This window comes from Cupressus sempervirens, chromosome 5, assembly GCF_028749045.1.
Source record: "Cupressus sempervirens isolate cs-2001-9-10 chromosome 5, ASM2874904v1, whole genome shotgun sequence".
Classification (NCBI taxonomy): domain Eukaryota; kingdom Viridiplantae; phylum Streptophyta; class Pinopsida; order Cupressales; family Cupressaceae; genus Cupressus; species Cupressus sempervirens.
The window spans coordinates 282139369-282283547 of record NC_143122.1 but is presented as its reverse complement, the minus strand read 5'-3'; the positions used below and the strand labels follow the sequence as shown (position 1 = coordinate 282283547).

The following is a 144179-nucleotide window of genomic DNA, read 5'->3' as shown; positions in this document are numbered from 1 at the left end:
GAAGCCGGAGAAGAATTGAAAAAATCCTTTAAAAGAAGGAAGGATATAGCCATAGCTCAAAATGACATACACTACAAAGAGATTGATACCACACAAGTTTTTTCCAATGGAGAATTCAAGGAATTTGATGTAGCAATAGTTGAACTAATGGAGAAAAATAGAGAACAAGCTGAAGAAATTAGAATACTCAAGCTTGAATAAGAGTCACAAGCCATAATGCTTTGTGAAGTGATTGAACAAAAGAAGAGAGCCATTGAAGATAAGGTGATCATAGAATATGACAAGAGAAATCTTACCAATAGATTGGAGGAGAAGACAATTGAGTTTGAAAGAATCTCAAATATGCAACTTGACACCTTAAGCTAGATGATGAATGGTCATCATGAACTGAATATCAAAGACATTGAGATGACTACATTGAAAATACAAAATAAGAAATTGTAAAATGAATTGAAAAAAGAAAAGGAGATAGCAGAAAGCTTCAACAAACTCAATGAGGCTATCAAGTACTTTGAGCAACCACTGGAATCACCAAGGGCTAGTAATGATACTTCAAGACTTGGTTACACCAACACTGAGCAAGGAGAATCACCCAAGACTGCAGAAGAAAGGAGTAACAAAGGTAAGAACACTAAACCTACTTGTCATTTCTATGGTAAAAAGGGACATACCTCTAATGTATGTAGGAGCAAGAATAGTCATCAGCATGATAAGGCTACAAATGCAAGCTTTTTTCACAAGTGCAAAAATCAAGGACATCAAACACATGAATGCAGAACCAAGACCATGAGGACACGAAGATTTGAAGGTCATTACTACAACTACAAAAAATATGGACATAGAGCATTTGAATGCAAATCAAAGCCTATGTGGACACCTAATTAGCCTACAAGAAAAAACAACCATGCACATCACTCCTAGGATTACAATACCAGGTATAGTTGTCACTATTGTCAAGAGCATGGACACATTCCTGAAAATTGCATAAGGACACATTTTAGAGGGAATTACATCAGATGGTTAAGCCAAACCACATGTTTCAGTTGCTTGAAGATCGGTCATATCAGTAAGAATTTCCCAACAAAGTCTGAAGCACCTCAACAAAGGAAAAGAGAAGGTTGATTTTGAACAAATAAGAGGACAAATGAACAAGACTTGGAAGAAGAAAGATGAGTGCAGCACATCAAATGGAGAAATCACTTCACCCAAGAGGTCAAGTTATCACACTTCATCCAACTAAGCAAAAGAAAGGTGTATGGGACTAATATACAAAGTTATATCATACATCAGTTCAAGGACAAAGAAGTATTGCAAGGAAGAAATTTGAATGAGCAAAGATGCCAAGTCAAAATTTGAAGTTTTTGCAAATACTGCCAAACTGTCCTTTGATGCTGAGTAAAGCTCCAATGGATGTCGAGTTTCTAATAGGGACCGAGCTAATAGTTGAAGCCGAGTGAATTGGAGAACTAGTGGAAGCCGAGTAAATGAAATACAATGGGAGTTGAGTCATGGTGAAACCTTCAAGTGCCAAGTTTACAGTTGTAAGCACTAAGCATTTAATGCTAGGTCTTGATAGGTATAAGGTCAAATTTTGTTCATTTTCATGCCATTTGAACACAGAGAAAATACAAAAGGATCATAGGAGCAATCAAGAAACAACCTAATAGCCATTTGCATGGATCTCAATAGAAATTCAACACAAATTCATCGATTTAAAGGTATTTATCAGGTGCCAAGCTATGCAGTGTTAAAAGTTTATTACATATTTAAACCCTAGTTCGGTAAAATGGCATCAAGCTCCAAAAACCCCAAAGGAAAAGAGAGTCATGAGGTTCAATTAGTCAGCAACAAGGTCAAACAACCTGAGTTCAAACCCATCCCTGAAGTTTCCTATAGAAATGACCCAACTGGCACATTCTCTATCATTCCACCTAAAGTTGTCATGGTGCAAGATGTGAGGAAGTGTTATAACTACAAAATTGGTGCCATAGGTGATCTTGAAATCTTCCAAGCTTATGAAAAACTATGCGAGAACAAGATTCTAAAAAATGAATTCAAGATAGTTGAGAAAAAGGGTTTGACAAATGCCCTAGTTTTTCCCACGGTGTTTAAGACTGAATGGATACGGATTGTTTTAAGCAGAACTCACAATGGATGTTTGTGGTTGGAAATAGGACTAGTAAACATTACCAAAAGGATAGTGCATAGGGTTATGGGTTTCCCAACCCTAGATCGGCCTAAGATCCTACGTAGTGATTCCAAAGAGATCATTGAAAGAAATACAAGAGCCAAATGGAATAAGAGGGGTATAAAAATTGACACTGTAACAGATCCTCTTCTAGATTTTACTATGAAAATAATATCTCACAAATTCTATCAATCTAGCAGATTGAACAGTGTGCCATGTATAGTTGTTGATGTAGCTTACAAACTGGTGAAGAAAGATCACACATATGATCTATCAGAGCTTATGTTGCAAAAAAATAATGAAAACCTAGGAGCAATAAGGAGATCAAAAGGTGCTCAATGCAAATTTGGTTCAGTTCTTATGTGTATATTCTTTTATGTTATGGAAGAGTTTCCTTCTATATGAAAGGTGAATTGGAACCCTAACAAAACTACAATTACACAAATCAATGAGTTCATTGATCAAATGGGTGATAATTTTGAGGCCCAAATGACAAGCTATTTTGAGGATTTTAAGAAATCCATGAAATAAAGGGTGAGAATACCAATTTCCTTAGTGGAAAAGCAAATAAATGACATTGCTTCTTGGTTGACATTGATAACTCCTACATCTAGGTAGAAATAACAAGAGTAAGATGGCTAAAGCCATTGGGGTATGAGCTTGATATAGATGAAGCCTCAATAGCAATCACAGCATTGCTTGTAGAAGAGATAGATAAGAAAGCTCCTCACTTTGGAACATATGATGTTAAATCCAAGGTTGAAACTGAATTGAGGATAGCCACTATTATCAAGAAGAAAGATAAATTAGTAAAGAAGATAAAGAAGAAATTTGGACCAAGCATTGAAGGAGAAGCGGGTGGTGAAGAAGAAGAAGAAGAAGGAGAAAGTGAAGAAGAATAAGAGCAAGGGCAAGGCCCAATAGATCTGACACAAGGCTTAGGAGAAGACCAGGAGGAAGGTATAGATGAAGAAGAAGCTGAGGAAGCACCTACATCAGCTGAGCAAAAGAAAAGAAAGGCAAAAACTCGGCCTCCAACTCAGCCCAAGAAGGTCACTAAGCCTACACAAGCCAAGCCAACACTAGCAACCAGAGCTACTACAAGGGTATCCACACAAAAGGCCAAGGAACAATCAAAAGAGAAGAAAAAGGCCAGTGAACAAACTGCTAAAGTTCCAAAGAAGAGAAGAAAATATGTGGCATAGCTAGACATAGATGATGAGGAAAGAATAGAATCAGAGGATATTAGCCAATTTAGAGTGGTAAGTCATCCTCCCAAATATGCTATAGACAAAATTTGTGAAAATGTTAGAAATGCAGATCTGAATGATCTGAAAAATCTTGATTTCAATAAGTTGAGAAGAATACAACAAAATAGAGGAATATGTATATGCCATGATGGAAAAATTCAAAAACACACCTCTATAACTTGACAATACCATGCCCAAGGAACTGTATGAGATAGTTTAAAATAAATGGCATTATTGTCTTAAAATGGAAAAGGAGATTAGAGAATCTACCTTATCTCAAGTAAAGCCTAAAAGGACAAAGGGTTATATAACAAAGGCTAATAAGAAACATGGTGGCAAATTTGCACCTAAGTATAGAGCCTTTAGCATCCTAAAAAACAAGATTGAGGATGTAGTGAATAAATCCACACAATTGTGGAAAACAATTTATAAAATAATTGATGATAAGGAAGAAGAAACAAATAAGGTAGAGACTAGTGCCAAGGAAAAGAAAGAGGAAAATAAAATAGAAGAGAAGAAAGGAGAGGAAGAGAAGCAAGAGGAAGCAACAGCTAGAGCAGATGAAGAAAAGAAGAAAGAGGAGGAAGATAAGAAAGATGAGGACGATAAAGCAAAAGGTGAGGAGGAAGAAACTATGGCAATAGCTGAACTATAGCAAGAAGAGGAACAGGGTGTGCAAGACATACAAATGCCACCTCCTAGTCCACCTCATACAACCATCACACCTACCAACACAATAATCATTAAGGATGTTCCTGACAATTCAGCTCAGAACATCAATCCCCTAACTATAGAGGATCTCTCCAAGATCCTTCACCAATCCACTCTACGGGCACAGTAATGCACAAGCCTTGTATTGGTGAGTGTAGATGAACTACAAAAGGTAGTAGTAAAACTACAAAGAGAAAAGGTGAAACCAAAGGAACCACCTTTCACCTACACAGCTACTAGGACTAAAATTTTGATGCTTCCACCACCTATAATAGCAAGTGACACCACACAGAAGCTAAGTGTAGTGGAAGGAAAGTCAGATGAGGAGGAGGACAACTCAAAAGAAAAGGAGCAGGCCACCATACAAACATTGGTAGAACTACCAAAGATTGGCACTCCTACAAAGACTCTTCAGAAGCTAAGCATATTTAAACATATATCTCCCCTATGAAATAATGTTTAAAGATAGAAATTAGCACAGGTATAATTTCCAGAAATAGGGTAAAAGGAAAAGAATGTCAAGGCACAATCAGCTCAGGGGGAGTTATAAGGTATTTTGAACAAATTTTGAACAAATTTTGAAATTTTGTGGATAAGGTACTCATAAGGATAGATTAGTAATGTTTAGTTAAGTGTTTTTGACACTCATGTCAAAGGGGAATATTGTTGGTCTTAGAATAGTTTTGACATTTGAGTGTTAGTACACTTAACCACTTTTTTATATTGAAGCCAAGTACACTATGTATGCCAAGCCACAGCGTGTGTCGAGTTAGATTTCTAACAGGTGTCGAGTGACTTTAGGTGTCGAACATTATATAAGTGTTGAGTGATATATAGGTGTTGAGTGATATATAGGTGTCGAGTCATAGTTGATGTCAAGCAAATTAGGATGCTTCATATGCCAAGTGAGCCAAAACTATACATGTGTCGAGCAAGACAGAATGTAATAGGTGCCTAGCAAACTAGGATAGTATATGTGTCGAGCACCAATAGTCCAGTATGAGTCGAGTAACACAGAATCACCATATGAGTTTGTGCCCTCACAAACTCAGATGTAAACTATTTTTGGAGCTGACATAGAAGGATTTTGAAGGATAACAAGGATAAGGATGGATCTTTTTCATTTCCTATGCAATTAGCATGCAGCCAATCAGAAAAATGGAGAAGGCATGCAACCAATGAGAAAAATACAAGGAATGAGCGGGAACTTAAGATTCAATATGGATCATAGATCCATACCTAACCCTAAGTCTTCACAATATTTAAAAGGAGGATGAAAACCCCATTGTGTGTGTGAATGAGAACAGTGTATGGGGAAAAAATAGCAAAATTCAGTGTGAAAGTGTGAAAGACTTAGAGGAGCAGAGCAACAATTACATATCCAGTTGGTCAGAATAGTAAAAGGGACATGATTAGATATCAGATCTCAGAGGATCAAGATCAAAAGGAGCAGATCAAGTGCCTAAAATCAGCAATTGAAGGTTGAAAGCAATCAAGTCAAAGGTTTATAATACTTTCTTGCCATTGTATTAGATAGTGAAAACCCTATGTTAATAGGTTAGCTTAGCAGCTATCTAGTAGATCCTTTAAAGAGGTGACTAAATCTTTTAACAGGGTGACACTTCATGTAAATTGTTTGTAAATCCTCTAACCAGGTCACTATTGACACAGTGTAAAGCCTTTAACAGGGAAAGCCTTTCACAAGGCAGACTATCAGAAGTGGTCAAACATTTATTGCTGCAGTGATTTTGTGGGTATCATCCCCACCCTAGTTTTACCTTCTTATTCCTGGAGGGTTTCTAGGTTACCAAATCTGGTGTTATGTGTGTTATTGCATGTGTTTTCTTTATGATCATTTAATATGTTTATATGCATGCATCTTATTTTTAGTTATTTGCTTTAAAGGATTAGAAAAGGTTAAAAGTGTGATACTTTTGATTCACCCCCCCCTCTTAGAAGTACTCTTCCCATTTTGAACATTCCAATAGGTAGCATATCCATTGGTTCTATATGCAAATGTGAATTCCCTACTCTTCTAATAGGAATCAACTAATTATTTTTCACGGCATCAACTTAACCCTTGATAGTTGGGAAGGACTAATAGCTAGATAGAATTTCATTATCATTAACTAGAGGAAGAATAATATTCCCTAACTCTATAAAAATGGGTCAGCCCAATAGCACTCGACTTCTAAATGTCACAATGGAGTATGGGCTTCCATACAATAAAACCCTTGCCTATTCACCCTACATAATATTCAAGGACAAAAATACTATCTCAAGTTGCGCTAGGCTAGCCAAGATAAAGTTAGCTAATTTTCTAGGGAGGCCCCTGTGGGCTTCTGATTGAACCCAGACAAGATGACCCCTTACTTGTACACGTATGGTAATGGTTGGTCTGATTCTAGATATAGAGGCATGTGCAATATGCATGTGTGTGTGTGTGTGTGTGTGTGTGTGTGTGTGTGTGTGTGTGTGTGTGTGTGTGTGTGTGTGTGTGTGTGTGTGTGTGTGTGTGTGTGTGTGTGTGTGTGTGTGTGTGTGTGTGTGTGTGTGTGTGTGTGTGTGTGTGTGTGTGTGTGTGTGTGTGTGTGTGTGTGTGTCTGTATGTATGTATGTATGTATGTGTATGTATGTATATATGTATGTATGTTAGCTATAATTATAAAAAGAGTTTAGATAAACCCATGTTAGGGGCATAAGGAGTGAAAATTAAGTCTTAGTATTCTAACCCAAAGGAACTAACTTAAAGAATCTCTAAAAAAATTCATGAGTGGACAAGTGGACAGCCTAGGAACTAGGCACAAGAAGAACATCAAAGTAACATCATAAAAGGAGGCAATTATTGGGATCATCAAGAATCTTTCAATATCTGTGATTTTAGGATAGGTAAATTAGGAATGAATAATTTTCTTGTGTAGCATAGGAATCCATTTCTACTTAATAAATTATTTTATACTTAATCTTTCATATGGATATTAGGGAATTAATATTTTAGACCTTCATAAATTAATTGGAAATGATTATCCATGTGAAACTTGGATTTGCTACATTTTTCAAATTGGATTCTTACTAAGGTCAAGTCATTAATGCATAAATATTTCTAACTTAAAGCATCTTCCACTACATTTTCATTGGATGGTGAAATCATATCAATTAAGAGTTTCATCCATCTTCTTTGCCTCAAACTAATCTAGGGTTGAGTAAATATGTGTTGAAATATTTGGTGGTCAATTTTTCAAATAAATTTATTTCTCAATAAATAATGTCACCAAATATTTAAAGAATTTACTATGCCTCATAATTTTAGACCATGTATAGGATAAGTTCATCCAACAAGTAACAATTTACTTAATTCATAATATTCCACTTAATTATGTTGCATTAAAATACCACCTATACATATACCACATGCATATATGGTCACAACAAAAGGTTTACTAAAATTTAAAATCTAAAGAATGATATTTGTATGGTAGTACTCATAAACCATAGGAAAATCATCAGATCTATTGTCTTATCAACCATAGATAATAAGTTCTTAATATCACCCTCAAGCACATTCCATATTTTTCACACTACATATTCTACACATTGTAGAAATTCATAAGCATTAGATCAAGAATGGCCTTGCATATATATGAATCAATTCCTCCTAATAGACCTCCACTTGGCCTTTTAGTTTTGATGCCAAGAATAGGCTCGAGTCTATTTATTATATGTTAAACAAATTACCCAAATATGACCATACCCTAATAAGGATCAATATGATAAAGTTAATTAGCACCATGGATAAGATTGACAAGACAATTGGTCATTAGGTCTACAAGGTTGGCCTTATAAGGGATATGACTTAGCTATACATCAACAATCCCTCTTAGCTAGGGAGAATTCTTTCTTAATATATGACCTACATAGTGACAACCATCATAGATACTCCCATGAAAGCAAGTGTACACAACCACCATGACTACTCCTAGAGAGTGAATCCATTATTGCTACTTCCATGAATGGAAACACAAATGCTCACATAGAAATATGACGACATTCACCATGGCTACTTCCAAAGGGTGTATAAACAAAATTTCTACATCATTAAATTTCTTCCATGACATCTACAATTCCTACTTACAAAGGGTGGATCCAACATACCTACTTCACATAACATGGAATGAAGATTTTCAACTTAGACTTATCCCAAGGAAGAATATGTCTGCACCATGCTTACTCGAATAGGGTTGATCCAATATAGAGGGTGGAGAAAGATTTTTAACCTCATTCTACTCCAAAAGAATGATGAAAATCTATTGTGCTTGCTCGAATAGGGTTGATCCATCATGCCTACTTATAAAGAGTGGAATGAAGGATTTCTTCTCATACTTCTCTGAGAAAAGAATGCATCTCCACCATACCTAATAGCAAAGGGTGGATGCACATACCTACTCATAGAGGGTGGGACAAGGACATTCACCTAAAATTTCTCCTACCAAGAAGAAATCATTAACAAGGGATTTTACCTCAAACTTATCTCACATAGAAGAATGCTTTAACAAGGGATTGTACCTCTAACTTTTGTTAAAGAGGGCTCATTAAGTGATTACACTTTGAACTTCTCCATCACAAAGAAGAACTTGTCTACACATAAAATATCATTTGAAACTTGAGATTCCTTCTTAGCTAAGACTCCCTCTTAATGGGGGAAGCATTCTCATAGCTTCGGTTAATACAATACCAAGATATTGGTTCCAATTCTTGTCCAATAATGAGTTTGTGCAATCACACTACTACACAAGCTTGTTGATCATACATGTGTCACTCAAGATCCCTCTGAGTCTAAATTTTATAGCTAAATAATATCCCTCTAAATTTTAATTCTTCCTTTTAGAAGAAAATAATCACAATGACAATATATATAGGTTGTTTCTCTTTAATTAGGTTATGCGCCACCAATTCAGACCGATACTACAAGCAATGGCCCTTGTTCATTTCTATAGTTTGTGTGACTTAGTGTGCAATCTCTCATCACTCAGTTGCTTTTCAATCCATATTAGAAATATTTTTAGAGATATTACCAAGAGTTCATAGAATAAAACTATTCATGAGGAGAAATGTATAGATCAATGCTAAGAACATATACTATTCCTAGTGTTATAACATGAGTTAATATTAACTACATAAAATTCATGATCAATATGTAGTCATAAATTACTTATATCTTTATTGCCTAATTTTTTTCACAATCCACCAAAAATCTTTTGCCATCATTAAACTATAGTACAGGGAGAGAGTAAAAACTATGAGCAGTAGTACATCCTCCACGGCTCTTTAGCTACACATTCTTTTAAGAATGTCTCATTTCTTGCATCTCTTAAATTCCAATTTTCCTATTCTGATGAAGGATATGTATTAGACCCACTCTAATACCATGTTAATAAATTATGGTAATGCTTGTTAACCATAGGAAAAACTTCAAATTTGTTTCATTCTAAACCATAGCCCCCAAGAATTTTACATATTCTAAACATTGCATAAATTCATAACCATGGATACAAGAATGGCCTTGCATATATATGTACCAATGACTCTTAATAGGCATCTAGTTGGCCTTCTAGTTTTGGTGAGAAAAATAATATAATACCTATTAATTATAAGTTACATGAATTTCACAAATAGGGCCAAACCCAAATAAGGATTGATATGAAAAAAAAATATATCAACAAGACTAAGGATGACAAGCCAATATGTGCAATAGGTGTACTAGGTCAGCCCTGGAAGGGATCTAACCTAGCTACACAACAACAAAGAATAGGTGCAATGGTTAACAAAATAAATAATTTTTTGCAAACCCTTATCACATTTAGGGGTTCATTTATAGTTATGGTCTTTATTATTTAGGTTAGATAAAGGTGCCATAATGTTTTAAAAGTTTCTAACCAACCTACAATGGAACCTAGATAATCCTAAGAAGCTTTTGATTTCATGTCCATCCTTGGGAATATACTAATCTTGGGTTTCTTTAGTTTTTGTAGGATTAAGTGAAATACCATCTTTAGAGACCAAATGGCCTAGATAAGATACTTCAAATTTATAAATCACACTTTCTGAGTTTGGCATATAGTTTATATTATTGGAATGTTTCTAGCACCAAACTAAGGTGTTTATTTTCGCATTCTTTAAGTATATTAAGATATCATCTATAAAAATGATCACAAATACATCTAGAGATGGTTGAAAGACATCATTTATCAAGGTCATAAATTTTGCAAGTGCACTAGTTAGGCCAAAAGGAATTACCACAAATTCATAATGACCATATCACGTTTGAATATAGTTTGAGAGATATCACATTCTTTAATGAGGCTTTGATACTAATAAAATGTAAATAAATTTTGGAAATAAAAATGGCACCATTTAATTGGTCTAGGAGGTCATCATTTTAGAGGTAAAGCGTACATATTTTATGGTAATTTTATTTTTGAAAATAACAATAACCAAATAAGGAGTTGGACCTTTTTACAAGTACAAGGCCCAAAACACAATAGGCCAACAATAAAAAAAATCTCACACAAAGTTAACATGAGAAGTGCTAATTGAAAACTAAACTAAGAACAAAGCCCATAGACCATTACTCAAACAAAGAGGGTGGTTGAGAAATACCTTAAGCCTCCATAAAAACATTAAAGCACAAAGAGAGATCCCAAAAAGGAGGGCCATACTCACACCACAACAAAAGCAAGGAGAGAGTTATTTCTTCACGTTCAAAAAATTTTCTAGATCATACAATCCTTAAGATCCCCGACAAAGGAGATATGGGTAGGCAATCTGACAATAGTGGCCCATGTGCTAAAGAAGCCAAGAAAAGTCAACAAAACCAAGGTTCAAGGTTGCAAAAGAAGAGTGAGCATAAGTGCCCACTTGGCCTAAGGGACGAGCACCACTAGAGTTGGAGGCAACAACAAAAATAGGAGGGAGACATGGAATAGTATTAGAGGCCTATCCACGAACAATAGAAGAGGCTATGTCATGAACAACAACAAGTGCCTCAATAAGATCTTCTATAGGGATAACATCTTTGTCAACAGATAGGAAGCCATCAAAGGAGGACTCCAAGAGGGAGTCATTGACAGTCACATGGTTGAGACTAGAAGTCTTCCACCAAGAAGCTAGCTCATACCTAGAATAGCATCATACATGCCAAGATTTAATATGTGAAACCACTTATATGCGACAAAAATAACTAATTATAATATTATAGATTTTTAAAAAATTTACTAGTTTTTCTAATTATCCTACCATCTCTTATCTCAACATCCTATGGTTCTATTAATTTAGATGCATTATTTTAATCTACTACCACCCTAGGAGAAATAAAATTATGGCTACTACACCAATCAATAAGAAAAAGAATGGAGTGACCCTATACAGACAATTTGACTTCAATTATAGAAGGTTGGTAATGTACACTACGTGTATTGAATGTTTCATAAATCTTCATATTGGAAGGTATAGAATGATTGTTATCTTTATTTGGTGTTGTTGGGGGTTGCACATATGATCATTTTTATGGTGGTTCTTACCATATTTTTCACAATAAGGATACAAGCAAGGACAATTTTATCAAGGATTTTTCTCACGACATGTCCAATATTGAAATTTTGTTGTAGGATTGTCCTTGTTGAAATAAGACATACTCATAGATCGATATTGAACAGTATTTTGATTGTGATGATGTCTCCATTGTTTGAAATCTCAAATTTTCTCACAATTTTCCTTTTTTGTCATGCAATTTGATGATAATTTTCCAAATTTTTCATTGATTTGTGCATCTTCATCTACTAAGGTTGATTTACCATACCATTCCTATGCTTGGTATTCATACCTTAAACCATTGATAAATCTAACAACATGTCCATTTCCTTAAATGAATCAGATAGACCCATTATGTCTGTCAAAATTTTGTTTGTGTTCACTTATTGTTTGAGGCCTTCGGTTTAATTAAAAGAATTCATTCTTCTTTTCTTACAAAAGAATAATCAAATAAGTATTACTCTCGAAATAAATTTTTAATTCTAACCCTTTTTCCTATCAGCCCATATTTTTAAGGATTGAATTGAATCTTTTTTCCAATATAATGCATTGTTTTTCAATTGATACTTACCAACTCTTGTTCTAGCATAACTAGTATTTTGTGAGTCAAAATATATTTCTAAGTTGGTGATCCACCACTATGCTTCCTCTCTTGTACCTATATCACCATTTTATTTAGGTAAATTAGTTCTATGAGAAAAATTATCAAAGCCATGTGTTTTTTTACTTAATGTTCCCTCTGAAGATTCTGATCAAGAAGTGTAAGAATTTCAGGAATTGGAGGTCTCACTTTCTTTTGATGATTCTTGATGTTTTTATAGCTTTTGATCTTTTTTTTTCTCTTTTCTTATCCTCGTGTTGACTAATAAATTTTCTTACTCTCTAAGATTTCTGTTTCTTTTTTTTTGGTTTATTTTTATGAATTATTGTACAAGTTTTTGTACTTGAGCTGCTAATTTTGTAACTTCATTTAGTAGGGCTTGATTGGTTCTCTCTAGGCCATCATAAGCATTTCAATCATTTTTAAAACTCATGGTGGTGGATTAATGTTTAAATTGTTTTAATTTGATCATTTTTAGATGTACTTAATTTTATTAACTTAAACAAGTTCTCCACAAATAAAATAAATAATAGACAACTCCAATTTGTGTATCTGATATAGTGTCCTACAGAGAGTTGCACAAAGAAAGTTGCGACTGAAAAAGGGTTGTAGAAGATTATTTTCCCCACTCTCTTCCTTTCTCACTTTGCAAAATTTATAATATATATTTAGATGCGCATATATCAAAGGATGGTGAGTGTCCACAAAAAAATGGCTCTTAAATATATAAATCTAGGTATTATAATAATTATATGAATTAATACAATTCTTTCTAAACAAAGTTCTTATGAATGCCCAAAAGCCTTATAAACAAAATTGTCACTTGCAAACCCTCTTTATACGATGGTAAAAGAAGAGGAAATTAGATCCAACAACCAACTTCATTTTTTTTAAATAGTAGTATCATCTATGTGTACTCCACTAATGGCACATACCAATTTTATCCATTAATTTCTTTTAAATATAGTATGAATGGAGGATTAGTAAAACTATATCTATTTATTATCTTCTATTTGGCTTCTCCAACAATTTTTGTTTTGTAATTGAATTATATAGCTATCACAAATATACTCATCCCTGATAGTAACCCTTACAAAAGAAATCAAACCAAGTATTATATCTACCCTGGATTGGGGAAAAATTACACTTGACATACTGATTATAGGTGCTTGTTTGTACTGACACTAATCATTTTTTGATGACAATGGCATTTTAGGCAATGTCAGGATTAACCACAAACTAAAATAATAGTTACATAAAATATAACCAATATCATTAAATAATAAATTGCACTAAAGATAACACAAGAAACAAGGATTTAATGTGGTTCACCCAATCCCTAGGCTATGTCCACCATCAACAAGTCTTATATTATTATTATCCAGTGATTACAATATACAATCCCTTATACCTCAATACCATCACAAGAAGCTACAATATCATCATATATTATGAAATCCCTAACCCTGAGCATTTTTATACAAGCTTTTGCCACTTATAAAGTGAGGGCTAGAATAAGTCATCTAATAGAAAAAAAAATAACAATCGGTGCCTTTTACAATAGTGATTCTTTTTATTCTTTAGGGATGCTATCCCTGTGGAGGTGTTTCCCCTCAACCCTGCCTTGTACTGCAATAGGGAGTGCACCTGGGGTGCAGCACCAGGACCCCACAAGGGGCATTGCCCCGGAACCCCCATTGCAATAATCTGGGGGAAAACTGTGCCAAATAAACCTCCAAGTCTGATTAGACCCCACATCACAAAAACCTCCCACTTAGAGACTGATCAAACTCCACAATAATAACCTCCCACTTGGAGATTGATCATAGCACTGCTAAACCTGTAGCTCCCACTAGAATATATCAAACCACCCTAGACTCAATTATTCTTTTATTCTATTCATTCAAGAAGACCAACTGAAGCTAAAGAGGGATTCAGCTTCTCCCTTGTTACTACCTTTGTAAACATATATACTAGGTTGTCATTTATATGTATATTGTCCAGCTTTAACTGTCCATCATCCAAAATTGACCGAATGAAATGGTACCACAACTGAATGTGTTTTGTCTTTGAATGCAAGGCTGAATTCCTTGCAAGATGAATGGCACTCTAGCTATCTGTAAATAAATAAGTATCCCTCCATTGGTGTCTCAATTATTCCATGAAGAACTTAAGCCATGTCATCTCCTTGGCTTCTTTTGTAGCAGCAACATACTCTACATTTGTAATGGATAAAGCATTAACCTTCTACAACCAAGAAATTCAACTCAGTGTTGTCCCACCAATATTAAATGCATAACCTATAGTACTATGCTTGGTATCAATATCCCCTTCCAAATTTGAGTCAACATATCCTTTTAAATTAGTTGTAGAGCCCCCAAAAATATAAATATTTACTAGATCTTCCTCTCAAATATCTGAGAATCCATTTAACTGCATTCCAATACTCAAGCCCTAGATGACTCATATACCTACTAACAACTCTCACTGCATGTGTAATATCTAGCCTAGTGCATACCATAACATACATCAAGCTTCCTATAGCTGAAGTATAGGGTGCCTTGAACATCTTATCCTCCTCTTCTTTTGTCTTTGGACACATCTCCTTAGTCAATTTCAAATGACTAGGTAAAGGTGTACTGACAGCTTTAATATTCTCCATAGAGAAATGTTGCAACACCTTCTCAATATAATCAACCTGAGATAATGTCAATTTTATATTCTTTCTATCTCTACAAATTTTCATACAAAGGATTTTTTTTGTTGACCCCAAATCCTTCATAGCAAATGAATGTGCTAACTATTGTTTTAGCCCCTTATTGTGGTCCATGTTAGACCAAGCTACAAGCATATCATCAACATATAAACATAAAATATTGTAGCTAGCATCATCCAACCCCTTAAAATAAACACAATGACCTGAAAGACACCTACTGTATCTATGCTCATGCATAAAATTGTCAAATTTGCAATTACCATTGTCAAGGTGCTTGCTTCAAGCCATATAAACTTTTCTTCAATCTGGACACTAGATTCCCCTTACCTTTGACTCAAATCCCTATGGATGTGTCATATATATCTCTTCATCCAAATCACCATGAAGAAAGGTTATTTTAACATTAGCTTCTCCAAATGCAAATCTTCGGTAGCTACAATACTTAAAACAATACGAATATAAGTCATTTTAAGAACAAGAGAAAATATCTCATCAAAATTAAATTAATGCCCTTTTTCTGTGCAAGTCATTTTACCACTAACCTAGCTTTAAATATTTTCTTACCTACATCCTCTTCTTTCAATTTGTAAACCCATTTATTATGTAAAGCTCTTTTACGTGCAAGCAACTTGCATAAATTTCATGTCTTCTTTTGCAAAAAAGAGTTCATTTCTTCTTTCATTGCAAACTCCCATTGAATCTTTGTATCCACCTGCACAGCTTCATCATAACATTTAGGTTCACCAACATCAGTAAGTAAAATAGAATACAAAGAAGGAGAAAATCTTTTTGGAGGTCTACTTAGCCTTGTTGACTGTCTAACATTCACTGGGGTGTGTGGTATTTGTTTTTGCAGTTGTTATAGACCATGAGGAACTACTGGAACATCATCTTTTGGAGTATCATCCAACACTATATAATCATTTTATTTCTTCTCATGTTGTTGCAATGGATCTCTGTACAATACTTTCTCATTGAATATGACATCCCTGCTTCTTACAATTTTATGATTTTTGAAATCCCAAAGCCCATAACCAAATTCATCAATACCATATCAAATAAATACACATTTTTTTGACTTAACTTCTAGATTGGTTCTATTTTTAGAATAAATATGTGCAAATGCTTCACAACGAAAGGTTATGGGGAAAGAATAACTCACCTTCTTACCAATCCATGCTTCCTCTAGAATACCACAACCCAAAGGAGTGGAGGGACCTCTATTGATCAAATATACAACAATATTGATAGCCTTAGCCCATATGTTTAAGGGCAGCCTAGCATGCAACCTCATGCTCCTTCCACACTCCATTATTATCATGTTCATGCATTTTGCAACTCCATTTTCTTGTGGAGTCCTTGGAATAGTTTTATATCTGTGAATACCATTAGTGGAGAAATAATCTTCAAATTCATTACTACAATACTTATTACCATTATCAAATCTGAGACATTTTAATCTTTTACCAATCTCATTTTAAACCAAGCATTTCCATTTCTTAAAAGTTACAAATACATCAATTTTCTATCTAAGAAAATAAACCCACACTTTTCTAGTTGCATCATCAATAAATGTAACATAATAATGAGAGCCGCTAGGGGAAGATACCTAATCTGGGCCCCATACATATGTATGCACAAGCTCAAATTTCTCATTTTTCTTTTTCTTCCCACTCTTCACAAAACTCACTCTCTTTTGTTTTCCATACACACAACTTTCATAGAAATCCATATTGACACATTTCAGACATGGTAAAACTTTCTTTGAATGAATTAATTTCATACCTTTCTTACTCATATGGCCAAGTCCATTATGCCATAGTGTTGTATCAGAATCTACAGCAACTATTTTTTCTCCCTACTCAACTGTAGCAATTATTCTTAAACATCCATTTTTCCCTAAAATGATTAAATTAGAAGGAACAGTATGACTTGTACAACTATATAAGCTACCTACTTTCACACCTTTTTTCTACTACAAGGGAACCCTTTTGAAACCTTCCAAATTTTATCATTAAAAGTAACTACGCAACCCTCATCACTGAGTTTCCCTTCTAAAATTAAATTCCTACTTAGCCTTGGAACATGTCTTACCCCATGTAGTAGCCAATGGTTCCCATTCTGCAACTTAATTCTAACTTTTCCCTTTCCAACAATCTGACAGTTTTCATTATCCCCCAAATGAACAAGCCAAAATCCCCTTTGACATAATCAATAAAATAACCTCTATGGGGTGTAGCATGAAATGAAGCCCTAGAATCTAAATCCCAAGAATCATTAACACTTTCTAAAGAAAGAAGCAAAGTATGCTCTTCGGATTTGTTACTTACCAGATTTGCCTCCTTGTTCCCTTCTGGGTTATCTCTTTCATTGTTCTTTTGAGTCCAGCAATCTTTTTTCTTATGCCCTGGTTTCCCATAGTACCAACAATCTCTCAGTGCTCTGGATTGAGACCTCTTCCCCTTTGATTTTCCTCTTGATTTCTCACAATTTCCAAAATTACTTTCTCTCTCTATCATTTTGCCTCTGCTTTGTGTGTTTAAATAACTTCTTGATGTAGATGCACTTGAGGCTTTCCTACAAGTTTTCTCACTCAGCATAACACCAATCATATCATCAAATTTTAGGGTATTAGATCTAGAAACAAAATTACTCACAGCCATTCCAACTTTTCGACAAAGAACACTAAATTAAGAGACCCTAATTTCTTCATTAAATTGACATTCACGAAAGATAACTAACTAGTAGTTGTATTAAACTCATTTAAATGATCTACAAAAGATCCATCTTTTTCCATCTTCATATTAAATAAATGCTTCATTAGAAATATCTTATTTGAAGTGGAGGACTTTTCATACAACTTTGCAAGGGTTTGCATCAACTCTTCTGTCGTCTTCACTTTTGTACAATGTTAAATATCACTGATGGTGCTAGGCATAATTGAATACTTCCAACAACCTTTCTGTCTAGAATCTCCCAATCCTCATCTATCATAGTTCCTTGTTTTGTGGCTTTTCCTTCCAATGGCTTCCATAAATCCGTTTGATAAAGATAGTCCTCCATAACTGAAAGTTTTTCCCATTAAACTTCTCAACCTTCAACTCATCCTCGTCTATAATTGCTCCCACTCAATTGTGAGACTCCCACTCAACTGTGAGACCTTGCAGAGGATAGCTTTAAAAATATGACAATAGTTCAGGCTAAAAAAAATGACGACAAACTAGACTAAAAAATCAAACGATGACAATTAAGCATTTTATGACTGCTAACTACCACTTGTTAGGATTAAGCACAAACCAAAATAATCATTACATGCAAATATAACCAATATCAAAAAATAATAAATTGCATAGAAGAGAACACAAGACACAAGATTAAACATGGTTCACCCAATCCCTGGGCTACATCCACCAACAAGTCCAATATTATTATTATCTAGTGATTACACTACAATCTTGTACAGCTCAATACCACCGCAAGAAGCTATAATATCATCATACATTATGAAATCCCCAACCATAAGACTTTTTATACAAGCTTTTTTCACTTACAAAATTAGGGTTGGGAGAAGTCATCCACTAGAAAATATATATAATAGTCAACGCCTTTTACAATAGTGAGTCATTTTTGGCTTCGAAGGCGTTGCCCCCTAAAAAGCCCCATAGGGGCAGTGCGCCTCAACCCCACCCTTGACCCCATCTTGGGGGCGCTTCCCCCAAACCCCCATAGAAATAATCTGGGGGGAACCATACTAAATAAACCTTCAAGTCTAATTAGGCTCCACATCACAAGAAGAAAGCTAATTGTAAAATATGTGTTCCTTTTCTAGCCCCTTTGAGTTGGGTTCATGAAAAAATGCAAGCCATACAAAAGACATGTAAGGTGTTTGATATAAATACCTCAAAGAAATATATCCTTACGCAATATAATGGCTGCACAGCATGGCGCTAAAAAAATGAGACAATTACAATTTTACCTTGGCAGATTAAAGTGATGTCTTGAAAGAATGCAATAAACAAGCCTTGATATGTTGTGGACCTCCAATATTTCAATCTATGAAAGTCTTTCATTTCTAAGTGCTTGGACGGTTAAACTATGTTTTTTATTTTAATGCACAATTCTAACTTTCAACACTAGATTTCCAAGAAAATTCAAAGGCAGATTTGTGGAGAGATTGATGCTTTATAAATTGAATTGTCGCCTAAATATATTCTACAACAAGGTTAACCCAGAATGTAAAGTTGATTATAAAAGGCTCCACACTAAGGCCTCAAAAGAGGACCTTTTAGAAATTAAAAGCATCCATAATAAGCAGTTTGAAGAGGTCCTTGTGGACCTTTTTTATCCTTTTGAGGATCTGTCATCTACTTGGTACACCAAATCTGGGTGGACCCCTAAAAATTCTCTAGCCAACTCCTCGTTGCAATCTATTTTCCCTTCTTCTCCTAAGACCCAATTGATCTTCCTAGGAGACCCCAAGGTTCCCTCTTCCTCTTCCTGTCAAACCCTCAAAATATCGTAATGGATATGACTTGGATGCCATGGGAAATAGGTTGAAGGAAGTGACTAAGTGGTTCCTTTTCGTACTGGAAATCACCTGGAGAACTATCAATGAGCTAGAAGCTATACAAGAGGCTGAAAGGAAAGTGAAATAAAGGTGACAAAAGTCCTCGAGATGTTATTGATAACATGGGAAGAAGTTGAACAAATGGGAGATTATCAAAGACCGGATTATTAACCTGAAAAAGTGGGTGCATTTGGACAAGAAGAAAATGGAAATTGTTAATTAAGGATGGTCAAAATCAACTAAGTAAACAATTAGAGGAGTTGGCTTCTTATAACAAAAAAAATGCAGGAGAAGACCAATATTTCTATAAGCCCCATCCAATCAATCTAGAAAATAAAAGATGAAAAGAAAGAAAAGGGAAGACAACCTACAAGTGATGTCCAAGGAAGAGGTGTCCCGCAATGATGTGACTTCTATAGGCCTCCTAAGTAGAGCTTGGGTTCTTTAGTGTTGGACTTTTGGCTTGGTGTTGTGTGTTGGTCCCCTCTCCTAGTTCTCTATTTAACTATTTTTTGTTTATGTTTTGTGTCTTACTATGCTTAGTTTAGTTCTCAATACTCACTACTTGTGAGTTCCTTTTATATTATTTGTTGGACTTCATGTTATGTTATTGTTAAGGGTTCAAACCCTATCCCAATTCATCTTATCAGAACTTTAGCCAATCATCTCCATTTGGAGCATGTAAAATGTGCAACATGTTGATCATGTCTTTCACACATTTATTATTTTGACTTATGACAAAGGAGGTAGATGGCAAAAATTTCTCTTCAAATTTTACAATAATATTAACAACTTCGTGGTTTTATTACTAATGTACTTAAGAAGAAACCTAATTGGTAAATAATGGGAGATTTGTGTCTATGGTTGATGTGCATGAGATTTTATTTTTACTTAATTTCTTCGTACAGAGAGAGTTTTAAAAGTACTAAGAATTTCCTGCAAATATCACTACTATTGATCCTCTCTTAATAAAATTATCACTAGAACAGTTTAAAGGAGGCCCTTGTTGAGAATATAACTTTGTGATATATAAAAGCTTTAAATTTTTTGAATCCTTGCTTAAGGGTTAGAACATTTAGCCTTGAGAACCACATTATTAAGTCTACAAAGATGGGAAGAAGAAAATGTTGCCCACCTAAGAGAAAGAGCAATTAAATTGTTCAACCAATAAGGAAGACGCATATATGTAAATTATATGCCAAACTTTCTTTTTCCTTTAAAAGAAATCACATTGGAAATAAGTTTGGTGAGATTGTGGGAAAAGAGTGATGGAGCTTTTAAAGGAAACTATTTTTAAAAAAATGTTCTTCCTTGTGAAGTGATAATGAGTTTGCATCTTTTCAAATGGAGAAATAAAGTTTTTTTTTATATTATACATGATTAAGTATAATTATCTTTACTCGTGGTATGTTCTAACCATGTACTCAATTATTAAAGGTAATTATGTTTTTGCGCATGTTTTTATTTCTTAAGCAAAATCATGCCTTTTTCCTTGAAATATTATGTCAACTTTCAATAGATCTTAGCTAATTATATTTACTTTTCATTTTGAAATGTACAATAAGTATGATCCCCCAAACCTAAATGCAATGCTATGTAGTGTTCACTAAACTCAGTCTTTGGAGTCTTACATATGTTGTTTTATTTTCTATTCTTTTTTTAAAGAACCTAAATATATAAACTACATCACATTAATGAGGTGTGGCATGCATGAAAATATGAAAACATGAATTGACTTAAGTAACATTAGGAGTCTAAAGGTGTTTTGTGACTCAAGGAGCTTTGATATACCAACAAAGAAAATTGTAGGTTGATGAATGAGTTGGATGTGACAAATATGTTGACACTAAGGAAGCTATAGCTTGGTTTGTAAGGAACAAAATTATACTTGTAAACACTAAGATTTCCTCTAAGTAAGACTAAATTACAACTAAGTATCATAATTTAAGGATCATATTAATAATTAAATTGGATAATTTTTCATGATACTCAACTTATTATAGTAAAATCTTTAAGAGTGTGTCATATTAATCAAGGTAAGCATATAGGATGGATTCATACAAGATCTACTAAATATTTGTGTAGGTGTAATAACTATTGTTAATTAACAATAACAATTCATAAAGTTATTCTAGGTGTGAGAAGAATTGCTTGGGATTGTATTTACAATATATCTATATTATATTGTAGTGTGTGAGCATAAAAATTTATGAGTTGTTGACAATTCACATAGAGATTTAGGAGTCAACATAGGAGGGAGAGAGTACAAGTAGTTAAACAACTCATCTAGATTTATTGTGATGGATTGGTGGAGTTGTTATAGAAATTAGAAAGAATTTCATAAATACATGATGTATGTATGTATAAAATTTGCATGTTTGATTAAAAGGGTATGGAATAGAAGAAGAATATTATTATGTGTGGAAATTGTATTTAACTTCTATAGTTTGTGCCTATTTTTCTCACATTTAGGAATATAGATGAGTTGGTTTGATACATAAAATCAAGCAAATCCAAAAGCAATAATAGATATGATTTTGGATAGTTGTGAATTTCTTAGCCTATTTTAGCTTCTAAAGTGTAGCTTAACTATGATAACAAACTACTATTAGTTATTATTGAATGTTTAAATGGATATAGGTCCCCTATTTGTGACCTCGTTGATTCATTGCTCCAAGCCAAAAGTACATGAATATCTTTGCTTGTGTGTATGTATGTAGAAGATTGAATGCTACAAAGATTCAAATAGAAATTTTTGTTATTGAAGGAGTTGCATTCATTGAACATTAATGCAATGTAAGATCAACTAAAGTAAGTGGCATATAGTAGTTATTTTAATAAGGCAAATGATATTGGATCCTTTTGAAACTATATATTATAAAATAATATTGGATAGCATATATAATGTAAGTGGTTATACAACCCAAAAAAAGTGAAAAATAAATTTTGAAATTGAATTTCATGTATAGAAAATTAGGTATTATTGGATATATTTGAGCAAATGTGATTGTCAATTGCAATCCTCCCCAAGACAATCGCCTTTTTTATTATTAAAAAAATATGATGTATAACTATAGGATACTATATAAATCCTATTTGTACTAGAAAATACCATGTAGACATCCCTACCCTTGACAAAAATATATATATAAGGTTTGGGAAATAAACATGGTGAGATAACGAATTAGAATTAATGAGAATGATTTATTCACACACAATTGTATTTCAATCAATTTCAAAAATCAAGAAGGTAGATTTACATATTTTATTTATAGTTCACAAAATTTGCAATTTCCATATTCAATCATGGACAAGGAATACTCTCTTAGTTTCACTACATCTCATATTTATAATTCACAATATTTGTAACTTCCATATTGAAATACTCTCTTAATTTCTCCTAGTCTCATCAAATCTATGGATCAAGACATATCGAAAATTAGATTAAATAATATCAATGTCTAACACAACCATTCTCAAAATTCATTCCTTAAGCATGTCATAAATAGGATATTTGTGTCATCTATAATCTATATTAAAAGTTTAAATTTACTTCCTCTATCAAATTTAGTTCTTGTTTAATCCATTTATATATCGTTTATTATGCATGATTTGTAGATTGATTATAAAATATATCTCTTATAGATATTATATAGACTTCGCATATTATGCAAGACTTTATATAACTCTTGAACTCTACACAAATCATTGGCATTAGTTCATTTCTCTCCTAATTATTAGAATTTGAAAAGATCTATAATCCGGAAAAAAAAAATAGTGCAAATGAAGTGGGGAAAATAGTGAATTCTACATTATACAAGTTCAAAAAAAAAACACATAGTAAACCTCCAAGAGAGAATTGCAAATGCTAAATAAAAAAGCAAAATATCATTAAGAGAAGGTAAGAGCACATTTTGCATAATGTAGTTACAATCCAATAGAATCTAATAAGACTAACCAACTATATATATATATATATATATATATATATAGGGAGAGGTGGAAAATACAACCAATAGTAAGAAAGGACCACAATAGCCTAAAAAAGGTAAGTATAACTTTCGACATCATCAACACTTTTCGCTCACTCACATTAATTACTCACTTTATTATCCTAAGAAAAATTAATTAAAATTGTTTTAAAAACCTATACTAACACTAATCGCTTGATTGGTACTAATAAAAATTTAGGAAATTCATATCAAAATAAAATATACTCAAGTGACAATAAGCTGATTTTATGAAGGAATTTTACATGAGTGGGAATGATTTTGGTGGAGTTAGAAACAAGGAAATGGTAGAATTATGCATCTAAACTTAAGATTGATACTGTGGTCACTTAACTTTAGTAGTTTGAATGCCACGTTACCTTCTATGGGATTGGCTTCATGACCTAACCAAGAACATAAACACTACAAACTATTTAATAAATAAAAGTAGATATGGAATTGAGAGTATCTATGAAAAGAGAATTAATGCATAATGGGATAGGCCCTATTCAAACAAAAGAAAAGGAAAAGGAAAGGAAACAAACAAGATTTGTGCACAGCTAAAGTCCCTGACATCTATAATATTTAGCAATTTAGCAAGACTAGTTTAAGGCACACTGAAAGTCTTCTCAAAGGTGAAGGGTTTGATTCACACTTCAAGCACTATCTTAGTCAAAATATGATTAACCCTACTACGGGCCATGCCTTTCCATGACTTATTTCAATCCAAGCATGCTTTAGAATATACATGGACATTGATACCAAACCTAATATTGAATGATGCATCATGTAACAAGTATTACCATGGTGCAAGTATTTGGAACTTTTAACAATATTGAATTGTGTAAAAAACATTCTTGAAACTAATATTACAACAAATAAGCCATTGTTCATTGCTATGCATATTTTCAATGAAAAACCTATGCAACCCCACTTCAACACTTAATGAAACGATTCTATTTTTTTTCTAGTACTAAAATTACAACAATAAGCGACAATTCACTACTATGCATCCTACCACTAAAATATATGCAACCTCATGTCAACATTTAATAACAAGATTTCTAAGTTTTTCACTATTATAATTTTTATTTTTATTTCATTATTGTCGGCACCATATGAAGAGGTTTAATAGTCTCATACATGGGACCCTGCTCTATAGCCCCAAATTTCAAAAAAGTGACAAGTTGATAAGATTATGAATAGTAAAGTAAGATTTTATCAAACTCCCAAAATCAAAAGATGTAAGATATTCTGAAGAAATAGCATAGAGAAAATATTATTACTTGTGGATATTTTGAGGCAAGCATGGGATTTCACATCAATGGCTTAATTATAGCATTGTTGTTCTTAGGAAACCCATTTGAGTAGAGCATCTACAATAGCAATAGCCTCTCAAGGGTAACATTTGTGGGACTCTAAAGCCCACCATTGAATGCGGCACATATTGTCTTAACTATTGAATGAGCACCTACAAAATTCATAATAGCAACAAAAGAAACATGGAAAATGTTGATGTAATTAAATATTCACTAATTACACTTACTTAAGCTTACTTAGGATAATGCATTTTATAGTAGTTTGTGATTGAGACACTTAGAAGTTTGCACCTCAATTAAACACATGGTGTAGGAGAATTCCACTCTAGGTGGTTATAGTTGTTATCTCATTCCACCTTTAGTGTACTTAGCACATTATCATCCTCATCATCGCACATACCTCATTGCATAATGGAGGATGATCCACCTTTCGTGGACATGTGATTTCACCTTGTGTGGGTGATAGCTTATCTTCTCCTTATCATTGTCTCTTATCGCCTCTCCTATATACAGAGGCCTATTATGTACATTTCAAATCAATCCATTGGATGTCAATCAAGTCCATTATCAATAATAGCATTCTTGCATCTTCATGCAACTGTCTTGCCATTATCTTGTGGAAGTTATCTTGGTCTTTCATTTGATCTTGGAGGTGTTGTAGAGTCACCTAAAACTCTAAGATGGTATCAGAGCTCTCCTGGTGTGAAGACTTCTTCTCAAGAGGTGCAATCTTGGCTTGACTCGTTGTTGGTGCAGCATTTGGCAATTTGGAGGAGATTTTGGGAGTCCTATTTTGTGACCTTCTATTACATCTAAAAATTGGAGCTTGCTGGTGCAAATCAAGGGTCGGCATCATATAGAGGAGGTCCAAAAACCCCTAAATCAAATTTTGTTTCATCCAAATTGGACATTTGAGGCCAAATCTAGAGCCATTTGGTTTTTGAAGATGCGGCAGCGATGATTCAGAAAAAATAATTTCAAAGGCGATTTTCAAACAATGATATCTTCCTAATCTGGACTCCTTTTTTTGAGCGATTTTTTTTGTTTTGGGGTAGAATTTCATAATCTACACAATAGCATATATGATTTTGGATCTTTGTCTCTGAATTTTTCTGAAAATCGCAAATCCTATTTTTTGCAACTTTCAAGGCTCTATTTGGGCACGTCCGGTAACATTTTCAGGTGCAATTTTTTTTAAAAGTGCATGATCTTTCCTCTGCTTTCCAAATCTGTAATTAGATTTCAGTGATTTGGAGTGGGCATATCACTTTCAAAAATAGGTCTTTTTTGTTATATTTGTACTTGGTGAATACTTGGATTTCAATTTTTTTAATTGAATCGTAATTTGAAAGAGTTATCAGTTGATTTCAGACATTCTTTGATTCATTATGGAATTTTCAAAAGTTCCATTACTCACTCCATATAACTATCATGAATGGAAACAAGCAGTTTCTAATTAGTTGATGAGTATTGGATTGCTTAGAATGATTCTTGGACAAGATCTAGAACTAGCTACAGGTGTTGCAGAAAGAAGGAAATTGTTTGATAGAAGGGATAAAGCACTTGGCTCTCTTAGATCTACCATTTCCAATTATTTTCTATATTATATTGCATCTTGCACACATCCTCATGATGCTTGGACTACATTGGAAGGAATCTTTGGTCAACTTGATAGAATAAGAAAATTCAAATTGGAGAATGAGCTTATAGGTCTAAGTCCATGTGATTTTGATAATATTCAAGACTTTTTCTCTAAGTTAAATTCCATTAGATTAGAGCTTTCTAATTGTGGTATTACTAAAGATGATGAGCAATTGGTATTATCTATTCTTTCCAAGCTAGGTCCTAAATATTCAATCTTTGTTTCCACATTCTATGCTACTATGGATGCTCTTGGTAGTGCATACAAAATGCCTTCTCTTGATGAATTTTCATGTCAGCTCACAAGGGAACAAGCAAAGTTAACACACAAGGGTCAATTGAAGTCTTCCAAATATCAAGTGTTGGTTGCAAATGACTCCTCTCCAAAGGCTCCCAAAGGAAAGGGAAAAAAACAACACAAGGATCCTAAGCAACATGACAAAGGTGATGACTCTCCTTCACAATATAATATTGAATCCAAGTCCTCTTCAAGAGAGGAAACATCTAGAAGAAAGAGAGATAAATGTGCTTATTGCAAAAAGCTAGAACATGATCAGCATAAATGTTTCCATAAGAAGATTGATGAACTCACTCACATTCTTCAAAAGAACAATATCCAGCTACCCTCATTAGTGTCTACTCCTTCTTCTACACATTAGGCAGCTTCTACATCTACATCTACATCATTATCCAAAGGAAAAGGACAAGCACTCATTGCTTCCACACATCCTGAGCAAGGCAAATGGCTTCTTGATTCAGGTGCATCACATCATATGGCATCTTCTATGGATATGTTTTCTTCTATTGAGCCTTGTGATTCTCCACCTATATTGATGGGTAATAATACATACATGAAGGTTTGTGGGAAAGGTTCTATTCCTATGGGAGAGGGTACATTTTATGATGTTCTTTGTGTACCATCCTTAACCACTAATATCCTTTCCATTTACCAAATTACTCATGGGGCACAAAGTAAAATTGTTGAGTTCTCTCTTGATTATATCTATATTAGGGACATGGAGACTAGAGAAGTCATAGCTATGGGAGTCGTTGATCATACATCACGCTTGTATTCTTTTGCATATTTTGTTGATAATGATGATGATATTCATGATGTACCTAACCCTTTATCAAGGGTGAATAATTCATGTGAGGAGAACATTGGACACTTGAATCATTTTGTTCTTGAGACAAGTGTTGAACTTCCTCCTCCTCCACCTCCTGCTTCTTCAGACATGAGTTCTACTATTCAGCAAGATGATCTTTATGCTTCAGATCTTGCAGTGTGGAATGAATTCCTGGATGCTCTTTCAGATGAGTCTCATAATGCAGATTTTCTTAATACATCTGAGGGAGTTTCTCTTCGAGATACTTCTTCACCTTCTTTGGAGATTGGATTTCCCAATTCTTCATGTTCTCTTGATTTTTCACATCTCATAGGTCAGCTTGATGTGTGACAGAATCTTTGAGCTTGGAGACGCCTATTCAGTCTTCAGAGATGCATACGTGGAGAACTTCTTCCTCCTTCCTCACTTTTTACATGGAGTGGCTTCTTCATCTTTTGATGTATTTATCTCTTCTTAAGAGAGAGACATGTTTCTTGTAGGCATTGGATTATATTTTGCTTGCAGGTACTCTTCATCTACATTGGAGCTTCTTCATTATGGCGGGGATATCATGTCTCCTTATTTCCTTCCTTTGGGGGGATCATTCTTTGTATATACATGATGTATGCAATTTTTGGGGGGTCTTGAGTACTTCATCCAAATGCATCTTGTTTTCATCTCTTTTTTTGGAGGGTTTTTTCGATGAGGTTTTCTCTCTTTATCCACTTTATGAGAGATTACATTTCATGTATTGCATTGCATATTGTACATGGGTACCTAAAATGGCCTAGTAGCTGAGACCCATCTTGCATTGTGTGTTTAAGTGCATTCCCCTAAGTTGCACTTAAGGGGGGGTGTTGGTCTAATTAAATATTCACTAATTACACTTACTTAAGCTTACTTAGGATAATGCATTTCATAGTAGTTTCTGATTGAGACACTTAGGAGTTTGCACCTCAATTAAACACATGGTGTAGGAGAATTCCACTCTAGGTGGTCATAGTTGTTATCTCATTCCACCTTTAGTGTACTTATCACATTATCATCCTCATCATTGCACATACTTCATTGCATAATGGAGGATGATTCACCTTTTGTGTACATGTGATTCCACCTTGTGTGGGTGATAGCTTATCTTCTCCTTATCATTGTCTCTTATCACCTATCCTATATAAGGAGGCCTATTATGTACATTTCAAATCAATCCATTGGATGTCAATCAAGTCCATTATCAATAATAGCATTCTTGCATCTTCATGCAATTGTTTTGCCATTCTCTTGTGGAAGTTATCTTGGTCTTTCATTTGATCTTAGAGGTGTTGTAGAGTCATCTAAAATTCTAATAGCAAAAAACTTTAAAATAAGTTAATCTGACATTTTTTCATTCATTATACATTACTATATATTTTTTGAAAATGTTGGAAATATAGGTGAAAGGGATCCATGCCACAAAATTCATTGTACGTCATGATATGCATAGTTGAGCTACTTATCTTTGTATTAGCTTCTAAAATCTTAGACTTTTACATAGTTATAAGTAAAATTTAGATGGATGCACTAAATTCAAGTTCCTATATTATGAAAAAATGTTTAGAGCTGGCATTTTTTAATAATAAAAAGAAGTTGTAAGAACTTTTCTCATATCAAACAATGTAACCATGTCATTTTTGAGTTAGGGAAACATTTTGAAATTTTGTATTTATCCATTGTCATTATCACTTTCCATTTTGTTTTCTATATTTATTTAAACACAACATAAATTACAGGGTAGATAAAGTCGATAAACAATATGATGAACAAATTATAGTTTAAGAATATATTAGATTGAAATGCAACCTAGAAAATATATCTATGAGGTAATAGAGAAGCATTAATGAAGATTGGTGTTCTAATACAAATCCTAAAATCAAATAACGTCATAGTTTTGAGTCAATAGCATGATGAGTCACTCGTCTCAAGATAGGCATCCTTCATGTTCATGTCTGGTAGCTTCAAGAGCTATATGCACACCTACAATAGTTGCATCAACATTCTATTTTGTGTTCTTTACTACATAACTGTGATGTCTAGTCTTTGTTGCGAGTATATTAATACTGTTGAGAGTCTCATATGTTGATTGGTTCATAAACTTGAAGAGTTAAGTCTATTGGTGACAATCATTGAAGATGATGAAGAGTCTTAGACTCTTATCTCATGAGACGACACATTCTTGATAATTGTCATCTACTAATGAGTGTTGGCCTTCAGTAATGAGGGGTAGTTTCTTCCATAACAATTGTTGATTCATATCTTGCAGTAGAATAAGCTTACAGGAGATAAAAACATGTTTGAACTATTCTTTCATGAACCCATCATATTTTTTTTTACATACTAGTTAGAAAGATTATTCTAGGCAGTGATTATTGTATGTTTTGACACTGTAGAATCACAATAACATTGAAGAGTTATATTCTTGAGTAACTGATGATCATCAAAGACCAGTCACCTCACAGCGTGGTGCTCCTTTGGAAAACATTAGATTGAAAAAAGTCACGTTCTTAGTGGAAGGGGGTTTTGGATGACCACTACACTATTCAAAAAGCTCCCTCTGCTAGGGATGGGTTGGTTGATTCCTCTCAAGATTCTTTAGAGGAGGATTTTGTCGTTGCTCCTCATGATTTAAATGTTTCCCCTACGGTGGCGGCCAAAACAGTTGTTCCTCGTTAGGATGCTACTATTGCTGATTTGATTGCTACTCCTCGTGTGGCTTTGGTTCCAAGGGGAGTTGTTGCCCCTCTTTCATGTGGTGATGGTACTTCATGAGTTCTAAAGGGTTCCTATTTTTGGTTTGGTACCGTGTGTTTTCCATGGGATCCAACAGTTATGTTGAAGGTGCTGAGGCGTCAATTGGTAGCAGTTTTTTTGCATTTTTATTCTTTAGTGTTTATGATGCATGATCAATTTGGAGTAATTATTGTGAATGATTCTTTGTCGGGCAGCTAGTAAGAATAGTATGTGAGGTTCTTATTATGTGATTAGCATGAATGGTTGAGATTTATTACTGTGTAGTATCATCAAGGGTGAAGTTTTAATAATTGCATATTCGATGTTGTCGTGTATTGATTTTCAAAAGTTTGTACACACAGAAGATTGTGAACTTTGTATTCAAACTCTTTAGTTATTCAATAAAATATCATCTTTTTGTGTGGCTGGATTTTTTTCCTCTCAAGCTAGAGTATCTTTCCAAAATAGTTTTGGTGAGGCTTTTGTTGGATTACTTTCTCAATCAATATGGCCCTGCCATTCGGAAAGTCAGGCTCGTAAAATATAAAAAATTTGAAAGAAACCGTAAATGACAACTTAACTGAAATGAATACTGATTGAAAGAGATGAGCTTAGGGACAAAACAAAAGGAGGTTGATGCTTACAACTTTAGTATTTAAAAAATTTGTAACATGAAGTCCAAAATATGAAATATGCGATAAGCACATAAATTGCCTGAAAGCACTATGAAATTCGTGAGTCAAAATGAATGCCAACCACAATAATGCAAACATTAGCCTAAGTTAAACACCTGGATCCAAGAGGCAATGCTTGGTAATGTGTAATCCTTCCTTCAACATCAAAAGTGATTAGTCAATCTACGATGCACCTACCATCGTGGTCATGAATGAATATCTGTAAGTTGCACTTTCAATCTACATATGGTTACGCCTTTAGGTTTCTATTAGCATGGAGTCACTTCAAATAAGAATATAAAATGTCATTCTTTAAAGGTGATGTCTGATTCTAATAAACAGAAAACCAAAACTAGTTTAACGAGACAAGAATTCACACTCATTCATGTATTCAAGTGAAATTAATTGCAAAAGTGTCATTAAAACTACAACTTCTTTATGTAGTGATAATAAAAAAAATTCATGTGTTAGGAAAGACAAATAGACAACAACATCTCAAACGCATGAAAAGCAACGTGTGTTGACACTTAAAAGGATAAGACAAAGCATTTTGAGTTAAAGCCTAATAAGAAACATGTACATGATTAATTAATGACTAAAATGGATTACCAACAGACAGCAAGAAGATATAGTAACATGCCCTTTTGAATGTGGGACTTCCAGCCCCATGGCCCAACTTTGTTTTAATTCTTGCAATGATGGGATTGGCTTGGGGACCAATTTATTTAATATCCACAAACATCCAAATACAGAAAAGAAACCTTTGAGTGTTTTGCGGAGTTCAAATAATTTAGCAAATAATGGTCCATAAATAGTTTGGCTGTCACACCCTTCCCTCTAGCAATAGATTTAGTTTAATATGAATGTCCCAAATACAATACAATTTGCATCAAATCCAATTAATAATGGCCTAACTATTACTTACATATACAAAAATTAGTCAAAAAAATATGTAATCAAACAAAAATGTACAGATCTGGAAAGAGTCATATAATCTGGAGAAGAATTTGATTCCTAATCTTTAAAGCATTTTTGGGTTTTCTTATGCCAGGAAAAGGGGTCCAAGATGAGCTTAAATCTATTAACTCATGTTTCTAATGTCTCTCACTGGATGAGTTCACAAAGACTATATGACTACTCTTTTATACATGGGCACTCATTATGAATACTGGTGATAGGAGACTGTAGAATCAAAAGCACCAAACTCAAATGATTTGATTATTGGTTAGTAAACGCTCTAACTAGCTATTGTATACTTTAAAAGAGAAGGAATGCATGGCACCAATATGGAACACTTTGAAAATAGTTGAGATGGATACCACAGATTCCACTTTCTCAAAACCCTAAAACTACTTTGTGATGGTTTCAAATGGACATAAAGCCTAAAACTCAAATCCCACCACTTCTGTGCTAGATTCCTCATATTTTTCATCCATTGATCAAACATCATCTGGTAGTAAGAAAAAAATGGAATATGAATTTTCCAATTTAAAGTCTTATTTCAAACTCCCTAGGCAAAAATGGCAGTTTCTAGGGCTAGACATATATAAAAATTGAAAAGAAATGAAATGGTCGGTAAAGATTCACATCGCAAATTTGTGCATAGGAGGAAAAGTAACCCACCCAATATTACTTCAATGCCATATAATTCATCTCTTGTAGAGGTAAGTAGTAGTTGCAAGGATGCAACAAGACTCACTTTAATCATCAGCTTGATTTCTTTGTCAATTTCAACAATCCCAGTAGTGCAAGCATAAACAGGAGGAGATGAGTGGGCTGCTATAGATAGGGAACGAATATTGCTTGCAATAGAGATGTAATGTGAGAATGATACAAGTAATTTTCTTTTGTTGTGCTAAAACCCTATAGCAAAGCTTAAACCAGACAAAGCTATCATCTCCCACCTGTCCCATGTATGTGAAATGTGGAAGCATATACAAACTGAGTCAACCACTTTATGAATGTTACATGCAAATCCCAAGTTTTCACCAAATTTGTAAGCTGGAAAAGAAAAAGACCACTAGCATTATTAGCTCCATCCAATCTAGAAAAATCAAAATTAAGGGCAAAAAACAGCTTATTTGCAAATAGGTGACTTGAAAACATTAGTTTCCAGCCTAAAGGCAGAGACTCACTAGCCCAAACAATCGTATCTATACCTAAACACTATTCCTTACTTGAATGAGTATATCGAAGTGATTAAGCAAATTGACATCAGCAAATGGACAATTTTATAATATGAGAACCTAAATGGACATTAATCATCAGATAAACCAATTAAGCGCACCCAGATCATTTTTATAAACTCTCAAAGGCAACATAAGTAAACTTTTGAAGCAAAACTTTAGCATGTTTGTTGATTAGCATTCCCATTTATAACGTTTGCTATAAAGTAGTTTATTGGCTTGGCTTTTCACTTGAAGCAATTTCAAGTATATTAATGTACTCTGCCGGGTGCAGTATCACATCCAAGTTCTACATATTCTGGTGACTCATAGCAGACAACCCACAGCCTAACCTGAGATATACATCTCTTACTAATTGGTTTTATGTGGAAATTTTTACAATTATGTCATGATAACACATTTCAGAATCAGAGAAGAATTGGCATCTACAAGTTTTCGTTTTACAATGTCATAAATGGGAACTGACCACCAAGTACATATTGAATACAGAAAAGCTGCCCACAAAGCTATCATACAATATTCAATAAAAAGTGCGTAGGCATGCACAACTTCAGTTCTGCAGTTCTACTTTTAAATGAGTGCAAAATTGTCTGAAATATTCTCTAGCAACTAATGCTGACCCCACTTGGACAACACATATAAATGAAGGATGCAGCAGCTGCACTCCTAACAGTGAAATTTAATATCCTTGCCAAAATACATGTTGCTTCCCAAGCAAATCTAATAGAGAGAAACTAATGCAATAAATGCCGAGGTAACAAAACTAGACACTCAATCTCCCTTCTTATAAAGAACATTCTTTGAAATGTACAAATTGCCTTTTTGAACATTACAGTGCTAGAATTTTTTAAAATTACGTTTTGAATATTGATAGGCCTAACTAATATCCATAGCATCACTAGTCACCACTGTATCACTCTCATGTCGAACAGCACTGTATTTTTCTGCTAGATGACTGGACTTCTTGATAGAGTCCATAAGCATTTTAAATCTGGCACTGCATTCCCCACCACTGCATAAACAAAAGAAAATAAAAATGAGCATGCAGATCAACTCAAAGAAGTAAAAATAAACACTCCTATAATCCATTTTAATTAAGAAAATCGTGACAAACTCATATTTGCATACAATACCCGTGAAAAATAATAACTTACTTCCAACAGAAACCAGAAAATGAGACAAATATGGTCAATAACAAGTCATGCATAGTTCTCACATACTGCAGGTCAGGCAATATCTATTAGAATATTATACTATTTCTTTAATCATGATTGTTTCTTTTAGAAACACCATCTTGGAGCTTCCATCTCCTCTATTTAATACAAATAACATGGTATTGGAGCAAGTCAATGGGTTTTCACAAGGTTTTTTAAACTTTTTTAGAGAAATTCAAGCCTCTTTTGATCTGGAATTTTTTCCAGGAATTTGTTTTTCATATGAAATTTGTGGTTTGTTGAGGGTTTTGCTTGCGCAATTTCTTGGTTTAGGCAGAAGTCCATGATTTTCGAAGGTTACATGTGCTTGCATGTGTTTTTTAATCACACAAAGTCTCATGTTTTGTCCCATATGAGTTTTCATTAGTCCCTTATGTTTTGTCCCTTATAAAACTTTATTTTTGATGGATTTTCATAATTTTTTTCCCTTCAAATGTATTCATAAAATTTTCCTTCAAATAAATTATGATGGATATTCATAATTTTTTCCTTCAAAAATTTCTGATGGGTTCTCATAAATTCTTCCCTTGAAATCCTCTTTTGGGTTTATAAACTTGCCCTAAAAACTTATCTGTTGGGTTTTATCATTTAATGGGGTTATTGCACTATCCCTCAATAATCCCAATTGCCAAATAAACAGAATGGGGTTGGGCATGCCCCTTTGTCCCCCGTGTTCAATATTATTGCCTCTCACAGAATGGGGTTGGGCATTGCTGTATAAAGAATATTGGTCCCGTCTCCTTCCATCCGAACCAACTAGTTTATGCCAGATCCCCACACGTGGAGTTAGGCAAGGGTAAGCAGAAATAGGTGATGATATTTCTGCATGCACAAATCTGCAATCCCACCAGGGCAACAGGCCTACCATTCTATAGGCAGAGAGAAGGATAAGTTCAGGATAATAGAAGGGTGGATTATAGTCTCATGTCTGGTTTTAAATGATTTTTTGGCTCAAAATGTGTCTAATTTTTCCATTTTTCTAAGAAAAAATTGTGGTCTTTAGCAGTCTGTTTTGGGGAATCATGTTCATCCGTAAAGTTGAAATGATTTGTCTATTTTTCCGCAAAATTGTGCTAGTTGTTCTAAGTATTTCTCTATCTCCAGGAAAGAGCAGCTTCGTTATCCAACATCAGGTTGGATGTTTCTGTGATCGTTTATGGTCATATATTTTGCTGTTAGTGGCTGACTCATCTCAGTAGCAAAGTCGGTTGCAAGCTCTTGTCTCTTGTTTCAAAGCATTCTGAAGAAGGTTCTCTGTTCTTTATTGGATGGATTTCAGCTACTCTTGGTCATTGACATTCTGTAGATCCAGGGAGGGTCTCAGCAGCAGTAGAATGTTTTGCAAATCTTGTGACCAAAAAACAAGAGTTGGACAATAACCATTAAGGGAGGTTATTATACTATTACAATGCTTCTTTAATGGTCTGGTCATCTTAGTTAGTCTTCAGTTTAAAAGTAGTTTCTATTTTTGTCTTTAGTTCATGATTGTTTCTTTTAGAATGATTGCCTTTGTAAATCTATATAAAGAGCTTTCATCTCCTTTGTATAATACAACTACAACAACATCGATTTACCATCACATCCCCTAGATTTCAAAGAATGAATGACCCCCGTGTAAAGCGTATGCATTCAACTTTTGTTTATTTGACTTAGCAGTATGTTTATTCAATTTAATACAACTACAACAACATCAATTTACCATAACATCCCCTCGATCATTTCACTTAGTAGCATGTTTATTCAATGCATCAGATTAAAAATAAGAGGTCGCCCATTTATGCCGTAATGTCCCCTCTCAATCCTTAATGTTTTGGGATTGATTTCTTCAAATTCCCTCACAAGAGGCGTCCCTATATTAACTTTGTTAGATCCAATAAAGGATACTTACTATGTCACGATTCTTAATGTTTTGAGATTTCTGCAACTTCCATTGCATGAGACATCCCAATATTAACTTCGTAAGATCAGATAAAGGTTATTTAATATGTCACCTCCAACAAGAAACTAATCTAACTTGCAGTGAATCAATTATCTAGAAGGATTGTATTAATTTGTATGGATGCATGCACACATATATGTATGCGTATGTGTACATGCATGCATGGATGCAGACATGTATTGTATCCATTTCTGAGTCTATGCATGTATGTATGCATGTTTTCATTAAACAACTACAGCTTGGTATGGGAATGAGAAATTCAATAATTAATCTTGCCAAATATTCTTATATTGAGTTTATTATGGATTACAATATAAAGTCTGATATTTCATCAATCTGAGAATCATAGACAGTGTCATATATCTACAAATCCATCCTTTCTAAACTGTATATTGGTGTATGTAGATTACCGAGTTTAGATTATGGCAAATTGCTGTGCTTCTTCTGTTTACTTCAGATAGACCCGATAGTCCCTTGGCAATATGATCGTTATTCCTTCCCACTTGCACCAACACCCATAAAGATTTCCCATTTTCTGTCATGACCCTGCAAACCTTGTAATGAGAACAGCCTCTTATTTGAATAAACTCTTGCTCTTTTTTGCCATACTACTTCTGCTGCGTGTTTTAGACGATTCTTAAATTTCCTCTTACCATTCAATGCATTCCTTAATCAAAATATCCTTCTTTTGTAATGCTAGTTATCTTCATCTGCTCCCTGTTATTTCATCTCTTATTCGATGATAACTTCTCTACGCAATGATTTTCAAGGTATTCTTCCATCCAACACTAGAGATTGCTTCTGTGACCTTTAGAATATGATAAGTAAGCTCCTTTTACATCCACGACACTCTCCTTTGTTTGCCGGGGGCATAATATAATTTAATCTTCAATACCCAATTAAGCAACACCTGATGAAAGAATAAGGGAGAGGAAACCCCCCAAAACTGCACCAAGGAATAATCCTCAGCTTGGCAATATCACCTTAATCATTCTGATAATATACCTATTTTCTACTAATGTCCCATTTATAAATCTCTTGCTTTCTTTTATTCCACAACTCCCAATGGTTGTGCCCCTAAGGAGTGAAGAGCCACATAATAACAAGGCTGCACAGGTACGTGTACCCAGACCATTGGTATGCATATCCCATACCGGGTAGTTGCCTGGATAACCTTGCAGCCAAAAATGCCATGTCAGCTCACATTTTCTTCCTCCTTGAAAAATGTTATGAAAACTGCCACATAGATTAAGATATGTGATATTTGTTTCACAATTAGGTAGTCGAAACTTGGTTTTCTTCACACAATTGTCCTTGGATGACTTTTGAGGGTGAAAGATACATTGTCCCAGATGGTTATGAGAAACCAATGGGATGTTTGAAAGCAATCGAATACAACAACAATCCAAAAGGTGAAGGCAATGATCTTGGATGATGATTGGTGGCTCGGGTGGATTTTGGATGAGCCTTGTTTGGGGGACATCTATGATGCCATGGACACCATGCTAGAGAGAATAAAATCAATAAGTTTAATACAAATTATACAATACTCTATCCTTGTTTATTGAAAGATATTAATTTTTAGATTTTTAATTAACATTACATCAACAAAACTTACATGAACAATGAACATCATTTGACATCCCAGGTCATTCATAGCAAAGAGCATGATCCTAAGAACACCTTGTACAAAAAGGTGGAGTCAATTGTTCTTCATTGTTGGAACAAGATGACTACACCTTTACACTTCTTGGCATATGCACTATCTCCCAGACATTATATCGTTGAGATACTTGCTATTCCAAGTAGAGTGCTACCATGCAGAGATCCTACGGTCACTAGTGGGTATAAGAAGGCATTTAGTGGGCTCTTTAGCAATCTGTAGGTAGCATCAAATGTTAGGAGGGTGTCTCAAGAAAAAATGCAAACCCTGATGCTATTAATGACCAAAGTAAAATGGATGTTATTAGATGGTGGTACTTACATGCGCAAGACTATATGTACCTCCAGCCTCTTGCCATTAAGATCCTATCACAACTAAGTTTTTTAGTTTATTTTTCCTTTTTTATTGGTCACTTACCTTGTAGAATTAACACTCTTAAAATTGTACTGCATTTCTAACTTCTTTTATTTTTTGTTGATTGTCTCTCTAGGTTGTAAGTTGTTTTGATGTTGAGCGGAATTGGAGTACATCTCCTTTATCCACTCAGTCAAGCGTAACTGGTTGGGTTCCAGAAGGCAGAGAGGCCTTGGTATTCATTCACACTGACTGGCACCTATTGTCCCACAAGGATCCAAAATACAAGAAAGGACCAAAGAAGTTGTGGGATGTAGCACTTGAGTCTACCGACTTGGATATGACCATCCAAGATCTAGCTAGAGCTACCTTGTTGGATGTTGATGATATAGCACCGTTTGGGGGTAGTGGAACCAAGTTGGCTTCCAATGATGAGGATCTTTATTTAGTTGCAGCCAGGGATGAACCCATTGATCCGTTATTTTTTATGACTCATTTGAGCCTTGAAGGGCCTTGATACAATGAAAAACTTGTCATTATGATTTATCATTATATTTCAAACTTTATTATTTGATGAACTAGTCTATGTTTTGAAATTTTATTTTGCCCAGCAATTCAATGTGTGATTTTCTTTAGAAACGTGAACATAGACTAATGAGCAAGTATTTAATGGTTATCTTTGATATTTGACTTTGATCAATGATCAAGTAACATATATTCGTACTACAAAATGATTTAGTTTTGCAATTATGCATGTTTCTCTTATTTTTCTATGAACGCTCTATGTCATGACTCACTTTCAGATTTTCTATGAAATATCAAAACTATATTATAAAAGAATTTAGCCACAGCCACGTACCTTTGTCCTGTGTTTTCAAAAATAGTCGTAATCATACCTGTACTTGGGCACATACCCAAAGTGCCCAAGTACCCCCATACCCATGCAACCTTGCATATTAGCCATAAGGGACTTATACGTCACTCACGTTTACTATATTAAATATATTATTTAATATTTGCTTCCTATTTATCTTATATTTTTAAAATCATTATCATTTATATATTTATTACAATATTATTTATTTAATAAATTCTCTTTCCTCATTATTGTTATATATTTAATAAAATCCTGCTATTCAATTATTATGTATTATTAAATCCTATTTCAAAATGGGAGCATCCTGTATGAATAGAATAGTATTTCATATTATTTAAATGAAAAGTTACCTGGATAGATATAGATGAAGATTAAAGAACTTCAGAAAAGTTGCATAAATAAAACAAAGAATGTATTCATCAATTCTACAGAATCTTTGCATAAATAAACTTCAAACAAATATTAGCACCTTATACGATTGAGAGAAACAATTGCACGTAGTGTACTACGAATCATATCCTCATTGCGATCTACTTCCTGCTTCACAGCATCTTGCTTTGGCCTATGATTGATGGTCTTTTCCAGGGGTTCCACTAATGAATCAAGAACTGCATCGTGGCATGGAGTAGTTAGAATCCAGAGACATCAATAAAATCATCCTTTCATAGATGAAAAAGCACTAAGAAATTTATGTGTAAGCTGAACCAGCTGACCTGCCAAAACAGCAGAGGCACACTTGTCTGCAAGCTTTGAAAGAATGAGGTGGCAAGGCATTTTGACATCATAATGATCTATGAAAAACAGAATCCCCAGTGAATATCACAAACTGCAAATTGCTAGTTCTCATCATGCAGATAAGCTATATACCCTGCCATTCTACATTAAGCAAATGCAATAAATTGATTTAAAAACTATTATAGTTTTGGCTTTTTTAAATTGATACACACCATTTAAGCCTGATTGAAGAAAGGGAATAATGAAGGATGATGGATCAATCTGATTAAGGCAACTGTCGAGCAATGTATCCATACATTCGAAAGCAGCTTTTCTCAGCTCTAGCCCATCATCAACAGTGTGCTTGAAAGGACCAAGATCAACAGTCCTTATCAATTCTCGCTGCAGGAAACAAACAATTCAAAAGCATCCTGTAAGAAACGTTTATCGATACAGCATACAAACATATAATGTGCTATATTTATCATATATATATGTATACCTTCACAATTGTCTGGTCATACAGAAGTGGTAGCAATTCTGGAAGAAGACCCTTTATTAGATTTGGCTTATTATGAGCTGCTGTACTCAAGGCAGAAACTGCTGCTCGTCTGACATGCTGCAAACCAGACATTAAGAGGGCATTTAAATACAGGTTTATAAGATAGGAAGCCAAAGCCTACAATTATACTTGCCCTGTTAACACTAGAAACAAAGATACACACAGAAGCCAGTACTAGCGTAAACATGAGAAAGTGAACATTTGTAAGTATAAACAAAATAAGAAAGCATTATAATAGCCCAAGAAGCACAGGTAATGTGATCACATTGCAATTATGATGTGCATCATTGGCAATACCATATCAAAGTTGCAAAGATTAGTCAACAAAAGATTAAACATGTAAAATTCTGCAACTCTCAAAGCTAACTGATCAGTCTGGAAACAACAAGCCCATAACTAGCCAAAGGAAGAATACATGACATAAAATTGTAACAACTATGAAAGGGTGGAGGTTTAGAAGCATCCTTATAGCTTATAATTGCACCAGCTTGCTTCAGCTCATATTTTCTTTAAGGCCTCTACGAAAAATGTCATGTCTGGATGAAAATTCAAAAACAGTAGTGAATTAAATTTAGTCAACTCGATGGCTATAACTGTTTAACAAGGATAGACAGGCTCACCCTCACAAGAGAAACCAATTAGCTAGAGGTGACTATATGGGCCTGAATGAGTATTGCGCAAACTAGCCATTCACCTCCACTCAATGGATCATCTCTCACTTGACATAGGACAATGAAGTAAAAAGAAAGTCCAACAACACAATGTAATGTAAAACAAATGCAAAAACGTGTTTACAACACAAACAGAACTCACTCAACAAAAAGAATATTTCAGTATGAAATGACTGCTTAGAATTGAACAAAAGTGATTACACAAAAAATTAAAAGTTAGCTTTGTCTCACCCTATCATCATCTCTAATAAGCATCAAGAATGACGCTATGACAGGTTGGATAACTTGATCAATTCTTTCTGGACGCTCCACAAAAGTATATTTTACAGCAATAACCATGGTTGCCCTTGTATAGGCAGATGGACTCAAGGTTCTTTCCTGAGCAAAGATCAAGTGAATTTAGCAAAAGAAAAAGAATACATTTTACATAGAATTCCTAACATAATAAACATATACCTGTAATTCAGGAACGAGTTTCTCTGGCTCAATAAGAGCAATTTTCCCAAGACATTCTGCAACAACATTGCGTACCCCCTCTTCATCACTCTCACAATGATTAAATAACAAGTTGAGTATCTTTTCAACATATGCATCTTGTAGGTCGACCTGGCCAGCTTCATCTACGGCTTGCCTAGCAATAACCTGCAAAACACTGCAAGTAAGTAATTTATTCCCCTAGCAACCAAACATACAAATATGTAAGATACGAAATCTACCTCCTTTAATGAATGTAGCAAGAGGTACTGCTTCTTTTGCTGGTTATCAATTTGATTCAGAATGAATGGAAGATACTTAGAGAGATTTCCAACAGCTATGTTTCCAAGTGCATAAGATGCTGCAGATTTTATTTCTTCAAAGGGAGATTGGAAAGACTCGATCACAATGCCTTCTATGTTTGCATGTTGACTAAGATCTCTCCGTCTCCCAATTTCGCCCAAGCAGAGCAACGCAAGGTGATGCCGAGCCTAGACAGGAGTAATTAGGCCTCAGTCATAGACTATATGTTAAAAACCAAAGATATTTTGTAAACAGGAATTTGTGATTATATAAAATCTCAAATTTAGGAATATCCCTAAATGCAATTTAGAAGGTCAAAAGCTGACACAGTTTTCAGAGAATATTCAATTTTCCTACTATGATGTGCTTCGAAAGTAAAGGCACTAACAGAATTGGCACTGCTGTTGTCCTTGAGAATGTTTGTCAGCATTTGTACTGTTGATGCACATTTAGCATCTCCTGCAGCTAGGCAAAGAACTGCCACACACTGAGCTATTGAATAGAGAGCTTGCTTTGCTAGGCCACCTGATTGTGGAGATGGTTTAGCACTTGAAAGAAGTGAGTCTAATAGAGCATCAAAACTAGTGTTTGCCGATTTTACTAAAGCTGCAAAAAAGCTTTGCAGAGCCTGCATATTTACAAAAGTATGTATGAATGCGATTGGCAATAGTAAAACAAATACTGCAAGAACACTCCTGCACAGAAAAAGATCACATAAACACAAGGATTGCAAATTACTTGCAGTGCTTGACCCTGCAATAATGAGCTCCTAACAAGCACAAGAGCTTGGGGAAGAACCCTATTGCGCACTACAGTACCAACATTCCTTTGACGCTTTTGATCATGCATCATTGTGCAGCACAGTTCCAATGCTAGAGCAGTCATATGTAGGTCTGCATCACTGACAACGGAATGCCATCATCAATAGAATCAGAAACCACTTTGTAAAAACAATTCTACATGCCTCCACAGATATAAAAGGAAAAAGGGACCAGTAAAGAAAAAAGGAAAAAAAACCTTATGAGAGTTGGAAGCTCGGTGATTATAGCTTCAAATGTAGATGATCTGATCTTATCCCCATAAGCAACAACTAAACAATTCAGAGTACCCAATGAAGCTTGCCTTAATGCTCGATTGGCCTGTTCGGAAACTTAAACTTTATCAGAAAATTATTTATGAAAGCAAGTAAAACATGAAAATAGTCCAAGTGACTGAGATCAAGAGGTTAAAGGGGTTTTTTCAAGTCGTGAATATAAAAGACAACAAAATAAATGACAGTAATGCTATAAACATAATCATCGCCTAAACATAAGTTTACCTTTCGCAAGAATGTTGTTAGTTCTGCAAAGACATGCTCCAGAACACATGTCAAATCAATCCGAAGAGATGATCCAGCAATAACAGCAAAAGCCTAAACAGTACATGCATTGGCCAAAAAAGAACCATTAACAAGCACAATGCATTCTGAAGAAACATGAACGAAAAACAGAGAAAAGTAAATAATGGTAAATCAACTATTCTATGAACTCTTTATCTTGTAGTTCAAGAAAACAGCAGAGTACTATAACTTTTCACATTTCTGATAATAAATTGAAGGGTTTTGTTCAGAGTCATTTGTGACTAAACGAGCTATGATCTGGCAACAAAGCAAACTATGGGTTGCCAGATGAATTGGATACAACAAAATTACAAATGCTTTGCTCCTAGCAAAAATATGGCTTGGCTTGTAAGTCACATGAGAATGTCATTGCATCTATGCCTTCTGTACAAATTTGCAGAGAAATGAGCATGTACCTCGACATAATTAAAATCCTCAAAAGAGAGTAATGTCATTTTGGCATTTCTATTAAGGGAATGGTTCTTTGGTAAAGATCTGTTTCTTTTTCAGCAGGCTTCCTACTGGGCCAGCGCACGCTTAGGCCCCATGCCCCTGCTAGGCTGCTGACCCCATGGGGTTACAACTGCTTATTTATTTCTGATGGGAATGGATCCCCAGTTTGTGGCTCCACCAGCCAGAGTCAGTTATTGCCCAGTTGAGGCTGAGGGCCCACTTGAAACACTCATATATATTGCTGGTGTGGTTAAGAGGGTAATATTATTGAATTGTTGATATACTGAGCGTTTGGTAGCAAGTAATGCTCAAAATTGTTTACAATGAGATTCTGCTTCTCGCCAACTTGGCTCCCTTCCAAAGCCTTGATGGGACAACCTTTTCTCAAAAACCTGTACCACCCGTCCCCACAAACAATCTGGTAAAAAATAAATAGAACCATCAGGCTAGAATTCGGGACAATTATTCCCAAAGCTTCTCAATAAACATGTCTACAAAACTGAAAATTAAAAGAACTGCCTTGTAGAAGAGCAATAGCGAGTTGACCCAAGCCTTACATGTGTGTTCACTGACTTCTGCTTGGTAGGGAAAGTTAACACTAAACTCACTTGTATGCAGAGTGACAGAGAATCCAAATCACAATGAAACTAAACATTATGAGACTGATATGAACAGTTGTGCTGTTAACTCCCGAAGGCAAATTTTTGAAAGATGAAATCATCTGTGGATAGTTTCTAAAATTCTATGTCTAGCATTCTACATATCACAATCATGCTTGGATCATAAGAACAACTTTAGATGAGCTCAAGATGTAAAACAGAAATTGTAGGGCAAGACACCATGGGACGGAACAAAACACCAAGAAATGCTATTACAATTTTAAATGGAAATAAAAGCTGACAGACTCAAAATGCTATTTCTATACAACTGATACAATAAAATAAATTGACTCCAAGCTAAAATTCTCAGATCATTTGGCACCATAAGGACTCGCATGTCACACCTTAACAGCTGTAAGCCTTGTTATCTCATTTCCCATGCGATCAACAAGGAGAGGCAAACATGCAGGTAGTTCAACTTGAAGGCTGTCACCAAATGTTGAAATAACCAATCCCATGCAAGAAATTGCACACTCCTTGACCTCCTGTATATAGAGATCCAAAATCAGATAGAAATAAAGGCACAAATCGTGGACCAATAAAATATATAGCAACCAAAATCATACACGGGATGTAATAAAGCATTCCTTTTGGGTTCCAAAACATTAATATTACTGATATTAAATCAGCAAAAATCATATCCAGGTAGAGAGCTGAAAATCCAACCTGATCCTGATCTTGATTGGCCAACCGCATCAAAATGGTATTGTAAATGGGATGAATATAAGGCTTAAAATCAAAAACTGGTGGCTGCAAATAAAAAATTGATTTGTCATTTATGAATAAAGGCATAAAACATAATCAGTTGGAAATAATGGCATTCATTGCAAATACTGATAACATCTTACAAGCAAAAATTGTGGACGGATTGCCTTAACCAGTTCTCCACAGACCCTCAATGCCTCGGCTGTGACTTTGTAGTAACGATCACCCGCAGCAGAAAGAACAGGTCCAGAAAGGGCCTGAGACAAGTTTGGATTAGTTTATCAACCAAAGAATTCATTGTTCAGTTCAACCCCAAAAGTATCTCAAAAAGGCAAGAATACAGGAAGAAAAAAATGGCATGGAAAATATATTAGAGCAGTGAGCATTTCTTGAGATATAACTATACTGTGTATTAACCATTTATTTGACTTCAGAAAAGGGCAAAAAGAGAGTAAAAATTGTTCCCTATATTCAAATTGAGTGTCTCCAAACACACTCTGTCAGCTAAACGGATTAAATGGACATGATTATAAAAGAAAATATTCCAATAGAAAGCAAGAGAGCATGGTACTTAAAACAACTCCACTTACACTTCAATATAGCACAACCATTACCTTGATGTAGGGATGGAAGACCACTGGTGAGTGTGAAGCCATCACAAGTCTAGTGAATACAAGAGCCTCAATCTTAAGATTTGAGTTTGACGAATTGTCCTGATACAAGACGATACATTCAGAACAAAGACAACACAATAGATATGAGAATACAAAATCTCAAATAAAGCAAATGTTCTTTATCTTACATTAAGTGCTTTCTCAATTCCAGGCACCAGGGAGCCTATATGATCAGCTAAGCAATCAGGTAGCACAACCACAAGCTCCTTCAATACTGAAAATGCCCCAACCTGCATAAACATTCTTGGATCAGGATATTAGTTGCAAATTTTTACATTAATATAAAAATACATGGAAATCAGGAAGATAAATCACAAGGCCTCTATCCTATGCAAAAGAAACTATAAACAAAAGAGTAATATGTATTGCAGAGCATCACCGTTTCCCACATATAGATCTACAACTCACCTTAGTCTTTACTGATTTTTCCCTGAGCTGCCTGTTTAGAGACTTAACTATTTTTGGGACTTCTTGCTTCAACATCAACAATGGGCTGCCAAGACATTGAATGATATAAGCCATTTTGAAGATTTATTATATTAGAAGATATGATAGCTGCATTTAGTTTAATGATCAGTTGCTATAAAATATTAACAAAAAAATGCCAATATTCCATTACCATGATTACTGTGCTATGATTTTATAAGGCAGACCAGTAACCAAACAATTTGAGAAAAATAACTACGCTATCCATGAACACTCCTTTCAATCATGACAAAAAAGCACTACATCTTCAAAGATTGTTATAGAGAATGCAATTACAGACAAAATGGGAAAACATCGAGCCATTCTCATTTGATTCTTCCTATTAGTGAAAAGTGGAAGATCTAACACAACTTCCCACACGTTCACTATGAACAGTCAACTGATGATGTCATTTCCCATATCAAGCCTTGTTCATTGTTCCACAATGTCAACTCAAGACCAAATCATGAGCTAGTACCAATATCTTGTTGGTATAATAAAAGAAAATTCATATGATATAATTATACAAGCTTTATCCAGACTAAATGAATCATCTTTGCCAAGCCACTTAGAGTTCAAGAAACAAGTCTCCAAAACAAAAATTTTCAACTTTCAAGAAAGATCAAGATGGCTCGTCTCAATATCTACACTTTTACACTGCACCAAAAGTTCTACCTCACATGGTTTTTGTCAATGGACCCTTGGTCTTCTGGTGAAGTTTAATTGTTCTAAATGAGCCCACCAGGGATCAAGTCTCACTAAGTGCAAAGCCCTAATTGTTCTAAATGAACCTGCCAGGGATCAAGTCTCACTAAGTACAAAGCCCGAACATCACAATGGATGAGACTGGGCTACGCCTCCAGCAACTTTGATGGACTGGATAGCCATCAGCCCTTTGCTCTTAGCCAGAGAGGTTTCAGCCTAAAGGGCTCCTGCTCCCATATCAGGAAGCTAAAAGTTCGTTGTGGATGATATCAAATCATAAATTGAAAATTTATCTAAGTCAGTTTAGGGTTTTCTCCCATTAGTTACATATTAATAATTATCCCATTTTTCTGGAAAGGGGGAACTGACTAAGCTACAGAGAAATCTAGATTGCCAATTTACAGATCTTATTAGAGCTTTATAAATGGCATCCACCTTATTCTTCTAGAGATTTTAAGGATTGTCTTGATTTTGTATTATTCCTCTTGTATTGAGATGGATATGAACTTTCCATAACATGTGAGTTAATGCAAATGGTTATTTTGATGTCAATGCAGACAGATGGGGGTTTCCTCCTTTCATGCTCCTTTGTATATATTATATAATCCCAGTGAGCTGACATCATTATTTCTTGTTAGAGCTTTCGAAAAGGTAACCAAAGTATCAGCTTTATCAAGATTATACAAAGATTAATAATGTCATTAATTCTCGGTCATTTCATCTAATGTTCTCTACAACTTACAAAGGCCTCAATAACTAACAGCATAAAATTAGAGATAGCGTCAACAGACATTTCTCAGTAAACAGTACGTCTGTCTTTAAAATAACACAGTTGGAAGTCAAACTACCATGCACAAGGCAGCCAACAAACCTTTAATAGGATACCATCTCAAAAAAATCTGCAGCATTACAAAACATCCTGGCTACATATTTCATTAAGTACTTGCCTTGAATGTCGGGCATCCCCTGATCCTTTAGTCACGTTCCCAGTCTGGCGTAGCAACTCGATGAAGGCATTGAACACATCCATCTGCAGCAATATTAACAAGAGTTTGAAATCATAAAGTGCAAAATAATGGTATTATTCACCTGAACAAAAATGAAAGAAAAATGTTAATACTTTAACATTTTCTTCTCTCTCTTTGAACCTCTCTATCAGCCTTGGGCAAGCCTGCAAAACAGATTCCATGCAACCTTAGAACTCATTCGCATGCCCAATGAGACTATTAATCTCTCTGAGAAATTAATGAATGAAAAAGATTCATCTCAATACTGTTAACATATTCGCAAGGATATCACAAAATTGTTGTGTTCAATAATTGAAGCAAAGAAAAATTTGGTGTATTGTGAAAGTCTAAATAATGCTATCATTTTATATTTATAAAAACACTTACTGGGAAAAATAACGAAGTGTTCTCCCCTTAGATTACTTCCCATTTAACAAACCAAGGAAAATGCAATAGATATATTTATCAACAAAGAAAGCAACGAGAGTAACCATGCCATCTCTTAGCATTCTCAGTATTGCCATTGGCACATAAAGAACTGGGCTACACTTCACAATGCCAAAACCTTGAGCAGAATTCACTGTGGGAAGAAGCAAGTTATGTTTCCTTGGCAGGTGTTAGCTAGCAATCATTTCATATAACATCTTATAAAAGAATTCCTAAAGCTAACCACATTTTGAAATGAGATAAAAACTGATATATATCATTTCAAACTCAATTTATTCCTATTTGTGCATAACATTAGCAGGTTAGTGTTATGCCAAGAGAATGGAATTTATGTATCCTCTTAACTCTAACAAAGACAAAGGGCCATTCTTGTCACTCTTTGGAGGTAAACCATAAACTCTGAAGAGACACTAAGCCAAAATTATTGGGCACACAAAGGTCAAAAAACATGGCAAATGTATAGGACAAATAGAGTCAACTTTTATGAAAATGATAAACATCTCCCACCAACAATTGAGAAAGGTTCAAAGCACATGCCTCCTCATACAGCTTTAATAGCATTTCTGGACGAGATGTTATCACAGCAGACAAACACTTAGCTGCTGCCCTCCGAACCTTCCAGCTGATATCCTCATCATCGCTATATTCATTAGCACTCTCTCTACATCAACAGAATAGTATTCACATGTTGGTAATAAAATTCATAGTTACATGAAAATAAAAGACACCATTGCGCAAAAATTAAATTTTCTCGAGCAAATAATTCTCTTAAGCAATTTTAACATACTCATCCTCCTCCTCTCCATTACTCTCTTCTGTATCTTCTTCCATATTATCAGTGTAGTTTGGATCATAGCTTATGTACTCCAGAGCAAGTTCCAAAATTGTATCACAATAAACAGCCACATCTCTGGCACAACGTAGGACAAAACTCTCCAATGCCTACAAATTGCATCTTCAAGGTGATTATTTACAGATTTTTGAACAAACAGGGTTTTCTATTTGAAGAATGAAATCTGAAGATGCATTTCACCAAAACATACAAATACTTTCAATATAGATGATATGAACTTTTAAAATGGAACCACTAATGTTAACAAATAGTGTGAGATGAAAATACATAATTTCTCTACAACCAAACTCTTTTAACACCTGCAAGCTATATTCTCTTAGCTCCTCATCAGCTTCAGATGCACTTTTACAATAGTTAATAAGCAGGGGAACAGTTTCATTTAGATGCGGTCCAAACCTGTACCCAACAGCTCGACTGCAAGGGAAAAGGACATATATTAGAAAGTTCATCAGCGGAGTTGCAAAACATTTACCACTGATAACTTATAAAGACAAATAGCAATCAAAATTAATATTAATAATCTCCACAAAAAACTCTGCATAAATCTAAGGATAAGGTATTTGTTTAGCATGGCCCACAGGCTGAGAAAATAATTTAAATACCGAGTTAGATGGACAATAATGTAATTCATTTGTGTAGGAGATTGTGAATTATTCATACTACATAGTGTCAATTTGTTGTCATGCATGTCATGCTTAGTTGTTGGGCATGTATAAATTGCAGGTTTCAATAACATGGTAAGTGGATCAACGAATGGCTGAAATTGGGATGAAAATTTAATATATTCTGAGCCTTTCAAATATAGTTTTTTTTTACTTTACAGGGAATGTTCCTATCAATTGGTGACAAAACATGTATTACATTAAATATAACAAATTCATTTAAATACATTAAGTATAAACTTTTCTAATTTGATATATAAAATAAGACAGTATTTGAATTTAATTTAAATATTTTAAATCGGTTAAATATTATATATAAATTATTTAGAATCTAAATTGCATATTTTAAAGTAGGACAGCTTGATTATCTAATCTGATATTAAAAATAAATAAGACTATTAAATTTAATTATAATAAATGCTAAATTTTATAATAACAAAATAAATTAAATAAGGCAAGAGCCTACAACGCATCAGTAAATTGCGAGCCTCTCATTGGGGAGGTCTTGGGTTCAAATCTACTCGAGATTAACACATAATAATAATTAACCTAACCATAATAATAAAAATGAATGATAAATAATCTAGGCTTCCGCCAACTACCTATCAAAAAATAAAAAACATAATAGATTAAATAAAGTATTGTGTGACATTTGAGAAGTTTACACATCATCAAAATATTAAAAATATAAGATTAAATTTTTTTTGGATTGGTAATGGGCCAAAGCCGATATCAATGTGGGGATTGAAATATTAAAAATATGCTATCTTACTCCTACACATAATAACCACCTCAAAAAGCAGCCTTTAGTTTTTTTGTTTCATGCATTATATGAATACCCATCAAAGCAACGCTAAAAGTGAAGAGATTCGCGAGAAATGTGAAGAGTTGACAGGGTCACAAACACTCCCAATAGCATTTACAATGAATGAATTCATGAACCAACAGTAAAGTTCAAAGACCCGAACCGTCAACACTTATCCCATATAGAACATGAAGCCTAGACATCTTTTGTGATGCCAAGATGTCACATGCACACTGCCATGTTATCCACGATGCCAGACATCACACGAACAACACCATTTCATTCATGATCCCAAATCATCTTCTAGTGGTGATATGAATACAAAAGCCAGCGGAATAAAATAAGATAGGCGCTGAAAAGAAAACATCTTAAACACAATAAGGAAGCGAAATGCTGAACAGATGTCTAAGTTGGATGGGAATGATGACAAGCAAAGGCCAAAAGTCTTAGATAGAATATAAAGATGCTTTTGAATAGAACAATGAATATAGAACACCATCAAAAGAATAAATAATATCCATCGCTGATACAAAACTCTCTCTGAGCAAGAGAGAGATTATTCATATGACTTGCTATCTCTTAACATGACAAGTATAATGAGCTGCATCAAAAAATGTCAATAACAAAATCTCATTAAAGATTTTAATATTGTCATCTCAGCATGACATTCACCATGCCAACTCCTAGAGGGTGAAGAATCAGAAAACTAAGTCATGAATTCTCTCTCATAACATCCACCATGGCTACTCCCAGTGGATGGAACAAGGGCTTTCACCTCAAACTTCTCTCACACACAAAAGAATACAATAACAAGGTCTTACACCTCAAACTTATTTTGCAAAGAAGAATGCACTAAAAAGGGATTGCACCTTAGATTTCTCCCACACATCAAAGAACTAATTAACAAGTGGTTGCACGTTGAACTTCTCCCTCACGAAGAACTCATTAACAATAGATTGCACCTCAAGCTTCTTCCTCATGGAGAACTCATTAACAAGGGAATGCACCTCGAACTTCTCCCTCACATAGAACTCATTAACGAGGGATTACACCTCGAACTTCTTGCTCACAGAAGAGAACTCATAAACAAAATCTTCATGATGATGATTCTCTCTTTCTCTAAGACAAATATCAACCTTCTAGCTTCCTTGTCCAAGTTAGACTTCCTCTAAATTTGATATTAGCCTCCTCGTCCAAGGTTGCGTGTGATGGATAGTCATACTCCCTCTTAGCAAGGCACCATTTTCACTGCTTTGATTATCATAACAAAATAAAGTTTATTCCAATGTTGACCAAACAAGGATCTTGTAATTTCCCTATCCGATCTTTAGATAATTAGAACTGATTTTGTTGAATTCATGAGGCTTCCTCTCTATGAACGACAATATTGGTTTCTAAGTAAACAATGAGATGTATTTATGATCTGTATAAGTGTATTTATAATCACCAATCTGCTAGTGCACTATGATGACAACAATTAAAGGCGTTGTTCAACTTGTCTCCATAACTTGTAAAAATGGTACACTTTCTAGTTTCTTCCTTCAGATATACGCATTCGGTTCTACCAACCACAATTGGTCACTTTGAACCACTTAATAAGGATGTAAAGCAATAAATAAGAAATCATGTCATAACTTCCATATTCTTTTTGTCGGGCATTTTTCATTCTTCACCCATTAATAGAGTATGGTGCCCTTTCTACCATAATCTTATTACTCCATAATTATGGCTTTGGATAGAACTAATAGATTGACTGATTGATGATGTCTTCTCCCCCATCAACTTGAGTTGTTGGTTGTAGTTCTACATCTGTTTAAAGACTAATGAGAATGCTGACTCTGCCTTAAGAAGACTGTTCAGATATTATCACTGACCTAGAACAAATCAATTGTGTCCGTAGATAATATACTTGTTGAGTGGATATTGTGACTTCCCTCTAAACCCCCATTGCTAATGTTGACCATATTATATCGTGGGATTTAATTCCTTTTAATGAGATGCTGACACTGCCTTCTATAACGCTGCTTGGGCCTGCAATGTCATCATTTTCTATCAAAGATGGTATTTCAATGTTTCCTTAGGATAGACTTCTGCACTTTCAGATTAGAACAAGAACGAGATTGTAATTCTTCCAATTGCTTCGTTATTATGTATGACTGTATGTGTGCCTCTTCCAAGTCAATTTTACATCCTCTTTTAGTATTAGTTTGCCAAATAAGCATCAATTCCATGAGTTTTATTAATTTATAATATGTATGTATGTATGTATGTATGCATGTATGCATGTATGTATGTATGTATGTATGCATGCATGCATGCTGAAGTGGATGATATTTTTCCTAGAATATTCTTCGCTGGCAATCACTATCTATTCCTTTGAGTCTATGTTAGAATATTAAAGTGCTCTTTCTATCTAGTTCCTCTGTAAATTAATCTCCATCTTTATCATTGATGTTTCCAGGCAAAACCAATATGCTGATGAGTGGGATCTTCCTTTTATGATTCACTAACTCATCTTCTGTTCTTTTCTCTTCTTCGCAGTTGCTAAATGTATAACTCTTCTTTTCAGACTTACAAGATGATCTGTTTATATCCTTATTATTACCTCCTTTCTTTTCTGTTATCCCTTATTTTCTTTCCGATCTCTGTGTGCTTCCCCTAAGACGTGAACTGTCATTATATACCTTAAAGATTGGAATGATAAGACATGTTTGGGAAAAGACACCATCTTATGTTTCTTAATAATCACTTTCCTTCATAACTAATTGCACCTGTTTATTATTATTACTAATGGATTGATATATTTCTGGTCAGTCATCATTCCAAATCAGACCAATAGCATTGACTGAATTGGAACGTTCAGACTTTCCAACGACACTCACTAGACGTTCGACATCATAATTAAGGAATTGATATTCAAGAAAAAGAAAAAGACTAATTGATATATTAATTGACATGTCACTTCTAACATCGACACTCATAGACATTTGGCAGACATATATACTTCTGCATAGAACACATCCAAGATACAATCATATCTTTGGTTTTGACATATACTAGCACTTGTACCTTTGAGGGGTACTTCTAACATCGACACTCATAGACATTTAGCAGACATATACTTCTGTATAGAACACGTCCAAGATACAATCATATCTTTGGTTTTGACATATACTAGCACTTGTACCTTTGAGGGGTGCAAGGGTTACGCCAATACACACACACACATATATATAATGACATTTGTGTATTATAATTGTGAAAAATTTGGTAGTCTTTACCTCCTCTCTCGAATCTTTCAGTTTTTACTTTCTAGTAATGATTTGAAGAGCATAAGAATTTGGGTTCATCATAAATAGAAATATTTTAGGATTTGTAAACCTCATTTATTTTAATATTTAAAATATCATTAGCTTAGTTCTCATCTAAGGAAATAAATAGTATGGCTACTTTTTTCTATATAAAACTCATCTCCTCTATTTCTATTTGATCTTCTTTATCTATCTACATCTCTTCATAGCTCTCCCTAAATTGAATAATTAATTCCAACCCACGTAACTACGCACTCTCTCTCTCGATGTCCCTACCTATTCTGATCTTTTGTAATGGGTACCCAGGAATGCCCAAAAGCTGAACCAACTGCTGAAATTATATTAATTCTAAAAATGCTGCAATCAAGTACAAAGAGATGTATTCCAAAGGCCAAACCCTAAGGGAATGACGTCTAGAATGTTACAACAGAAAATGAACGTCCTCTATTACCAAAAAAAGGAGTGTGATTCACACATCCAAGCTCTTATCAAATGCAAGTCATAATCATCCGATACAATAATCCGATGCTCAACAAAGAGACTTTCAGCCCTATTTATCCTTTTATCATCCTTCTGGAAGGAACTAAAACATTAATTAATTGTAAGAGCTAGAAGCTTCCTCCTTCCAATAATTAATGCATTCTCTAGAAATCCCTCCCTAGCAATAATTAATTAAATCATGAGAGGCTTCCGTCCTTCCAATAATTATTACATTCCCTAGAAGCTACTCCCTTGTAATTAATAATTAAATTAATTAAATACAAAGTCACCTTTAATTTTTAATTGAATGACTTTATAAGAAATTAATTTAATTTCTTCTTATTCTCCACTTAGACTTTGGAGAACGTGAAGGCCAAAAGATGGGATCATTACAAATCCGCCCTCCTTGAAATTGCTTGTCCTCAAGCAATTAAGTAACATAATGAACTCCAACCTCCACCTGGATCCCAACTGAAGTAATATGTGATATCCATATGGACATTAAACAAACTACAGATGAACATCATTAAGACCAACCACATGACCTGCAAGTTAGCTTCCAAAACTTGTGCTGAAGAAGTATAAGTCTGGATGTCACCAGAAGGCGGCTCCATAGAAGATCTATGAAACCTCTTCCTCCCAACTACTGCAACACAAAATTGAATCTTTGTAGATGGTGAAAACTGAGCCCAACTCCACTCAAGTGAATGATCAACATCAGCCTCAAACATTAGATTGTCATAAGACAATGTTGCATCCATGTTGAACATAGTACTATCCCAAGAGTGAACATTAACACTTCGTTGATCGATAGTATAATATGACTCTGTCACTATATTGCTCACCTCATTAGCAATAACAAGTGTACTATCATCAGAACACACATCTACAACCACATGCATACTGCCAAACTCCTCGTTGGATGGTTCAATTGACATAGAAGTGGCTGCTGATATGATAGTATCCTTGCATTCTTCTAATCCCACATCGATGGACTCCATATCACCAGCATCATAGCTAGGTGGCTCTATATGTGTCTCAATCCCACCTGATGAAACAACTTCTTTCTGCACTGGAGCAACATACAAATCTTCAATATTGATGCCCATCTGTCTAGCCATAAGTTGCAACATCATATCCATTCGCCTATTATGCTCCTGTTGCATCCGCTGCCCCTCCTCTAATGAACTAAGTAACCTAAGCATTGCATTTTCTTGATCTGGACTGGTATACATTTTGTCAAACTCTTTTCCCTTTATCTTGCTGTTCCAAATTTCCTATAAGAACTTCACAGGATGGCAGGACTAATAGCTCTGATACCACTGTAATGGGTACCCAGGAATGCCCAAAAGCTGAACCAACTGCTCAAATTATATTAATTCTAAAAATGCTGCAATCAAGTACAAAGAGATGTATTCCAAAGGCCAAACCCTAAGGGAATGACGTCTAGAATGTTACAACAGAAAATAAACGTCCTCTATTGCCAAAAAAAAGAGTGTGATTCACACATCCAAGCTCTTATCAAATGCAAGTCATAATCATCCGATACAATAATCCGATGCTCAACAAAGAGACTTTCAGCCCTATTTATCCTTTTCTTCATCCTTCTGGAAGGAACTAAAACATTAATTAATTGTAAGGGCTAGAAGCTTCCTCCTTCCAATAATTAATGCATTCTCTAGAAATCCCTCCCTAGCAATAATTAATTAAATCATGAGAGGCTTCCGTCCTTCCAATAATTATTACATTCCCTAGAAGCTACTCCCTTGTAATTAATAATTAAATTAATTAAATACAAAGTCACCTTTAATTTTTAATTGAATGACTTTATAAGAAATTAATTTAATTTCTTCTTATTCTCCACTTAGACTTTGGAGAACGTGAAGGCCAAAAGATGGGATCATTACATCTTTATCCATATTTTAACCTCTCCCTATCTTTTTTCTATCTAATTGTCATTTTCTTTATGAAAGGGACAACCTATCATTTCGAAATCAACAATTTATAGGCTCTATCTCCTCCTCTCCATATTACTATATATCTCATTATCTCTTCCTTGGGCCCATCTCCCCCCCCCCCTCTCTCTCTCTCTCTCTCTCTCTCTCTCTCTCTCTCTCTCTCTATATATATATATATATATATTTCATCTTCCATCTATTCTTTTGTCTCTATAATGTTCTTTCTTTATCTATTGTGATTGTGTTGTAAATGCTTTCATGGATAAAAATTGGAGAAATTATGACAAATCTTCAACAACCCAACTCTAATCCTTAGGCCTCTCTCTCTCTCTCTCTCTCTCTCTCTCTCTCTCTCTCTCTCATCTTCCATATATTCCTTTGTCTCTATAATGTTCTTTCCTTATCTATTGTGATTGTGTTGTCAATGCTTTCATGGATAAAAATTGGAGAAATCATGACAAATCTTAAACCTCTCTCTCTCTCTCTCTCTCTCTCTCTCTCTCTCTCATATTACTACAAAATGATACATGTAAATGTCGAACCTTTGCCCAATGTTGCATAGGCAATCTAGAATCTTTCACATTCATCTTTCTTTACCATAAATTTGCTCAATGCCACATTAGTGACCTTGAATTTTGTTTGTTGTTTTTACATATTTAAATTTTTGCGAAAAGTTTATATCATTTGTAGTCTTCAAGGGAGCCACAAGTCACAATCATTTTCATAATGGAATATGTTTAATTAATATGTTGTTTCCCTACCTCCATTATTGTAGCAAGATAACAATCAAGTTATTCAATACATATTTTATTGCATACTATTTTTTAAAAGATTTTAATGTACTTGAAAGTAGATAGATGTGAATTCTATAAAAGAATTATGTAATAAAAGTTACCAATCAAATTTTAAAAATAAGAAAATAACTAAAATAGAAAAAGAGTTTACATTGTCATTTATTTTATTCTAATTAATTATTAATTCAGTAAATATTATATATATATATATATATATATATCATTTCCGAAGTCTTGTTTGAAACAAATTTATATTTGTTTACTCCACCACGAATCGATTAAGTATATGCAATCCACTATCTCACTCATGTATAATGAACCCTCCATATTCCAAATAATTTTCAAGTCCAACTAGATTCTAAAATTTTTGGGAATTATACAATTGTTTGTTAAAAGATAATTTGGCATGTTTGCTTTCTCTTTATCTCTTGCATAATTATAATATCCCACAGTCATAGTCGATCCCCATATGATTCTTGGCAGGTATGAACAAGTGTTCGGCCATAGTTAGTGGCGAGTAAATGTCCACCTCAACTCTAGCTCGTGCGTTAATCTTAAATACTATTCCCGTATTCCAAATAATTTTCATGTCCAAATAGATTCTAAAATTTTCAAGGATTTTACAACTATTGGTTAAGATAATTTGGTATGTTTGCTTTATCTTTATCTCTTGCATATTTATAATATCCCATCAATCACAACTAGTCCCCATATGATTCTCAACAAGTATGAACAAGTGTTCGCCTATACTCAGTGGTGAGTAAATGTCCACCTCGACTCTGGCTTGTGAGTTAATCTCAAACGCTATTCCCAATTGTAAAACCATCCAGGAGACAACCTCTATTCAAAACTCCCTTGTCATTTTGGATTTATATCTAGCATAGCCCAAACTACTAACAGAATTGACTAGAAGCTTGGAGGCAAACCCATCTGACTAGCGATCAAAGTGTCTTCTACATGGCAATGAATCAAACACGTCAGTTCATTTTCTGTGACTACCACCCACAGATTTACAGGCCGCTTTCCTATTTCCTAGTATAAGACTGCCGAATTGTCCAAAGAATCTGTCTCATGCCTTTTCCGATGAGTAGCCTATTTGTTAATTACATAGGTAAGAATAATTGGTAATATTATTATTAATTACATTGATATATATGGATCAGTATTAAATATAATTTTTATATTATTAAATTCTCTTTTATATTGTTTACTATTTATTATTGATTCTTATTAGTTCCTTCCATAGGCAGGATACAGGATACTATAGCATTCAGTGAAATGCTACTTTCCAATTAAAGTATCCAATCATATTCTTTTATTTTTCAAAAAAAATTAATTCTATATAGTTCTAAAATATATTGATATTTTACTAATTTGCAAACAAAGTATTTATTTCCAATCTTATTGGTCGCTTCCTCTGCAATCATGAGTTAGCTTTTTAATTTTTCACTTTGGTCCAAACATTATAGCTACCATTAATATGATAATGAAATGAAATAAATAAGTTTGATAATACGTAAAAATATCTTCTTCATATCTTATCTTTGATTAAAGTGTCCAATCATATTCTTTTATTATTCAAAAACTTTTAACTCGATATAATTCTAAAATATATTGATATTTTACTAAGTTGCAAACAAAGTAATTCTTTTCAACATGCATTAGCTTTTTTTTCACTTTAAATTTTTTTTGGTCCAAACATTATAGCTACCATTAATATGATTTAGTTTAACAAATAAAAGAATAAAGATTTATATCATATTTTTATATCTTTATATTTCCTATTTACAAAAATTAAAAATAATGTTTAATAAAAATCATAAAATAGTAATAAAAACATATTAGTGTTAGAATAAAATTCTTTTGTAGAAGTAGCAAATTGAACATTCTAGATTACAATTCAATTTTGCTTAAAAAGAGAATATGTACATATGAATTATATGAGACTAAAGCTTAACATACTTATTATTCAATTGGCATTCTACTAACATAGCTATATTGCATACATTTTTTAATACTTTGATCGTCGTCCTTGTTTTAGAAAAGATATCTTGTTGTTCATGTAATTATACTTAGCATTTAATATCTATATATTATAATATGTTATTGTATTAATCATATATTATATTATATTAAAAATATATTATTAAGATGATATATTATATATTATTAATATGATATATTATATATCATATTATATTAGTAATAGAATTATTATTATTAATCTATTTATACTTGATTTAATATTATTATTTGTCTTATTATTTGTTATTATTTGTTATTATTTTATATCTTATCATTTTGTTATTATCACAATAACCAAAAAAAATTGTATTATTAGTATTATTATATGAACTTATTTATACTATTTATTAAATTATTTCTAGGGAAGGGGACATTACAGATCTTTACCAATCATACTACCACACAACCTTGTTGATTCTCAGCAAAAGGATTTCACACTCTCCCTCTCCTGCAAAAGCTCCCTCTAAATCTTCAAGCACTCGATCAACCTCCTGACTTCTTCGTTCAAGGTTACCCACAATGCTTGCCTTAGAGGAATGGTTACCCACACACACCATCGAAACTTCAAATATGCTAAAGTCTAGGATTGTCCTCCTTGATTGTTGGAAACAATTCTTCAATTGTATGTTGTCATTGATGTTACACAAATGCCTATATTAACCGAGCAATGTAGAGTTTGCAGTATTAACCTTGTATATCTCAGTATTGACCGAACAATCGAGTAAAGAAGTCAATTCAATATTAATCGAGCAATTGGTTAATAAAGGGTATCCTGCTTACAATATTAACCAAGTGGTCGGGCATCGAAGGAATTTCAGTATTAACCGAGTGTTCAATCCTAGTATTGACCGAGTGACAGCAGAATATAATTGTCTAATTGTTAATTAATTAAAACCGACTATTTGAATGTTTATTGATTATTTGGAAGAGTATTCAAGCCGACTTGTCTTAGCTTATTGTGTATAAGAAAGGTCAAGTTCTGAGGATAAAATGAAACAAGTAGAATATGAAATAAAATGATGGATATGTGAGCAAAGGCAGAGCAAGAAAGTGTGAAAGATAAGTTGCAAAGAACATCTGATCAGAAAGGATCCAAAGATCAAGCCAGAACAGAGATCTAAATCTGCAAAGGAAGTTGCTTCATAAATCAGGTCAAATTGATGTTACCTTCTAACCATTGTAGAAAGAAATGTCTTAACAAAGTTAACTTAACAGTCATATTGTAAATCCTCTAACAAGGTAACATTTGAAGATTCGAGTATTTGAAGACCTCTAACAAGGTCACTACAGTGATATAAATCCTCTAACAAGGTCATACTTAACAGTATGTTTTGTAATCATTAATAGGGTTGGCTCCTAACAGGGCTCACTTCAAAAGAGTGAAAAATATTGTGACTAGTTGCAAAGTGGTTTTTCCCAAATTGGGTTTCCACGTTAAATCTTGGTGTCATTTGTGTTCATGTTATTTGCTTATGCTTTATATTTCTGCAACTAAGTCATTAGATTGCTTTGCTAACCGAGCATGAGTACTTTCTAATGTTAACCCAGCTGGACAGTATTGCATGATCGGTGAAAGTTTGTATGGATATCTAAGAGACAAGGAATTGTTTTGTTGTAACTGATTCACCCTTCCTCTCTAAGTTACTCTTTACATTTCCAACATTGATCATATCCCAGATCAGACTTTAGTGGAATTTGCGAAGCTACCAAATGTCAAATGCAAATTGAACTTGCAATCTGTTCTCTGTAGTTGAAGAGCTTTACTACAGATTGTAGCACCTGGCCTTGCAACATTGCAATCCTCTTAGCTGGCTTAAAGACTTCTTCACAAAGCTCCCTCTTGATCCTTGTTGCCTCAGAGAATGCAAAGAAGCTCCCTCTGAGTGCCATCACCCCTTTTAGAAGAAACTTGTTATGAGACATTGACATAAGCTCATGACTGCAAGTCCCCATGTGTGGTCATATCTCCAAATGGCATGATGTCCACATTGGATGCTTAATCTCTCCCTTATGTAATTTCAGATAATTAACCCCTCATCCTTTTGCCCCTTGATACATTTTGCATTTTGCAACAAAGAGAGATTATTAAAAGTTCCTAGAAACAAACTATCCTAAAAGAATACATGAATAACTATTTTAAAATAACTGCATAAGAAAATGTTGAAAGATAACAAATTTCATTACAGACATTAGCTTCCTCTAGGATCAAGAAGTAAGAATCTCATGCTCGCACAAGATGTTAGGACTTGTTCAATCACCTCCAAAGAAAACCATTAGATCTGCAACTAAAATCTAGGAACTTTTGAAGCAGAATGTGCACTCAAACAAAGCACCCAAGTCTCTAAGCTTCCCACAATGCCCTAAAAAGACAACAACAGACTGAACAACAATCTGAAGTATCCCGGAAAAATAAGTTCAGATCTTCAAACAAATTTTGTGATGCACCCATCATTAATCAAATCAATAACCACTAAAAAATTTCTGCAAGACATATATATATATATATATATACACGAATCCCATAGAAGTGAAATAGCTTTCCCTTAAACCAACAAAAAATAGACACTAGCTTGTTGATCACTTCAGAATCTCTTTAATTCCGTATTAATCCAGCACATATGAATCTCTTTAATTCCAGTCATGCATCTCAATCAAAATAATAAAAGCATATCTTATCTTTAAATTCAAAAACCAGTACAAAATTTGAATAAGTTCTTTGGGACTTGAAAAAATATATAGAACCATTCTTAGAAAGAAAACCAATAAAGATTCAACAATAAAAATGACGCCTTTAAATTCAAAAAATTATACTTTCAAATAAGAATCTTTCTGAATTGTCACCAGATTCTTTAAGAGGTGAAGCATCATAAATGTTTGCAACAGCAACTTGATGTTTTGGATTTGATAAATGAACTCTAGCAAAGTGGCCATACTTGTCACATCTGAAGCATTGAAGTCTCAAGAGATCCTTCCTCTTCTTTGGTTCGAGAATTACACGACAACCTTGCAAACCATCCGTAAGTGTTTGATTGTTGATCTGCTCCAAATTAGGAAGATAAAACTTCCAAATGGCTATCTGAAAACCAAATCGCAAACTCTAAAAAAAATCTAGAAGTTCTCATTGTCATGGTGTGTGAATCTCCAAACAGAATCATGCAATGAAACACCAAAAGGGGTGCAATGCAATACTTCATCATTACGAGACACAATGCTTGAAACTGACAAGATAATCCACAAGTGAATGGTGTGATAAGATGAAAATCCTACATCTCATCGTGTGATGAAACGTCATGATTGCACACAATCAGATGTCTCAATTGCATGCAATGAAATGCTAACCATCCTTTCATCATGCAATAAGATGCTTACAAGGGGTGTGATGCAATACCATGTTCAATGTGAAAACAATTCAAATGCTAAAAACACTAGGGAGTATTGGATATGCACGATTTGAGGAAATAAGCACTTGATTGTACCACAAATAGCAATACAACAGATAATCCATTAAAGCATCTAACTAAATAGTTACATGGAAATCTAAGTGCAAGAGAACATCACACACGAAGGGTACAAGTACAAAAGTGAAATGAAGAGGGCAAGAGAAGATAGAATATGTTGACAATATCCCACATCTAGAAGACAATTGTCCTTGTTCTTCGATCCCCAACATAGTATAGGTAGCAACATCTCCTAACCAAGTAGAACCCAAAGGCCCACCACATCATGCTCGTGGAGATAATGACCCAACCACAACCACAAAAGACAAAGGAATCCAAGGCTAATAAACATGTCAATCAGTGCATGATGCAAGAACTCAATGATCATGAATGCAATGCAATACACTAGGTCACTAGTCAGAGACACTATAGGATAAGTGTGTAGGGACTCTAGTGGAGTATCACTACTTATCTTGAGTAGCACAAGTAGCATCGAGTCTTTGTTCCAACTCCCATAGGAAGCTAGACTCATAATGTGTCTTCATTCCAACTCCCTCAAGAGGCCAGATATCATATTCTTCATTCCATGTTAGTTCCAAGTCTCTCAGGAGGCCAAATATCGTATTATTCGTTCCAACTTCCTTAGGAGGACAAACACCATACCTTCTTTCCAACTCCCTCAGGAGACTAGGTGTTCAATAATTTTATTTTTCATTAAGTTTTACTACCCATGTATTTATTTGGTTATCACTTATTAAACCTCTACATGATACCTTATCGACCACTTCTGGGTCAGGATAACCGTGAGGTCACTCCACACCTCTACCCTACATACCCTTTTCACCATAAAATGAGTGTCGTAAGTAATGCACACTCCCAACCGAACCCCCAAATGAACAAACACTCAACCGAGTTAAATCCAGGTGTTCAAATCTCACAAGATCCCACCATATGCATGCACAAGTGCTCATAGGTAGACACAAACAACCCTACATAAAACCATGATACAACAATATGAAAGGGTTAAATTCAAGAAATGCAATCAAATGAAGAAGGATTAACACACTTGGGGAAAACATACGAGTGGAAGCCATAACGAAGCTCATTGGCACATATCTCAATCAGCCACTTTGTTGAGTGCACAGACTCTAACAAAATGCTCTAATCATCTAGTTAGAACACAAGGATAGCATACAATAGCCAAAATACACCAATGTACCAAAATCCGGTAAGAACTAAAAGTCCACATTTACATCTAAAAGCACATATTTGGATCGAGATGTAAAATACTTCCGAATGTTCTCTAATCATTATGACGCCACGATCCTACCCTTTGTGGCAAAGGCTACTAGCACATAATCCAAGTCAAGCCAAACAAAGTGACAAACAAATACTCAATGGTATGCAAAACAAAGTGACACCAAAAACACCCAAAAAATCGAACATGCTGAAATTCAATGAAATCAAAAACCCTTTTCCAAATCATACCCAAACTCCCAAAAATCAAATAAAAGTCAAGTTCCAAACACACTCGAAATCGGGCAGCATAACTAGGTAAAAACTCTCATTTTCCAATAAAAAATTCACATAAATACTCACGCTCATCCAGCCAAGTCATGGAATTGCATAAAAATAGAGGGAACACTAGCTCACAACCTCCAAAAATTTAGCAATCAAAAGGCATTAAAATGAGGAAGTCCTACCTCAAGCCAAAGCTCTAAAATCGAGAAGAGAATAAGAAAATAAAGGAAGTATAGTATCCAACTGCCTGACAATTGTGGTGGATATGGAGTTGTGCCACGAATCCAATGAGCTACTCCTCACGAAAGATCCGACGATCCAAACTCCCACCATGAGCACTTAACTCAATTTGGCATAATAAGCACTTCTTCAAAAGTAACTTATAAAATAGATTATTAACACACGAAATCTATTTACCCTTTCCCAGATTATTTTTAATTACTTACAAATATTTGAAATTCAACTCTACGAAAAAATTAGTCAGTAATAAAATTAATTAAATCAAATTAAAAAATACCCCAAATCAATTAAAGTAGCAAAGGTTTAATATTAACAATAATTAGATATGTCGTTCCATACAGGTATGACATTGGTTTAAAATAAATGGTCAAGGTCACTATCTTTAGGTGCTCATTGTCGAGGATATAGGTACACAACTCAGATCCTATAATCAGAGTGAATGTATCAGGTACTTATTCCATAAACAAGCAATCATCAAGTATAGATGCTCAATATATAATAGCTGAAGCAAAACAATACACAATCACGTAAAGGAGAATTGGACAACATGTAGATCTCGCAAGTGACTACGACTCCACTCGCACTTTGCAATAGCACCAACAAGCAATCCAAGCATAGCAGTGGTGCTATACAATATAACATACAATTACATGACATTTCATTTAAATTAAAACATTTAAAATAAAGATTCTAATCATTTAAACATATAACTCAGTTGAAATTAAAGGAAAAATATACAAATCATAAAGGTACAATAATCATGAATCCAAATAACATCTTCCATATGCAAATATAATCAATAATCCCAAACCCGAATATATATAAATCCTTTACTTATTATTTACCAATGGAATAACAATTGAATTACTCAAGCTCATCTATGGCCTAATACTTTACCAATCCCAACTAGTCATCCTGAAGCAACATCAAAGACTCAAATGCAAGGTACACCAAACAATGCTAGGCACCATTATATAGATATAGTCAAAATAATACTAACAACTTAATTACACATATAAGTCAACACCACTGTAGGAATCAGAATTAGGTGGCATAGTCCAATGCATCACACAATGCAACCACTAGTCATATCTCAAGGGTGCTCACAGATTAACATTGTGATATCGTACCAATCTAGGTAACCACTGGTTGTTTGGCACATATCTCAATGAAACCATCAAATACATCACAAGCATCATAATTTAAACATAAAGCAAAATCAGTCAACTAATACAACATAAAACAAATCACCCAAGAGTGTAAACATCAAAGACTCAAACACAAGGTACACCAAACAATGCTAGGCACCATCATACAGATATAGTCAAAATACTACTAATAGCTTCATCACACATATAAGTCAACATTACTGTAGGAACCAAAATTAGGTGGAGTAGTCCAATGCAACCACTAGTCATATCTCAAGGGTACTCACAAAATAACATCATGATATCGTACAATCCAGGTAACCACAGGCACATATCTTTGAAAACCATTAAATACACCATAAGCATCATAATTCAAACATAAAGCAAAATCAATCTACTAATACAACATAAATCAAATTAGGGTCTAGACCACTCATGGGTCCCAACATGATCACTCAAAAAGGAATAGCAACAAGGTCACATGTCAGGATGGCATACAAAACGCAAATGGGAGAGACAGTATACCTCTCTCCTCCAATCTGCATCTCTCTTGAATGCAATAGCTCTCAAGCAATCAAACTTTGGTAATTCATTTCTTCTACTAATCCCTTGAATGAAAGATTCCCAAGAGTGAGGAAGGTCATTCATGGCCAACATAACCACTTTGTCCCCAAATAATTCTCCACTAGCATTTAACTGATCCTCCAAATTTACAATTTTCAAAAAGAAAGATAGAATAGGATCCCCTTTTACCATCTTAACATTTAGAAGTTGACGTCTCAAAGCTAAGGCACTATTAGTGTTGTTGAATTCATAGAAACATTAAAGACAATCAAACATCTCCTCAGCTGAATTCAACTTGGAAATCACGGGAAGCAAATGATCTTTAACAGAATCAATCAAACTTCACATAATTAAGGAGATCATTCTCCTCGAGTACAATTAAGAGCCTGAATCTTCATGAAGTGAAGTTGGATGCACCATCAAACCTATTTCAACTTTCAGTCCATTCACTATTGTTAAGAACATAACAAACAAGGTCAAATGATGAACAAAGAGTAAAGTGTAACGTGACAGATCTAGTTTTGGATCATTTTCTTATAACTTGGCTCTAACAAAATGTTAAAATTTGAACCAGAATGCAAAGACCTGAAACATAAAACACAAATATAACAGAAGACACAGAAGACTTATCATGGGAAAACCCTCCCCTTGTTGATGAAATACACAGCACAGCAAAATATTGAATCTTTATAGAGATCTCAAAACCACTACAATAAACTTCTTGCTTAAGATTGAAAGCATAAAAACTTCAAATCAATAAGCCTTGTTCATCGTATTCACAGATTTAGTACATGACTATAATAGCAGAATAAAAAACAACAGACAAGTATCTCATAGATACTCCGGTACTGAACGGTTTACAAAATAGATATATATGTTTCAATCATACACAGATCAAATATGCTAAGGCAGTGAGCCCTGCATGAAATGAACCAAAATTCTCCACCTTCACATGCAGACCTGAATAAACACTATCTTACTTGCACAGAATAACCATCTCAAAAAGCAACCTTTTGTTTTTTTTGTTTCAAGCATTACATCCATCAAAGCAACACTGGAAATGAAGAGATGGGCATGGAAGGTGAAGATTTGATGGTTACAAACACCGACACTCTCAATAGTATTTACAATGGGAAAATTCATTAACCAATGGCAACCTTCAAAAACACGAACTGTTGACACATCCCACTAACAATACATGAGCCTAGACACATCATTTGTGATGCCAAGACATCCCACGCACAGTGCAATGTCATTCACAATACCAGACATCACACAAACGATGCCATATCATTCACGATGCCAAGTCATCCACTACCAGTGGTGATAAGAATATGAAAGCCAGAGGAATAAAATAAGAGAGAAGATTCTGAAAAAAAAAACATCTTAAACACAAAAAGGAAGCAACTACTCGACCAAGAACCAGACAAAGGCCTAAACTCTTAGATACCAGACAGACAAAGGCCAAAAATCTAAGTATAAAGCCTCTTTTGAATAGAATAATGAATATAGAACACCATCATAAGAATGAACAATATCTATCGCTGCTACCAGAACTTCAACACCTACCTAGATGGCAATCACCTCTTCCATTTACATTGCTTCCATGCATAATGGGTGTTTACATACAGCTGTACAATTGATGCATAGGTAAATATATATACCATAGGTCAATTATTCAAATTGTTGGAAGGTTACAACTCTGAGGCCAGATTTGTGAAAATCTGATCTGATCATAACTCTGTTGTTTACCATGGTCCTTGGGTTTGCTTATTACCACCTATTTGCCATCCTTAGATAATATTGCTGGTGTTGTATTCTTAATGCTTGCTGATGACTTTGAAGAGCACACACTAATACTGAGCTGAATCAGCGTTACAACAAATTTTACCACCTATTTTAATTATGCAAATATAACTTCAAAAACATCAAGCAAACCAAACACACAAATAACACAAAAAACCATGACAAAATATTGTTTTATTAACTTCTTACAAACTGTAGTCAATAACCCACATAAGACAGTGATCTTACAAACATGAGTTGCAGCTCACTAGAAGCAGCAACTCCCTCTGAACACAACTTGATATGAGGCGCTGACCTCCAATAAACTTAGCTTGGAAGAAAAAAACTTCTATGTACTATGCTCAAAAAAATCTCTATATTCTACTCAATAAACTTAAATCTATATTCTACTCAATGAATGTCTCTGTATTCTGCTCTACAGGCATCTTTGTACTTCCTCTAATTTCATTGCACTTCATCTCTGATTTTTACATCGCTAAAAATCTTCTTAAACTGCACTTCCCTTTTTATTTCATAAATATCCATAAAAACTCTTCAAGAATTAAAACTACTAAAAATGATGCTGTGCTTTTGATTCTCAAAATAGACGATTTCTCAAATATTCTGTGCACCCAAATTTGATCAGTAAACTTGAACAAATCTGCATAAAATCGTTATTTTTATATCACATGAAATCTTTCTTTTAATGGCACATCAAATTTTCTTTTTATCACATAAATCAGATTTGGTTTAACTTATCATATCCTCAAACCTTCTTTTCTTATTTACTTCTGAAAGTGACAGCCAGTTTTATTCGATTTGATATCCTTGCTTTTCCCTTTCCTTGGTAATGCTTACCTTCTTTTAGCAATATCAAATATTAGGTGAATTCTTTTTAACATAACAGCATATTCTTTCTAACGGAAGCTTCTTGTATCTTTTTGCATGTACCAAACTTTGACATCAACAATCAATCTACACCTTTGTCATTGATTACAACTTCAAGCTCCCTCTCCGTCTTTGATTCTTGCCCTTCAACGTCAATGACAAAGGAGATAGTAACTCTACAACTTCTTCATACAGAGCTAAAGGATATGACAATTATAAGCTCCCCTTTCAGCAATACCCTTCCTTAATGGCAAGATGAGTGTGACATCACTCCCAACTTCTTCCTTAGGCACTCAAAAGTTTTCCTTTGGACGAGGCTTGATGAAGATATCCACAACTTGTTCTTTGCTGGCACATATTCCAACTGCACTTGATTGTTAGCAACGTGTTCTCTTGAAAAAAAAAATGTTTATTTGGAATATGTTTAGTCCTAAGATGCATAATTGGATTCTTGGAATTATAAATCACACTTGCATTGTCACAAAAAATAGAGATGGGGTGATCAAACTCTATCTTTATGTCCTTCAAAGTTCAACATCTACTTCATCTGTAGAAGTTGTGTGCAACAAGAAAAGCTGCAATGTGTTGAGCTTCAGCTATAGACAAAGAAATTGACTCTTGTTTCTTACTCAACCATGAAACAAGATAATTTCCTAGAAAGAATGCACCTCCACTTGCGCTCTTTTGATCATCAACATTGCTGGCCCAATCTGCATTTGTGTATGTTGAGGTAAAATCTTCACCTCTTAGATACCTTAAACCGAAATCCATAGTACTTTTCAGATATTTAAATATCCTCCTTACTGCACTTACATGAATCCCTTTTGGTGCAGAGTGAAATCAAGCAACATAACCAACAACTTCATAATACATGGGAGTGTAGGTATGACATATGATAAACTCCCAACCATTGACCTGTACAAAATTTTATTAGCTTTGGCAGATTCATTGTCTGCTCAACTTGAACCCTACAACCGTGGAAGTAATCATAGGATTGAAGTCTTCTACCTTGAACTTCTTTAGCATTTACTTAATATACTTCATTTGAGAAACAAAAATGCCATTAGCTGATTGCAATATTTGCAAACCAAGAAAATAAGACAGCTCAGCAACCATCAACATTTAAAAAACATTGTGCATGGCAGTAGCAAATTATTTGCACATATTTTCACTGTAGCTTCCAAAGATGATATCGTCTACATAAACAACAATTAACATGCTATAACATTCATTTCGAAATAGAGGTTGCTGTCTACAAAACCTCATTTTTAGCTTTGCTGTTACAAGTATTTGTCTAGTCTAGGATACCAAGTTATAGTGCTTTTGCAACCCATACAGTGCCTTTTTCAGCTTGCAAACATAGTCCTGATTTTCAAAAATAATAAGTCCATCAAGCTGTTCCACTTAAACTTCTTCCTCCAGATTTCGATTGAGAAGAGCCAATTTTACATCCATTTAAAAGACTTTGAAGCTTGCAAAAGCTAGAAACATTCTTATTGCTTCCAACCAAGCAACAAGTGCAATTTTTTTCTTTAAATTCAACATCCTCACCTAGTACATATTCCTTGCACACAAATCTTGCCTTATTTCTTACAATTCGGCCAACTTCACTTTATTTACTCCAAAAGACCAATTTAGTTTCATTGACATTCTTATCACAGATCTTGGAACAAGTTCCCAAGTTTTAGTCTTCTCAACTTGATCCAACTCTCCATTAATTGCTTCTATCCAATTTTTGGCTTTACTTGCTACTTGAACACACTTTGGTTCAATTGTGGAGAGCAAAAATGTATGTTCATTTTCTGAAGAAACTATTAACCTTTCTGCTGCTCTTGGCCTATCACCACTTATTATCAAATCTTCTAAATGATTTATTTGTATAAACATTGGTGGTGTCTTTGTAAAAGATTTTGATGATGTCTCAAAGGTGTCTTTGATGGTGTCTTTTGTGCAATAGTTTCTAACAACCTCTTCTATCTTCCTTGAACTCCTTTGTATCGAAATTATCTACATCTTGTATTTGTTTTAGAAAATTTCTATCTTTGTCAGCTTTCACATTCGCACTTTCAACAAGTTGTAGTATGTGTATGCTTTACTATTGGAAGAATAAACAAGAAAAGCTCCCTCGTCTGCTCAAGTCAAATTTACCCAAATTGTCACCATCACTTGAAAACCCTGTTTATTGTACTTTGGATTTTATTCACTCTCGCAACCCTATTTTTTTGCAAAAGGACATTTGGATGCAAAATGTCCCACTTTTTCACAACTGAAACACATAAAGGGTAGCTTCCCTTTGTTCTTTCCTGAACCTTTCTTCGATCGTCTCATGAAGTGAGCTTCTTCATCATCTTAATCTTTGTCACTCAATTCGTGTTCTTCATTTTTCATTCTCATAAAACACTGAATGCAGCCTCCCTTTTTGATGTTTCGCCAACAGTTATCATCTCATATGCAGTTAAAATCCAATGCAGCTCATATTAAGTTAGATTGTTAAGACATATTTAGTAAGATTGTTAAGATCTTGCATCTATTCTATTGTTGAAACATTTGCATCAAAACGCAAGAATAGTGATCTTAGAATTTTTTTAATTATTTTTTATTCTGCAATCTCTTGGCAAAGGCCTTAATTGTGTCAGATATCTCATCCACACGAGATAGGTATTGAGCAATAGTTTCTTCTTCCATTTTGAGGCTCTCAAATTGTGCTCTGTAAGTTTGAAGCTTTGCCTTGTTAACATTTTCATGTCCTCTATAGATGTTTTTCAATTTTTCCCACATCTCTTTTGCAGATTTACAATGCATTACCATAATGAATTTAGATTCAGACAACCCGCAAATAATGGCATTCTTGGCCTTAGCATTGAATTCACTACCCTTTTTACCAGCATCATTAGTTGGACCAGTTGTTAGAGTTGTGGAACCATCAATCGCTGATTGTCAGATATCAAACCCAATTGCACTTAAATATGTCTCCCTCCAATACAACATTTGTTGCATCAAATAAATGAGCCCAATTAGTGGAAAATTCATGTCTTTATTACAATCCTTTATGTGCTTCTCAAGATCCACCTTGAAACTTCTAAGGCACTTTTTGAAGGAACCATGTTCTAATACCAATTGAAGAGCACACACTAATACTAAGGGGGGTATTTCAATATTGGGACAAATTTAAACACTTCCTTCTATCTGCAAATATGAGTTCAAAAATCAAGGAAACAACACATGCAAGAACACACAAAAAGATTTTGAACTGCAAGAAAACTTGTGATAATGGCACTTAGAGATGGAGGTGGAGGCTCTCAACGGTCAACTAGTGTAGGGTTTACCAGACAAAACAGTAATGGTGCACATAGATGGCTCCAGACGGGTCCCCAATAGCACAACGAACTCAGTGGGGCTCTTCCTTTGAAGAAAGGATGGCTCTTCAATAGAAGAAATCGACAAAGTTTCATCTTGCAGTCGAGTCAATGGATACTTTGACTAGGGCACAATATTCAAAATGATGGCAAAACACATCGCACCCTTTAACAAGAATGGAAGGAGAGGGACAAACAAAAGCCGCAAGGGGTTTGTTCCCAATTAAAAAGGATTTCAACTTTAAACAAATCGAACAAAATTTCTACAGAGCAAAGGAGCAGAAGGAGAGGGCAGTGGAGACGACACAAGTAGGCGATCATGCCATGAAGGTAACGACTTTATCATTGCTGATTGACAATAGACAATGGATAGATTTTGGTTCCTTTTTAGAGGAAAAAGCCTTTTTTTATGAAGTGGTCAGGGCCATGACCGTCCATAAGCTAGGTGTACAAGTGGTGTGTTGAACACTAGGGAAGGGGGTTGTGTCTTACAAACTTTGGCAAATGACTTCTTCTTAGTTATTTGTCCCTCAAAGCAAGACAAAGAATGGATTTTAATCAGGAACCCTGTATGATTGATGGCACAGGAGTTTATGTTCGGGATTGGATTTCAAACTTTGACCCTATCAAGGAGAAGGTTAAAGAAACCCCTTTGTGGATTACGTTCTATAATCTACCACACTAATATAGAGATATGAAAACGTTAAAAACGGTTGGAGATAATCTAGCAACCTTTATCTCTATGGAGGAAGCCGTCAATCAGGTGGACTATTCTATCTTCCAAAGAATGCAGGTCAATATACAAGATTGTTTCAAGATTCCTAAGTATATTGTCTTGGGATCAGCTAAAGGGGAATTCAGACAAGCGTTGACTGTGGATAATATATCATCTATTGCTAGCGAGAAGGATTCCCTAGGCTCTGAAGCAAAAGAGAAAGGTTTAGAATCTAACCGTTTAATGGATGAAATTGTCAAAGTGACAGATTCACAATTGCAAACAGGAATGAAGTCTCATTTAGAACAGAGAAGCTTATGTGGAAAGATAGGGATGATGAGATTTGGAGTTTACAAAGTTGGGTGGAAGAAAGACAAGAACTAATAGATACTTCCTTTGTTAATAAAGGAAATGTTCTTTGGAATCCCAATGAGGCGGACAGCTCAGTTAAATGTGTGAAGGAAACACTTTTTTTATGCTTTGATGATGCTATTGGTGTTGAAGACATCAACCACTCAAATTTTCCAATGTTGTCAATCAACCCTAACCTTGGTAAATGGGTGGCGGTTCAAGATGCTTAGGCCCAAAATTGCATATATCCATAGAATATAGGTATTGTTTCAAATTCTTTTAAAACTAAGACTATGAATGATTCAACAATACTTATTCAGGAAAGAAATGACAGAGGACAAAACTCGTGTAATGATTTGCAAAGGAACACCAAGGTGACCCATAGTTGAACTCAGGTGACAATGACCCAGCTAATGGTGAGGATATTGAAATCTCTCCTATCAAGAATCTACCTAATGCCTTCAATAGCGTTAGCGATAGTGGTGGTACCTCTAGGGAGTCCGAAGATGAATCTCGCTTTCAGGAGGAGCTTGTAGATAATGAGGATTTAGCACTTTCAGATCAGCTTGATATTCTAGATAATAGAATGATTGTTCAAGCACCTTAAGCTTTAACCAAACCAATAATTAGAGAAAAAAAGAGAAGAGGTGCAAGAGCTTCGAGGATGAAGTTACTGATGGCAGGAAATGTTCTAAAGATCAGGGAGTGGCTATGCCTTTTCCTGGGAGATATGAGGGTTGGCATAATGTCGAGATTCCCCTAATTAAGAGAGGTCTTGATCACATAAGACCGGATGTGATTTTTTTGCATGAAACAAAATTCAAAGATCAGGACGTAGATTCATTTTTTTAAAAGTTTTGGGAAATAGCAGTGTTTGTTGGTTGTTACTAAAGGAGCTTCTAGTGATTTGCGTTTCCTGTGGAATGAATCTGTGGTGGAGGCAAGACTAGTTGATCAGGATATATATTGGGAATTTGTCATGGTGAGCTCTAAGCAATTAGGATCATCTTTTTATGTAAGGAATATCTATGGTCCAAATAGTCCAAGCACATAAGAAAAATTATGGGAGGATCTCTTAGCAATTTTAAGGAGTAACAAAGAAAACTTGTATTTACTTTGCATGAAACAAAATTCAAAGATCAGGACGTAGATTCATTTTTAAAAAAGTTTTGGGAAATAGCAGTGTTTGTTGGTTGTTACTAAAGGAGCTTCTAATGATTTGTGTTTCCTGTGGAATGAATCTGTGGTGGAGGCAAGACTAGTTGATCAGGATATATATTGGGAATTTGTCATGGTGAGCTCTAAGCAATTAGGATCATCTTTTTATGTAAGGAATATCTATGGTCCAAATAGTCCAAGCACATAAGAAAAATTATGGGAGGATCTCTTAGCAATTTTAAGGAGTAACAAAGAAAACTTGTATTTACTTTGGGGTGATTTCAATGTGATCCTTCATCTAGGAGATAAAAAGGGAGAGAAAGACTGGGCGGGACAAAGTCAAAAAAGATTTTGTTGATTTTGTAGTTTCCAATGAGCTGATAGATGTTGAGCTCAACAATGGGGACTTCACTTGGACCAATAGGAGACGGGATTTCCAGAATATAGCTGAAAAGTTGGACAAATTTTTCTTAGCTGGTACTTGGGGCTGTTTCAAAATTCAATTGGATTTGACTCCAAAGAGGACTCCTTTTAGATTTGAATCAATGTGGCCGAGGGCTGAGAATTATATGGAAAAGTTTCCCTTTGGTAGAATGATTCCCCTCATAGATCAGGTAACAAAGCCTTTAACCTTTTCAAAAAATTACTTGTAGGAAGGGCTTAAAATTTGGAATACAATGGAGAAGTATGTTATTGAAGCAAAACTAGAATCCCTTAACGCAAAAGGGATCGCCCATGGCATGTAGGATGGAGATTTCTTTAAAGAAACAGTGTTGAAAGCAAGCTATTTGGAGATTCTTGCAAGGGAGGAAACCTTTTGGAGACAGAAATCTACTGAGACTTGAATAAAGAAAGGTGATTGAAACACAAAAAAAATCATAACTCGGTCAAGGTAAGACAACCGCAAAACAAAAAATAAAGCAATCAAAGAAAGCAATGGTATTACATTTCAAGAGCCTGAAGCTATTAATAAGGAGGCTGTTAACTTTTTTACCAGCATCATTGCTTGAGAAGCCATTAATGGGGATCTTGATGACAACCTTCTAGGTGAGATTCCTCTTTGTTTATCAACAAGGCAGAATGAGTCACTGATGAAACCGGTCACTATGGAGAGAGTCAAAGCTACCCTCTTCTATTTGGGAGGTGATAAAGCACTAGGGCCAGATGGTTTTCCAACTATCTTTCTCTAGAAAGCATGGGACATTATTGGTAATGAGTGACGGGGTGTGACGGAAGAATCTAGGGAAGGTGGTTTCATTTTCAAAAATTTCAACAATACCTTCATCTCTTTGATCCCTAAGAAATCTGGGGAAGGATCCTTTGGTGATTATAGACCAATCGTGTTATGCAACACAGTCCATCAAGTTATAACCAAGGTAATGGTGAATAGATTGAAATTGGCCATAGGCTCAGTCATCTCAAAAGAGCAAAGTGGCTTTACTCCAAAATGTTAAATATTTTAGCCTTATATGAAATTTTGATTACTACAATTTAGAAATGACAAATTTATATCAAATATGCACTAACATATTTCTAGAGATATGTTGTATTTAATTTTAATCTGACAGGAGTCTTATATTACATCATCGTATTCAATCCCTCACTTCTTTCTGGGTCCCACATATTTGTTGGCATCAATTATCCTCTTCGGTTTCTTATTGCCAAGAAGAAGCTTGTTAAAAGGTCATCGCATATATGGCAACCCAACATATTAGAAACACATGTCAACGTGCAAGGATATTCTTCTATCACTGCTCGCATCTGGTTAATATTTGTTCTTTAAAGTGATGATGGCGTTGGGAGCAATATACAGATAATCTCCAGTATAACCTTACTGTATAATCTTCTTTCAAAAATGATCTTATTTCATATGTGGAATCTGAAGTTCAAGAACCCACTGACCTTGCAGAAAAAGCAACTTGGAAGAAGAATAAAATTTTGGCCAAACGGATAATCATTGACTCCATGAAGGATCATTTAGTGCCTACCGTCTCTAAGCTAAAATCTGCCAAGATGTTTGATTCCCTGCATAGAATGTATGAGATAAATAACACTAGCAGAGCTCTAGCACTTCGTATGCAGCTTCTTCATATTAAGATGTGTAAAAATGACTCCATTGTTTCTTTCTTCTTGAAGATTTTTGGGTTTGTAGGATCAGTTAAGTACCATTGGAGTGATTGTCAACGACAAAGAACTAGGCATGCTTGCAATGAATGGTCTCCCTCATTTTTGGGAAACATTCATTCAAGGCATTAGCAACAGAAGTGATTTTCCAACCTTTGACAGGTTGAGAACTGATTGTATTCAAGAGGAATGTTGGCTGAAGGCTAGAGGGAATTCTCATAAATCTCACAATGTGGAAGATCAAGTGTTTACTTCTCACACTTCTGGAAAAAGAGGAAGAAAAAGGTATTTCAAAAGGTTTGAAGATAAAAATCCTTCCTCATCTTCTGATTTTAAAAGAAAAAAAGACTTCTCCAAGATTAAATGTTTTAAGTGTGAAAAACTTGGTCATTTTGCTAAACATTGCACTGTGAAACTCAATCTTCATAATGTGGTTGTGTCTTATATGAAATATTCTTCTCCTTCCAAGGATTCTTGTGATCATTCAAAAGGTCTTGTATTTATATCAGCATTGTCTAGTCATGTACAAGCTGATCACAATACTTGGTTGATAAATAGTGGTGCTTCTCGTCACATCTCCGATTTCAAGCAACATATTTTGAATCTGATTGAAAAAGATTCCCATCTTCAAGTGATCATTGGTGATGATGCATCTTATTCTGTTAAAGGGGCAGGCAACACCTTTTTAAAATTAAAATCCAGTATCCCTCTTCATCTTAGTGATGTTTTATTTGTTCCTAAGAGGAATTTAATTTCCATTTCAGCCTTAGAAGATAAAGGTTTAAATATTGTTTTTTCTAATGGAAGTGTGGTTGCTTGGAAGAAAGATTTTGATTTCAATTCTCCTCAAATTATTGGAGAATGTCATGGAAGTCTTTTTAAGCTTTCAACTAATCAAGTTCAAGTTCTAAATCATGTTGCTTCCAATAATAATTTGTTATGACATAAAAGATTTGGTCATCTCAACTTTAAATCACTTTCATCCTTAGGGAAGTTAGTTGTAGGTCTCCCCATCTCAGCCCCTCTCATGATGGTGTTTGCAAAGGTTGTGCCCTGGGAAAATTTTCAAACAGTCCTTTTCATTCAAGTGAAAGTAGAGTTAAGCATGTATTAGAGCTGATTCATTCAGATCTGTGTGGACCAGTGTCATCAGCTTCTTTAAGTGGATTTTGGTACTATGTAACCTTTATTGATGATTATTCTCGCAAGACATGGATTTAATTCCTTAAATCCAAAGAGACTGATGAAATTCTTTCCAAATTTAAGGAATTTAAAGCCTTAGTCGAAAACCTTTCAAAAAAGAAAATTAAGACTCTTAGATCAGATAATGGAGGTGAATTTATTTCAAGTTCTTTTCAACCCTTTTGTGTTGAAGCAGGAATCAAGAGGGAGTTTTACAATCCTTACAACCCCTAGCAAAATGGGGTTGCTGAATGAAAAAACAGGTCTATTGTTGAGGCTGCTAAAGCCATGCTTTATGATCAGAATTTGCAGATTTTTCTTTGGGCAGAGGCCTGCAAGACAGCAGTATATGTTCAAAATAGAAGTCCTCATCATGTCCTTAACAATATGACTCCAGAAGAAACATTCTCGGGCTCTAAACTTGACGTAAGTCATCTCAAAGTTTTTGGTTCCTCAGTTTATGTTCATATTCCCAAAGATAAAAGATCTAAATTAGACCCTTCAAGTAAAAAGGGAATCTTTGTTCGTTATAGTGAATCTTCAAAAGCTTATAGAATCTACATTCCGGGGCAAAAAATTATTGAGCTAAGTAGAGATGTTTCTTTTGAAGAAAATTTTGATTGTTGCAAATCTGTTGATTCTTCTATTGATATTGATTTGGATGTTCCTTTTGTTCCTCAAAATCCTCCTCTTGCTGCTCCTACTTCTTCTAGTTGCTCGAAGAGGGAGGATTCTACTCCTTTCTGTCCTACTCCTCCTAAGATTCAAGATATTTCAGAAGCTGGTCCTAGTGTTCACATGAATGAAAAGAAGAGACCCTTGTGGGCAAGGAACATTATACAAGAAGCTGAAAATTATTCAGCTCCTACGGGAACTTTTCGGGAAAGTAAAAGACCTCAAATATTTGATAATTATTCTGCTTTAATGTGTAATCTCATTAATGCTGAACCCTCTTGTTTTGAATCAGCAATAGGTCAGCAGGTTCGGAAGGATGCCATGTTAGAAGAATGAGTCAATTCTAAAAAATAAAATTTGGGAGATTGTCCCTTGTCCTAAAGATAATCAGTCATCTCCTCTAGGTGGTTATTCAAGATTAAACATGTTGCTGGTGGGAGTGTGGAAAAATTCAAAGCTAGATTTGTAGCCAACGGTTTCAGTCAAAAGGAAGGTATAGATTATGATGAAATTTTTGCTCCTGTAGCAAGGTACACACCTCCATTAGAATCATTATTGCTATTGGAGCAGTTAAAATGTGGAAGCTTCAGCATATGGATGTCAAAATAGCCTTTCTCTATGGTTTTATTAATGAAGAGGTTTATGTAGAGCAGCCTGATGGATTCATTATTCATAACAAAGAAACTCATGTATGCAAACTAAAAAAGGCATTGTATGGTCTTAAACAAGCACCTCGAGCTTGGTATGAGCGCATTGACAGCTATCTCTTGAGTTTGGGTTTCACAAAAAAATGAAATTGATCCAAATATTTATCTCAAAAGGTATAATGATCTTATGTTGATCCTTGTTCTTTATGTTGATGATCTCTTTATTACAGGAGATGATGAACTAATTGTCAAATGCAAAAAGGATTTAACTTCTGAATTTGTAATGAAAGATTTTGGTTTAATGCACTACTTCTTTGGTTTAGAAATTTGGCAAAAATCTAATGAGATCATTATCAGTGAAGGTAAATATGCTCTAGACATTCTTAAGAGGTTTGGTATGATTGATTGCAAGCCAAATGTGACTCCTACGGAATCTAATCTAAAGAAACTTCAAGTAGTTACAGCTGATTCAGAATTAATTGATTGTACCCCTTATAGGCAGCTTATCGGTTCCCTCATGTATCTCGTCAATAGAAGGCCTGATATTTGCTTCGCTATTAATACTTTGAGTAAGTTTATGAGTGAGCCAAGAAAATCTCATTTCATTGCAGCCAACCATATTTTGTGATATGTCAGAGGGACCTTATAGTATGGATTGAGTTTCTCTTGCTCTAATGATCTGCAACTTCATGGATTCTCAGACTCTAATTGGCTTGGTTATATTGTGGACAGAAAGAGTATCTCAGGTTTTTGTTTCAGCCTTGGTTCAACCATGATTGCGTGGTGCAGCAAGAAGCAAAAATGTGTAGCTCAAAGTACTGTCGAAGCTGAATATGTGGCAGCCTGCTCAGCAGCTCGAGAAGCTGTTTGGCTTCAAAAACTTCTAAGTGGATTATTTGGAAAATCCTTTGAATTTACTAGAATTTTCTGTGATAACCAGAGCTGCATAAAGATTTCTATAAATCCAGTTTCCCATGACAAGTCAAAGCATATAAAAATCAAGTATAATTATTTAAGGGACATGGTACTTCGAAAGGCTATGGAGCTAAAGTATATCAGCACTGATGATCAGACTACTGATATTCTCACCAAGCCCCTTTCAAAGATGAAATTTCATTATTTTAGAGATAAGCTAGGTATGGTAAATCTTAAGACTTAAATGGAACAAAGTCTTGTTTTGTAGATTTATCTATTACAATTTTTGATGTGTGAACTAATAAATATTGTAAGATCGGCTATGACAACCCTTTCACTATGCAATAGTGAATATCATGTTGAGAGAGTCCATGATGTTATCACATTGAAAAATTCCGTGATGAGAGTCGGATGTCATGTTGAGAGATTCCATGACTATTCACGTTGAGAGAGTCCGTGAGTAAAGGCTTAGTTGCGAGTCTTACAAATTTTACATGTTGAGCAATTCCATGATTATTAGTTATGAATAAATTGTTTTTTCTGTGAGTTAATCCATGATTATAAATAATTGTGTTATTGTGTTAAGCATATGAATGAATACTCATCTAGTTACTAAATTTCATATTAGCTAAGAGGGAGTGTTAAATATTTTAGCCTTATATGAATTTTTGAATACTACAATTTAGAAATAGCAAGTTTATATCAAATATGCACTAACATATTTCTAAAGAAATTTTGTATTTAATTTTAATCTGACAGGTTTCTTATATTACATCATCAAATTCAATCCCTCACTTCTTTTTGGGTCCCGCATATTTGCTAGCATCAGTTATCCTCTTCGATTATTTATTGCCAAGAGGAAGCTTATTAAAAGGTCATTGCATGTATGGCAACCCAACATATTAGAAACACATGTCAATGTGCTAGGATATTCTTCTGTCACCGTTCACATCTAGTTAATACTCGTTCTTTAAGTGATGATAGCGTTGGGAGAAATATATAAATAATCTCCAGTATAACCTTACCGCATGTATTCATTATTGCAATTGATGAGTTTCCTTCAGAAAACGACATCTCATGAACTGCTTCTTCTTGATGCACGACATCTCATGAACTGCTTCTTCTTGATGCACGACATCTCTAATTTATTAACATCTCAAATTTACTATTTGTATCTCAGTTTGGTTAAAATCTCTCTTAGATTTGGTGATGGTAATATTATATTGATGTGTTCTAGAACATCCTGCCTTGTTCAGAGGTGACTTTAGTGAATGGCTATTCTCGTGTTCATAGAGCGGTAGCGATGACTGCTTCAATATAAGGATTTATTTGTTGAGGTTGGGTTGTTTCCCTCATTGAAGAGGGTTTTTCCCGGGATATATTGATGTGTTTAGTTTATAGTTTTTAGTCCAGTTTTAACACAAAATAGGTCAATTTATGAAGGGATTATTGTGGCGCATGAAACTTTCCACTTAGTGAGGAGTGCTAAGACAGCCCGGATGATGATCAAACTTGATATTAGGAAATCCTATGACAATTTAAACAAAATCTTTTGAATATTTTGGAAAATTTTGGTTTTAGTAAGCAGTGGGTGAAATGGGTGGGCAAATGTATTAATACCCTGAGGTTGTCTATTCTTGTTAATGGGAGCCTCAATGTTTCTTTGAGACTACTACTAGCTTCCGACAAGGCGTTCCACTTTCTCCCTTTCTCTTTATTATTCTGGCGAAATCTTTGGGCAAGTTGATTTCAAAAGTAAGATCTTTAGGACTTCAGAAGGGGATTAAAATTGTTAATGGTGTCAATTCCTTATCACACTTGCAATTTGTTGATGACACATTTGATGGGTGAGGCATTGGTTAGGGACATTAAGATTATTAAGAAAACATTGGATAAATACAGTGAGGCTTCAGGACAGCTTTTTAACTAGAACAAGTTTGAGACCTTCTTCTTTAACACAAATCTTCGAACCCAAAGGCTGGTTTGCAAGTTTCTTGGCACAAAGAAAAGTAAGCTGTCAAGCAAGTATCTCGATATTCCTATGTTTGAAGGAGCTTGTAAACTGATTTTTGAAAAGACATAATTGACAATTGTGTCAAGAGGCTGGATGGATGGAAAAGTAAGTGGTTAATATATGGTAAGAGGCTTCTTATGTAACAATCAGTTATCTCAGCAATCCCAATTTTCATGATGAGCTGTCTCAAAATAAAATATCCCAAACCGGATATTTACTCGATTTTTCCTCCAAATATATTCAAAACTAAACATATGCAAATGTAATACGATACAACAATAAAAATTAGAAGATTTACCAATAGATATTAACTCGTTATTTCTCAAAACACAATTCAGGATTCAAGCATAAGGAAATGCGATACAAACCAACAGAATGAAACCAACAACTCTCATAAAACTCCTTAAAAAAACGTTATTGCACTATACAACAGCAATACAATAACCAGTAATCAAAATCCAATCTTAAACACAGAATTTTAGTCAGATTGGAACACTCAGAGAAAAACTTGCAAGCGCATACAAAACACCTGAAATGACATCTCCACAAACAATGGGTTTGCGTCCACTATCTACCAGCACGAGGGGCTACGTCTTCACATTGGCTGAAAGCTAAAGCTTTCTAATTACTCTCCCAAGAGAGAAACTGAAATCTGAATAATAAATCAAGCCTACCCTGGAATGAGCCTCTTTCACTTTTTAATACACAAACTGAGACTCTTTGACTCCCCTCTGGCTTTTGTCTTATTCCCCTATGACTCTTCAACCCCCTCTTATGATATTAAATTGCTCCATTTTATTCCAACTCTCGTACATAAATTTTAATATTATAAGGGTATATCAGAAAATCCTCTAATGTCCCAAAAGGGGCATTACACAAAATCCCTATGAAGACTCTAAGACATATAAAACAACAGATAAGGAAGCCTTTTTTGGAATGGTGCTTAGGAGGAAGACAGCATCCCTTTAATTGCATGGGAAAAGATTTGTAAACCAAAATGTTGTGGAGGGGTGAGCATTACGAAATGGCAAGTTATGATTCAAGCTCTAGGCGTTGAGTTAGATTGGCAAATGTACTCTAATCCAGACATGCTATGGGTCAGACTTTTAAAAGCAAAGTATTTAGACTCCATGGATAGGGAAAGGATATTCTCGGTGCAAAATCCACCTAGAGGTTCAATTGTTAGAAATTTAACTATGCTCCACAGAGATTCCGGGACAAGGTCATTTTAAGGGACGAGGATGCGTTTCTGGTATGGGGACTAGTAAAAGCCAAAATTTAGGGGACGAGACCTAAGGGGGCAGCAAATTAAAACATAGGGGATTTTTTAAATAGAGAGACAAAATTCAAATATGCATATCATAACATTGATAAACCATTCACCAGACATTTGTGAAGATCAATACATCGAAAATTATCAAATGACAAATACTAAGTATTTCTATTATAACAATATCACATACATATATAACAAAAATCAAAATGCCTAAAGGCCCCAAGTATCATGCATGAAATTAGAATGGAATAAAGAGAAGTCCAGCTAAAATAGTAAGTACTAAATACTAAATGCAATCTTTCCACACTGTTGTTCCTGCTCCATGTCTTTTTCTTCCTCTTAGCAAGTACATCAAAGCTTCAAATAAGTAAAAGAGTCGGTGTTTTAGTGTTCTAGTGGACCACATATGGTTTGCGTATTTTTATTATGTCTTTAAGACAACTACAAGCCCGCACAAAAAGAAAAAATTAATACAAAAAACTTGGGTTTTGCCTTTACCCAACTAGCTGTAAAAAAGGGGATGGCCATCAGTTTTGGAGATCGCTGGAGGAGACAACCAGAAGTTTCGAGGACGATTGGGGGGTACTATTGGTCATCCCAAGGTTTCCTACACAAAAAAAATTGTGGTTTCAAGAACATTTCCAAATTTGGCAAAAAACGGATGGCTTTTGGGATGGCAAAAATTTGTCCCTGCGTCCCCAAGACGGGTACGACCCCAAAATCATAGAGGACATATCTCTATGGAACATTGGAATTTTATTATAGAATGCAGACTGCTTACTAATAATCATTTGTCTTGGAAGATAGTGGATGGAGGATCAGATTCCTTTTGGGACAATTCCTGGAATGATTTGCCTGCACTAAAAGATAATATGGAACTTGAAGAACTTCGTGTTCAGTGGTTTATGGGGAAGTAAGGTAAATGACTACTGAGTTAAAAGAAACTATATTAGGAAGACATTGGGTGTGGAAAAGCATTGATAATTTAGGGTTGACAAAGCAACAATATGATGCAATGAAAAACATTTTTCTTCAAAGGGAGGTTCTATTGAATAGTAACCTAGATAGTCTAATATGGTGTGTTGCTAGGAGTGGTCAATATTCAATAAACTTGGATATCATAGTGTCAAATGAGCGGATGAGAGAGGACTGGCAAACTAAACTTTGTTGGGATATGGATTACCTTCCAAATGAAGGCTCCTTTACAGGATTGTCTCTAAATGGAAGAATTTTAATAGGGAAAAGGCAAAAGAAGTTTGTGTTTATTGGACCTACAAAATGTGTCTTGTGTGAAGGAGTTGTAGAAGACATGGACCATTTATTGTTGAGATGTAAATTTGCCTCGGAATGCTGGGATATGGTTAAATCTAAGCTAGGATAGTATGGGTTGTTGAAAAACTCGATCTTGGAGGTCTTTCAAAGCTGGCCAACTAGGAATAAAAAGATAGTTCTATCAAAGATTTGGACTATTGCCCATCTACTGTTGCATGGGAAATTTGGAAGGAAAGAAACTATAGGATCTTTCAAGATGTTCAAGAAACTGTTAATAAAGTTAAGGGAAGGATTGTAAAGGCAGTGGTGAGTGCATCCACTATGAATCTTAAACCAAATGTGCATTTCATACTAAAGGATAAATTTCATCAGTTGGAATAGTGAGGGATAAAAATCAGATTTAGGCAAGATGGCCCCTCTAAAGGGTTAAATTGTATCATCAGACAATCAGTGGAGTAGATTAGGCCACAGAAAGGAGGGTATAAAGTGAATTTGATTCGGCAGCAAAGCGTAACCCAAGGCCCTCAGGGATGGGCGTGATTACAAGGGATTGGCAAGGAAATACTATTGCCTATGCTGCAAAGAAACTCAGAGATGGATAAAATAATCTTTTTGAAGCCCAGGCAGCTCTCTTTGTTCTGCAGATAGGGAAATTGTTGTATTTAGAGTGGATTCACTTAGAAGGGGACTCTTTAATAATTGTTAATGCGGTTCAGAATGAGGAGATTCGTGCTTGGCACCTACAAAATGTTATCCAGGCAATTCAAGTGGCGATTGTGTCCTTCAAAGAATTTAAAATAATCTTGTGCACAAGGAAGGGAATATCGAAGTGGACAGGTTATCAAAATGAGCTGTTAATGTAATAACCACTGCTGGTTTTTAACTAATAAACACCAAATTTCCTTATAATTTAGTTGTTTGCCATTTCTTCAAACACTTGACATGCATCCTACTGTCCTCTATTTTCAATTTGATACGATAAATGTTCATAACTCAAGCTATGCCAGCATAGAGAATAATTCTCCAAATCTTCAATTTTTTCTTGTGCCCACGATTTAGAACTTTTCAACCCAGTTCCAACAAACTATAATAGTATAATACTAAGGTGACCAACATTAAACACCTACAAAAATAGCAACCTCAGCATATTTAGATGAATAATAATAATAACTCACCTGTCTTCCATCTTGTGAAAACAAGATGAAGAAGCATCATAATCAAAATCTAACAACACTAGAGTGATCTTGATGAAGAAAGACCATGAATGAACTTGACGAGGTGATTTACTATAAATAGACACTCCCTCCAAGATTCTTGGAGCCCAAATGAGAAGCCTGAAATAAAAACTAAGAGCATCACTCAACTCCTCTAACTCAAATGAGCTCATCAAAACCAACAATGAACTTACTATAAATAATAGGTCCCTCAAACGAAACCAAAACACACCACAGGTTGCAAGAAAGCCTATAACCCCACAACTGAGACCTCAAATCCCACTGTCAGCTCACAAGGGTCATTATGGTGAACTAACCAAGCCAACTACATGAACCTACTAAAAATGGGGGCATTACAATTAAATTTGAATCAAAAGATGAAATGGTGGTAGAGGACATACATCATATTAATTTTGATTCTAAATGGTTTTGTGGGCTTGTTATTCATAAGAGCACACGTTGGAGTGGCTCGTTAATTTTTTGGATATTGAGAGTACGAAACAAGACACTCTTAAAGAATGATGACAATCACTAGATGAGCAAAAAGGTTTTAAAAGCCCAGTTAGGAAGGATCTTTGGGTTACTGAGAATCAAGTCAAAGTTGGTTCCCAATGCAGTTTTTGACGTGCTCAACCCACAATTTGTGAAACGGAAAGGAAAATGGCAGGTGAATGTGGAGATTATTTCCATTTTTATAGCGTGGGGGTCGGAATTAGGTGAAGACACTAATGAGGTAAAGCAAATTACCTCAGCTCTATTCTATGAGAACATGTTATGGGTCTGGACTCCATCTTAGTTGTCCCAGCAGTAGGCTCTAATATTAGCGAGTGCTTGGAGGACGAAGATGGCATGAGAGTGTTCAAATTGATATCTTTTCCAAAGGTGGTGGGGCAGACTAAATAAGATTGAATATCATCTGAAGCATGCTCAAGCTTGGAGGGAGAAGAGGATGTTATTGCCAGAGATACATACTTGGCAGACAAAGCGGTTTGTGGTGTCCTTTTTTCGGTGCCCAAAAGGGTTCACACTTGACTACTCTGTAGGAGCCAAATTGCACAGTGTTTTCTGCAAAAGGCAGAACAGAAGATGGCTTTTCATTGAACGCCATGAAGGAATGTTGACAGTTTTTGAAGACAACGAGAGAAACATTGTGTTTTAAAATGATAGAATGATGGTGGGTCTCCCAACAAAGGTAACACCAAGGCGGGTTAGAAGGAAGATCATTTTGCTTCAAAAAAATGGAAATGGTGCATAGATTGTTTCTATTGAATGACTTGCAATTCCTTCGTGAACTTTTCGATGGTGCTTTTTGTATGTGTAAATGATGGCAGTAGTTGAAGGGGCATGGATGCTCTATTAAATGCTTACGTTTGATGTTTATGATGAAGGTACGCTCTGATACCACTTAATGAAGGTACGCTCTGATACCATTGATGAAGGGCCACACCACCCTACCAACTCATAACCAAGAATGCAACAATATGAAGACAAAGAGAGAGAAAACGCTTCCCAAGCAATTTTATTATACTTGAAAATCCAATAGCAATTACAATAACATTTTTGCAAGATCTCTCAAGATCCAATCCAAACCCAAGCTAGCCCAGATCCACACTCTGGTAGAAACCTCTGAAATCTCAACTTGTGCTCGCAAGCCACCAAGCAACCTCCTTGTTTCTAAACCGCAGTCGCTAGCTCTTCTCCAACTTTATCCAAGATCCAAGCGTAAACTGCCTCACATTCGGCGCTCTGTCTACACTCACAACTCCACCATAATCCTGCTGTAAATTGCCTCACATTCGACGCTCTGTCCACAGACTCAGGAAAACTCACTCTTCACTTCCTCCTTCTCTTTCACACCTTGAAGCCTTCCAAGCTTTCTAAGCTTCACCTTCCACAACTTTCACCTTTCCAAGCTTTCCTTCCAAAGCTTCTACTTCCTGAGCTTCTCCTTCTCGAGCTTCTCCTTCTCGAGCTTGATTAGAAATGCTCATATGCCTTGCTTAAATAGGCACTTACCACCCAATGCATGACTTATCCACAACCTTCTAGAATTCCACCTACGCAATATCCACAACCTTCTACAACTTCCATAACCTTTTACAATATCCACAACTTTCTACAATATTCATAACTTTCTAGAATTCTACCCACACACCTCGATAAATGGAATTACAACCATTTTTATTTTATTTTTCTATTTACGCCACCTATGCACCTCGAAAATAGAAATTCCCTTTTCCTTTCTTTTCTCCTTTTTTATTTTTTTATTATTTCTCCTCTAATTTTCGTCACTTTCTCTCTCCTCCAGATTTTTTTTTATTTATTTTTTTCCAATTTTTTGTTTTTTTCCAATTTTTTTTTTCAATTTTTTTTTTTCAATAAATTTCCCATGCAAGATGCTTCTGCATCAGTTTAGATGGTGTATAGGGGCAAGTATTAATTAGGCTAGATAGTTGTAACATTTTGATGTTTGTCAAGGATGGATATATCTTTATTATGTATGCAAACTTTACTAAAATATATTACTGTTACCGACCAAAAAATCTAATAATAGAACAAAAACTATGTATCAGTCCCCCATGAAAAAAATCACAACAAAATATAGCTTCTATTAACTTCTTACAAACTATAGGCAACAACCCACATAAGACACCAATCTTACAAATGTGAGCTCCAACTCACTAAGAGCACCAACTTCCTCTAATCACCAACTAAATATGAGGAACCGACCTCAAATAAACATTGCTTGGAAGAAAAGCTTGTGTACTCTACTCAAAAAAAAAAAAAATCTTTTTACTCTGCTCAATAAAATAGCTTTGAGTTCCTCCTCTATAAAGAATTTTGTATTTTTTTTATTTCATCACATGTTATCTCTGAATTTTAAATCACTCTTAGTAAACTGCACTTTTAGAAGATTTTAGTACCTCGGATGCCTTTGCTATTTCATATAATCTTTTGCTAGTTTTAGCCAGCTATTTAAATACTTTAGTTAATGGTCATTTAGGTGTTACATTTCTTGTTTTATTTAAGTCCTCTATTTTTAGTAGACTTTAGTTTCAGTTTAAAGCTCTTGTAATTGTCTATATAATAATTATAATTCTTTCATTCAATACATTGGATTCATCAAATATTTCAACATGGTATCAAAGAAAATCTGGGTCTGACCCCATCATGGGAGCACTAAGGATTTGGGGAGGGATTTTTATTGCAAACTTCAAGACTTTCTTCCATTCGGAATTTCATCAAGGGTTTCTTGAAGTCAGAAAATTCTTGGAGTGTTAAAAATCCTGCATTTTTGCAAGTTGAGAGTTTGCAGCTAAAGACATGCCTGCTCAAGTCATGACGTCTACATTGTGTTTTAGATCTTTTGTGCATGCCAGATTGCAGGAACCAAGTTACCATTTTTGTTTGACATGTTTCTAAGCATTCTCTTTTCTTGAAGCACCACCTCAAATTACATTTAGTTCTACATACACACTTTCTATCAATTTTCTCTTCCTCATTGGCATTCATCAGATATGTACTTCACATTTTTGGCTCAAGAACCATTATCCTTGGGCAACATCTTGGGTTTGACGAGTTTTTTCCTTTGTTGTATCTGATCACAGAAAAACTTTTTGTGATTTTTCTTCAATCCTTCAGCATGATTTTCAAAAGGATTTTTTGTACTTTCAAGTGCTACGAGGTGCAATTTGCTACCTAGTTTCTTTTCCATTTTTGTGTCTGTGCATTTTTTTGCCCATGTATTCTTGCTCAATGGCTCTCCGTCCATGCTAGCATTCATACCTAGGGATTTTCTGCACATTTCAGAGTATTGCAGATCTGGTTTTTCATCATAGGGTTCTATGCATTCTAGCTTGTGTTTAGAGGTTTAAATATCTTTTCACATTTCATAATATTTTTCCCTTGAAAAAATTCAGAAGAATTATTGAAATTTGTCTTTAAAAAAATTATCTGATGGCTTTTGTTTTTGCTTAAAAAAATTGTAGGGTTTTATTGTTTCTCCTCAAAAAACATAGTTATGCATTTTGATCTGTGTCTCAATTTTTGTGTCTGGTTTTGATCAATTTTTCACCTTGAAAATCATGTCTAGTTTTTCAATTTTCTCCTTAAAATCGGTTTTGGTTTTGTAATATGTGAGGCTGTTTCTTTGCATGGGATTTTATTTTAGGTGTTCATATTATAGGTTTTCTACCCATTTTTTGATAAAACAATGCTTTGTAAACTAGGATTTTGTCAAATTTTCCACAATAATTATGTCTTCTCACAGACAATTTTGAGTTATAGAGCCCTTTTGCAAAAGTCCTTGGCTAATTGTGATATCTTGCAGTCTGTTTTGGCTCTCATATGTGAAAGGCTTTGGTGATTTTTCCCTAAAATAGTGGTTTCAGTTTCATCTCAATGACTCTGGCTATAGGGAGAGATACCTTTGTTTTCCAACATCAAATTGGCATGATTCTAATTATCTTGGTAATTTCCATGAGGTTTCAACAACATTCAGAGCATTCTATGCAATCATAGCTACAACAAGCAGCCTTCTATTAACTTGTGATCAAAAGACCTACAAATTGTCTTATGTAGGGTAGTTAATATAATGACCATTAAGGGAGGGTTTAAGAATATTTTTGTACCTTGTATTCTTTTGCTAATTTTTGCCAGCTTTTTAGATTCTTTAGTTAATGGTCATTTAGGTATTGCATAGAAAATATTTAACTTTAGTTTGAAAAACTTGTAATACAGAAATGGTTTATATATTCATTGTGATTCTTTCATTCAATACATTGAACGCATCAACTATTTGAACAAGTGTAACACTGGTAATGGGGTACGTCGGGACCAGTTTTCGGCGCATGGGGAAAATGGGACTTGTTTTCAGGACGGCAGGGGATGCCTAGGAGACAGTGGCAAGGGGAGGACGGGGCAGGGAGAGGTGTTGTATAGTATAACATATAGAACTTGAAATGCGAATTATGGAATAATATTTAAATAGAGCATACCAAATTAAAATACTTGACCATAGAAAAATTGCAACATGAACTATTACCATTGAACTCAACATAGTAACAAATTACATACCCTATAGTAACATCCAAAAATCAAAATTCAAATAGAAATTCAAGTGACCATCCCAGCAGCAGCATGGTTGTGGAATGGTGGAGATGGGGGGTGCTTGGGTACTCAAGTACGCAGTGTGGAGACATCTTGGGGACGGGTACTTCAAGGTTTCAGAAGGGGGTGCGAGTCCTCGAGTTACACTGACTTGAACAAACTGCACTTTTCTTTTTTATTTCATAAATATCCATTTAACTCTTCAAGATAAACACTATTTAAAAAGTACAGTTAAATATGTATAAAATCTTTTCTTTTTATGACAATTATTTTTATGACACAATTCTTTTTGTGACACAGTAAATCTTTTTTTTGGTGTCACATTACATCTTTCTTTTTGTGACACACTCAATCTTTCTTTTTATGACAGAAAACAGATTTGGTTTATTTTATCATATCCTCAAACCTTCTTTTCTTATTTGCTTCGAAAAGTGACAGCCAGATTTATGCAATTTGCTTTCCTTTCTTTTATTGGCATACTTACCTTCTTTTAGCAATATCAAAAGTGACGGTAGTATCTTATATCATTTTTGTGTACAAAACTTTGACATCAATGACAATTATCTAACAGATTTCTGCTGACAAGTGCTTCTGTTGATGATTAGATATGAAGATTCTATCTTCAATCTGTTCACGATATATTCAAGTCGGTGTGCTTGAGATTTTTAAAAAAGGTTTAATTGAGGTTTGGAATCTCATTCTATTATGATATGTTGATTCGATACATCATTATTTCTCCAATGTTTCTGATTTGACAGTGCCATATATATCTGCTGTCATGGATGTGTTTTTCTGCTCTGCTCCCATTTCTATTCAGGAAATTGACCTCACTTGGATGTGCTCCTCAAATGAAACCTTCTCCCTTTATATCCTCCAATGTAAGGGAGAGCAGCACCTCTTCATAATGGTTGCAACCTTTCATAATCCACCCTCCAAAACGGTCACAAACCTTCCTCATTGCCCTGGGAAAGAGTCACTTTTTTCTTCTCTTCTTCCCATTCCTTTCTTCTTCCATTTATGCTTCCTTAATTTCTTTTGCTCCCTTGGACCTTCAAATGAAATATCCCTCCTTTTTCTATCTTACTGTTGAGAGACTCGCAACTCTTCATTATGCATCTCCTGACATTTCATAACTTAATTAACTTTAATTATATTATATTATTATTTATTTATTTATTTTTATATTATTAGTATTATTTATATTGAAATATTTTTCTGCATCCAATCGAATTCTTTTTATATTATTGTGTACTCAAAAATTATTTCCAATGAATTTAAGGAGCTGTTCTGGAAATTCAATTTTTCTAATCAATTTATCCTCATGATGGGTCACTTGAATTGCTGGAAACATTAATGTACAAAGATCTGACATCAGAAATTCGTGTCTACCTGTTATGGCCCATGGAAGTGTCCTATCTCTAATTGCAATGGCTGGCTATCTTGAAAACCTTGAAAGAAACAATAAAATTCAAAATACAACAGTACACAGTTCGAAAGGAAGTCCCGTTCTTATTTTGGTTACCCCCATATCCAAACGACTCATCATTCAATCACCGTCACAAGAAGACACAATGCAGCAAGATTTGATAAGCAACTCTTCTAGATTTCTTGTATATATTGACCTCATATTTATTTTTCTTTTGAAATTTCCTTAATGGCATTTATTCTTTTTGTTTAGTAACATATTAATACACAATTTAACATATTTTATTTTAAATCCAAGACCCCTTTGCAATCTACTTGCAAAAGTAGCTGTCTCTTGAACCTTATATTTGCAGTAAAGATTTTACTTGGGAACATTTGCAAATAATAAGAATCTGTAATTCCTTCAAAATTTTACATAGATCCACCACATTTACAGAGTAACCACTTTATAAGTAAAGCCTCTACCAAAGACAGAACACAGTTAAAGCCTCGTTTTGAATTCGGCTCAGGCTATCTCTTTGTCTAACCTTCATCTCCATCAATCAAGCTACAATACTTCTGCTAGAATGTATTGCAAGATGAAGAGACAGAAATCTAAGCACCTACTTACCTACCTGCTTGGCTAACAAGGGTATGATATGTCACAAAGATTCTCAGAACCTCCATCCCTCACAAAACACTCTTCTAATCATCATATCTTGTTTTACCACATTAAATTTCAACCTTGATTTCATATTTGTTAAAAATTGTTGCATGCAATAATTCCTGGATTCATAAAGGACCCATACTCAAAGCTACTTTTATTTTTCAACTGCAATAATGCATGTCAAATTTTACCTGAATGCCCCAATCATCTGTATGTTTGTGCGGATCATATCTGGTTTTGTGTTTTTCCTCTGCAGTAACTGAACTACCTGGACAGTTGCCTTGGCCAATAAATCATCTGACAAGCTAGAAGCAAGTGATGCTGCAGAAAAGTTAATAAGACTTAGTTGACAACTTTCTCTACTATAGTAGTAGCAAAGAGCAATGCATCCACAATTCTCAGAAGAATTAAAATAATCTTGACCAACCAAACAAATTATTTAACAAGCAACTTCACTCAATAAGGTACTCACTTAATGTAAATTGCTTATAATTTTGTATGCATTCAACACATGCAAAGCAGTATTTAACATGAATATTGTAAAATACATAAGATAGCAAATAGAGATCATTACCAAGGCAAGCTACAGACTTCTTTCTAATGCTTGCTTGGGTGGAATTTAGCTGTGAAAGCAGAGAATTCAACAATATCTGATGATTTGTTGTCATGAGATTTCCAAACCGGTGCAAGACATCGCATAAGATATCAAGGCAATCACACTTTATTTCTGTAGTTGTTTCCTGTCAAGAAGAATAAAAAATCCCAATTATCCAGATTCTACATGCATAGTATATGTTAATATATTTGAAACAAGTTGCAACACTAAGGCATTTAAAATACAGAAAATGATAGCTGCTAGTCTCCATATAGCACATATAACAAGGCATGATTAACTGTTAAAATTTTATCTTTTTGCAAAAAAATTATGTAAAAGATTGGAACTCAATGCCAAAATTTAATATGAAATTATATAAAATAAATGTTTCAAAGATACTATACATCTGCACTCTTACTACATGATCAAAGCAAACATCAATCAAATTTTCCACTGTTATCAAAGATAAAACAGATAATTTTGTTTTGTGTTTGTATTAAACCACTTTTTAGATCACGCATGAAATGTTTTTTACTTTTTTAGGAAGGCATCTGTGCCCAGGGACCAGAAGTATAAAGAGATTGGGAAACTGGACAAAGATACCCAAAAATGGTTTGCAAATTACATGTTCTTACAAAAAACAAAAACATGGATCACTGAATTCATGAAAAGGTGAAACCTGATTCAGGATACAGTATTTCATCTCTGTGCAAACTCAAATAGAATAAGCTAGGAGAGGTGCAATAAAACTGTGGGTTTGGAATGGTTCTCATTTCAAACAAAAATGTCGAAGAGTTTGAAGTAGAACAGATACTGAGTCAACATTAAACTATTTCCTCTGACAACAAAAAATGCATTACTCCCAGAGATGACATGCATAAAAAAGCATTCAATCAACTTGGAGATGTTGTACTCTAATATAAAAAAACACAATGTCATGATCTGAACAAGAAAAGATCCATCCGGAAAGCACTAAAAGATATGCTACATAGAGATTGTGCCTTCAGTTACTGCAAATATTTGCTACAAGCTAGGATCAGCAGAGAAAGAAAATTCCCATTTCCACTGATGTTTCCTGATCATTCTAATGACCAAACTAATCACTAATTTCCAATTTTATAACTATTATCTAATAAGTCCAATTTTTTATGTGTCAATCCAGTGCACCATCACCATCAAGAGAATTCAAGATATCCGAACCAACCAGTCAAACAAAAGTAAACTTGGAGCTTAAACTTCAACTGCAAATTAGCAATATCCTGTAGCAATTTTCATTAAATAAATAATATATTAAGGGTAAAGAAAAGCATTTGTTACACACAGTAACAACTTTCAATGTTATGACTTCAGTTTTTTATAGTACAATCCATTGTTCAAATGTTTTTGTTTGAGTAATTAGTTGCAAAAGTAAACTCTGGAATTATCCCATAATGTCCACAACAGCAGCTGTTTTTAACTGGATCAAATAAGAAAAAGACTCTCAATAGTACTAAGAAATGACCACTTACCAAAGTTGTGATGCCTTGTATGAATAAAGGGCAAAGTGTCGCAACAACACGCTGGGCAACAATTGGACTTGCAATTTCAGAAATAATTGTCTTCAAAGCTATGTTTACTATATCACGCCGTTGTTCCCTTCCATTCAATAATCTATTACACAATGTACTTGTCATGTCAACAACTCTATCCTCACTGACCTTTTTAACCAACGGAACAAGGCTGCAAAACAAGCAGGGTCTAACATTAGGCTTTGGAAAAGAAAACTATAGAAACAGAATACAAGTAACATTTTCAGATTAAAAAACAGTGTAAAACTCTTTTCACAAGCAAGGGTGCATAACATTCTCGCCAAAGAAGACAACTCCATTAGGCACTAGCAATATAGCAACTTTTGACTGGTTGTAAGATGGTAGAATTACTCTGATTTAATCTGATTTAATGTGTAATGTTAACCACTTGAAAAATATACTAACTAGGATTATGCCATTTAATATGAATCCATTGTTCTGATAGGTACTTATTAATAAATCCTGTTGAGGAGAAACAACAGCTAAAATATAAGCAAAAACAAATAACTAGTTAACTTTAAATAATATATTTTGATTCAAGTTGACAAACAAAACAACGCACAGATATTGTGGGGATAACAATTCTTGCACTGAAATATGAGATTGCATATGTCTACTGACACCGAAGAGGAAAGGTTATGACAAACCACTTTACAGCAAGTCCAGAGACATCACCAGCTGCATCATCAAGTTGTTGAAGCACAACAAACGTTACTTTGCCCTCTAATTCATTATCTGCTTTAAATGAATCTTTGCTCAGCTCATTTAACAGATCAGATGTTGCCATATATCTATAATCCTTATCCTTTCCAGTAACCTGCAGAGACAAATTTTGATACAGATCAGTTGTTCTCTTATATTAAATTCAAACAAGAAACTTGTTTATAAAAAGAACAGCTCTTGAAAAGGCATGGTGATGGACCATGTATAAGAAATAGTTAAGTATCTGCAATAATTGGATTAGAACATATCCACAAAATGATCTTTCATTGCATGATCCATTCTCTCATCAACTGCTTTCAAAAATGACAATAGAGTGGATATAGGCTTATGCATCATATAAAAGATTAAAGCATTTCAATAATGCAAGGCATATACAGAACATCTTAGCTCGGCCATTTCCAGTGTAACAAGTGGCCAATACACAAATAACAAGAAGCAAACAAGCTCTTCATGCATTCATTAAAAATGAATTGCTCAATATACCTTCTCCAGTATTCCATTGATTGTACTTGTCGACATATTCAAAAAAAATCATGCACAAATCTCCAATACAGTGTAGAACTTGGGTTGTATAAAAAGTTCGGCTGATTAACCACTTGATATTGTAGCTTCAAAATTCCTGCAACATATTAGGAGAAAACGATAACTTAGATAAAACTGACAACACTGATTCAAGATTGCCAACAGCATACATATAGTATGAAAAACTAGCAATAATGATGAGCATGAAACATTTCAGAACTCAAACATAAGCTGTTGTACTAAGAGTAAGAAATGACATCAAACCGGAGTGATTTATAATAAAATAATTATTCCTAGCATTTGAGCAGTCCCATTTGTGATTCCTTCCTCCAAGGATCAATATTGTCAGGCAGTTAAGATTTGAAATAGGATTGCAATGTGGACTGTTAGGTTTCCATCGAACTAAGATTACTTAACATAATTCCCAGATAATTTTAGTTCAATTGTGCAGTTCTTAACGATGGTGCATGCATATCAACCTGTACTAAAAATAAAATATAGAGCATAATCTCCCTCCACAACACATTTTTTGCTTCTCCTATTAGATGAGATCTTCAATGCCTTCCCCTTGACAACCTCAAACTGAAAGTGAAGTGCTATTCCATTGCTTAAGCCCTAGATACACCAAATAGTAACAAAGCCATGTCTTAGAAAAGCATAAAAACCTTCCTTGCACATAAATTGACCAGTTAAAAAATGTAGAGATCAAAGATACTGAGATAATATCATTTCAAAATCTATAACGCAGACTTATTGTAAATGACTTTCTGCCAAGCTGTCACCCATTTGTAAGTTGGAATGCTTATCACAGTGTACCAATCCATATCATGACATGATATTTGTATTCAAAGTCCTAGGAAATTCATTTTGTTTGTTGTCTAAAATGGGGAAGAATCTTCCTTCCCTCCAGTCCCAATAAATGGCCAAATCTTATAAGAGATCTGCGGGTAGAAATGAAGTCAATAGACACACCAGAACAACTTCATATCCCTATTATAGTTTCCTAATTTGCAGAAACAATAAAACATTTCATCGCAGCATATCATCCCCATAAACAATATGTTGCCCCTACAACTAGCTCTAGAATGTCCTCTCATCTGTCAAAACATAATGGAGCAAAGCTGAAGAAGAGAGAAACATAAAACAAATGCTGTTTCACAAATTATAACAGTGTTTATTGCAATTGGCTGCCAGAAACATGGAAGCTAATCATCACTATGAATCCAGTTGGAAAACTTGAGTATATAGTATATTACTGCAGTTACTATTGCATGGTTTTTAAAGTGTGATTACACATCCTCTCCCAGAAATACTTGTTAAGTATTTTCAATCAAAAAATACAAAGAAAATACTGTAGCTTGTGTCTACGACTATTCAATGCTCAAAAAATCAAAAATGCGAGAAGCAATAGAAAAATGAGTGCTGCTTTTGCTTTTAACTTCCATGCTCAAAACCATCCAATGTGTTGTGGCGTGATAGTAATAGGGACACCTATAAGAGCATGACCAAAGTTTAAACCCTATCACTACAACCACATCTGTCGCTGACATGTTGGATGAAGTAGTGTACTGGTAACAGGGGCACTTATATAAGCCTGCTCATATTTCAAGCCTCCATCACTATAATGCTGAACTCCAGTGGTCATGTGAGACAGTGAGATGGTTGTGATGCAATGGTAATGGTGTCACTTATAAAGAGTGATCAAAGTTCAAAGCCTCTATGACTTCAGTGTTCATTTGGGACGATTGTGATGCAATGGTAATGATGGCACTTATAAAATGTGATGGAAGTACAAAACCCCATCTCTACAATTTTCTAACAAGTGATCAAAGTTCAAAGGCCTTAACACTCCAAATTTCATCTGGGATAATTGTGATGCAATATTATTGAGGGCACCTAGAGGGTGTTGTGGAAGTTCAAAAATCCGTCTCTACAATTCGTAATTTCAGTGAATTGGTGGAATGGTTGTAGTGTAGAAAGTGGAACTCACCAAAGCGTGATCTAAGTTCAAACCCCCACCATTACAATACATAACTGTAGGATGGTTGTGGTGTAAAGGTTATGAAAGCAGTTATAAGGTTGCGATCAAAGTTCATAACGCCGGTGGACATGTGGAATCGTCGTGCTGTAATGGTAATAGTGTATAGTCCACAGAGACCCGGGTTTGTTTAAATACAGACTGACCGCACTAAGTATTGGCATTGAACAAAAAAATATATAACCAGTTCATCTCCAGTTGATTTCCCGTCACTATTCTACTGTATTACATATATGCGCGCGTCCGACGAATAAATAAAAAGGTAAAAATCGACTGTCTTTTCTTCAACATTTTGAGTATCCGCACCTACTAGATCTGAGAATTGGTTTTTCTCTTCAGCAATAGATTGGAAACGAACAAAATCCTTCAAGAAAAAGCAAGAACATCCAGCGCCGTGAAAAAATGGCACTACTCACTAAGCAGAGTAGCCCTAAAACAACAGAAATATACCTCTCGAACAATCCAAAAAAAGCAGCGTATATCCATGATATCACGACTTATTTACCGTTTAAACGAGGATGTTATTATAGAGCAGCTTGCCAGACTTACAATTGGAGAAAAGGGGTTCGTGTATACAGACCCTGGCTATGCTCTTTCCTTCTCTTTTCGCCGCGCAATGCTATGTTCGTTTCGTCTCTGTCCATTCCCCTCCCCTATTTCTTCTTTTGCCCTTTATTATTATAATATATTATAATTTAGTTATAAATTCGTTACTTTACTTGCCCAGAAACGTGTGATCATAATTATTACATATAAAGATTAATAATGTATTTTATCTTTAGTGGGTTAGATAAAATGTCATAATAATTATAATATTTTATGGGAAAAAAATACAATGTTGGTGATATTAAGTAATAATATGGGTATTGTTCTTTTAAAATAATTAATTCAAAATGTGTAAAATTATAATACAAAATATTATCTAATATTGAAAATCATACTACTAAATTTAACTTCGGAACCATAATCCACTAAACTATCTAAACTACTTTATGTCATTTTAATGATTTTTTAGTTTTTTAAATAATTAAAAATTTATGAAGTTAACTTTTACATAAAAACATTAAATGAAAATAAGGAGAAAGAGGGTATATTTAGTTTGGAGGTAGGAATATAGGTAGTAGAAATAAAATGAGAAGGTGATTTTGATTTGTTTAATTCTAGTTGTAATATTGTATTATTTATAATTTTTAATAATGATTATGATATGTATTGTTGTGACTAATCTAAGATGTAGAACATCTCCTACTTTATGCAATTGTGTACTACTTTGAGTAGGTGTGCCCTTGACACCTATTAGAGCCTACACTATAACTTGCAACCTATAGAAAATTTATCACCTAGTGTTCTTAAGGGGATTTGAGTTAATTAGATTGTAGAGTTGAGTTGATAATTTAGTCTCCTTCATTGTGTGCTACTTCAAGAACTAGTACAACCAGAATGTTTCTTGTCTTCCTCAAGGCTCTTACCTTCTTCTTGTTTAGTCTCAACTTATCTCTTATGGCCTTCCTCTTGACCTAGTCTGAATATTCAAATCATTTCTTAGGTTTCGTTTTGGTAATATCTACCAGTGTTTGAATTTTGTATTCTTCTCCTAAATCTTCTTCTTCGTCTATGAGAATTTGCATTGACTTGTGTTTTTTTTGCACACTTGTCTCAAGACTCAATTTCCTCTTTATGTGATATTCTTGTTCAACATTTTTCTTAATAGCCCCTCATTGGCTTTATATAGCCTTCTCTTCCTTCTTCTTAGGGATTCATTCCTATATATGTTCCTTAGGATTTGGTGAGGAAGAGTCCTTCTGATTGATTATATCAACAATCACTACTTCAACTCCACCAATTAGCGAGAACTCCTCACTTTGTCTTTCAATGTCTTGCACTTGTTTAGGAACATCTTGAACAATGTCTCCAATGATTTGATCTATAGTTAATGTGTCATCTATCTCAATAACTGTAGATTGGTCATTTTCAACTTTCCTTGAAGCCTCCTAAGTCTTTAGAATAGTCTTGAACATCTTAATTGTTTAATTGTGAAAAAATTGTGTCTTAGATTCTGTAGCTATATTCTTAGCTCCAAACAGTTGCTTGTGAGCTTCAACTATTATTTTGACATCACTGGGGCTTAGCTCAAGTTGCACATTTGCCAATGCTTTCTCTATAATTTCCATTTCTAACTCTAATTGTATGTTGAAGTCATCCAGCATTTGTGATTTGATAGAATTCATCGAGGACAAATGAATGTATCACTAGAGGTGTTCTACCAAACTTGTAATGATGACGCACAATGGCATATTCGATCTTTTTTTTGTCCTCATCAATTCCTGAGTTGTACCTTCTGCCTACCAAAGCTAGTCCACATATTTCCATAATGTCTTTCACAATTTCACCAGTGGTGGTGGAATTCTTTGTCATACCTCTCCTATTTAGTTTTGAGACTTCCCTACTTGATTATGTCCTTTCATCTTCTTCATCTTCAAATTGCTTCTTGATGAAGGGCCACACCACCCTCCCAACTCATAACCAAAAAATGCAACAATATGGAGACAACGAGATGACAAAATGCTTCCCAAGCAATTTTATTATACTTGAAAATCCATTAGCAATTACATTAACATTTCTGCAAGATCTCTCAAGATCTAATCCAAACCCAAGCTAGTCCAGATCCACACTCTGGTAGAAACCTCCAAGATCTCAACTTGTGCTCGCAAGCCACCAAGCAACCTCCTTGTTTCTAAACCGCAGCCACTAGCTCTTCTCCAACTTTATCCAAGATCTAAGTGTAAAATGCCTCACATTCGGCACTCTATCCACACACTCACAACTCCACCACAATCCTATTGTAAACTGCTTCACATTTGGCGCTCTATCCAGAGACTCAAGAAAACTCACCCTTTAGCTTCCTCCTTCTCTCCAAACTTCTACTAAGAAGAGATCACACCTTGAAGCTTTCACACCTTGAAGCTTTCCATCTTGAAGCTTTCACACCTTGAAGCCTTCACACCTTGAAGCTTGACTTTCCAAAGCTTTCCACCTTGAAGCTTTACCTTCCAAAGCTTGATTAGAAATGCTCATATGCCTTGCTTAAATAGGCACTTACCACCCAATGCATGATTTATCCACAACCTTCTAGAATTCCTCCTATACAATATTCACAGCCTTCTACAATATCCACAACTTTCTAGAATTCCACCTAAATACAACTAAGCACCACCATGTGGCCTAATTAGAAAATTACATTTCCTTTATGGATCACGACAAATATTAAATGCATGATTTAAGGAACTTTCCACAAGTTTCTAAGATGCCACCTACACACTTCAATAAATGGAATGACAACCATTTTTTTTTTTTTTCTATTACGCCACCTATGCACCTCAAAAATAGAAATTCTTCTTTTCCCTTTTTTTCTATTTTTTTTCTCCTCTAATTTTCGTCACTTTCTCTCTCCTCCGCAATTTTTATTTTATTTTTTTATAAATTTTACCATGCAAGATGTTCCTACATCACTTCTAATCACTCTTTTTCTTTCTAGGACTTCCCTGCTTGATAGAACTACCCCATCCTCTTCTTCTTGCAGGTTGTTGCCCAAGTTTCAGTTCATATATTTTGCTCTAGGGTTTTGGGTCAAGTGTCAAAGTCTTGAGTCTGAGTCTAGATTGCCTATAGGATGGCCTTCCTTCTCATCATTCCTTTGAATTAACCTAATGCAAGAATCATATGAGCAATGCATTAGTCCAAAGCTAGGTGATTAAGGTTTGGAGGGTTTGTTATGCATTATCCCAATGAGAAGGTCTTGATATTCTGATAATTCATATTTTCTTGGTCCTTATCATGTCAAAGACAACAATTGATGTTGTGAAGCAGTTCTTCACAAAAGCATTTATAAATCTCTGAGAGTTTCTAACTTCTTCATCAAAGGTTTATATCTAAAAGAAGGATATATTTAAAGAGATCATGGACACATATAAAGAAAATGCAGTAGAGAACATCGAAGACTGAGGCTAAAAGATTAATATGCAGATCATGAGAACAAGTCAGAAGCAAGATCGGTTGAATTCAATGCAGAGTGAACACTAAAAATGTAGAAATGGTGAAGGAACCAAGTCAAAGGTGGTATGACTCTTTTTGAAATGAAATTGGCTATTAATATTTAATTTGTGCATATACGCTGCAGAGTTGAAAAGTCAATTAAATAAAAGAATGTGTGTTATTGGCCAGTTGAAAAGTCCAAATGCTTATCAATCAGATCGGGTCCCATTCAAATATTATATGAAAGTTGAATACCTTCAACCATAAGATCCACGATCGTCATTACGTTGCTATTAAAAGTTGTTTAATCATTATTCGTAGTGACATAATAACAGAACAACACGTGTCTTGTGGGTCATCACATTTCACGAAGCACAGTTAGAATATATTCATGAGGTGCCACGAAGCAAGGAAGGTCAATGTCAAATTCTCTGGGAAATGAAAATGTGTTAATTGTTTGCCATAGCATGTATATTGGAAAATGGACCCATGGTGCAAACAAAACAAAGGGTTAAGACCTTTTTTGTCACTGTCAGATCAAAAAAGATCTACAGAGGTTGTTATGTCATCATAGAAAGATGCCCATTTGATAATCTATGCAGCAAAGAGCACGAAGACACGTGTCTCAATGGGCCCATTACATTCTACCGTTGTCAAACTCCCCAAGCAATGAATTATTACCATCTATCTGCCACAATGTACCTAGTTGGAAAGTGGACCCGCACCATGAAACAAAGAGACTTAACATCATTTTATTACAATTTTTAGATCGGAAAAAGATCTACATTTTGTCACCATCTCGCTATGTAAAGTTGAAAGGAAAATAATCATAGCGAAAAAATGATGGAAAGACATGGATATATTGAGGGACTCGTGAAAGAAGTTATAAAGGAGGGTCATAACATTTTAATCACAATCCTTAATTTAAGATCAACAACCAAAATTCAAAAATACAGTGACCATTGGAATATGAAATGCATGGGTTTAGCGCAAAACAACAGAAGATGAAGAATAAACAATTTTCTATAGGATTTTATGAGATTACATGAAGTTGAATAGTCATCGTCTGTATTCAGAAACACCATGGATTCAAAATCATCAATAGAGGAGATACCATGTGCTCGTGTCATGATGCAGATTGGATAATTTCATATTTTATTCTCATTTTCTTTTCTATTATATGATTGTTGCTCGACCAGAATTAAGAAATGATAGAGAAATATAAATATAACCTCATTTGACAATACAATGGTTGGCAAACTTGATGGTGAATTGGTCTATAATTGCATTTACCCTATTTGCTTGTCATGATTTGTTGCCCATGCATAGATTAGTTATGCATTAAGAGTTGAGGGATAATTATATATGATCCTGCGATAATCAAGTGGATTCCATTTCATTTTGATATTTGTAGTAGAGGTGATTCCATTTACTCTCTTCATATATGATTGTGCTTCCTCTCTTGTTTTTTTAATATCATGTTAGATAGTTTCATTGGGAATTGAAGGATAGATGTGTATGAATCTATTAGTATTTTGTTGAATTCCATTTCATTCAAGTTTGGTAGTCAAAGCAGTTCCATTTTCCCTCTTGTGCATTTCTTCTTACATTCCTCTTTACATTTAGGTGGTTAACACTACATTTAGAATAGAAGTAAGAGTCAAAAAATATCAAGATCATCTATTACAATCATTCCATTGAGTGTAATAGGTTATTTAAATCCATCCTACCTAAATTGTTTGTGCCTACAAACAATTTGGTTATCCTTTATTGCTCTCATGTTAAGAGCTTATAATATCAAAACTTTTGATCTCATGAAAACACATTCATTGCATATCATTGCAAATCATAGGGAGTTGTACCTAATTAATTCAGAGAGCAGTGATGGAATATATGCATTGACCCCTTTGTTGGTAAACATCATTTTGTCTCTCCAAACATTGGGTATCAAAGAGTCAAGATTACAAAATCTAAAAGGAGAACGAACTGTAAACCGACAATTTTTTGGTGACTTTGCTAGGGAGATTCAGATGAAAGCTCTGAAGAAATTTTCTTCATATTAATTTGCAATCTAATTTCATATATTTGAGTTACAAGAAAGGACTTGTGGTAGTCAGGTGTTTGCCATATGAACTTGGTACCAGTTTTACAACCTCAACCTGCTGAAGGAAATAAGCAAATCTAAATTTGAAGACCGGTAAGGTAAATTTGAAACACCATTTTCTGAACATTTGATACACTCTAGATTCCAAATATACCAGGAGTGCCAAGGAGAAAGGAAAGATTGATCCAATATACAAAGAGCTCAAGAAGGCTAAGTTTCCTATCTTATAAGACCTTTGCAGAAGAGGAAGAACATGTGCAAGGGAATCTATAACCAAACAACTTCAAGATACTCTATTATCTACAATTGTTCCTCCTAATAGAACACAAAAAGTCAACCTTTTTCTCCTCCTATTGCTAGGATTTCCATTCCTTCTTCTTTTGATGTTTTTTTTATTATTGGTGCAACCCTCCCACTTTCTGTCACCTTTCAAACAAATCAAATCATTATACCAGCAATTATGGCACAACCATGGGGAAATGTTATTGGTCCTCTTGCCCTTGCAACTAATAATGGTTTTCTAAGAGCATCAAGGAAGAACTTCCCAAGATTTAACGGTGATGGTACAGCCTCTACAGAACAACACTTTAGTGCTTTCCATAAGGCTTGTGGTGTAGTAAATCCTCAACATAAGGATGTGGTTATTAGAATGTTTGTAGACACATTGGTGGACAATGTTGTTGACTGGTTCGAAGAGCTACTTGTAGGATGCATCACAAATTGGGATACTATGAAACAAAGGTTTGAATAATGTTACAAAAGTATAGAGGATGCACAAGTATTGTTGTAACAAGCTCATCAAAAGGATACCTACTGCAAGTGCACCAACAGATGATAATAAGAAGACTTTCCTCATTAGCTCTATGCCTACTGACTTGGGATATCAAATTAGAAGAGCAAATGTATCAAATTTGCAAGTTGCCCAGGCACTAGCCGTAGAGATGGAGGATGAAATGATAGCCTCTGGTAAATGGAAGAGAGAATTCCAATCTAAAACCATGAGCAATACAACTAGTACTTGTAATAATACAGAGGCCATGCTTCAAAAATTGTCTAATGAGCTCGTTTCATTGAAGAAACAAATTAATAGGCATGCTAATTCTTTTCATCAACCTCATCAAGAAGGACCTAGATATCTAAATGGAGGTAAAGCATTGAAAATACCACCTATTCAACATAGATCAGTAATTGAAGGTGCTTCTAAGAGACGAAATATGTGTGCTTTTCACCTAAGGGCAGATCATGATGGAGATACATGTGCTAGTATGATAAGATATAAGCATATTGTGGATAATAAAGAACAAACAATTGAATAACCTAAAAGTGAGGATGATCATGCTCCTTGTGGTAACTCTAAATTTTTTTCTTGGAGTATGAATCAGATTCAAATATAGGAGGTGATTACTTTGCAACTTTAGAAGGACCTTAGTTGACAATAATGACCAGAGCTCAAAAGAAGAGAAATCAGATCAACAATTCAGTCCTTGTCAAAAATAAGGCACCATCAAACAAGATTGATAAAGTTAAAGGCATGGTACCTTCAACTTCATAGAAGGAGAACAAAGGTAAATCACTTGATTCTTTTGACATAATACAATATTGTAAAGAGACAAGAATTCAAATTTCTCCATTGGATTACTTGAAAGCTAATCCTGATCAGTTGAAAAGGTTAGTTAAAAATTGCAATAAAGATAAAGAATAGGTTAGTATTAATGTTAATGTTGATCATCTCAGTAAACCTAGTATTAATGGATCTTCTTTGACTAGTGAAGATTTTGCACTCCCTAAGTAGTTTCAAGAAGAGGAATCCATTGTCTTAGCCACATGCCCAAATCAAAAAGCAAATCATGTCTACATTTCTTTGTTCATCAATGGGAATAGGTTGAGTAATTACATCATAGATTTAGGAGCCTCTAATAATGTAATGCACGCTTCTGTAGCAAAATCTTTAGGACTTCCCTTGACTAAAACCTTTGGTAGATGTTATTTAATGGATGCAAAACAAGTACCCTTGCTTGGACAAATAAAAGATGTTCAAGTTGCCTTGGTTGCTTATCCTTCAAAAAGACTTAAACTTACCATTTTAGTAGCAAACATCTCTGCAAGCTATGACATGCTCCTAAGTAGAAGTTTATGCAAAGACATGGGGGGAGAAATAAAACTATACCGATCTTGTGCCACTATACAAGTTGGAGATAAAAAGATGAAGCTAGGACTAGAGGAAAAGGCAAAGTTTATTGTTCTAAATTTAGATGATCCTAGTTCTCAAATCTTGTATCATGAAATGTAGTTTGGTAATTATGTGTTATTCTCAAACACCCCTGATATTTTAGAAGAATCAGAACAAACTAAAGGTGATTAGTTGTGTACTTTGGAATTTGATGGCAGTTGTGCTAATGTCGATTCAAGTGCAAGGGTAGTGTTGACATCACCTAGTGGGGAAATGATTGGCTTGGCCTATAAGTTAGATTTAAAAAATACTAACAATAATGTAGAATACGAAACTCTTCTCCTTGGAATAATGACAACAACAAAAAAAAGGAGTCAACATGCTTAAAGCTCAAGGGGACACAGAGTTGGTGGTAAGACAAGTCAAAAATCAATATGCAGTAAACAACTCAAGACTGAAAAGCTACCATAATAAAGTGTGGGATGAGACTGAGGGTTTTGATGCCTTCTCAATTACATCAGTACTCAAAGATTTCAATTCAAGAGTTGATTCTTTGGCAGTCTTTACATTATTGCTCTTACCACATCCTAATTTCAAAGATTGGACCTATAAAGTAGAAGTTTTATTTAGGCCTGATGTCCTTGATAATGAAGATTCATGGCAAGTGTTTGAAGATGATAAACGCATATTAAAATTCATTAAAGGGGAAGATCCTTTTGAATGCTTGTATTTTGAAGGAAGCACTAATGCAAGTGATGATGATTCAATAACAGGTGATAAAAAGAAAACAGAGCCTGATATGATTCAATTGAAAGGTAATAAGATTTCACCCCATCTAATCTCTTTAGAAATTTTTTTTGATAGGCATGATGCATACATAAAGAGGGAAAGAGATAAGAAAGGAAAAACCTATGGTGAATATGATGGAATCAATATAGGGACAAAAGTTGGCCCAAAGATGATAAACATAGGAAAATATTGCACACTAGAAGAGAGGGTAGAGATTAGGAAATTAATCATTGAATTTCAAGATGTATTTGCTTGGAGTTATGAAGACCTAAAGAATTTAATGGGTGGAAAGTTCAAACATGACATCCCTCTTAGCCTAGAGGCAACACCATTCAGGCAGAAACAAAGAAACTATAACCCCATAGTTGAAGGAGTAATCTTCAAGGAGATTGACAAAATGTTGTTGGCTAGGATTATATATCCCATTCATCAATCTACTTGGGTTGCTAATATTGTGCTAGTAAGGAAGAAGAATGGAGAAATAAGGATTTGTGTAGATTTTAGAAATCTAAACCAAGCCTCACTCAAAGATAATTTTGCTCTCCCTAATATGGACCATCTCTTACAAAATGTTGTAGGGTTAGAGATGATGTCAATTTTAGATGGCTTTTTAGGGTATAAGCATATCCAAGTGAATGAAGCAAATCAGTTCAAAATTGCATTTACCACACAATGGGGTACTTTTGCCTACAATAGAACGCCCTTTGGTCTAATTAATGTAGGTGCAACTTTTCAGCATGGCATGAATTTAGTCTTTCAAGATTTGAAAGATAGAATTATTGTCATATATGTTGATGATTTGACAGTCTTTTCCAAGAAGAGAAAGGATAATACCAGAGATCTAGAAAAGGTGTTGCAAAGATGTAAAGATCATGGTATCTCACTGAATCCAAAGAAGTCAATATTTTGTGTGATTGAAGGCAAGTTGCTTGGTCATATTCTATCCCAAGGAGTGAAGATTAATCCAGACAGAGTTAAAGCTATTCAACATTTAAGCTATCATTGAGTAAAACTGGAGTGAAGTCCTTCTTTGGCCAAGTAAATTTCTTGAGGAGATTTGTTTCTGATTCTCTAAGATAGTTAAATGTGTAGTTGATATGTTGAAAGGCAATAAAAGTTTTAAATGGAGTGATGTTGGTAAAAAGGCTTTTGAAGATGTCAAGGATGACATTGCCAAAGTCCCTGTGCTTGTCCATCATGACTACACTAAAGAATTCATCATTTACTATTATACCTCAGAACATACTATGTCAACCATATTGATGCAAGAAAATAAAGAGAGAATACAAGCTCCAATTGCCTTCATGAGTATACCACTAAAGAGTCAAGAATTGAGACATTCACAAGTAGAGAAACATGCATATGCAGTAGTGAGAGCCCTTAAAAATTTTAGGTTTTATTTATTGCATTCACATTTAGTAATACATGTGCCATATCTTGCAGTAAAAAGTATTCAGACACAACAAAAGGTTGGTTGTAATAATAGAGGAGTGTGGATAGCAAAAGTCCAAGAATATGATATAGAAATTAAGGTAAGAGGTAATGCACTCTATAAAGCCTTGGCAGAGGATCGACAATGCAAAGAAGAAGATACTCCAAAAGTTCTCATGGCAAGTCTTCAAGATCGTTTTTCTCAAACATTGTTTATTTTCTGATATATGGTGAATTCCCTAATGGATTAACTGCTAAGAAAAGGAGAGATCTAAAAATAAAGGCCATGAAGTATGTCATTCATGATGATGTCTTGTATAAGAGAGTAATTGATGGAACAATTTTAAGATGCATGGATAAAGAGCAATAGGTAAAGTTGTTAAGATCTTTTCATAATTAAGCATGTGGAGGACATTTTTCTAACACTGTAACTACATTCAAAATTATAAGACAATGTTATTATTGGCCTAGCATGTTTAAAGATGCATATAAGTGGATTGCTAATTGTGAGAAATGCAAGATATTTGCTGGTAAACCTTAGCTTGCTACCCTACCTCTTAGACTAATGGTAATTAAAGATCCTTTTCATCAATGGGGTTTAGATTTTATAGGCCCAATCAATCCTCCTTCTAGTCAAGGACATGCATATATATTGACTGCCACAGATTATTTCAGTAAATGGGTTGAAGCCAATCCAATGAAGAAGACTTCATCAGAGGTGGTATGTGATTTTCTCGAAGAACATATATTGATCAGATTTGGAGTTCCTGTGAAGTTGATAATGGATAATGCATCTTATTTTTCCTCTTTAGAAATTATTGAATTTTCCTATGATAATGGTATACAAGTTGGACATTCCTCTGATTATTTCCCTCAAGGAAATGGACAAGTTGAGTCTAGTAATAAGAACCTAATTAATATTTTGAAGAAATTGGTCTAACACAATCAGAAAGGTTGGCATAGGAAGACTCATGATGCTTTATGGGATGATAGAACCACACCTAAAAGAGCCTAGGTATTTCACCTTTTGAATTAGTCTATGGAGCAAAAGCTAATTTGCCATTGCCTCTAGAACTTGTTGCATGTAAATTAAAGACTGTCATTGAATAAGATGTTTTCAAAGATGGATTAGAGAAGAGAATCATGTATCTCACCAAGTTGCAAGAAGAAAGGGAAGAGATGGTTGACAAAATTACTGAACACCAAGGAAGCGTAAATAAGTTGTTTGATAAAAGGGCAAGGCCTAGAAAATTCATGGAAGGTGATTGTTATGGGATAAGAGACACGAGCCAAGAGGTATGCATTCAAAATTTTAGTCTTTATGGAAAGGGCCTTTTCAGATCATACAAGCAAATCAAAATAACTCTTTCAAGTTGGCATCTCCCATGTTCTTATAATGGACAGGATTTGAAGTTGTATCAAATGCAAAATTGAAAGCAAGTAACCCCTGTATAGCAGCTAGATAGGTAGATTTTCCTTCCTTGCAGTTTGTTCTAACTTAGTTGTTTGTTGTTGTTTTCCTAGTTTAGTTTGTTCTTCTTGTTTTCAAGTTGTCACCTTTTTATGTGGAACTAGAGATTGCTAGAGTTCTTTCAAGAATTATCATGCTTAAATCCTTAGACAGAGCTAGTTGTTCACTAAGTTTTAGTTTGTATCTTTTGCTCTAGGGTTTTGAGTCAAGTCAAGTGTCAAAGTCTTGATTTTGAGTCTAGATTGCCTATAGGATGGCCTTCCTTCTCATCATTCCTTTGAGTTAACCTAATGCAGGAATCATATGAGTAATGCATCAGTCCAAAGCTAGGTGATTAGGGTTTGGAGGGTTTGTTATGCATTATCCCAATGAGAAGAAGGTTTTGATATTTTGATAATTCATATTTTCTTGTTCCTAATAATGTCAAAGATAAAAACTCATGTTGTGAAGTAGTTCTTCATGAAAGCATTTCTAAATCTCTAAGAGTTTATAACTTCACGATCAAAGGTTTATAGCTAAAAGAAGGATACATTTAAAGAGATCATAGACATATATAGAGAAAATGCAATATAGAACATCAAAGACTGAGGCTAAAAGATTGATATGCAAATCATTAGAACAAGTCAGAAGCAAGATAAGTTGAATTCAATATAAAGTGAATCCTAAAAAAAGCAGAAATGGCAAAGGAACCAAGTCAAAGGTGGTATGAATCTTTTTGAAATAAAATCGATGGTTAATATTTAATTTGTGCATATATGTTGCAAAGTTGAAAAGTCAATTGAATGAAAGAATGTGTGCTATTGGTCTATTGAAAAGTTCAAATGCTTATCTGTCAAATCGGGTCTTAAACGAAAGTTGAATGCCTTCAGCCATCACATCTTATAAGATCCACAATCATCGTTATGTTGCTATTAAAATTTAGTTGATCGTTATTCGTAGTGACATGATGACAGAATGACACATGTCTTGTGGGCCATCACATGTCACAAAGCATAGTCAGAATCTAGTCATGAGGTACGACAAAGAAAGGAAGGTCAATGTCAAATTCTTCAAGCAATGAAAAAGTGCCAATTGTTCACCACGATGTGTATAGCTGGAAAATGGACCCAGTGCAGAACAAAAGAAAGGGTTTAGACCTTTTTTGTCACTGTTAGATCAAAGAAGATCTACGAAGGTCATTATGTCATCATAAAAAATGCCCATTTGATAATCTACGCGATGATGCGACGTGAAGGCATATGTCTTGATGGGCCCATTACATTCTACCATTGTCAAACTCCCCAAGCAATGAATTACTACCATCTATCTACCATGACGTACCTAGTTGGAAAGTGGACCTGTGTTGTGAAACAAAGAGACTTAACATCATTTTATTACAACTATCAAATCGGAAAAAGATCTATATTTTGTTACCATCTCGCTATGTAAAGTTGCAAGGAAAATAATCATAGAGACAAAATGATGGAAAGGCACATATATGCAGAGGAACTTGTGGAGGAAGTTATAAAGGAAGGTCATAACATTTTAATCACAATTGATAATTTAAGATCGACAGCTAGAATTAAAAAATGCAGTGACCATTGGAATATAAAATGCACGAGTCTGGTGCGAAACAACAAAAGATGAAGAATAAATTATTTTCTACAGGATTTTCTGAGATTACATGAAGTTGAATAGTCATTGTGTGTATTCAGAAACACCATGGATTCAAGATCATCGATAGAGGAGATACCACGTGCTCATATCACAATGTAGATTGGATAATTTCATATTTTATTCTCATTTTCTTTTCTATTATATGACTGCTGCTCTACCAGAATTAAGAAATGATAGAGAACTATAAATGTAACCTCATTTGACAATACAATGGTCAACAAACTTGATGGTGAATGGGTCTATAATTCCATTTACCCTATTTGCTTATCATGATTTGTTGCTCATGCATAGATTAGTTTTGCATTAAGAGTTGAAGAAAAAATATATGTGATCTTGTGATAATTAGATGAATTCCATTTCATTTTGATATTTGCAGTAGAGGTGATTCCATTTACTCTCTTCATATATGATTATGCTTCCTCTCTTGTTCTTTTCATATCATGTTAGATGGTTTCATTGGGAATTGAAGGATAGATGTGTATGAATCTATTAGTAACTTGATGAATTCCATTTCATTCAAGTCTAGTAGTCAAAGCAATTCCATTTTCCCTCATGTGCATTTCTTCTTACGTTTCTCTTTGCATTTAGGTGGTTAACACTGCATTTAGAATAGATGTAAGAGTCAGAAAAATCTCAAGATCATCTATTATAGTCATTCCATTGAGTGTGATAGGTTATTCAAATTCGTCCTACCTAAATTTTTTGTTCCTACAAATAATTTGGTTATCCTTTACTACTCTTAGGTTAAGAACTTATAATAGCAAAACTTATGATCTCATAAAAACACATTCATTGCATATCATTGCATATCATAGGGAGTTGTACCTAATCAATTTAGAGGGCAATGATAGAATATACACACTAACCCGTTTGTTGGTAAACATCCTTTTGTCTCTCCAAACATTGGGTATCAAAGAGTCAAGATTACAAAATCTAATAGAAGAACAAATTGTTAACCAACACAGGTTTAATCTTTATCTCTATTTCCTTGGCTACCAATCTAGTTTGCTTCCTCTTAACCACTATGTATGTTGCAGTGATGATTATTGATGGGTTTTCAATCACTACAATAATAGTACTAGACATGCCTATTTCACCACCACCATATTTCTACTCTTGACTAGCTAACATCCTCCTTGTCTTCTTTTCAATGACAGTTTCTTCAGTTCATTGTAAATGGTTACAAAGGATTCATTATATGTGTCAAATATTTTTTCTTTCTTGTCTAGAGGTTTGGAAAATAGTTCATCTATATGTTGGCTCACAAAATCACCTTATACCTTATAGCTCATAGGTGGAAGCCAGTGGGTTATGGGTTCAACTACCTGCATAATACATGCATCTGTATCAACTAGAAAACATATACCATTTATGTACTTTTCCACAATGTTAGCATGGATCCTTACCAAAAAAGAAGTTTTGGATATAGAAAATATGCATACCAAAAGGTCCCCATACTTGAGTGACTGCTTATTGCCTCTCTTTATTCTCTCTATGCTTTCTAGGATTTGATACTTGATCATCTCACATAGATCATACATGACATCATCTTTAACAATTTGTGAATAGCATCGTTAGGTATATTGGTTGTTCAACTTGACTACGAAACTTGATAACCTATCACCATAGAAGCAAAGTGAACTTCCTCTTCTTCAATATCATCAATTGTCATGATTCTACCATCGTATTTAGATTTGGTCACCTTGGTAACCAAACTTGTTGCTATCATCCACAATTTCCACTCTTCTCCTTGTGCTTAAAAACCTGTGACTTTGTGAATTATTGTTTTTATATCCTATGTAGTTTGTCCAACTACATTTAGTGATCATGCACTCTTCTTGGCATGTAACATATCCAATCGGGATGGAATTCTGTGAGAATGTCCACTAGGTAAAAGTATGTATCTGTGTTACAATGAAGACATCTGACCTATTTATGGTTGAAGATCATTTCTCCATTAAAACTCAACTTTTCTTCAAAAACTAAAAGTACATTTTCATAGATCTCAGATTCAATATCATCACCATATAAATTTCATAATGTTTTAATTAGTTATAATACGTTACAATTTCAAAACAAGAGGCTCAAGTGCCAAAGTTCCTGCTTTTGGTGGTGTTGTTGGCACAAGGACATGGAAAGAAGTTTTTGGTGTTGGTCTTTAATTCATAAATAGAAATTAAGCATGATATGTTATTTTTTTGTAAATATGAGTACAAGTTTGAAGGAAAAAAAAGCAGAAGTTGTGTATGTATAATTCTTTTTTGAACTTTTAGGAGAACTATTGAAAAATTGAAGGATGTTTTCATCTAATGGTAGAAGGTTGTATTTGATAATAATAAAATATTTAACTAAAAATATTGAAAAATGTAAAGAATATTTAACTAACAGAATTGAGAAGTTTATATATTTTAAATAATTTGAATTAATATTAGAACTAAAATTTATATTTAATGACTGAATAATATAATTATACTCATTCACATGGGAAAATAGGTACATTTCAATAAAAGATAATATTTTTTTAATAGTTCTCAATATATATTGCAAAATATCATTAGTAATTAGCATTGTAAGTTTTTATTTATAAAAAAATATTTAATGAACAACTTGACACCCAAAAATGATATAAGATATTTTAAATTTTAAATATAGAAACAATAAACATAATTGTACTTACAATAACTACCATTTTCAAATTCTTTGTGACCTTATTTAGTTTTTAGTTTTTAAAATTCTTTGTTACATTATTTAGTTTTTATTACTTTTAGTTATTTTAAAAGATAATGCTTTAAGGACAAAATGAATCAAATTTTTTTGAGTTAGCACATTCTATATTATTATTAATTTGACTAATGCTAAAGTGAAGTGTGGTGTGACATGTCTTTTATAACAAGAGGTGCAAGCGCCAAAGTTCCTGTGTTTATAGATGTACATAATATGAATAGTAATACTAGGGACATTTTTAAATTTCAAAAATAAGTTCAAGAATTAATAGCATCATAGAAATAAAGCAACTTTTGAAAAACATAATTTGATAGATAGAAAGGCCATCATTTTGAAACTTCAAGATTTGTCGCAAAAAATATATTTACAAAATTCAATTTTATACAAATTTTAATGTTAAAATATATTAGTAAAGCATTGTATTCTTAATATGACCTATAAAAAAATTTATCTCTAAAATCTAAATATTTGCTAAAATTATTTAAAGTAAATGTAATTTCTTTTATTCTACAAAGTTTTCTTGGTCAAAAGAATAATAAAAATTGGCAAAATTTTGTATTTTGCCACATTTGCAATTCGTGTCCACTAGGGCAATCACCACTAGATACAAAACACATTTCATGTCCCTTCCGTACACTTTCATAGTTTAACTCTTCAAACCAGAATGTCATAAATAGCTAAGCTCTTGTAGTGTTGGACGTTGTTTCTCAAAAAATGGGGAGATTCACTTTTTCTGCTTAAGTTGAAACGAATATTATCTCAAACTCGTAAATCTGGTGAATCAGAATATGAAAGGTTTGTTGCGTATGACCTACTATCTTAAATGTTCTCTGTGTCAAAAGGACAAAACATTTAATAATAATAACTTTGCATCATTATGTCCGCTTGTAAAGTACTCCACATTTTTTTTTCTGAATTTTCTGGTCTAAAATTGATTTTTACTCCTTGCCTTTTTCGATAAGAACCAATAAGACATCAAATAAATAGTATTTTTTTACTTTTAAAAATACATTCAAAATTCAAACTTTTGAAAACAGTTTGAAGGTTAAAAATTCTTTAACTTTATTGGACAATAACAAGTTTTTAATGGTTTTTAATGAAACTCAACAATTCCATAAGATTTCCTGCCTACAACAGGAACTAATAATTATATTAATTGCACAATTAATAGAAAAAGTTAGAATTTTAAATTTTCATTAATTTTTTATTTTAAATTTTGAATTTCTCCATTACTATTTAGTTAGATCTAATAAGATTTTAATTAAATACTATTCTATTTTTTCAAAAAATAAAATAAAAATATTCAAACTTTATAAAGAATTTAAATTCTCAAATTCTTAAATGATAAAGTAAATGCAGTGTCACATTATCTTTTACGATATTTTCAATGATAATAAAGAATTTAAATTTTGAAATTCTTGAAATGATAAAGTAAATGTAGTGTCACATCATCTTTTATGATATTTTCATTCATTAATTGCACAATTAATGCTAAAAGTTAGAGCTTTAAATTTTTCTTGATTTTTTTGTTTCAAAAATTAATTATCTCCCTTACTATTATTAGTGAGGATTAATAAGATTTTAGTTAAATAGCTTTTTTCCATTTCAAAAAATAATCAAAATATTCAAACTTTATAAAAAAATTACAACTGAAAAAAAATTTGAATCTTATTGGTTCAAGTAATATATTTTATAGTTTTTTTGGAATTGAATGATTCCATAAGATTTCTTGCCGTAGGCAGGAACTAATATTTCAAGTATGTATTTTAACATTCAATCGTATGGTACTTTAGAAGGGGGAAAAATAGTAAATCGTATCAAAATCAAATAAAATATATATTTAGCACTAGAGGAGAGAGTCATCTTCAAGAATATGTAAAAAAAAAATTTAAATGTGTAGATTTGATTGGGAAATTTCAATGGGAGAAAAAAATTCTTAATTTTTGACAAGTTTGACTTCAACTAATAAAATATACATCAAAATTTATTTATTTTTATTTTTTGTATCATCTATACATGTCATCTATAGCCTATTTTGAAATCAAAGGAAATATATATTATTTGCATATACATTATACTTGTTTGGTGGGAACTACGCCCTATATTTTCAGCAATTGAAAAATGGACTTTAAAAATTAAAAAAATACATAAATTCTTGCTCTTTTTTTAACAAAAAATATAGGCATTAAATTCATCCAATTTTACACATTTCATCATTTTACATCATCTTTAAATTCTAAACACAAATGTTCTTTTATGTCATTAAGTTTTGCATGTTGTTTACCTTTTCCTTTATAAAATTGTGAAACAAGTTTGTACTTTTACCCCATCATGAATGTCAAACCTTTGGTCTATAGATGTTTGCGTTCCCCCTTCAATAGTCCATTTTCACACAATCCATTGTACTTTTCCTTGATTTCTTCTTCTTCCAACTCTTAAATATTTCAATGAATCTATAGTTGAACATCTTTAATAAAAAATATTCTTAGAGGAGTAGTGGAAATGGCACCAAACATGTCCACTTTAACCGCTTTGATAGGATGGAGTCTGAACTCAAGTTGAGGCATCTCTACATTGCTAACTAAGAAAAGTGTATCAATGTTCTTTGTCATTAGTATGATACACATCTCAAACAACAAATGAAATTAATGACTCGTGATATACCAGTTAGGGCTCACAAAAACATGATAGTAAATTTTCTTTGGCAGGTTCAATACAATTAAAATAATTGAGCGTAATACTGCTCAAGATAGCTTTTAAATGCTCAAATGAAAGTAAGTGTGTGGTGTGAAGTAACTTTCCTCTATCTGTCATTGAGAAATAGACATTACATTCTTTAATGGTTAAACAATACTTTTACCAATGATAAGAATAGTGTCTTGTCACTAGTTAATGAATATTCACTACTTGATACTCATTAATGATGATGACCAATAAAAAATAGATGTATGTTATGAAATCTTTAGTGCAATCATCTAAACATTATTCTAGATTCTTGTAATCTTCATAAATGTTAAAAACATGTGAACTTACACCATAATGTGCACATATATCTTACCATTCTTGATTGTAGGGGATCAGTGAATGGTTTCTCTTTATGTGCTCCCCCTAAGAAAATATTATGCTTAGTTTGGAGATGAATCCTCTACATTAGATGATGGTGATTCACCTTCAGGTGTCTTGACCTATTTCTATTTTTATTTCTCTTCTTTATTCATCCAAGTTGTCTTCGTCTCGCTTCTAATTTCATCAAGACTTATGATCATGTTTTCTTTTCTCTCTTGTGATTGGTTAGGAGATTGATTCTCGAATCTATAATCTCTAGCAAGGTGACCAACCTTGTTACATTGAAACCAAGTTATTGGAAACCGAACTTCAACATTACCTTTTTGAGTTCTCAATTCATAATTTACTACTAGATGTGCAAAGCTACCACATACTGAGCATGTAGCATTGGAGTGTCTCTCTCTTCTATAAGAGTTCATTGGTTGAATAAGTGAATAGGACTTGTTTAACACACATTTATAATAATTATAAAAATGACCATACTTATGACAATTATAACAATGATCTTCAAATTAATAGGACTTGTTCTTCACACATTCGCAGTATGACCAAACTTTTCACAGTTATAAATGTTGAGTTTGTTAGGCATTTTACTTGGACTGTTTTTTAGCATGTTGTTGCTTCCTAGTTTCAGATTTGGATGATTCCTTGATCACAAATATTCCTTTTCATAACTGAGACCAATTTTGTCATTGTGTCTCATTTGGTTCTTCAATTATTCAATAATATTTTTCAAGGTTTCATTGTATTGCTTAATCTTTTCATTTGCATCTTTCTTAGTTTGTAGTTCCTTCTATAATTTCTCATTCTCCTCTTTTAGCATTTGATTTTCAATCATAATTTGTTGATTCTCCATAGTTTTTGCATGAAGGTACTCATGCATGATGACATTTTCTTGGGATATATTGAAATCTTGTTCATCATTTTCCTTCAGTGCATTTTCAACAATTTTCTTTGCATCTTCTATAGTTTTCCTTACTTCCTCACTTGCTCTCTTTCCTTCAAGATCTTCCAAACATCTTGATAGACTGACTTTCAAGCTCTCTTTATAGGTTTTTCTTTTTTTCTTTAAGCTTGTGATTATTATCCACCAACTCTGTAATTGCTTCCTTAGATTCTTTGGACATAGCTCCTTCAAATAATTTATAAATATAGCCTAGTCTTTCATTAAACTTTTTGGTGATTTCTCTTCTTATGGATATGGACTTCCTTAGTTTTTCCTACAACTCTTAGATCATCTAGTTTACACTTTCAAGTTGTTTCTTATACCTCTAACTCTCTGTGATTGTGGATGTGTCCTTCAAGTTATTAGGCTTATTACCAAGGGGACCAAAGAGTTGATACTAATTGCCAGGATTCTTAGTTACTAAGAGGGGATGACGGTGAATCAATACAAATAGGTAATGTAAAAATTCAACCACTGATCTGCTCAACTAAAATACTAGCTTTCAAATCAAAAATTATATAACTTATAAAAGTAAGAAAGAAAAAGAATAATGTCTAACAACCACAAAACTATTACACATGATACATTAATTTTGGTATCATTGAAATGCTTGCTAGAGGGTGAAAACCATGATGGGCATGATACCCACAAGCTCACAACGATGATAAATGGTTTTATTTTTAGAAGATACAATAACCTATTATAAGGGTTCATTCTATTGGGAGAGATTTATATCTTGTTATAAGTACAATTAGATCTGCTAAGATCAAGGATTTTACAAACTCTATTGAGAGCTTACCCGACTAAGGGATATACAACAAGAACTTGTTAGACTTTACCCAATTCAAGGATTTATCTATTGCAATTGTTAGGAAATAACAAGATCACTATTTTAGATGTGGCACTACTTACCTATCAGATCTAATCCATTCTATGTACGTCTGCAATTGTTATATGCTCTATTCTTTATCCCAACCACAACCTCTGTATTTCATAATCAACCTAACTTTTTCTCATTACATACCTTCTCAAGAACAATAATGTCAGAGACATAACTTTTGCCTCTTAAAAATGTTCATTCATTCAAACCTTAGTCTTGTTGCATAAATACTTTAAGCAATTCACTTATCTCGATTTCATAATACATTTGATCATGATTGTGTTGAACTTCAACTAGATCTTTCCTGTCAATTATCCAAGCTAGTCAAACATATTTTGACACCTCCAATGCATTGCTTCAAAATACTTTATACTTTTCTAATGATCTAAAAATTCCAACTCATCATGATCATAATCTCTAAACTTTATCATCACATTACCCAACATGATTGCACATACTATACCACTCATCAATCTAGAATCTTCTACATGTCTTCAAGAACTCAAGTGTTCTTAACTATCTATATAACTGTGTCAATCCAAATTGTCTTATCAGTCAACCAATTAGGATGTGGTCATAATTATGATGAAATGTAACCATAATGATATTCTACATGTTTTTGTTATAATTGTCAAAAAGACTAAGGAACAAGACCGATGGAGCTTACGGTGTGACCAATTATGATCTATTTGTCATTGATGTCAAAGACCAAGATAGAGTTTTGACCAGTGCAAGATTGTGACTGGTGAGGTAGTGTAAGCACATGAGTGTATCTCTCATCTTTAGGTGTGACCAAAGATATTATAAGGATGCAAGGAAGTCATGAGGACATTCAAACTTATACAATTTGGGTTGAGTATGTATACACATGTAGAAATAAGTCAAGGAAGCATCTACAATGGAGTGATTGATGATCATGAAGACAGGTTGGACCCAAATTAGTTGGATGGAGTGTAGAGGTAAGATACACATCATAAAGCACGTAGATTGCACATGACATTTCAATTAATGGAGTAGGTATTATCACATCAAATAGAGACAAAATAAGTTGAGTTTAAATTCTTTCCAAATGAAAAAGCTATCAAATTCACAGAAAATTCCTCACCCATGTTTGTACAAGGTACATTTGACATGAAAAACACATGACAATGATGAGAGTACAAGATAAACATGGGTAGGGGAATTCAAATTTTGAATTCTTGGAATAGGGTTTGTAGTAGAAAGAGAAAAGATTGGATAAAATGACTTTCATTTTAAATGAACAATTTAGATTAAATATTAGGAAGCAAAATTACTAGAGATATGAGCCAACTATAAACTCCAAAAGAGAAAGGTAAAGTAGAAGGGAAAAGAGAAGAGTGTGAACAAAAAGGATGTGTTGAAGAAGAGTCAGTGAGACAAACAACATAGTAAAAGTGTGTGCTAAAGCAAGTAGAGATGAGCATACAAGTGATTGTGTCTAAGTTGTAGAGTTGAGGAAGAGAAGAGAAATTTATAGATTGAATCATAGAGTGTGAAAGTGATCCACATCAAGTTAGGTGAAGTAGCTATACTATATAGGTTAATCTTATTATTGTTCTCTTGTCATTGCAACATAAAATCCCATTGAGGGTGAAGTTTAAAAAGTTATTGTATTAAATTCTCTAATAGGGTAGTGTAGACACTCAAAATTGTCCTAAACACTATATTAATTTATTTAATATTGCCCTTGACATTATAATTATTTATTTATTAATTAATTATATTTTTCATATTCTTCTACCTATTTAATTAAATTTATTTAATTAAGTAGGTTCACTTTCCTAAGGTATTTAAATTTAATTCAAATACCTCTAGCCTTAATGTGTTCAATTTATTTAATACATGATCCTCCATAAATTCCCTTTTAAATAAATCTTATTTATTTAAATCCCCTCCATCTCATTAATTCCTTTAAACCTATGATTAAATTAAATCTTATTTAATTTAATCTTAAACTTAGCCTAAAGCCTAGTCTACAACCATCACTTTCATCCTCCTAAGCCTATCCACCATTTAACCCCACTTAATTACCTTAATCATCTTGCTACTCTCTTATTAAGCCTAAGTTTGTGCTCACACATGTGTGAGACCACTCCCTCTTGCAAGCTTTGTCCCCCACTCCTCTCTTCAAGTCTGCTCACACATGTGTGAGCAAACTTTGAATGTTGACCACTTGCATGGCTTGCTTATGTGTCTCCTTGTGGCACTATGTGGATGCCACATAGATGCCACCTTGCCGAAGGTCTCCCTCAAGCCTATAAATAGAGCCCTTGTCTCAAGCATTTTCATATCTCCTCCACATGCATTTTTATCATGTTAGTTTGAGTTTTGAGCTTTCATAGTGTTATCATGCTAGTTTGAGTTTTAGAGTTTTCATAGTGATTTCATGTTACATACTAACCCTTGGTAGCTGATTTTAGATTGCATTTGCATTGTTAGACTTAGCTTACTCATGCATTTAGATCTTCATTTCTCTTGCATACTAGTCTAGCTTGCACATTAGCTTAGTTTCTTTATTGTATTCCATCTCCACATCCTTGAATGCTTTCAAACATGGCTTCCACCATAGCCATTGTTTGAGGTGTTCATCTCATATAGCATAGTTTCATAGTTTCATCAATCACACTTGCACCTTCACATCAAGAGATTCAAACATAGTTGTGTTTGGGAGAGCACATTAAACATCCCTTCAATTTAAACATACCAACAAGGCCTCTCATGGGTGCCTTTGTTGAGCTATTTGAGGTTGCTTGAGGACTTGAGTTGTTGGTTGCTTTGAGTTGCAAACTCAAGCAAATGTTAGTTTTATTTCATTGTTAAATATTTAATGCATGCACGTCAACTAATGTTTGTTTGTTAACCCTTGCTTCCAACAGGTCTAGTTTTCTAGCATAGATTTTGGCAGGTCCAGTGGGACCCACATCCTTGCTTTCCCTTCAAAAAATATCAAAAAACCATAACTTGCTGTCAAAATATGTGCATTATCGTCTGCGCATCACGCAGTCTCATCTGCGTTTTGTCATCTCTACAGATTAGCATTTGCGTCCTTGCTGTTTTGACCCCTTTTTTTTTGGCATTAGACCTGAGTTTTAGCGTCTGCGCCTACAAAACTGTCATCTCTATAGTTTAACTCGTTCTGTCATCTGCATTGTGGGCCATCAAAAATCAATCTTTTTTATAAATTGGCATCTCCACCTCTAAACTGTCGTCTTCATTGTATACTGTCATTTGCGTTTTCCCGGCGACCCACTATTTTGGCATCTACGATTTTTCGGTGAACTTTAGTTTTGTCATCTGTGATTTTCTGGCAAGTTTTAGTTTTGTTGTCTATGAGTTTTATTGTTTGCATTTGTCATCAGCGTTATTCTATCATTTGCATTATTCTGTCATCTTTGTCTGCATTCTGTCATTTGCGATTTTTTTATTATTTTTTTAAAAAAGAGTATAAATCAAATTTTGACTTTTGGTGGTTCCGTAGGATTAGGGTCATTCTAAGCTTATTTACGTATAGAAAAAATAACCAAAGAAAAGTTAAAATAAATTTTCCCATAGTAAAGCCTTCATTTTGGAAAAAAACATTTGTGAGGCTAATCAAGTTTGTTTTTTCTTGCACATTGGAGCATTTTAGAAACACTTAACCACGTTTTCTTGCAAGTTTTGCTTAATGTTTTATTACTCTTGGGAATGAACTTGAATGTTTAACCATTTGTCTTTGAATGAATGTTGCACTTAATGTGATAAATTAAACACACTCTTGAATGGCTAAACATAAAACAAACAAATCCAATCTTGAATGCATAAGCAATTGAACAAAACCTTTCATCTGGATGAATGTTGTTAAAACACACTCTTGAATTCCATTAAGTAATGAATAAGTTTTTCATTGGAATGCATGTTTAGATTAGTCAAACATAATTTTGAATGCCTTAAGGTAATTGACATGCATGTTTAGGCTAGCAAACATTTGGATTTGGTGCTTAAAATAAATTCACACACTCTTGAATGCCTTAAAAGAAATTGGTTTCATTTTCAACAATTTGCTTATGTTCACGAGTGATTTATTTTCTTGTTGACGAATCTGCGCTTTTATTTATGTTGATGACGTTGTCAAGTTGGAAAGAACATTATATGTTATAAACACGTGTGTCTTCAAAGTAGATTACAAAATCTAAAGTTTCATTGGGAAAGAACGTGTGTCTTTTAAACCCTGAGGCCACTTACATATTCTCTCCCCTCGCGCCTTCGGGTGATCTTGGGTGTATAAGGAATAAGTGGTCTTGTTTTTCTTTTCTTTTTTAGGAGGCCTGCTTGGGGATTTCATCACCCCTTGGGACGACCTCAACTCTAGTGTTATGGATGAGTATAAAAATCGGAAGGTGAATCAAAAGACACCTCTCTTGGAAGTAAAATCTTGTCACTCTTGGCTAATCCCCAAAGAACTTTATACCTTTGGAAAGTGAAGGAGGAGATTTGGGTTACCGTCTCCCCCCGACTGTGTGGCATTATTTTTTTTCATCTATAGATTTGGGCCTCATGTACCTTGCATATATCGAGGATGCCCTCTAGTTGATCCTTGTACATCCTAGTTGAAACCTTATAGGATTGTTGGTTTGTTTGACATTCTTGAGTGTTTGACACCCTCCCCAGTTGAAGGGGATGCACTAGCTACACTTGTATATATTTCATTGTTTGATTTTGCATCTCAAATTTGAAAAAGCTAAAACATCATAAAACATAAAAATCCAAAAAAACCACAAAAGTTCAAAAAAACAATTTTTTTTTCTCTAAAACAACAAAACAAGTCTTGTTTTAAGTCCTCTTAGTCAAGTTTTCCACATCAATTCCATATCACTTCTTCTATTCATCAAATTCATCACCATCATGCATCTCTTATCGTAATCATTCAAATCCTTCCTCAAAGTCTTAATTATCTCTATTCGTCCAAATCATTTCCTCATTTTCCTATTCATTCAATCAAATTCCTAATCTTCATTCTAGTCATGATTCATAAGCCGCATCAAGATCCAATTTTCTCAGCCAATCTCATCATTCATCCTTAATTACATCCTTCAAATCATCATCCTTCCAATCCAATCCCTTGTCAAACTCATTCATTTTTAATCAATTCTTAATTCAATCCATTTACATCTTCATCCACAATAAATCTTTCTAATTTCATCCATTCATGCCTTCTTCTAATCCAACTTTGCATCAAATCTTCTACTTTGGACATAGGAGCATTGTCATAAACATCATACTTTTGATTCAAATCCCACATTCACTTGTTTGCAATATCATAAGTTTTTTTGTCAAAGCTATAGCAAACCTTCATCCAAATATCCAATCAAATCAAATCAACTTCATTCAAATCAAATCAAGTTCAATCAATATCAAGTCAAATCTAATTCAAATCAAGTCAACAAAAAGTCCAAAATTGTTCCTAGTCCCGAGTTCATATTCCATCCATCATTAAATCTTTTGTCACTCTTCATTTAAGTTTCATGGATAAGAATTGGCTTAATCAAATGGTTCAAGATCTTCAAAGGCAATCTGGAGTTATACCTCCCTTTCAACCTATCTATCAAATCAATCCTCAAAACTTCATATCCAATTCTAATCCATCTCGTGTTTTCATTATTCTTCTACCTTTGACAAGGGAAATCCACCTCATTATCCTTCAACCACATATGATTTCGTTCATAGCCCACACAATTCCTCAAATGGAAATGCCATTCCCAAGGAAATTGAGGAACTAAAGAATTCTATCTTGAGCCTAGCAAATCAAAAGAAAAATTCCACCTTCCATGACACATGTCCTCTTCCCCCATGTTTCGAAGACCATAGTCCTCATGTCCCATCCAACCCCAATCCTCCATGTGATTCCCCATACTTTGACCTTCATGCCAAAAACCATCATCCCAATCCCCTACCCATACTTCCACCTTCACACAATCCTAATCCTCCAAAAACATCATCCCTAATAGGTTTTTCTCAACCAAATTCTTGTCTATGTGCAAAATTCAAAATAAAGTGATCCAATCACCCAAAGTCATACCCCCAATTCCATCTCAAGACCATCCTCCAAATAATGACATTATAGATTACTCTTCTCCTCTAGATCTAAGCATTTCTCCATCCCATCATTCCCTTATCCCTCAAGATCCATTTATTCCTCTTAGTCCATCTCATGATTCCCTTGCTAATCAAAATCACGATGTTTCATGTACTGCACATCTTACCGATTCTGCTCCATCTCAAGAGTTAGCATCCATAGATCCTCCACTTCATGAATCGGTTCCTTCCACTCCATCCACTAATACTTCTCCATGTCAAGATCAAATCACTCCATCCCATGGTTCCATTCCCTCCATTCCATCACATGATCCTATCACACCTATCCAATGCACTCATGAACCCCATATTCATGGACTCGCATCTTGTGTTGAAAATAATAAGTATCCCATTGAAGAAATAATGTCTCAAGATGTTGGTACATCTTCCACTCCTCCCAAATCCAAAATTCCCCCTTCCAAACCTGAAGCTTCTCATCATTCATCTTCCAAGTCCATTTCGGGCCCTTATATCCATATTCCCATTCCTTCCTCACTTCCATCCATTTTAGGTCCCTATGTTCCACAGCTAAAGCCTTCATCCCTTCCTTCCATTTTGGGTCCTTACATACATCCATCCACCATATCCATGTTTGCCACTTCATCCCCTCATGCTCCTAATAAAGATCAACAAAGGCACACATCCTTGAATCCCTTCCAATGTTCACCATCCATAAGCTCTCCATCCCATTTTTCCTCATGCTGTCATACCATGGCCAATGGAAGCAAATTGGATGCTAAAGAAAAAGATAATAAAGCCAAAAATCCACAAAAATCTAAGGATCAACATGTCGCCTCTAAAAGACATGTTCAAGAAAAGAAAAATACAATCCAAAACAGAACTAAAAGGCCACAAAGTCTCGAAATCAAAAATGAAAAAAATTTGTGGATCCCAAAGCTACTTAATGTAGAAATGAATCTCAAAAAAAGATTCAAAATGACATCCAATTTTGCTAATCCATAGGCTTCCCTCATTCATAAACCATCCAAGCTTCCATCTTCCATCTCCATTTTGGGTTCTTATTCCCCAAAATCTACTATCCTACACCCATCATCTCCTTCATCCATTTTGGGTCCCTATATCCCAAAATTAAAACTCTCTCCTACATATCCTCTAAAATTTCCTCCTTTCCATCACCCTTCAAGGTGTGTGCCACTGACGATCTTTCCACCTCCTTCATCCATTCATTCACAAGTCTTCCAACCTAGCATCCATCAACCATTTCTTCCTACCACCCACTCCACCCCCTTTATCCAAACTTTTTCATAAGTAACTGTCCTCCACTTTCCCAACCCATTTCACCCTTCCTTTCACTATCTTACCAACATCTATGATAAAATAGTTAAAATTCCTTGAAAATGAAAAAATATCAAGGGATACCATCTATGTATCTAGATGCTTGAGTCTTCCACTTCCACTTCCACTCATCCATCCATTCACTTTTCCTCTTCCACTTGCACTCTACACTGGGGGCAAGCTCCATCCATACCACACTTCCATACATATTTTCCATACTTCCATCTACCTTTCATCATCCTTTTCCATCTTTAATCTTGACTATCTTATTCCTTCCATCCATATGCTCACTTTCCATATCCCTTGCACATTATCCACACACTATCCTACATACTTCCATAATCCTTTCATATATTTGATCTTGACATTCTATTCATATCTTTCATCCCATAGTCCTTGTCATGTTCATCCATTTTTCCATCCATACACCCACATATTTCCATCCCCCTTTCATATGTCCTTGATCTTGGTTATCCCTTCCATTTCATCCACTTCATATTGCACATTTCCCCCATACCCTTCATATCCTTATCCTTTTTTCATACTCTCCCTCCCATATCCCATATTCATTCCCCTTTCATGCCATGCTCATGATCCATACTAGAGGCACAACAAAAAACTGTTCATCCATGCGTCAGACATCCGCATGCCTTCCCTTCCTCCATACAATAGCCTTTACACCATCTTTCCATTTCCACACATCCTTTCCCACCATATTTTCTTCCATTTTACTATCCTTGGTATGGGGTATTTGAACTCCTTTGAAACATGGTCCTTGGCTCCGCATTTTTCGACACCATATCCTTTGGTCCCCCATATTCCTTTCACCATTCCTTCCACCCATTTATTATTCCCCCATTCAGATATTTCCACCCTTCCCATCCATTTACCATTCCTTGGTTATCCCTTGTCATTGGTTCTAATTTATTCCACCTTCCATCAATTTTTTTCACTTCTTCCAATACATTCAATCAATCCATTTACCCTCTAATCTAATCAAATTCCATTCTTCCAATCATTTCCTACAAATCCATTTACATCTTATCAAAGTCTCCTTTTTCTTCACATCAATATCATTCCACTTCCATTCTAATTCAATTCAACCATCATCTTATCATATCTTATCCAAATTCTTCTCTTCATCATCTAATCTCATAATGCTGAGCTTCAACCCATAAATTTGAGCTTATCAAAATAGTGATTGCAAACAAACTTACACAAAATTCAAAATGAGACTACATGATTTGAGAACGTCATTCCTTTTACTATCATTGCTAGCAAACAATCATAAATTTTTTAATACAATTCAATCAAACAATCAATTTTTGCCTTACAGGATGAATCCTTCCTACACAGGCTTAACAAATTTCATCATCAAAATCAAGTTCATGGCAAGAACTGTGAACCAAATGACTACTTGGTCATATGGTCTTTTGTTGATTTTATCTTTCTGTGTTAGTGATAGCCTCTCCATGTGTGCCTCGATCTTCAATATCTTGGTATCATTTGAATGGCTTACCCTGATTACACATGTCATTTTGCAATATGATCTATTTTCATAATTCTTTAGCACATCTATGCCAGTTTCAAGTTATGATTATGCATTGCTCATTTGGGGCAATAGGTTTGTACACTTTCCACCAAGATCCCTAACAAGACTTTGGGTGTGGCCAGACCTCCCCAGTGTGTATATGTCATTTGTTCCATCATGACTCTAAAACCTACATCTATTGTGTTGAGAGTCTAGTCTACGCAAAGGAATCTTGTCACCTATGCTACTATAGCATTTGATGCATAACTCCTCTTGCAATATCAAACTAGGGTGTGCTCTTCCATATAAACACAACTGAATCTCATGCATTCATGTAGTTAAGTTGCATTTAGCTTAATCATTATCCAATTCACCCTACTTCATTCAACTTTTACCAACAAGTCATGCAAGGTCATCTTTTGAGCCTTTTTCTCTTTCTCTTTTCCTTCTTGTGTCTAGTTTCGAGAAAATGGGGAAAAATATATTCCTTTTCCTCCCATTTCCTCGAGGGGGCACCCTCCTCCTCTATCGTCGCTCTTAGAACTCCTACCTTCTTTGGGGCAACCTATATTTTCTTTTCTTTGATATGATGTCGTCCCGACATCACATCAAAGAAGGGCAAAATGTAGACACTTAAAATTGTCTTAAACACTATATTAATTTATTTAATATTGCCCTCGACATTATAATTATTTATTTATTAATTAATTATATTTGTCATATTCTTCTACCTATTTAATTAAATTTATTTAATTAAGTAGGTTCACTTTTCTAAGGTATTTAAATTTAATTTAAATACCTCCAGCCTTAATGTGTTAAATTTATTTAATACACGATCCTCCATAAATTCCCTTTTAAATAAATCTTATTTATTTAAATCCCCTCCATCTCCTTAATTCCTCTAAACCTATGATTAAATTAAATCTTATTTAATTTAATCTTAAACCTAGCCTAAAGCCTAGTCTACAACCATCACTTTCATTGTCCTAAGTCTATCCACCATTTAACCCCACTTAATTACCTTAATCATCTTGCTAATCTCTTCTTAAGCCTAAGTGTGTGCTCACACATATGTGAGACCACTCCCTCTTGCAAGCTTTGTCCCCCACTCCTCTCTCCAAGTTTGCTCCCACATGTGTGAGCAAACTTTGAATGTTGACCACTTGTATGGCCTGCTTATGTGTCTCCTTGTGGCACTATGTGGATGCCACATAGATGCCACCTCACCCAGGGTCTCCCTCAAGCCTATAAATAGAGCTCTTGTCTCAAGCATTTTCATATCTCCTCCACATGCATTGTTATCATATTAGTTTGAGTTTTGAGCTTTCATAGTGTCATCATGCTAGTTTGAGTTCTAGAGTTTTCATAGTGATTTCATGTTGCATACTAACCCTTGGTAGTTGATTTTAGATTGCATTTGCATTGTTATACTTAGCTTACTCATGCATTTAGATCTTCATTTCTCTTGCATAATAGTCTAGCTTGCACATTAGCTTAGTTTCTTTATTGCATTCCATCTCCACATCCTTGAATGCTTTCAAACATGGCTTCCTCCATAGCCATTGTTTGAGGTGTTCTTATCTCATATAGCATAGTTTTATAGTTTCATCAATCACACTTGCACCTTCACATCAAGAGATTCAAACATAGTTGTGCTTGGGAGAGCACAACAAACATCCCTCCAATCTAAACACACCAACAAGGCCTCTCATGGGTGCCTTTGTTGAGTTGTTTGAGGTTGCTTGAGGACTTGAGTTGTTGGTTGCTTTGAGTTGCAAAACTCAAGCAAATGTTTGTTAGTTTTATTTCATTGTTGAATATTTAATGCATGCACATCAACTAATGTTTGTTTGTTAACCCTTACTTCCAACAGGTCTAGTTTTCTAGCATACAGGTAGTATATTATATTGTGTTCAAAGTCCTTTAACAACTAAGCCTCTCTTAACTAGGCAAAGAATCTTATAGGTCTATATCAAATCCCTAGATTGGGTGGCACTTGACAGTGTCATTGTAATATTTTAATAGACATAAGTTGTTGACTATGTGTACTATAGAATAGTGCAAGATTTGTGAGTATTGTCTCACGCATTGTATGTTTCACCCTAGTTGGGTTTCCATGAGATAAATATGTGTTATGTGATACTACGTGTATCTTGATTGTGTTTTCTTAATTCTCACTAGTTAAGTTGTACTTATTCATTTTAGTAGACAAGTGCGAAGTAAGATTTTTGTAGATTTGAAGTTTTTACAAATATACTAATTCACCCCCTCGGTATATTTGTCAATGAGTGGACCAACAATTGGTATAAGAGCTTGGTCCACTGGAAACAAGAGTTTAATAGCTTACAGAAAATACCAATTTGATGAAAAGGGAAGTACCAAAGTTTTAAAAGGAAAACTAAGACCTTTGGTGTGGAAAGATGAAGTTGCATCTCAAAACATTGGGAGATGCATACTAGAAGCATGTTGAGACCAAGTACATCCAACTTGCACCACCACTTGATATAGATCAAACAAAGGAGAAGGTATCCCATGTTTCTATCATGGATGCATAGTTAAGTAATCTTTCATATGTTGGTTATGTTGTTGTAGAAGATCTTGAGACTGTAAGAATTTTCCTTAGGGCAAAATCACCCAAGACTAAGAAGCACAATAACTAGCACAAAATAGACCAACAGAGTATGATCAAAATAACAATATGATATTCAATTGATTGATGTATTGATTATAATTGATTGATAGTGCACTAGAGGTTTTTGTATATAAAGGCCTCTAGAATGCTTCTAGAATGTCTAGGAGTTAGCAATATGATAAGCCTCACAACTAAGCACATGTCCACAAGAGTGGGTTATCCTCCATTAAGCACAAGAGTTAGTACGATGATGAGAGGATAAGCCTACAAAGGTGTGTCACGTACAATTATGTTGTAGACACCATGTGCTTAATTAAGAGTGCAAACAATTGTGTTGTCTACATGACAACTCAGTTGATTATGAAAACTCCACTGTTGTAGACACCATTTGCTAAAATAGAGTTGCTAACTCTTGTGTTGTCAACATAATTCATATGAGTACGCAAACTCCTAGGTTTCTAACCTAATAAATAATAAAATAATACATTTATCCTGAGTAAACTTAAGTAAAGTGTAAATAATAATAATTTACACTAACACCCCTCCTTAAGTGCAACTTATGGGAATGCACTTAAGCTCACAAAAGCTATGATGAAATGCATAATGGGTCCTAGGTATTGGGCAATGTTAGGTACCCAAGTACAAATGCAATGCAGAAATGTAATGAATTCTCTCTGCAAATGGGGAAAGAGGGAAAACCTCATGGGAAAAACCCTCCCCCAAAAAGAGAGATAAGTACAATAAAGAAAGATGCACGTATGGATGGAGTAATCAAACACCCCCCCCCCCCAATTATGACATACATCATGCATATACGATAGAGAATCCTTTGATGAAATCCCCCCCTTAGTGAAGGATCTCCTGATGATGAGTGCTTGAAGACAAAGAAAAATCTAATGCCTACAAACAACATTTCTCCCTTTAGGAAGAAGAAACACCAAGTATAGGTGCAAGTATGCTTCCCACTGTGGATAGGAAGATGGAAGAGGGATCCATATGTAATATGTTGTGGATGTTGCCTCTAAAGTATGCTCATATGTTGACAAGTCCTTGATGAATGTAGATGCCACAAACCAATCTAGTGGATGCCGAAAAGAAGGTGGCAAACAAGGTACCATGTCCATGTATGACACTGAAGCAACCTCCAAAGATGATGAAGCATCCTGATAAGAAGATAATGGAAGAGAAGCAATGTAGCCTTCCCTTAATGATGAATGCACACCCATGATAGAAGCTCCTTGATGACTGAAGAAGTTGCACCATGAAAGTTGAATGATGGTCCTCCTTGTGGGAAGAAATGGTGCCATAGGTGCAATAGAGAATGCTCCCTAATTGATAGGAAGAATCCTTAGAAAATATGGTGTCTGAGGAAATTGGAATACAATCTCCATAGATTGAGATGTTTCCTTTGAAGTGAAAGAGTTCTCCTCCAACTGTTGTAAAAAAATGTCCACAATCAAGTTAATCTCAAAAGAAAGCTCAAGTGGTTGAGGGTCAGAGTGTGCCCTCCCAAAAAGCAAAGAAGTCTCCTCAACAAAGAGAAGATTGATGTCATCAATGATGTCTCCCACATCTTCAATGTGAGACTCCACGAAAAACCCTACAATGTCTGGAAGTCATCCCATGAAGCTGAAGTAGGAAGACATGGTACATCCTACTGTACTGAATCAAGAGCAATGGCTAGAACTAGATCAGTAGAATCAACAGGAGCATCAAGATGTATGATCTCATCTGGAGTTGAAGGGACTATAACTAGAGTGACTAATGATAGGATGTCTTCTAGAAGGGAGGAATTGTTGGATCTCCATATGCTTTCCAAAGACCCATCTAAATGTCATAAGGATATGTGAACTTATCAATGACTTCAAATCAAGAATGAGTGACACTAAAATAAATGACATCTAAAATTGTTTTAACAAGTGGTATATCAATGCTAGAGAGTAGTTCATTGGAACATAGATAAGGAAATACTTCCTTATGCTATCTTCTTAGATGATCAGTGATTAAAGCACTCCATTTCTGATAGTTCCTCTTTGTCAACCTTGGTCTAACACCAAACTGACATGTGAGACAAAACTCTATGAGATCAATGAATGTATGACCCCGAAAATGCAAAAACATGCAATCAAACCCCCCCCCCCCCCCCCCCCAATGCATGATTTGGCACTTTATAGGTAGTGTTGATTTAAGCCTCAGTGGACTTCTGATTTGTTGTTTACAACCTCCTTTTGGAGTTCAAATCTGGAACTTTACAATGTATCTCAGATATACAACAATTCTGTAGTTTTATGAAAGCATTGCAATGCAAAAAAGGACCTAATTATGAAAGTGGTATTTTTTTCCATACAAGCCTATAATCTGATTGCAGATCTAGAAAGTAGATGAAAAATTATTTCCTTTCAAAAAAAATGGAACCTAATTTGGATTCCAAATGAGCCCGTATGGAGCAATTAAAGTTGGAAAATGTAAGATTTGACAGGTATACTCACCAAAAACTAAAATTTCTAACAAATCCATGCACCAAAACTAGAAAATAATAGTAGCACTGAAAAGATCAAGAAATTCTAGCCAAAAAAAATAAATTTGCACCTAATTTGGAGCCCAGATGACTGAGATATGGCCTCCCAAAGTCGGACTATCAAATCAAAATTGAATCTGGAGAGGGGTCTGATCAGCAAACTATGAAGTTAAATTTGACCTCCAAATGACCATCACAATAGTGTAATTGGGCCTACTGATGACAATCAAAAGATCATCAATTTTAATGTAGTGTCCAACTGATGTCAGCAAAAAATGCCTCCCCGAGTGATGTGGCAGCACGAATTCTAACATCATTGTTGTACAAAATCTGACATGTACTAAGGCTGAGGTGATGTGTCAGTCCATGGTGGTGTTCTGCCACTTGCGGAGAATGTGTTTGCCGATCACAACTTTGGATCTGTTGGTTTTAATGATATGTCGATATTTGAGGAATCTCTAGCTTGATGGAATATTCATCGAAATATGTTGCAAGGGCCAGGATTTTATCACCTGGTTCTTGTAACAACAAAAAAATTCTCTGCAAGCCTGATGGCCTAAAAAATTTCAAACAAAATGCTCCAAAAATTATAGAGAAAATAAAATGCAGATATGAGACAAAATAAATGTGCAGATCTAATAGATCATACCAAATTTGCAAATCGGGCCTTCGAGTCCTAGTTTGCAAAAAAAATTGCAAAATTTATAGTCAATTTTCATCAAATCAATGCTCCAAACACAATGGTGAGGTTCGCTTTGGCTCTAGGCACTCCCAATAGCTGTGGATACTCTGGATTTGAGTTGAGGTATCCTCAGATAGGTGAAGCAAGAATGGTCTCCAATGGCTATGAAATGACACCTCTATGGCTTTGATACCATGTAAGAATTCGGTATAACTTTGATACCATGTAAGAATTTTCCTTAGGGAAAGATTACCCAAGACCGAGAAGCACAATAACTAGCACAAAATAGACCAATAAAGTATGATTAGAATAACAATATGATATTCAATTGATTGTAATTGATTGATGTATTGATTGTAATTGATTTATAGTACACTAGAGGTGCCTGTATATAAAGGCCTATAGAATGCTTCTAGAATGTCTAGGAGTTAGCAATATGATAAGCCTCACAACTAAGTACATGTCCACCAGGAGTGGGTTATCCTCCATTAATCACAGGCATTAGTGCGATGATGAGAGGATAAGCCTACAAAGGTGTGTCACATATAATTATGTTGTAGACACCATGTGCTTAATTAAGAGTGTGAACAACTGTGTTGTCTACATGACAACTCAATTGATTATGCAAACTCTAGTGTTGTAGACACCATGTGCTAAAATAGAGTTGCTAACTCTTGTGTTGTCAACATAACAACTCATATGAGTACACAAACTCCTAGGTGTCTAACCTAATAAATAATAAAATAATGCATATATCCTAAGTAAACTTAAACAAAATATAAATAATAATTATTTACACTAACAGAGACTACTTATGAAATTTGGAAGAAGCTTAAAACTATATATGGAGAAGACAAGCATGTCTAAAAGGAAAAGGTTGATACCCCGAGAGGAAAATACAATAACATGAGGATGTAGGAAGGAGAAATCATTGAGAAATATAGAAAGAGAGTAAAAGATGCGGTGATTGGCATTAGAGCAGATGGAGGTAGACTAGAAGACGATGATGTAGTAGGAAAAATACTAATATCTTTGCAACCTCAGTATGCCATAAGGGTCTCGACCATTCATGAATTAAGATTTCTAGAGAAAGGTGTGGTAGATCTCAATGCATTGAAAGGAAAGCTAACAATATTTGAGGTGAGAAACTTTAACAATAATCAATTCACGAGGTTGTATTCAAATATTTAGTTGAACCTATTACACCCAAAAGGGAAAAAAAGTGGAAAGAACTTCAAAATACAAAAGAGATATTGAAAGTCTCTTTGCTGAGAAAGTTGAGCAAGAAGAGTTGGAGGCTCTCTTCACAAAAGGACTACCAAGAGGTAAACATAAGTACAAAGGCAAACTTCCTTTCAAATGTTCTAATTATAACAAGATAGGTCACATAGTTGTGAGATGTTTGAAGCCCATCAAGAAAGAAAAGAGAAAGAGATGGAAAAGCTTCAAAGGAAAAGAGAAGAAGCAATATTTCATTGTTGAAAAAGACATGACTGGTCAGTAAGATATTTGGAGGCCATTTCCAATGGACAATGCAATTTGTGTATGAATTTGCATTTTTCTTAAAAGATCTATGTGTTCATCAAGATTTTGATTGCCTAATTAATAAGTAATTAAAAATCTAATGGCTAGAACCAATATTAAAAACATGTTAGTAGAAATAACATCTGCTTAGGGTACATTGTCAGATTAATGACTTTGTCACGAAATACAATAACAAAAAATACACAATTATTTTACATGCAAATATCTCCAGTGTGTTACTCTAGTCCTTATTCTCTTACAGCACAAGGTTATCACATTCTCTTCCAAGACATAGTTTACCATGTGCTAGTTGGGTTGTTTTTGGTCTACCATATGAAAAAGTGCATCTAAAGCCCTAAACTTGTTGACCATTTGTTAAACGTGAAATCAAATTGGGGTACATCTCTACTACTTATCTTTTTGGCATGGATTTTTCAATAGAAAGGGAGGATTTATTTTGATTTTATGGTTTTTAATTTTTCTATGTTCTTATGCTACCAAGACTGCATTCTTTTTATGTTTGTCACGAGACTAAATAGTACACAAGACCTAATAATTGACATGTACTTTTCTAGGTTCTTGCAAGACTTTAACTTGAAATAGGTGACTTGGGTGTTGGCAAGTTAAATATCATATCTAGATTGAGTAGAGATCATTTCTCCTACTAGTCCAGACTAACTGTAGGTGCAAAGTTCTTTGTTTACACAATTCAAGTACTCATGGATTAATATCCCACTTTATATAAGTAAATCACTTCATTCCATGTCATTTCCAGGTTCCCTAATTCAATCACATGTTTCTTCATGGGTTATCTACCTTGAAATTTGTAATGCAATATTGTTGCTGAGTTTTTGAGTAATAGAATTCTTGTTCTCATCCATGGTTGTGATTCTTTAATAGTAAACCTTTGCCCACATAATCCCAAACATTGTGCACTAAACACTAATCAATGATGTGAGATTTCTAGCAAAGATTTTGTTTTACATTTTTATTTGATTGATATTGAGATTTCTATGATATTTATATAATATAATGGTAATCATTAAATATAAAAGAACCTATATTTCTTTTACTCTTAGGATACCCTAACAGAGGGTTTCAACAGTTGAATCAAAAAATAACATCTATGTAAAATTAATCAAAGAATGTGCCTAGAGGATGTAAATAACACTAATTCACTACTAGCACATTCTCAAATAAAGCATATCCAAAAAGATGACAATTGGAAAATAAACAAACTCTACAAATCTAATGTGAAATTATCATTGTTTAAACAAAGGAAAATGCACAAAAATGCACCTTCTTATTATTCCAAAATGCATTACATTGAACTATATCCCAACTTTCATTAGGTAATCTATTTATAAATACACCCCATCCTCATGGGCTGACAACCAACCTATAACCACTCTGGAACCAACCAATCACCTCCTAGACCTAGTGTTACAATTGTTGACAAACTAGTTGTTAAGGAATGTTATGTTGTCAAGCTGAGAACCAAGTTGTCAACTCATAAATTATGCTCCTTTTTATTCTCTTACGTCCTTTGAATCTTGATTGCGATCTTATTAATGACCTTATGTTCATATGTCCCACTTATCCCCCACTCACAGGCCTTTTGACAAGTTGATACAATATTGAGCCTATTATACTATGTTGGCCCTTATTATGTTATTGCATGACCATAATTGCCTCATTACATTTTTTATCCCATCAAAACCTCACTTAAGGTTGTAAACCATCAACCCCTTACATAGTGATCCTTCTAGGTCTATTGCCTCACATTGGCAACTTGGAACATATTGACTCATTTTGATTAAAATTACAACTCATTGAAACTAATGGCTACAAATACAATGATTTTTGACCTTATAGATCATTTTAGTCTTCAAAACCTTAAGGTCATCCATGTGACCCTCCTAGTACCTTCCAAGTGTTAGGTGCTACAACACACCTAATTTTGTTTTTGTGACTTCCCCCATACTTTAATAAGGGTGTGGCATAAGTGTAAGAAGTACTATATGTATTTGTGTGTCTTTTGGTGTTAAATGTTGGTCCTCAATCATCTTTTCAACTAATGAATTTCACACTTTTGTGCTTCATCAACACATGAGAGATTTTTAGTTTAATTTTCCAATTGTTGATCTATATGAAAATGAAGAGTATTGTTTCAATTACTAGTGTGTATATTTTTACACATCAATTTGGAAGTGTTGCAATATGTGATGATCTTATTATTGCAAGAGTTCTTCCATTGGGTAATAATTTTACCTTCTAAACTAAATATATACAAATGGCATGGATCTTCCTTGACATGTTTACATTAATTTGACCTATTGGACCTAATTAGTCTAAGAAGAGTTAGTAAGTGAGTCTATGTGGTGTAGAAGCACTAGAAGGTTAAGGAACACTACTAGATTCACATGAAGGACCTTGATCACTTGAAGGCTGAATAGGTCCTAAAGGGACTTACATTTTAATTTTGGGAATAGAGCCACTAAGTGTAACTAAACACAATAAAGATGCAAAAACATGTAATGTTGCCATATAGGCAAAATAAGGCCTAGAGTCCAAATTGTGAGGATTAAGGGTATACTAGGTCTAGGAGGGTATCATGGTCATGAAAAGGCATCTAAATGATGTTTTATTCAATATTAAGAAGAATAAATGTGTTGTCAAAATTGACAAATTATTGTCAACTTGACAATAAAAAATTTATAGTTGCAAACCAATTGTAGTCAGTTTTCAAGAAATTTTTGGTTGGCTATAGGTAGTTGATCGATTATGTAATAGATTGAGAAATTTATAAATGGTATGGAAGTATGAGTCATGGGGAGATTTGATCCCTTGACTATTTTATAACTCATCAATCCCTTTACTACTTTATAATTGTTACAACACTTGCCTAGGGTATCTAAAGTCACTAAGAATGTATATTTTCTTCATTTAATGTATAATAAGTGTCATCATGGATAGGGATAATGGGGGATAATGTGACATATGTGTTTGGGTAGTTATAAGAGGAGCATGTAGTGGTTGATGCGTGGTTTAAGGGGGGAACAAGGTATGTGATAATCATAGTAAAGGTTCTTTTATCATAGAAGACAAAGAGAAGGGTTTGTTCATCTTAGAAGGCCAATTATGACCTGAAATACCTTGTGAATATTGTGAATGATGTTGATAAGTATATTTGAGGACATGGAGGCAATTGGGTTAACCACGAAGGTAGGATGAGACAAGAGAAGTTGCAGATATGGGGTTTGATGTCAGGATTGGACAATGACAAATAAGTTGTTTTTGGTTGATTAATTAAGGAGTTGAGAGTGAGTCTAAGGTAACAGAATAGAGTGGAAAAGACCTTGGGTTATTCAAAGCTATTTCTAGGATGAAACACTGAGTTGGTAAGTTTAATGAGACTAAGAATAAAGTGTGTAGTGCCTACCACTAGGTCGCATTTTTGTTATCATTGTCGAACTTTTTTTAGGGCTAGTTTTATGTTGATGGTTAGCAACATTGTTTTGAGACTATCAGATATTGTGCTATGGATTCAGTTGATATGTGATGAGATTACTTAGACTCTACATTTCATGTATACATGATGATTATTACAGTATTTTCAGTTATTGATTAGTTAGAAGGTTTATTATCACATGTGTTTTCTTATAGATACTTACCCCATACTTGCATGTGTATGGTGTGCGTGATTGTTTTCTTTCTGTATGGCGTTTCTGATGTGGTTAAGGAAGGGAGTCATAGTCACCTGCTAGTCGAGATTTACACGATGCACCACTTCCTACTATTGCCTGTTTAGCTTAGCATATATATATATATATTGTATGTACATGCATGGTTTTTTTATGCAGGTTGCAAGTACCGGGTATCGACTTCCCTGAATTGTCAGGATGAGCGTACCCTATCACATTATCTCAATGGTAAGAGAGGGGAGATAAATTCTCAAGTCCAAATCACAACCCTTTAAGCCATTTGTCCTAATTGAAAATTAGGACAAATATCTGAGTTGAGTACCTTCTGAATGCGTCAGATGACGTAATTCATGATATTAACCCTTTTGGTTTGATTTTGTATGTGTTTTGCTATAGTGGGTTTTTTGTATTTTATTTTACGATTCTTTGGTGTATTTTCTATTAATTAAGCCTAATTAAAAGATTTAATTAATGGTTTAATTTAATGGAAAATTAATATGGTATTTTAATATTTATTTTATTTAATTAATTAAGAAATTAATTATATAAAATAATTAAATTAGAAGATAAAAGTTATAATTTTAAAGTTGGAATGTGATAATGTTTATTTAAGTTAATAAATATTTTATCAATTAAGTTTCAAAAATGAATTTAAAAGTGGAAAAGATATTAAAATTATTAAAAGATTCTAGATTGCATGATGTGTACATGTGATTAAAATATAAATATATTAACATAAAACAAGTGGAGTTATTAAAGTGAGTGCATAAGATTTAAAAATTAATAAATTAAATTGAAAAGAGTAAAGTGAATATTAAATTAATTAATGTGTATTATTCTAATATTCATTCACATAGGAGTATGTGAATTCTCGGGAGTTGTCATGTAGACAACATAAGAGTTTGTACTCTAAGTATGCACATGTTGTCTACACTTAGGAGTTAGCATATTATTTGAGCATATGGTGTCAACAACATTCTAGACACCTCATCATGTCAATCTTCTTGTCGTGGAAGTTACGTGCTTAGTTGTCATGCTTATCTCCTAGTTCCTTCTAGACACATTCTAGATGCATCTTAGAGGCCTTTATATAGAGGCTCTCCTAGTGTGTATGAACAAGCGGAGAGGCATTCGAGAAGCTCGTATGCTTCTACATACTCATATGCTTCTACAAGCTCGTATTCTTCGACATGCTCCTATGCTTCTATGTCCTCATATGCTTTTACAAGCACTCTTAGTCACTCGAGGCGGTTGGTTCGAATCTTGGAGGATTTGTGAATGTCGGAAAAGGAAGGGATTGTTTTCTATGGACTTCTGAGGCATGGCAAATTAGCATCAGTATCTAGGTGCAGTCGTGATTTTCGCATATTTCCTTTTTGCACACTTTCTCTTCCTGTCTTCATCGTGTCTGCTAGATGACTACTTGGATAATTCTTGTGATGAATGTTTAATTCAGTTTTGCATGTTGATTCTCTCCTTGTGCAAAGAAATCAATAGAGAGCTCAAGCAGGATAAACCCTAGTTCCAATTAAGAAAGCAATTAGTTTTAAATCAGGTTTGGGTTCGAATTGTAATAGAATCAAGGATTTGATTAGACAAGGGTTTGTATTTTAATGAAGAATTCTAAGTTAAAATTTATAGTCAAACCTATTAGAAAAATTAATGGGTAAATTTAGAGAACAAATGTGTTATAGGAAAAATTCTTAAAATTGGAAGCCTTTAAAAATTGTGTATATGTTCTCTGTGGAAATATACATGTTTATATATATATTTTAGATCTACACACACACACACACACACACATATAAATATACATTTATATATACATATATATACATATGTTTATGCTGTAGTACAAAACTTTGCGTATACATACATACATACATACATACATACATACATACATACATACATACATACATATACATACATATATATATATATATATATATATATATATATATATATATATATATATATATATATATATATATATATATATATATATATATATACATACATACATATGTATATATATATTTAATTGAAAAATCAAATGATATATTGAAGTGAGAAACTTATAAAATCGCATCACAATTCATACTGAGAAAATATTTTGAAAAACGTTATTAAACAAAAAATGAATTCGCATAATGGCCAAACGTTTATTAAAAATGTTATTATAAAAAAAAATTAAAAATTAAAAAACCTTTTTTGGAGGGGTCCCCACGTACCCCCCATCTGCCGGCGGCGTACCTGCACGAGTCTCAAAGTACCTGTGTGTTCGCAGGGTACTTGCGACCCACGGGTCGCACGACCCTTTTTGCTAAAGACTGCGACTTTAAAAGCCCACACACAGAGTTAATAAAACACTGCCAAATCGCACAGCGACTGTCACACTAATGTGTGCTTAGTATTGCCGTGACTATTATATCGTAGGCACATTTTGATTAGAATTTATGTATATGTATGTATATGTATGTATGTATACATACATATACACATATGCATACACATACACATATACATATATATATATACATACACATATACATACATATACATACATACATACATATACATACATACATATAACTATTAATATGCATACATATACATACATACATACATATACAAGTCATTATTGAACTATTAATATTGGAGAATTGGATTATAGTTGACTTTTAACTTACAAATTATAGTTAGTTATTAATCAACTGATATTCATTGGGTTGTTGGTATGGTTATGTAATTATTAATTAAATTAATTAATTAGAGTTAATTAAATTTTACTAATAATTAAGTTATGTAATAAAATTTTAATTGATATGCTAATATCGATTCTTCTAGCGAAGTTGTGAAGTATTTACATCGAAGTTGATAAGTCTTATTCTAATGACTTGAATAATGACTTTAGATATTTTAATGGTTATTAGTGATGATTTAATTAAGAGACCTAAATTTTAGTAATATTTAGTTGAGTTTTAATTAAGTATTGTTAGAATGATAAAGAGTTATACCTATGTTCATTATTAATTGATTTAATTAAGAATAATTAATAAAGCGAATAATATTAATTAAGGGATAATGAAGATTAGTTTAATGAGTAGATATTTATCCTTCAGTTATTCTTAGAATGTAATTTTAAATAATGGAAAGATAATGCTATCAAGGGAACAAATGGGTTGACTTGTAGGTCAAATGATAAATCTTATATACTTTAAGTATACTTGCAAACAAAAACTGAAACCTCCATACTCAATTCAACTATGTAATTTTAGCAAACCAAAAACATGTGCTTGCATTGTGTTTTCTCTATGCTATCTGTGTTTTGGCTTGGGTGGTCCTAGATGGTTGACCAGTTATAGGACGTCTACTAGAGGCTCAGGGGTTATGATTGTGATGTCATGATGATGTCTTTTGATCTTGATCTTTCTAAACCCAACCATGGTAATGTGATAGTATGCTCTATGAAATGTTTGTATTTACTGATTTTTATTGCTTATCAGTCTTCTTGTGTGAAGCTGAGATGTATGCACATGGGACACTTGACTTAACCATTTTTGAGTCATCGATCAGTTATCCTTGGATTACTTTCCAGTCGCCATAATGGGACTGAAATGTTGATTTATTTCTTGATGATGTCATGTTGTGACATGTTTTGACTCAACCGTTTTGGAATCTTCAATCAATATGATTTTGAGATATATCTTGGTTATTGAGAACCAATGGATACTTTTGATTATCAGTGATACCTTCAGTTGCCAATAGAGAACTGTTGTGGTCATGATTATCTATGGATGCTTTTCATTTTCTCATGGAGATTTGATGCTCTTTTTATGGATTATCTTTTGGTATTTCTTTCCAGTCGCTTGTATAGGACTGTGGTGATTTTGAGATTTATGATTCCATGAGTCTAGGGTGGGTTATCTACTTGTAGTGTCGGGAAGTGGCTTGCAATGGGGGCTGGGGCCCTAAGTGGCTGTCAGGGTAACTCATTGTAAGTTTTATTAATAAGTGATAAAATTTACACTAAATGGGGATTAAATGAACCTAATAAGATAATTGTATCTTCTTGCCCATGCCTCGAGTGCTAGTACAGACTAGGATGGGAGTAGAGAGAACATTTGGTTGCGACCTTGCATTTCGTAGCATGCATTGTCAGTATGAGAGGATACTAGTGGCCGCACAGGGATCACTAGGGGGCCAGGGTCTATTGAGAGACTTCCAGGGTAACTCTAGCATGATCCGTGCGATGACACTTTCCTGCTTGCATAGTAGGTTTCCTACATGTCTTTGTGTGCCTCTGGGATTAGATGTCGTTTTGTGATTG

The 144179-nt window shown here is 34.3% G+C and overlaps 1 protein-coding gene across 5 annotated transcripts; it reads right to left on the bottom strand.

Moving 5' to 3' along the window:
* Positions 1–33716: 33716 nt before the first annotated feature.
* Positions 33717–99245, bottom strand: CAND1 (cullin-associated and neddylation dissociated). 5 transcript variants are annotated; one of them, XM_089829815.1, is made up of 30 exons: positions 99108–99222; positions 97000–97135; positions 96482–96617; positions 95923–96092; positions 95216–95426; positions 93687–93852; positions 93304–93433; positions 49715–49829; positions 49350–49504; positions 49100–49223; positions 48229–48279; positions 48056–48138; positions 46347–46431; positions 46067–46168; positions 45879–45977; positions 45408–45521; positions 45226–45309; positions 44904–45044; positions 43388–43480; positions 43087–43208; positions 42808–42970; positions 42458–42697; positions 42009–42257; positions 41749–41934; positions 41524–41670; positions 40562–40678; positions 40293–40461; positions 40059–40136; positions 39815–39953; positions 33717–34310 (listed from the first exon to the last, which is right to left on the bottom strand). In XM_089829815.1, the coding sequence occupies exons 3-30, from the start codon at positions 96515–96517 to the stop codon at positions 34175–34177; spliced, it is 3705 nt and encodes a 1234-aa protein (XP_089685941.1). In that variant the 5' UTR covers positions 96518–96617; positions 97000–97135; positions 99108–99222; the 3' UTR covers positions 33717–34174. The 5 variants fall into 5 exon arrangements, with proteins under 5 accessions (XP_089685941.1, XP_089685942.1, XP_089685939.1 ...); XM_089829816.1 differs by having other exon boundaries at positions 99139–99203; XM_089829813.1 differs by lacking the exon at positions 97000–97135 and having other exon boundaries at positions 99108–99245.
* Between the last annotated feature and the right edge of the window lie 44934 nt (positions 99246–144179).

What these genes read in the sequence shown, in the direction of transcription:
- CAND1 (XM_089829813.1), bottom strand. Translation starts at nt 96,517, where the DNA reads ATGTCGACAAGTACAATCAATGGAATACTGGAGAAG. An exon ending in TCTGGACTTGCTGTAAAGTG is followed by an intron (nt 95,427 to 95,922) that starts GTTTGTCATAAC and finishes CTTGTTTTGCAG; the next exon opens with CCTTGTTCCGTTGGTTAAAA. An exon ending in AACTCGTTCCTGAATTACAG is followed by an intron (nt 41,671 to 41,748) that starts GTATATGTTTAT and finishes ATCTTTGCTCAG; the next exon opens with GAAAGAACCTTGAGTCCATC.